This window comes from Triturus cristatus, chromosome 6 (assembly GCF_964204655.1).
Source record: "Triturus cristatus chromosome 6, aTriCri1.1, whole genome shotgun sequence".
Lineage (NCBI taxonomy): Eukaryota > Metazoa > Chordata > Amphibia > Caudata > Salamandridae > Triturus > Triturus cristatus.
The window spans coordinates 1328069909-1328214087 of NC_140589.1; the positions used below are offsets into that span (position 1 = coordinate 1328069909).

The following is a 144179-nucleotide window of genomic DNA, read 5'->3' on the forward strand; positions in this document are numbered from 1 at the left end:
TTACCCCTTTCTTCAATAAATTTCATAGGAGTTGCGCCGTAAAGGCATACCCATCCACAAACCTGGAGTAATACTCACTCAATCGCAGAAATGAGCGAAGAGAATCTTTATCCCTGGAAATGGGAGCATTCTGAATTGCCTTAATAAGTGGGAGTTTGGGAGAAATGCCCTCAGAACTTATAGAATGGCCCAAGGAATCAAACTTTTGAGCATTGAACTGACATTTGTCTAATCTTAAAATAATACCATACTCAGCAAATTTAGCTAGCACTTGACTGAGGAGAGCATCATGCTCTGCCAGTGTTTTAGCAAAGATGAGGACATCATCCTGGAAGGCGTGTACTCTAGCAATGCCCTCCAAAATGGTGTCCATCAGTCTCTGAAAAACACTGGCAACAGAAGCCAGACCAAACGGAAGTCTGGTAAATGTTTATGCCCCAAAGGGAGTACCAAACGTAGTGAATAGTTGAGAGTCAGACTGAAAGGGAATTTGGTGGTATGCTGATTTCAAATCAAGCAAGGAAAAGTGCTGTGCCAAATAAGGAACAACTCCTCACAGACCTATATTTCTTTTTCTTAAAAAAATATGTTTTTGAATAGAAAATGATTTGTACTTTTTCAGAAAATAATGGAGACTGATGTATAATGGTCACACAAGGATCATATTTGAAAATTGACCAATAAAATAAAAAGAAGATTTTTATAAAAAATACAAAGACTATGCATTTATGTATTAAAGTATAAATTATGTATGTACTGTAAGTAGTGATCAACCCATGCGCAGATTGATTCTGGGGTAAAAGAAATATAGGTCTGTAAGGAGTTGTTCCTTATTTGGTTGTTTATCTTTCCCCTCTTACTCCTAGACCTCATATGCCCTTCGAGGGGGTCCCTTTATTTACAAGAGGAAAAGTGCTGTGCGCCACCAATATTGGCCAATAAATCATGAATCCTAGGTAATGGATGACTCTCGACTATAATACACTTGTTAAGGCTGCGTAAGTCAGCACACAACCTGATACTTTTGTCCTTTTTGCGGACAATGACTATGGGATTGACCCATTCAGACGCTTCCACCTTTTCGATTACACCTTCAGAGATCATCTTATCAAGAAGAGATTTGAGTTCATTTCTGATGTTTAAAGGAACAGGGCGTGCTTTATGAGCTACAGGACTGGACTTTTTCTTTAACACAATTGTATGAGAATAACCTTTTACACAACCTAAAAAACTGTTGAAGACAGCAGGATTTTTCTTCCAGAATGCCAGACCTGTATGAGCAACTGAATGAACAGAAGTTAAAGAAGAATCAATAACCCTTACTGGAGGATCCGCACTTGGAACCAAATAAATTTCCAACTTGGCAAGACCCTTCCAACCCACAATCGATTTTCCCTTATCCCATATAGGATGCTTAATCTCTGTATCAGATACTTGTAAAACATCCAGACTGAGCAATACATTAGATAAATCCAACGTTTCGTTTCAATGTCTACAGGTGCTTCCAGACTATTAATTCTAGTCTTATTCTTGCTCATCCTGTACACATTATTAAAATGACCCACCTTTTTACATTTTATACAACGTTTCCCAACTGCCGACACAGTGGAAAATGTCCGATGTGAGATTTAGACCAACATCTGAAACAGTAAACAGCAGTTAGTTGACAGATTTAGCTAGTTTGTACTTGGGTTTAACAACATTCACCTCAATGGAGTCATCTACAGTATGCACAGCAACAGGAGCTAGAAGAAACTGCTTCCTGCCCCATGACATGGGAAGACTCAATTGAACGTTCAATAATGTTTGCTACTGTTAACACTTCAATATGAGATGGATTCCTATAACATAACAATTTTTCTTGAATTTTCTTTGAGAAACACCCATAAACAAATTGGTCACATAAGTAAACATCTAATGCAGGTCCAAAATTACAGTTGGTAGCTAAGTATCTTAACGCAGACAAATAGTCTTCCATAGATTCATCAATCGGTTGCTGACAAAATTAAAGCGTTCTAGAAGAATACTTGGTTCATCACTAAACTACTTCTGAAGGCATGATTTGGCTTCAAGAAACACATCCCATTTATCCTCCTCAGCAGTGGGTGTGGGTATTCTGGGTAAGTTATCAAACACATGTTGACCTTCATTTCCCAGATGACTGAAAAGAATGGCTGCTTTCCTTTCAGGAACATACTCGCCAGCCCCTACAGCAATTAGATAATTCTCAAAGGATCTAATCCAGAGCATCGATGTCAACTGAGGTTTCCTTGGACGATCTAAGAATAAAGCCAACTGAGCCAAACCATTGGGAGTATTAGTTGAAGAAGCCATGATGACAAAGCACACTCAAATACAAAGTAGCAAGAGTAGTAACAAATGAGAACCAAGACAAACAAGGTAGGGTGCTGAATTATAAAGAAATCAGCAAGAGTACTCTCACTAAACAAGGTGTGCCTGTCACCGCAGAGAAAGCAATAATAAGTCTGATACGCAAGAATAGACAGGCAATGAATACTCACAAGGTGTGCCTGTCACCGCTGTTTAATGACAAAGAGGTCACAGATGATCGATGGCTGTTAATAAAATCCAGAACAAATGTCTCCAGCAAGATCCAGTATCCAACAGCAAATGTGCCGCTCTGGTGGAACAGCAATGCCAGGATAACGTGTTGCCAGCAGTGAATCCAAAAGAAAGTATGGGCACCTTAAGCTAGAGAGCAGAAGAACACAGCTTTAAAAATACACCCAAGTAGCTGAAACATGGAAGTAGGTGCAGCAAGCCGATCATAGAAAGGTAGGGCAGTGACAGAATTAAGGAATGATTGTGGAATACTTGATGCGTGTTTCCATTTCCAATCGTCGCCAAAACGTGATACAGGTGTCCATGGAGTGAGGTACCACTTGTAGATAAAGTATGAATTCAAACAGCGTGTAAAAATATCCAAAAGGTTTTTTCCAGAATGTGAGAATAAAAAGAGCCCACAACAGCTTGTCAGCAGAGCACAGCAGAAAAGCAAACTGACTAAACTGTCAAGGATCACTGTATAAATAAAGTTGACACAGTTTGAAATCAACCATGCATCTGTGCGCAGAGGAGAAGAATCTGCACACAGATACATGTTTGAAGCAAAACAGAACATAGACTGCACACTACCTTCTGGTGCCTGCAAGTAGCAGAGGTGCGAGGGCGGTGAAGGAAGAACAAACCACCGCTCTTGCGCATATCACAGGTAAGCGCAAGAACGTTTACAAAACAAGAATAACACCAGTACAACACTACTTTAGCCAAAGTACTCAAAGGAATCAAATTGTAACAAAATAACTATACATTCTACCAATCACACAGTATCATGAATGTTGCACCCTGGGTGATGATTTTTACTGGCTTGACTGTATTTTAATGTTCCTGCCAGTGCAAAAATTAGGAAATTCTATGGCAGGAACAGATGCTTCGGAGTATGCTTCTTATTCTTACTTCTAAAATCACAGCAGCCAATGAAAAAACATTAACTTTAAACTACATAACCAATGCTCTCCAGTAGTCCATCTCTCCACCAATCACCGTGTCATGTAGCAGTAATGTAATTGCATTTATATAGTGTTTACTTCCCCTGACGAGGCGTCAAATCGCTTTTTGGCGGGTGGCGCGCTTCTCCGGAAGCCAAAAAGGATTATTGGTGAATTAGTATAGGAAAAATTGAAAATTAATTTAAGCAGTGGACATGTAAGTCTGTTATTTAGATTGAAAAAGGATAGTGCATGGATAGAAGAGAAAAGGGTTTGCATTTATATAGCGCTTGGTACCCCCGATGAGGTGTCAAAGTGCTTTTTGGCGAGTAGCTACTCCGGAACCCAAACAGGATTAGTGGGGAATTAGAATAGGGATATACGAAATTAATTTGAGTGGGGGACATTTGAGTCTGTTAGTTGGATTGAAAAGAATAGTGGAGGGATAGAAGAGGGAAGGGTCTAAAAAGTGTTTATTTGGAGATCGTATCAGCAGGAGGAAGTTTGGCATGAGCAGAGGGGAGGGGGGAAGAGTCAGACGGAAATGTTTAGAAAGGTTTGTTTGGGAGTTCTGAATAGTATAAGAGGTTTAAGGTGATGCAAGGAGTCGTGGAGGAGGGAAGAGTCTAGAAAGTGTTATTTTGGGGGTCATAGTAGCAGAATGGGGTTTGGGATTCAGAGGGTGAAAGTAAAGGGTATATTGAGAGAGGTATAGTTTCAGACATAGGGTAGTGCATTGGAGAGAATAGCAGATTGAGGTTTTGGATGAGTCAGAGAGTGGAGGTAGACGATATATTGAGAGAGGTATAGGGTGAGATATAGGGTAGTGCATTGGAGATGCTGAATTAGAAGTAAAGTGATAAATATAAAGATACATACGTACACAGAAGATATGTATGACTAAGTAAAGTAATATACCTAGATTTGATGTGTATTTAATAAACTGCGTAGCTCACCTGGGTATTCCGCAGGGGCGAAATGGACGGAACGGATTCTAGCTCCCTACTTCCCTCACCCACCTCTTCTGCCTAACAGAGTCAAAGCCAAAGAGGGATGGTGGGGAATAAGGGGAAACAAAACAAAGAGAGGGAGAAGGAGTAGAGTCCACTGATCTGTCCGATTCGAAGTTACCAGGATTTCTAATGGGAAAAAACACACACGTAAGTAAGACTCTCTTTCTGACCTATGGTTTTGCTGTATACATGCGTGGGGATTCTAGTGTTCTACCTGTTGCAGGTTTGGCAGTTGTATGAAGGCAATATCAAAGTACTAGAGCAAGTGGCTCACAGAATGTATCTAGAAAATAAACACACACTTATTATTCCCAAGGACTGCAGAATGTAGGCTGTAAACAATGAAAGATATGAAATATACTAACCTTGACAACAACCACCGTAGAGAATTAACTGACCCACAAAAATCCTATATTTCGCCTGAAATCCAGGAAAAAAACAAAAAAACATAATTTCCTAGTCAGGAAAAACAATGACGGGAACAAACGTAGGGCACAAAAAAGTGCAGGGTCAAAGTGCGTCATTTACAGTGAAGTCAAAGTGGTTTGAAAGACAATCTCTCTTTGTTTGCAGTAAGAGATACGACGTAATCTTGGAATGAAAAAGTGCAAGACAAGAATCACCTTCCACAATGAATAAAGGAGCACTAGATTAGATAAGTATCTCAGGCCACTAGATACTTGGATAATATGTATCCTACCTTGTAACTGAACTCGGATTCTTTTGAAATACCTCTTTTTTGTATTTCTTCAATTTGCAGGTACGAGGAGTTGCAGCGTGGAAAAATGCTGCGGTCAGGAGAAAAGCAAACGGACTGATGGACAAGGGAAATGTAGGACAACACTGTGCCCCAGAAGAAGAACGTCACACCGGAAGGAACAGAGCACTGCAGGATGCCGGGAGAGAAACATCCAGGATGTCTCTTCAACGCAGAGCTTATCGGAGAATGCAGGTAAGCGGGGAAATCACGGGAGGCCTGGTGGGGTCCGAGATGGAACACGAAGCGCGTTCCTCTTGCAGACCCCTCCCTTATGAGTGTCTCAAGCGCCGCCTTTGCCAGCTGACGTGCCAGCTGATGGAAGTCGGCTGGCGGGGCACGCATCGGAGGCCACGGGCGAGGTTACGAGTGCTACTGCGGGCAGTGCTAACTGCTAAGCGTGACAAAGTTAGACTTTCAAGTGTTGCTGTACTTTAAGCTAATTTATTTGTTTTATATTTTTTTCCTTCAATAGTGAAGCAATTGTAGATGGATAGTTATGATAACAATTTACTCATTCATGCAGTGACCTATAGATATGTTTAACATGGAATAACATAACCATAAGTAATATGTACATTTGTTAAGCAGAACTAATGAATATCTAAATATTTATAAACATGATTATTCACATTTACACAAAGGAATACACATATCTAGGTACACATATATAATCAAAATATCTGCTTAAATACACAGGTATATCCTGTATATTTATGTTTGAGTATGGTGGTTATGTGGGGAATTGCCATCTCTTGAGTAGTCTTCTGAAGATAAGGTAGTTATCCGTCAATCTTGTGTTTTGGGGTAGAGTTCCAAAGTTTGGCTGCTTGAACAGAGAAGGATGTGCCAACCATGTTTTTTCCTTGTATGGTGGGATTTTGAGATGAGGTGCCAATCTAGAGCGGAGGTTCCTTTGTTGGAAGTATTGATGATTATATTCCTGATGGGGAGTGGCCTTGTTCCATGTATCGCTTTGCGGGTGAAACAAAGCAGCTTCAATGTGGATCTTTTGGTGACCGGTAACCAATCTAGGGTCTTCAAGGCAGGGGAAGTGTGGGCTTGTGGCTTTATATTTAGGAGTAGGAGTAGTCTGGCAGCAGAGTTCTGAATCTGTTGAAGTCTTTTCATAGTTGTTAAAGATGATCCGTGGTAGAGGCTATTGGCGTAATCGAGTTTAGACAGAACAAGAGGGATAGTAGCCTGGACATTGTGTGGAAATCCCATGTGGGGGAAGATGCTTTGCAATTTCTTTATAGTAATGAATCTGGAGCTTGCTAGTTTGTCCACTTGCGCATTCATTGATAGCTTGGAGTCCATGGTAATTCTGAGGTTTCTTATTTCCTTAGATACTGATCCAGCGCAAGACTGGGAAATGGGGAACAACATTTACCGATACCCTCCCTGCGTTGCAGACCCGTCTTTACGCACAATCATTCATACATGCATTCATTGGTGGGGCCCATAACACCAACACTCACACATCTCCCTTCAAGAGTCTGCATACAGGAGGGATGAATAATTCAAGCGCTGGACATGTGGGGGGAAATACCTTATAACCTATAGGGAGAGAAAAGTTATTTACAAAATATACATTAACATCCTTCGCCTATAGATTCCCTAGTCCCAAACATCAAGGCACTCCACCCACTTGGTCAACGGACCAATTTAGTTGGATTGGTTGATGGTGATTTAGAACCAGCTAAAACACATTTTAAGACTCAGGATCCTTATTTCCCTTAATAAAACCACAAACTCATATTTCTTGTTAATCAATATCTGTTTATCTAAATTTTCATAATGATTAACATTTGCTTTTGTCTCGCCAAAGTTTAGAGTTTTAGATCAATTCAAATAAATCACAGAACATCATATTTACCTAATCTGGCTAATTGAAGTCTTCTAATTCATTGGCTCTGCATAACCAAAATTTGTCGGAAATTGTCTGAAAAGCAGGCCAAAGCTCAAAGTCCTCTGCTCAGCACGCTACAGTCCCAATTTATCAAAGGACCAGAAATCGTGCCAGCATATATCATAGCCCGTGGATTTTTAGAAAAAGTCTGCAGTCATCAAGCGGTCGGGCAGCATCTGGATCTTTGGAAAAGGCGTCACAACGAACGTGGAAAATGATAAATGAAAAGAAAGAAAGATCATCATTCGCGCCCTCCCTATTCTACTAGCCTTTTTATAATAAAACAAGTCATAGAAGATACAATTTTAAACTTTAGAACAGTCGTGATTGTCTGGTTGAGATCGTACAACTAATATTCCAAGATTTTCAGTACAGTTCGAGAAGTGAGGTCATTGGTTAGCGAAGTCTCGGCTTTACTGTAAGGTTGATTGTTCACGTGTCTTGGCGAGTGTCCCATTTCGTCTCCTTGACTGGGGACACTTTGTGCAAAGGTCGCTACGAGGTTTAGGAGATTTCTTGCACTTGCGCAGCTCACTTCGCGACTCATGGGACAGTGGCCATGTCAGCGTGTGGTGCCAGCGGCCATATTGGATTTAGGCCCAAACGCCAACTCAAGCGAAACAAACACAAAAGAATAATTAATTCATGGCAATGGTGATCCTAATGTTAACTCCTTGCTAATCCCTCTATGTGCTTGTATTTATCTAGCATATAGCAACATTTAAAGCAATTATACTCATCTTTTTCGATCCTCCTCAAGGGTGCAACAGTTATTTAGCCATGCAATTAGCAAATCCCATGTTTTTTTAGTATTAATAATGTTGATTAGTATACATGCAACACTTCTTTAATAATATTATAATTAATAGATTATATAATTAGTATTTTCATGCAAAAATAGAGGAGGTATACAAAATTTTGCACTACCTGCTCCATCAATCCCCCCTTTGGGGATTTTATCACCACAATACCTAAAATTTTGTAAAGTTGTTATGAAAGGAAAATGAATTCATAGAATTTTGGTTCACATTTCTGTTTCCCCAATTTCTTCTTCTCTCGCTTTTCTATACATACTATCTTTCATTTCTTCTAGTTCTACTTCTTCAAATTCTCTTTCTCGTCTTTTATTCTCTTTCCTTTTCAAAGTTTCTCTTTTTAAGTTTTTCTGTATTTTCTTTCTTTTGCAACAGAAACATCCTAGTCTTATAACTAATACTAAAAAAATTACACAGGTTAATGGAAATAAGATTTTACCTATAAATGTACTACCTAAGTTTAATAAGAACTCTTTAATAGAAGATAATTTCTTTCCAATCTTTTCCCAGACACCTTCAACCTCCAGTGATGTAATTTCCTCATGCAAATCAGTTATATATTTAATGTATGACTTTAGATCTTGACTTTCGTCCGGAATATAAGTACAACAATGTTGAACTTTCAGCATTCCACAGACTCCCCCCTCTTTTGCCAAAATTATATCAAGGGCAAGTCGATTTTGCATTATCATGGCGCGCATGGCAACCATTTCTGTGTTTACCAATAAAAATCCTCCAGCGGTGCTTGTTGACAAGCGATCCACTACTGTTGATAATTTTCTAATTTTATGTGCATTCAAAGATATTCCCACTGCTGATATCAATGCTCCAAAAATGTCTCCCACAATTTCTGACCAAGATTCTCTCTTTCTACGTGTTAGTTGTCTACCTAACTCATGTACACCATCTCTTCCTCTTCCCACATGGAATATCTTTGGGAAATCCAGGCCCACATAACATGTGCCAAACCAGTGATCTGGTAATCGATAATATGCTTTGTTCCCGCAGATAAAATATAATCCAGGAAAAACGGGATCATTTCCTCCTTTAAATCCCCATCCACCCATGATTCGATATGTATCATGGCAATCACTGTTACCTGCAAAATAATTATCATATACAGTTTGATTCCTTCTAATACACAGCTTTCCTTTCTGAGGCCAATCTACAGCCATTGTTGGACTAACTTCTCCTTTCAAATGTTTTTCCTTTTCAACATCCCAGACTGTCCTTTCTTCTCTTCCCTCAGATACTTTCTTTTGCATTTTTAATCTCCTTTCTTCAACCATATCCAAGAACACTTTCTCCTCCTTCTTTAAACTACAAGTTAGATTATTTCTAAATATAGACTCTAATGTTAATTCTTTAGTTTCTAAGAAAAATTCACCTAATACCTTTGCAGGTTTTACTTTATTCAATTTGTTAATTACAGGTACTTGTGAAAATATGTTATCTACATCTGAAAAGTAATATTCTAATTTCCCTATTTTGTAAAACAAACTTGCTATTACACTACATGTTATTCCATATGTTACTGGGAGGTGATGATAGGCCACTCCCTCAGATACAGATGCAGGTAACTGCATGCAGGCGTAGCAGTCCCTCACGTCCATTGTCTTTACATATTCATATAGTAGTTTCGAAAATAAATTGTTAGAGAAATCATTTATAGACCTGTCTTTATGTAAGTAAATTCTATCTATATTAGTCGGATATACTTTCTGAAACTTTTCTACATTAGTTTTATTCTCACTATGTCCGTCTATTGTATCTAGTGTAACTTTAAATGAGATCATCAAAGCCAAAGCACCTCATAGAAGCATTAGTAATCCTGTACAACAACAACACATTTTTAACCACCTTCTAAGAAATATACATTTAGTTTTTCTATTCTCTGTGTTTGCCATTTCGAAAAATGATCAGTGTCTTTTGACTTAGCCTCTTCTACTTCACAACTAGTTTTGTCTAACCCAAGGCTCTAAGCACCTACTTGGTTCTATCAGTTATGTCTGTTCCAGTAATTTTATTGTCTTTCCATTGGTATCACTTTTGGTCTTTTCAGTTTGGCATTTGATCGTCTTTCACTTTTCTTTCACAATCTTGATACAGAACTTCCTGAACATCCGTTTCTTCTCCAATGTCGGACAAGATAACTCTCAGGATTTCTGATTCTTCGTCTTCCTCAACCACTTCTGGTGCAGTCACCTCTGGATTTTCTTGGCTATCCGCCTCTCCTTTTATTTCACGCATGACCATTCCGGCGACTTATACTTCTGGTTAGGTTTTCTAGTTCTCTTATTTTCTTCGGTTGTCGTTTTTCCCTCGTCTTTCAATTTTTCTTGACTAGATACTTCATTCACTTGTTCAGCTCTGGATGAATTTACTCGTGTCAGTCGGTATCTCAATCTCTTTATTTTGGTTGGCCAGATTTCATCTCTTGCTGATCTTTTCAGTATATTTCCCTTTTCGTTTTTCTCATCTCTCCATGCTCTTTTTCTCAGAACTCGACCTTCTGGTACTTCTTCATCACTGTCCTCTAATTCTGTTTCAACTTGACTTAACTTTCAGCTGTTTTCTTTCCACCACTTCTTTTATTTGCCCTACTTCTGTTTCCTCCTCGTGTTTCTTGCACACAATCTTCCTGCTGACTAACTGTCCCTTCCTCTAACTGGATGTTTGAATTCCCTACAACTCCTCGGGGGTCTTCCGCAAAATCCTTTCCCTCACTTTCTGTATCTGTCACCTGACCATCTGCGTTTGTTACTTCAGGTGGAATTTCTCTCAACTTTCCATCAGGAATTTCTTTATCGAGAACTACTTTAATTGTCTCTTCACTGTTTTTCTCTTTTCCTGTATGTACTTGGGCTTGTTCAGTTTCTGAGTCTGTGCTGGTGTCTGAGATCTGCAACTTCCTCCTCAAGGGAATGTTTTCTGGGGCAACGGTCAAAATTGGTTCTGACTCTCCCCTTTCAGAGTTTTGTCCTGTTCTAGTGTCTTCAGTATCAGATTCAGAGCTGGATTCGGATTCTTCAAAATACTCTCCTTCTTTGTTATCTACTGGGTTTGGAATTCGCAAGGTATGACTAGCATGGATCCAGTTCTTTATTCCGGCACACTTTACAGCTGTTGTTGTAGTCAAAATCACTTCTCGTGGTTTTCCCCAACGTGGGACCAAACATTTCCTTCTTCTGTGCACCTTAATTCTCACCCAGTCACCTGGGCTTAGATCATGAGCTGGCTTCTTTTCAAGTGTGGTGGCATCCGATCCAACCTGATGAAACACAGAATGTACAGCGTCAGCCAGCCCCTTACAGTAATCCAACACCAAGTCATCAGAGATAGGCAATAACTTGTTGACTGGTATGAATACATGCCTCATTGCTCTCCCCATCACAATTTCGTGGGGACTCAAGCCTGTGTTCCTATCTGGAATTGATCTAATAGTCATGAGTACCAGAGGCAAGACATCAGGCCATTTCAGTCCTGTGGCTAAACACATCTTTCCTAATCTGTTTTTAATAGTGCCATTTACCTGTTCTACCACACCAGAAACCTCTGGCCGATAGGCACAATGCAGTTTTTGTTGTACACTCAATGCCTCACAAATTAGCTTCATGATTTCATTATGGAAATGTTTTCCTCTATCTGACTCAATTGTGACTGGAAACCCAAATCTTGGGATGAACTCCCTCAAAAGCAGTTTTGCTACTATTATTCCATCACTTCTTCTTGTGGGATATGCTTCTACCCATCTAGAAAATAGGCAGACCATCACTAAAACATACCTCAACCTGTTACAGGGAGGCATCTCAATGAAATCGATTTGTTGAAAGGCCCTTCTTCTCGACCTATCGTTCCTAGACTTACCACTGTTTTTCTTCCAGGATTGAACTGCTGACATATAAGGCATTGTTGACAAAGACTCTCAGCTCCAAGTCTGAATTTTGCATTGTACCATGTCTGTTTAAATAGTCTAAGCATTGCATCTCTCCCTACGTGTGCTTTTCCATGATACATCCGGGCCTTGGCTGATACCATGCTATCAGGCATAACTGGTCTTCCATCCCGATAGACCCACACATGATCTGTTTCCGATGGTGCACATCCTGCCTTGACCCATTGTCTCATTTCCTCATCTCCTTCTTCTTCCTGTAACTGCCTCACTTCTTCCCATGTATTCACAATGTTAGTAAACAACAAGGGACATGAATTCATTTCCTTCTCTTTTGCCCTGTTTACCGAATTCTGGTTTTGCGCACAATATTGAGCCATAACGTTCGCATACTGATTCCCAGCTGCGATGTATTCTCCAGTCTTGGAGTGTGCAGTACACTTCACAACAGCCAATTGCTTAGGCAGCTGTATCGCCTCAAGCAATTTCCCAACCACTTCAGCATTCTTTATAGGGGTTCCACTTGAAGTAAGAAATCCTCTCTGTGACCAAATTTGGCAAAAATCATGCACGACACCAAAGCCATACTGACTATCAGCTATCACAGTCACTCTCACATTCTTTCCCAGCTTACATGCTCTGGTTATAGCAAATAGCTCAGCAACTTGGGCTGACTTTACTGCCTTTAGATAAGATGCTTCCATTACTGTTGCTACTGTGCACACTGCATATGCTGCACCGAGATTTCCTTCATCCGTTCTCAAGCATGATCCGTCCACAAACATCACATAGTCACTTTCTGTCAAAGGTACATCTTTTATATCAGGTCGTGGTTTGGTACAGAAATCAAGCACATCCAAGCAGTCATGATCCACATCATCTCTGACTTCCACATTCTCAGCATCCGGCAATAACGTTGAAGGATTCACATTCAGACATCTTACAAGGCTCACATTTGTTGCCCCTAATATGACTTTTTCACATTTAGTCAGCCGACTATGTGTCATGAACTAAGTGCGGCTCCTTGTTAAAAGGATTGCCACATCATGAGGTACAAATACTCGCACAGGATATCCCATCCCAATTCCCTCGCTCTGTTCCAGACTCTTACAAGTGGCAGCCACTGCTTTCAGACAACCAGGTAACGCTACAGCTACTGGGTCAAGTAAAGCTGAAAAATATGCAATTGGTCTTCTCAGTTTTCCATGATTCTGTATTAATACAGAGAGTGCACATCCATTCCTCTCGCTGCAGTATAGTTCAAACTCCTTTTCATAATCAGGCATACCAAGTGCTGGTGCCTCACACACACTGTCTCTCAATTGTTTAAAGGCTGTTAACTCTTTTTTATTCAATTCAATGAGATCTTTTACATCACTTCTTGTCAGGCGTACCAAAGGTTTTGCAATCAGGGAAAAGTTACTTTTCCTACCATTCCAAGAACATTCTCACTTCTCTTTGCGTCATTGGTGCTCTAATTCCTTTTATTATCTTGATTCTTTCTACTGTTATTTTCCTCAGTCCTTTTTCAATTTTATGGCCTAAATATTGTACTTCTTTCTGGCAGAATTGCAATTTCGATCGTGATACTTTAAGTCCTTCATCTGCTAGATGATTTAGCAATGCTATGGTATCCACTACACAAGCTACTCGTGTTTTTGACTCCACAAGCAGGTCGTCAATGTATTGGACTAGTACTGAGCTCTCGGACATCTCTAGATCTTCTAAGGACTTTTTCAATATCTGGTTAAATATTGAGGGGCTCTCTGTATACCCCTGTGGGATTCGGCACCATGCCAAAATACGTTCGCCAAACCGGAACACAAAAATCTGCTGACTGTCTTGATGCAATGGGATGGAAAAGAAAGCATGACACAGGTCAATCACTGTGTACCATTCTGCATCATGTGGAATCTGATACAAAATCACTGATGGATTTGGTACAATAGGACAACATGACACAACTATTTTGTTTATTTTTCTCAAATCTTGCACTATTCTATTCTTAGGCTTTTTCAGGCCCATAATTGGTGAATTACATGGACTACTCATTATTTCTCTCAAAATACCTTGTTTAATCATTTTCTCTATTATAGGAGTTACTCCTTCAATTATTTTGGGTGTCAATTTATACTGAGGAATATTTGGGTAACTTGTTCCTTCCTTTATAGTCACTTTTACGGGATCCACATTTTTCATTAATCCTACATCTTCTCCTGTGAAATCCCAGACCTCTGCATTTACTGTCTTTTTCAGTTCCTTCGGTAGTTCTTCAGGGTTAAATACTGCAAATGCCTCAGTAATCTCAGGTTCCATATTAGCCATAGTCATTTTATAGAGTACATCTTCATCAGGGGTCTCAAATGCTATACCATCGGGAGTGCAAAATATGGTGCAATTGAATCACATACGACAAAGCGGTGCATTTCAGAAAATTTCCCTATGTTAACTTTTACTGGTTCAGTGAGATATGTTTTAATCTGTCTGTTGGATACCCCAACTACTTGGATTGTTTCATCCGAGAGAGGAAGGTTTTTAACATCAGCTGACCTAACAGTTGAACGAGTAGCACCAGTATCTACTAGGAAAGTAATATTTTCATCATTTACCTTTCCATCAACAAAAGGGCCTGTCTGGTTTACTTCTAGAGTTGTGCCAAGTACGCACTCTTCTTCCTCCCCTCGGCACCGTCAATAGTTTCTTCTGACTCACTCTCATCGCGTTGTAGCCAATACTGCGAAACAGCACTAGCGCGCGGCAGCTTAGTTACCTGTTCTTCGTTGTAGAATCCTGTCTCATTACTGTATTTCTGAGGACTTACGCTCTGTGGAAAAGGCGGTTTTGGCGCCTGATTCTGTTGGGAACCAACCTGCTGCTGTCACTGTGGTTGACAACTCACCTCTTTCTGCACCTGCGAATTCAATGATGCATTATCACCATTAGTACTCGGGGGAAATTTACACTCGGATTTCCAGTGCCCTACTCTTCCGCAATAATGACATGGCCACTTCTTTTTGGCTTCTTCTATATTAAATTGTTCCTTTCCCTTTCCAACATTAAATTTAGGTTTCATACTTGCACCATTTGCCTGTTCAATTAATTGAGCTTCCTGTCTTTCTGCAACCTTTACCTGTGCCCACAAAGCTTTTTCTTTTTAACTTACGCTGTTTGGCTTCAATTTCATCACTAAAATATTTGGCATGTCTCAGTACTTCATCTATTTTCTTATTTTGCCAGTCCACTGTATGCTGCTTAATCATTTCACTTATTTCTGGATGCAGCCCATACACAAATCGGTATACAAAGTGACTTAAATCCTTTTCACTAAAATTTTCATCACCACTGAACTGCTTAAAGGTGAGGATCAACCTCTCATAATAAGCGTGTACTGATTCCTTAGCTTCCTGATGAGTCCTGTCAATTTTTACCCAATCAGTCTCCTTGGGAGGTACTTTGTTTTTCAGAAAGGTAAATACTTGTTCATATTTTTTCATCACTTCTGGATCAGGGGCACCTGTTTTTGGGTCTCTAGGGTATTCTTGTGTAGGCCCATTTATCATTATTTTACACTCTGTCCATAAATCTGCTGGTACTATTATGTCAAAAAGACTATTTAAATCAATCCATAAAACTTTTGATAACTTTACAAACCTATCTACTTGCCTATACCACTCGACTGGCTTTTCACGTAGTCGAGGGAAATCATTGGTAAATGACAAAATATCTTGTCTAGTACAAGGGACATGTACATATCCTCCTCCTGGAATTTCTCTCATGGGACATTCTGTTACTACCTTTTCTTTTTCTCTTACGGGGAAAGCTGCAAACGTTTTGTCCGAGGCATTATCTGGTTTTCGGAACCACCTACTCTTCCATTTATCTACATCTCCCCATTTTCTTAACAAAATGATTATGTCTTTGATCTGAGTTGTTCTTCCTGCGGTATTCTGATTTTCAATATCTTTTTCAGAAAAATCTACTCTGTATGGTTTTTGTAAAGCTTTTACCTTTTCGAAGTCTATACCCATTTCATTTGCCACTTCTTCTAGTCTCTCATGTAGATTTCTTGCTCTCCAGGTTATACTTTTACATAAAAATAGTAATTCTTCATCCTGATAGGCTTTTAACTTTTCCGTGGGGATAGTCCCTGCTATTAATTCTTCCAAAACAATCTTCAGCTTGGCCACATCTATAGATTGGGATTCTTTATCTTTCTGCTGCAAACTCCTTAGCCATTCACTTAATTCATCTGAAGTAGGCCCTACACTATCTTTCTCAGTAGTTTGTTGTGCTAATCTCTTTGGTGATCCTGGGGCTGATTCTGTTGTCATTATTATTCTATCCACTAGACTTTGATTCACTGTAAAATTTTTAGGCGTACTTTGTTCTGGAATACCTGTTGTTTGTCTCCATGGGTTCTCGTCTGCGATTTTCTCTGGTCTCTCATTTTGTTTATTACTGTTATAAGGAATCATCAGACAATGCTCACTTTCCTTCTGTTTATCAAAAATAGGCATTACAGGTCCTACATTTACTGGAACGGTTACGGCTCCCACATTTTGTGATAATTCCCTAATTTTCTCAGTTAATTCTAAAGTGGTCTTCGCTAGTTCAGCTGCATTTTCATGACCTATTTTACCATGTTGTGTTTGCTCTATTTCTTTAAAGGGATTGTTTCTTTCTGTTTCTTGTGCTACTGATTCAAATTTGATATTTCGTGGAGTCTCTCTCATTGGGGTACTTGGTGTCAATAATGTGGAATCTGATTGATAAGGGGGTGGATTTTTATAAAACATGTCGTCAAGAACATCATCCTCTGATTCATGCATACCATACCCTCTTGACTCAATATTATTTCTCTTTTCCATACATTTTCTATTGCTAATTTTTTCTCTCCAATCTCTCAAAACCGCTAAATTAAATGAACCATGTTCTGGAAATGCTAAAACTTCATCATCTTTTGTATACTTTGCCCAATTATCCAACCAGATACAAGTATGATATCCGTATTTTGCAACCATATAGGATGCGGGCGATTTTGGTGGGGGAAGCAACTGTCCCTCTCTAGTCACAATCGGTTTGTCTTTTTTAAAGAACTGCTTTATTTTTCCAAACCAGGACTTTTTCTCTTTTTCTGGTGGATCGTAATACATAATTTTCTCTTCCGTATATCGCTAGATTTCTCTACGACTATTCTGTTGTTTTAACCAATCGTAGCGCGATTCACACTAACGCACCAATCCGGAGCGTCTATGTCACTCCTGTAATTCTCCAATCCCAGCGCGACACACACTAACGCACCAATCAGGAGCGTCTACGTCACCCTGTAATTCTCCACTCTCAGCGCGGCATACACTAACGCACCAATCAGGAGCGTCTACGTTTCTTACTGACTGGCCAATCCCAGCGCGGTCTTTCTGACGTCAGCTTTTCTCGCTACTCCTGCTTCTGCTGACCCCTCCTTTACAAAAGTTATCGGCAAACTTTCTTACGTTCTTTCTGACTCACAAATCTATTAGTAATGACATAAAAACACCACCATTATCTGTTTCTCTAACAAAAGAATAGTTAATGACCTTTCTTACAAGAATTCTGTCTTTCCCAAAAGCAGCGCTTTCCTCTGCCCTACTACGGAATCGTTACTTCTGTTGATAAAATACCACATCCCTCTACTTTACCATTCTAGCAAGCATCAGCTAACCGTTTCGCCAGAATTAAGACACCTAGTTGGAGACGTTTTGCTCCTGAGAAATAAAACCAGAGTTTCACAATTAACCTGAATGCTATTTCATTCACGCACTTTCATACAGAAAATGTACTTCATTCACACAGAATTCTGTCTTTCCCGAGAACAGCGAACAGTCTGTCCTACTACAGAATTATGACACCCGTTAATAAAGTAGCACTTCCCTCTACTTTATCCTTCTAGCAAGCTTAGGGAACACCTATTACCTTTCCAGTGATAAGCGTAATCAGAGTGCCTTTTGGACTCCTGGCACCTAAGACCAAAATTTCACAGGTGACCTTCGCTACCACACATTTCTCTCATACAGAAAATGTCCCTAGCAGTAACACACGACGATGTTACCAAATCGAACCCAGACAATGCGTTGTGCAACTCCAATTGTCACACGTTTTCCCCGTGTACCTACAGGGCAGCAACAATTCTGTCTTTCCCGAGAGCAGCGAACAGTCTGCCCTACTACGGAACCGTTACAAACTTCCGACTTCCTACATCCCAGAAGCCGTCAAACAACATAGAACTCGACGCAACTCAACATAGAGTGTTAATACATAAACCAATTCTTATCCACAATCAATAATCAATAAGCAATTTACAAGCAATAATCACCAAACCAATACTATAATAACCATCATAGTGCTACCAGAAAAACTGATCCAGCGCAAGACTGGGAAATGGGGAACAACATTTAACGATACCCTCCCTGCATCGCAGACCCGTCGTCACGCACACTCATTCATACATGCATTCATTGGTGGGGACCATTACATCAACACTTACACATCTCCCTTCAAGTGTCTGCATACAGGAGGGATGAATAATTCAAGCGCTGGACATGTGGGGGGAAATACCTTATAACCTATAGGCAGAGAAAAGTTTTTTTACAAAATATACATTAACATCCTTCGCCTATAGATTCCCTAGTCCCAAACATCAAGGCACTCCACCCACTTGGTCAACGGACCAATTTAGTTGGATTGGTTGATGGTGATTTAGAACCATCTAAAACACATTTTAAGACTCAGAATCCTTATTTCCCTTAATAAAACCACAAACTCATATTTCTTGTTAATCAATATCTGTTTATCTAAATTTTCATAATGATTAATATTTGCTTTTGTCTCGCCGAAGTTTAGAGTTTTAGATCAATTCAAATAAATCACAGAACATCATATTTACCTAATCTGGCTATTTGAAGTCCTCTAATTCATTGGCTCTGCATAACCAAAATTTGTCGTAAATTGTCCGAAAAGCAGGCCAAAGCTCAAAGTCCTCTGCTCAGCACGCTACAGTCCCAATTTATCAAAGGACCATATATCGTGCAAGCATATATCATAGCCCGTGGATTTTTAAAAAAAGTCTGCAGTCATCAAGCGGTCAGGCAGCATTTGGATCTTCGGAAAAGGCGTCACAACGAATGTGGAAAATGATAAATGAAAAGAAAGAAAGATCATCATTCGCGCCCTCCCTATTCTACTAGCCTTTTTATAATAAAACAAGTCATAGAAGATACAATTTTAAACTTTAGAACAGTCGTGATTGGCTGGTTGATATCGCACGACTAATATTCCAAGATTTTCAGTACAGTTCGAGAAGTGAGGTCATTGGTTAGCGAAGTATCGGCTTGTTCCGGTTTACTGTAAGGTCGATTGTTCCCGTGTCTTGGCGAGTGTCCCGTTTCGTCTCCTTAACCGGGGACACTTTGTGCAAAGGTCGCTACGAGCTTTAGGAGATTTCTTGCACATGCGCAGCTCACTTCGCGCCTCATGGGACAGTGGCCACTTCTGCGTGTGGTGCCAGCGGCCATATTGGATTTAGGCCCAAACGCCAACTTAAGCAAAACAAACACAAAAGAATAATTAATTCATGGAAATGGTGATCCTAATGCTAACCCCTTGCTAATCTCTCTATGTGCTTGTATTTATCTAGCACATAGCGACATTTAAAGCAATTATATTCACCTTTTTCGATGCTCCTCCAGGGTGCAACATCACAAAGCAACATATATCATGCAGTATTCTATTACCACATATACTATTGTTAAGATGCGTACAGATTTTAGTTATAAGAGTTATTTAGCCATGCAATTAGCAAATCCCATGTGTATTTTAGTATTAATAATGTTGATTAGTATACATGCAACACTTGTTTAATAATATTATAATTAATAGATTATATAATTAGTATTTTCATGCAAAAATGGAGGAGGTATACAAAATTTTGCACTACTTGCTCCATCAATACTTTGGCCGGTGTTCCCAGATCGTCAGGCCAGGCGGCGAGAGGGTCATAATTTTTCCAATCGCCACATGAGTATTTCTGTTTTGAAAGCATTCAGTTTGAGATGGCTCCATGCCATCCACTGATCCATGGCTCTGAGGCAACTGAAAATTGTGAGTTCCAATGTCTTTGGGGCTTTCCAGTTTAAGAAGTACTTTTTCGTCATCTGCATACTTATAGCATGTGGGGTGAAATTCATTAATCCAGTGCCAGTAATGACTTCATGTAGATGTTGAAAAGCATGGGTGAGATGATAGAGCCCTGAGGGACCCCTGTTTTTGTAAAGTATGGTTTGGATGAGGAAGGGGGGTATGGATGACATTAGTTCTGTTTTGAAGGTAGGATGTGATCCAGTCAAGAGGTCTCCTCTATGCCGGCTTCGTAGAGTCTTTGTATTACAGTGTCATAGTAAACTGTGTGAAAGGCAGCTGTGAAGTAGTGCAGCAACACCGTTCTGGTCAAATGTGTTCTTAAGGTCCTTCCAGGGGGCAATGAGGGCAGATTCCGTGCCTCTTCCTGGACAGAATCCTGTTTAGAAGTCTGAAAGTATGGAATCATCTTCAATGAATTGTGACATCTGGGTGAATGCTGCTCTTTCTATCAGTTTGCCCAGGAAAAGTCCATTTGTAATCAGTCTGGAGTTGTCGGGGTTAGGCAGGTCCACGTTTGTTTTCTTTAGTAATGAGCATATGTATGTCTTTTTTAGGTCATCTGGACAGATTTCTGTACTTAAGGATTTGTTGATGATTCTTCTTAGTGGTGTGGCAGCAGAGGTAGTTTGAAGAATTTTCTTGAAGGTTTGTGGTGGACATGGGTCAGAAGGGCTTCCGGCAGGACTGCTTGCTTTGACCTGGTCCACAAATTTATTGTGTGATATTTGTTGGAAGGAATGCAGAGGCTGAGTTAGCCTACTCTTGGAGGGTTGTTTTGGAAAGGGGTTGGTGCTGTTTTTTTTTTGTTTTAAATAAGAGTCCAACATGTATGCTTTGTTTGTGTAATGAATGAGCAGTTTGTGTTGGTGAATTCTTGAGTAATGGTATGGGCTCTTTCTAGGCAATTTGATTTATGAAATTCAGTGAGAATTCTATAGAATTCCTTTTTTGCACATTTAACATTGTGGATTCTGTCTGAGTAGCAGCAGTAGTTTATTCGATCAACATGATCATTCACATGCAGAAAATATCTCACGTCATACATTTAATCATTGAATTAAAAAGAATAAAACTTACATCATAAACTTCATGATTCTGAACATCGTTAAAAAGTAGTATATGAAATTGATTGCTTGGGTAAAATTCTTTGAGGCCTTATAAAACGGCTAAAATAGTCATTTAAAATACACCAACAAATCACCAAGACAGTTCGTAAACATCACTATATACCACAATCTCCCTGTGTGAGCATTGGATCATACCTTTACTACATCTTTCAAGTACATGCCCAAAATTGTTGATTTCACATCTCAGACCCCTGCCACCAAGCATAAAGCAAGTATCTAGATAATATAAACACAAGCCACTTTGTTGTATCAGATCTGAACACACGTAGTGCGACTACAGGTCGTGTGAACAACAACAATCGACAAGCAGGGATAATCCACGTTTTCTTATGTGAGCATTGTGGGGACAAAAAATATGAAATGTTCTATGGTTTCAAGTCTAGAGCCGCACAACGGGCACAATTAGGTTACAGTAGCATTCGCCCAGCTACATTTCATAGCATTCAAGGGAAGAACCCCAGTCCTGAATTGTATATAAAGTACTCGTGCCTGAGGGGGTTCAACATCATCCATATAATAATCAAAGTTAAAACAACTTTTACAATTTAAAAATCGAATGGTTAAAGTGCCTTGTGCCCTGGAATTAGTGCATAAAGACTCAGTATAGTCCCAGTACCTATTTTTGAGCTGGGGAAGCATTTGTTCAGTAATGGACTTTGGAAAGTCCCACATAATCCCCAACCCCAATTAAAAAAAACATTGTCTGACCTTTCTAAACCAGCCCAGTCACCCTGCATGTCTTTCAAGGGTTAGTAGTTCTTCCACTGCGTCCTTAACCGGGATCTGAGTGTTACTGGTCCAACGTCTCACCCAGAACACAAGGACCTTTAGGACAGCAGTATGAATAATAGACTTTAGGCCAAGATCAAGGTGTACTGGTAATAATAGAGTGTTTGTTGGTAGGTTTTATGCTGGAGTGTGAGGTTGCTCTTCTGAATCTGAGGTGTCCTAGCCATGTTATCCATAATTCTATCTCCCAGGTAATCAAAAACCTTAACCTGGTCTAGAAGTTTGAGACCAACTTCAGTTTCCCCTTAGAGGATTTATAAGGATTTAAAACCATAAACTTTGTTTTGGAGCAATTGATTTCAAGGCCCTGGTCCTCACATGCTGAGCAAACTTATTACAGACTTTCTGAATTCCCATTGGGGTTTTAGAGATGAGCAGCGTGTCATCTGCAAATAAAAGAGAGAGAATTAATTTGCCAGCTAGTTTAGGCGGGTCACCTCCACAGTCATATCATTTGTTGATAAGCCAGTTCACATACAGGGTGAACAGAGTTGGGGCCAAAACACAGCCCTGTTGCACCCCCTTTGAGACAGATATATTGTTAGTTAAACCACCATCAGGGTTCCACCTAACTTTGGCATCATTGCCTTGATGTAATTGGACCAGAAGTTGAAGCTGGCCACCTGGCAGCCCAAGATCCCTAAGGGCGGCCCATAGCTTGGTGCGATACATAGTGTCAAATGCTGTTTTAAGATCAACAAACACAACATACAGGTGTCCTGCCTTGATCGTTACTTCCTTTCAAATACGCATGAGGAAGCGGAACACCTGATCTAAGGTGCTTGTGGAACCAGTAAAGCCAGCCTACAGATGGGAGAGTATACTATTTTCCTCTATCCAACAGTGAAGGTGTGACAGAATCCTTTTGCTAAAAACTTTCTGGAAAACATCTATAAGGCTAATAGGCCTATAATTTTATGGGTCCCCTTTATCCCCTTTTTTCAATAAGGGGATTATTTCGGCACCCTTCTAGGTCTCAGGGATGTCACCCCCACTCATGTGATAGCATTAAATACTAGGTGGAGCAACAGGCCCCATATATTGGGCTTGGAGCGATGGAGATCGCCAGGTAATCTATCCAGCCCTGGTGCTTTCCCAGTCTGAAGTGTGCAAATTGTCACAGTTTCCTCTAGGGTGAAGCTGACTGTACCTCCCACTACTGGCTCTATAGTGCATTCCCTCCCTGCTAGTGCTATCTCACATTCGGACTCACAGTCCTCTTCAGAATATAATTTCTGACAGTAGTTTTACCAGACATGTGGCTGTATATGAAAGTCATCATCTTTAACCAGCTGTGATTCCCCTTTCAAGAGAAAGTGCCAAAGTAACTGGCAATCCTTCCGTCTGGATGCCTCTATTAGAGTACGCCAGTTTTCTACCTCCCATTCCCATTTTGCCTCGTCCTGAATCTTCTTGTAAACACATCTTCTTTTTATTATGTCACTCCTAATTCCCTTCTTTTTGGCTGCAGTTAGCTCTATTCTGGCTTGCCTACATTCCTCATTATACCATGGTGCAGCATTTCGGTTAATCATATTTATTTTGCGTTGTCTGCTAAAATGGGACTTTAATCTATTTAATAGGCAAGAGAAGCTAAACATAATGTTTTCATCATTTGGGTTAAACTTTCCCAATACAGCGAGAGTCTGTACCACCTCTGCATCAATGCTAGGGAGCAACTTCTCATCCGCAACTTCTTGGGGCCATTTGAATCTCCAACTATTATTATTGGTGACAACAGCAGCCGTCACTAACTTAGTCTGGGAGTGCAAAATTGGAATACCGGCCAGCCTCAGGATCAGTGCATTGTGGTCACTATCCTGAACCATATCATTGACTTTTGGCCACAGGTCAAGATCTACCATAATAACGTCAATCCTACTCTTAACGTTCCCCTTTTTAAATGTAGTATTTGCTTCTACATCTGAGGTGTCCACCCATTAAAAGCATGTACCCCATAAGTGAGTGTGAAGGACAGGACTTGTTGACAAACCTTTGTGCATCTTTTAATGGGTGGTAACTGTAGCCTTTTGATTCCACTAACTAGCTCTTCCTCCTGCACCATTTCCTGAACAAAATCTATGGGTTCGTATGTCGCATTAAAATCCTCAGCCACTATAAAATGGTACTCTTTTCTTGAGCTGTCAAGGAAATTTGTGAGCGTTGTTATAGTGTCTGAGGCCTTGTGTTGGCTGCTAAAATGATTATATAAATGTATTAGTCTTATATAAAAATTCCCTTTAAGGGGTGCCAAATCTAATCCAAGGATCTCCCATGAACCTATTTCTAGCCCCTTAATTTCACATACTAGGGTGGTCTTAATCCATATTAACAAACCTCCAGCAGGTCGACCTGCTGGTGATGGTCTGGCTTCAATACTAAATGCAGTGCACTCCACCCTATGTATTTGCTCGGTTGCCCAGGTTTCTTGGAAAAAACATATATGACTTCTGTCCACCAACTTGCCCCACTCCGGGTCATTTAATTTGGACCTTAACCCCACAATATTCTAAGGAATAATTTTCAGTTGCAGGTCATTATTTACACTCCCCTGGAATTGATATCCTGCTATTGGGTTATCTCTCCTTGAGGTCTAGACAGGTGCGGGGTCATACAGGGCGACTGAGCTTTGGTTCGTATTTTCTATTGCGATATTATTATATGTGGATCCCCCCAGAATTGACTGGTTAGTTCCATGGCTGGAGCCATCATAGAGTTTGCATTACCCAACATTAGTCAGTCTGGGTTATCCAGCTCAGTAAGCGCTTGATATCTGTTGCTTGTTACTAAAGCAAATTGCTCCTTATTCCTCTGAAAAGTTTGGGCTGCATGGGCATTAGACATAGTTAGTGGACCTGTGAACTTGTGGTGTCTGTAAAAAAAAACCCGGTGGCATAATACCAATCCCCTGATCATGACCCCACCCACATGATTTCCCCACACTTTTGATCAGTTTTTTTGCTAGAGCTGGGGATCTACAGTAGATCACTATGCAGTCCCCACAAATAGATTTACGTAGGGGGACAACCCAAATCACTCTTCTGACGAAAAGAATTAAATGAAAGCTGGAACTTGTAAAATCAGAATTGCGGGATAGCCAATGACACACTTTGTTTTTCAATTGACTTGTTGTTTCTTTATTGTTACCCAAAAGCAAAGCAAAGGGACATTTGTTAAAATCACCATATATGGGCAACACTCGGGTGGAAGATCCAGATTCACCTGGTTTGAAAAATCGCGTGTGTCATGTGTATCAGCGGTTAATGTATGTAACTGTCCGGTGGTTAGAATATCATTTGCACTCTGTGAGAGGCTCTGCACTCTTGTCGTCAATCTGCTGTTGATGCACCCACCAACTATTGGTTGGCCAACTTGCTGCGAAACTCTCTCTTTGGCCAGACCATTCCCAAGACCAAAATCCACTTTTCGGGAGGTAGCTGCAGTGTAGGTTGTGTAGGTGTACTGCATTGTCTCCCTGCCCACGCATTAGGCCTATCAAGCTCTTGCACCCCCCGGGGTCGGGACTTTCAGATGCTATTGGCCTATACTTGCCTTCCCATGCCCTTAAGCTAATAATATACTTTTGGATGGTTCCCACAGTAGCCTCAAGCTTATTGAGTCTGTCTAGTATTGGTGAGAGATTTTTTGATAATACACTATCAGATTGACTCATTAAAATCTCTAAATCTCGGTTAGATAATACTGTGTGGGCAGGTGGCATAGTTGTAGTCTTAGATGCAGAAGTAGACGCTGGTAAGCTGCAGTTACTCCCCCCCTTGTTGTATGACCTGGGCTTTTTTTTTAATCTAGTACTTGCACCTAGAGAAGACACTGCATGTTTCGTCTTTTTCTTCCTTTTCACCAGTAGTCCAGTTGATGGCAACGCTGGGTGGTGGGGAGGGGACTGCGTGGCGGATGGATATTCCATTACTGTTTCTGCCCCAAGAAGATTATCGTGTTGCATTGTAGTGTTTTATGTTGGAAAGCAAGCAAATGGCAGTATAACTATGTGACTGGAGTAATCGTTTGAAAGGTAACCATTTCTGGATTCGCAAAAATGACATCAAGAATGAGTCCAATGTGTGTGGGATTGTGGGCAATCTGATTTAGGTTCAGCGTATCTAGGCCAGTGATGATTGTTTTTGGATGGGGCATATTTTGTTTGTCATACCAAATGTTTAGGTCACCAGGAATACATTGGTTGGAGTGTAGTGTCATCAGGTTTGAAACTATGTCTAGAAGTGTGTCTGCAAATGTTGCATTGCTAAGTGGAGGTCTGTAAAGGAGTAGGAAGTTACAGGGGGTAGATGGTGTAGGGTTGCGTCTGGTGAAGAGGGCTTCACAACCTTGTATGGAGACGTCGTCAGCTTTAGTGATATTTAATATTTGCTTGAACTGAACAGCTATGCCACCTCATCTTTTGCCCATATGATTTTATGAGATGGTTGGATAGCCTAGAGGAACAGTTTCATGCAACACTGAAGACATGTCATCCCACAACCATGATTCAGTTATGAAGAGTAGGTCAGGTTGTGCATCAGTAGATGTGTTGCTTGTTTTTTTAGAGTGATGGAGCTTAAATTAGTAGGCGGTTTAGAGAATGTGTTTTGGTGATGGTGTGACTTTGTTTGCAGAGAATGAGCAGTGTTTTGTGGACTTGTAGCAGGTGTGTCCTTAGTGCTGGTATTAGCTGTATTAGGATAAGAAAAGTGTAGTTCTGTTTCGTATTTCTCGTACAGCAGGCTGAGAAGACATTTTGATGGGTCTGCATGTGTAGGTGGTAGAAATTGTAGTTGAGAGTGAGTTGGTGAGCTGTGATATTTTTGTAGAGTAGCCTTGTTGTTCAGTAGACATGGAGATTGAAGTTGTGAAGAGTGACATGTTGTTTATTTTGTTTGTGTCAGTTTAGGGTGGATGGTGTATGAGTTAGGGGTGGAGGTGCAGCATGTAGGGTTCTAAATTGTCCAATGGATGAGAGGCGGTTAAAAGAGAGTTGTTGTGTTTCAGTATATGTGTTAGATCTGGGGGAAGAGAGGAAGCTTGGCCGTAGAGTTGGTTTAGGGTGTGTAATATCTGTGTAGTCAGGAGGGTTGGAGTGGGTGTATGTTTCTAGTATGTGGCAGAAAGAATTATGAGGTAGTGTGTATGAGATTTTGTTGTGCTAGTGTGTGTTATTTTTTGGTTTTATGGTGTATTGAGATGTAATAATGATGTATTTGTTTTCTGTGTAGTATTTGTATGTAAAGTATTGTTGGTGAGTGAGAGCTGCAAGGTAAAGAGCGTGGTGCTGTATTTTGCAAAGGTATGTATGTGGTGTGTGAGAAGGGATGTATGGGATTAACAGATGGATAAAAGTTTGTAGAGTCTGTGTTAGATATGATTGCTGGAATGTAATGTATGTAATGTAATGTATCCAGCATTTATAAAGCGCTCTTTCACCCCACGGGTATCCTGGCGCTGAAAGACAGAGGTTCCACTACACACGCAGAGTTTACCTACCGCAGGTGATGCAACACTACACCCTGGGGAAAAGATGAGTTTTAAGTGTTTTTCTAAACTGTACGAACTCCTCTAATTCTCTGATGTTAAATGGGAGGTTATTCCACAGCTGTCTCGCTGCACAACTGAATGCTCTGCCTCCAAAGCTGGAAGTTCGTGCTCTGGTGGTGCGGGCCAGGTGAGCAGTAGAGGAGCGAAGAGTTCGTGATGGGGAGTGCCAGCCAAATTTCTTCTGCAGAGGCAGGGATCCAAGTCCATGGAGGGCCTTGAACACAATGCATGCAGGTTTAAACTGGATTCTCTGGGCCAGAGGGAGCCAGTGGAGATCAGTAAGAGCCGCAGATGCAGAGTCATCCCGTATCCTCTTTAAGGTTAACTTGGCGGCTATTGTTTGTATTCTTTGTAGTCTCTTAATGAGAAAATTAAGTGCACCAAGAAGCAGAGCGTTACAATAGTCTAGCCGGCTCAGGATGACGCTTCTGACTACTAGAGCCCTGGCTGACAGAGGCAACATGGGAAGGATTTTCCGCAAGGTTTTGATAAGGGAGAAACAGGTGCCAACTGTTTTATTTACATGTTTATCCATACTCAGCTTGTTGTCAAAGACTACCCCCAGATTGCGCACATCAGCCGCTGGTGTGGAAGGTGCATCTGTCTGGATAGGCCAGAATTCATCTGGAAGCGGGCGAGGGGCTTTTTTCATTGTACAGTGCAGTATTTCTGTTTTCCCACCATTGAATTGCAGGGAATTATCCATTAGCCAACTAGCAGTCTTCTGCATACATTCGTGGAAATCACTGAGTGACGTAGACTCCCTGCCTTCCAGAGACAGGATGAGCTGCGTGTCGTCAGCATAATTCACCAGAATGATGTTATAGGATTTAATGATGGGAATCAGAGGTCTTGAATAAATATTGAAATGGATCGGGCTAATGGAAGATCCTTGAGGGGCCCCATGCTCAACCGTTCTAAAATTGGATGAAAAGGGGGGGAAGACGTACCGCTTGTTGTCTTTTTTCCAGATAGGACTTGAGCCAATTAAAAGCAAGGTCTTCCAGCTCGAGTTCCGCAAGCCGCCTCAATAAAATTTTGTGGTTGACCGTGTCGAATGCGGCAGACATTTCGAGTAACATCAACGCATTGATTGACATCTGTCTGCCCGCATTCTAAGTTCGTCCAAGACCACTACCAATGCTGTCTCTGTCCCGTGGCCTGGTCGAAAACCAAATTGCTCATCTTCGAATCTCAAATTGGTTTCCCAAAAGGTAGACAGAGTTCTGCTGACCAGGCGTTCGAGAATTTTTACCGGGTAAGGGAGAAGTGATATAGGACGGTAGTTGTTTGGACACTGAGGGTCAAGGGTGGGTTTCTTCAGCAGGGGTGTCACTAAAGCTTGTTTCCAGCAGGAAGAACTATCCCGCTGCTCAAGGATTGACTGCAGATCCTATGGAGCTGTGGCAGTAACTGTCTGCCATACTCCTTCCAGACCTTGGGGGGTAGGGGGTCCAAGGGGGATCCAGATTTAGTGGAAGAGGTAATATGTGTGGTGGAGTGGAGTGTAAGGGTTGTGTGGTTGTGTTTTTTTGGTAAAAAAAGGAGGAAAGTATTGGTGGATAAAAAGATGGAAGGTTGAGCATAGGTTTGATGGTGACAGAAAGAGGTCTGTTAGGAGCAAGTACAGGATAGAGCTGGTGCTTTGTATGAAGATGGAGTGTGTGTCTGGATGGATTGAAGTTATGTATAATGTGGCTTTGTGTTGTGTAGGTGATGTGTGGATTTGTTAGTGGTATAGGACAGAGTGGTGTTTTGTGGCAGAGTTAAGGTGCCATTGTGTGGCAGGTGGGAAAAAGGGTGTACGCTGCCATCAAATATCGTTACCCCTTGCCATTAATTCCAGTTCTATTAGATCAGGTGAAAGGTTCTACCATCTATACTAAGCTGGACCTCCGCGGTGCGTATCACTTAATACGCATGCGCGAGGGGGATGAATGGAAAACCGCCTTTCGTACAAAATTTGACTTATATGAACATACCGTAATGCCATTTGGGTTATGTAATGCCCCAGCGGCGTTTCAGTATTTCATATATGTAGCTTTTCATAACCTGCTGGATATCTTTGCTATTGTCTATATAGACGATCTACTAATTTTTTCTAAAAATGAGGAAGAACATGTATTGCATGTACGAACAGCTTTGCAAAGACTAAGGGAACATTAATTGTTTGCTAAAATTGAGAATTGCGTGTTTCATGCCCACACAGTGGAGTTTTTAGGATACCTTCTGTCACCAAAGGGAATAGAAATGGATCCAAAAAAGGTAGAAGCAATAACTAATTGGCCAGTTCCAACTTCCGTAAAAGAAGTCCAAAAGGTATTAGGATTTATCAACTTTTACCGACGTTTCATTGCACATTTCTCCAGAATAGTAACTCCAATAACCCAGTTGTTAAAAAAGGACAAAACTTTCATTGGAATGAAGAGGCTGATAAGGCATTTTTAGAATTAAAAAGGGCCTTTACTACAGCTCCAGTACTTACCCATCCTAATCCTGACCAACCTTTCATAGTTGAGGCGGACGCATCTCAAACTGCTGTGGGAGGGGTTTTAATGTAGACAGATCCAAACACTGGGCATCTTCATCCTTTAGTCTACTTTTCACCGTAAATTATTACCAGCTGAACAAAATTACACCATTGCCGAACCTGAATTACTAGCTATTAAAGATGTATCTTCTGAGTGGAGACATCACTTGCTTGGTGCTAAACATACAGTGACCATTTATACAGATCATAAGAATTTACATTTTTTTACCTCTATAAAGGCTTTGACACCAAGACAAATGAGGTGGTTACACTTCTTTAGTGAATTTGACTTTTTAATCACTTATCGACCTGGACAGAAGCAATTATTATCAGATACCCTTACTCGTTTACATGAGAGTAAGTCACAAAATCAGAAGCAACAAGCACAAAATATCATACTAATTGATAAGATAGTGGCAATAACTCAGTCTGATACCTTTTTGACAGAAGTTAAAACAGAGTCTCAACAAATTCATAAAGATACATGGTTGCAAAAGAAGCACAATTCAATTACCGATGGGTTTTATTTTCATAATAACAAAATGTTTATTCCATTAGACAAACTAAGACAACAAATCATAATTAATGCTCCCTGTTTTCCGTTTTTACTGATTTTTACAGATGTGTATAAAAATGGAAATTGGGTTGCTTTTTGAACCATTCTAAATACTGTCTGACAGGCTAATAGATGTGTGGATTGATAGATAAGGGGGTTAAAAAAGAAATGAATTTTAGTAAAGAGGCTTTAAAAGCAGTAGATATGCACAAGGTTGATACTGAAATGTGCATATTTTCATATAAGTGCATTGATTTATCTTCTACGGGTGTTCACAGCACTGAAATCTGGCACACATCCAAGCATGAGTGCATATATATCAATTAATTAAATGTGGAAATACACTCATATCAGCTTAATTTTTCCACAAATCCCCAAATAAAGATGGATAAATACAGATAAAATTAGGAAAAAATAAATATGGATAAATACAGACGGAAATGTCAAAAAAATAACTACCATAAAACCGGGAGCCCTAATCATAATGTGGCATCATGATTCTAGTCTAACTGGTCACCCTGGTATGCAAAAGACAATAGAATTATGTTCCCGAAACTTTTGGTGGGCTACTATGAGAAAAGATATTCAGAATTATGTAAAAAAAATGACCCATTTGTGCTTGTAATAAATCTCAACACATAGCTCCTGCTGGTTTTTTACAGCCGTTACCTATTCCACCAGTCCCATGGCACACTATCAGCATAGACTTTATCACGGATATGCTCTTATAAAACAGTTTTACGACTATTCTGGTGGTTGTTGATTTATTATCCAAAATGGTTCATTTTATTCCACTACAAAAATTGCCTACTGCAATGAAGTTTTGTGATATTTTTATTCAGCATATTGTCAAGTTGCATGGATTGCCGAGTAAAATTGTTTCCGATAGAGGCACACAGTTAATTTCCAAATTCTGGAACAATTTGTGTAATCAACTGGACATTGAAGTGGCATTGTCATCTGCCTTTAAGCCACAAACGGATGGTCAAACTGAAAAGGTCAACCAGTATGTTGAACAATCTTTACGATGTTTTCTAGCTACTCTAACTTCCCAATGGGATAAGGTATTACCTCAAGCAGAATTCTCATATAATAACAGTGTACATTCAGCCTTAGGGTGTTCACCATTTTATTTCATGACTGGTTACCATCCCCAATGCGTACCGATACAAATATCTTTTCATCAAGAAATAATGCCAGCTGTGTCTGAAAAGATCAAAGAATTACAACATTTCCAAGAAAAAGCAAGGAATTGTTTAGCAATAAGTAAACTAGTTGCTAAAAACCAGGCAGATAAACATCAAACCCCTAAGCCATCTTATAAGATTGGAGACCTAGTATGGCTATCCACTCGAAATATCCACTTAGATGGACCTAGGAAATTACAACCCCGGTTCATAGGCCGATTTCCCATTCAAAATATTTTGAACCCAGTCTCTGCCCGATTGTCCTTACCAGCTAAGTATAAAATCCACCCAGTTTTCCATGTATCCCTACTAAAACCCCATAACCCTGGGACCAGAAAAGAGAACCCTCCTCCTCCGATTATTGTAAAAGATCATTTAGAATATGAGGTTAATCGAATCCTTGACGCCAAGAGAATAAATCAGAAGTTACACTATTTGATTGGAAAGGCTATGATGCTGCTGTAATATCTTGGGAACCAGCATCCAATGTAAACGCTCCTAAATTAGTCAGACTTTTCCACGCCCTTCACCCAAATAAACCCCGACCTATAGGACGACCTTTGCGGGGGAGAACTGTCATGACTATCGGAAATCCCAAAAAATCCTAGGGTCTAATCATATATCACTAGTATATATGAAATATAAATACTCCTTAATTAAGAATGTATTTAAACCAACAACAAAATTGTGCTCATAAGATCATCTAGGGGCAGATCCCTTTAAAGGACGTAATCCCTCACTCACCAAAGGTGACGTGCTTCATCATAGGGACTCTCCTCCCAAAGGAAACACCTAGTTCATTTGAGGGCTACAACCCCCTCACTGTGAGGGAGGAGCTCAGGGATGTTTTAAAGGAGTATGTAGGGTATCCTAAACCCACCTGTGATGAGTCTAACGTGTGAGTGAGGTCGCAGCGCAAAATAATCTACAGTGTGAAAAATAACGTGCATAAGTGAGTAAATGCTAAAACTGGCTAGTAGGCATCGAACAACAATTTTAATCAGAGTATGCCTATTGTCAGGATTAAAAAAGCAGTGCACCAGCGGTATAAATTAAACCGCTATGGTGTGATGATAATTGGTCCAATTATCATCACACCATAGCGGTTTAATTTATACCACGTTATTTTTCACACTGTAGATTATTTTGCGCTGCGACCTCAAAACTCAAAAACGAGTGCTACATACACTTTCCAAGCACAGTTTAAACCCTAAGAGCAAATTTCTGCAGTCTCAAAGCACATTAGCCTCTGAGATGTATTCTGACTTTTTGTCCTTGCTATGACCAAAGTTAGCTGGGGGTGGATTGCTTTCACACAGGTTTCAGCACAATACGGGGAACATCTAGGAGGGAAATGTAAGCAGTCACAGGCAAATAAAGCAGCAGATTTTAAGCTACAAAGCAACAGGTAAATTTAAGAAGTCACCGGCAGGGAGGAGCCTAGCGCGCAACCAAGATGGCCGCGTAGGTGCGAGGCTCCCGAGGACCTCCGCAACCTCCTACGATTATCCTGACATTATCCTGCCCTGGATGAGGGGACTATGTTGGTGAACCTGAGCTGAGGTGGCACCCGTTTCCCGCTTCCGAATCGGACCTCGGACACCGGAGTGAGCACCGATTGAAGTGTGCGGCCTTCCCCTCGCCGGACCCCGGATTTGCGCTGTGGGGTGATCCAGTGACAAAGTGAACAACAGCAGCAGGCAGGGCCTGGCGACTCGCGTGCCCCGCACTTTCGCTTTCGCTTTCGCACCACCTTGTCGTCTATGCGAGGTTGGGTCGCGGAGCCCTTGGTGTTGGTGTGGTGTGGCCTTGCTGGGAGACCCTGCCTGCCTGCAGGCTGTGATCCACCCCGCTGCCCTGAGGGGGCCCCCCCGGAGCTGGTGTCTGCTTTCCTGCCCTACACGACGTGGCTGGTGCGACTGGGAGACTGGTGGCCATGGCCACGAAACAAGATGGAGACCGGGCAAAGACCAAATCGACCCGGCGCGGCGCCGTCCATCAGGCCAACAGTATGGACCGCTATACCCTCCAGAAGGGATCGCCCGATGGACCGCGCAAGTCCCCTGAGAGCCCTCCTGATGCCCCAGACCTGCCCGCAGATTTGACTCTGCGAGATGTTATGGGCGCCATTGCCGAGATGAAGGCCTCGGTGGGCCAGCGGTTTGATACACTGGCGCAGAAGATTGACTCGGTCCTCGTGGATGTTGGCCTGGTGAGGGCCGATCTTTCCAAAACCAATGACCGAGTAGAGTCTTTGGCCCACACCGCATCGGGCCTAACGACAGATGTGGCGGCCTTGCAAACAGAGGTGCGCCGGCTTAGTCGGGCGACTGCGCTAATGGATCGACGCCTGGAGAACTCCGAGAGTCGGGCACGGAGGAACAACATCCGCATTATCGGGGTGCCCGAGGGACGCGAGGAGGCGGCGGCGGATCTTTTTGTGGAGGACCTGATTGCTACCCATCTCCAGCCACGGGGGCTGAGCAAATTCTTTGCTGTGGAGAGGGCTCACAGGGTTCCCGGGGGAAGGCCGAATGTCGGAGCCCCTCCGAGACCTCTCATCGCCCGGATTTTCAATTTTCGGGATAGAGACGCTATCCTGCAAACCTCCAGACTGCGTGGACCGGTCAAGCTTGACAATATGGAGGTTAATTTCTATCCTGATTTCACCCCAGCGGTCCAGAAGCAGAGACTGAGCTTCCTAGGCGTCAAACGCCGTCTTCGGGACCTAAACCTCAAATATGCCATGCTTTTCCCGGCCAAGCTGCGTGTGGAGGTGGATGGTCGCACGCATTTCTTTGATCGTCCCGAGGCGGCCGGGGACTGGCTGGATACTCTGCCCGGGGATCGTGATCGGGGGGGCGGGGGGGGGGCGGCGGGGGGAGACGGCACGCTGGATCAGGACTGAGGGTCTAATAATGGGCCTCACTCTGGACGAAAATGATGCCACTTTTGATTCTGCGTCAGATTTTTGTAAGTTCCCCTCCTATGGAGGTTGTGTTGGGTCTCTTGGGGGTTCTCCCTCCTCCTCTAGGGGGTTTAGTTAGTCTAACTACATATGGGGCGACAGGCACACTGCACGTTGGGGGGGCTGTTTGGGCTCATGCAGGGGTGCAGGGAGGGGGGAGTTCTGTTGGGGTGGGTGGGTAGGGATGGGGTGTTGTTCGTTTTTATCACAAGGCAAACGTATTATTGTGTTGGTTTTAAAGTGCTCTCCGGGGTACGAATGATGGCTTTTGTATATGATGGGGGGTAGGGAACTAACTTTGTTATCCTGGAATGTGAATGGACTGGGGGACAGGATCAAACGGGGTGTGGTCCTGCAGTTTTTGAAGCGAATCTCGCCCGATGTAGTCTTTCTGCAGGAGACACACCTCATTGGTAACTCCTTCTGCGCCATGAATCGGCGTGGCTATCGCCTAGTGGCTCACTCGGGCTTTACGTCCGGCTCACGGGGTGTGGGCATCATGGTGAAGAACTCGCTCCCGTTGGAGATTGATGAGGTGCTCCACGATGATAGGGGACGTTATACGGTCTTGGTGGGAAGACTGGAGGGCAAAGTGGTTGTCTTTGTGTCAGTATACATCCCACCGGGGCTGCAGTCGACCACCTTTGCGGACCTTGGGCGCCTTCTCCTTGGCCTTCCGGGGGGGCTTTTAGTTGTGGGGGGGATTTTAATGCGGTGGTATCTGGATCTTTGGATCGTCACCCCCCTAGGGACCTCCCCCGGGCACAGGCGTGGCTACCCGGCCTCTTAGATACATTTGGATTAGTGGACTGCTGGCGTTTGAAACACCCCGCGCAGCTGCAGTATACTTTCCACTCGGGAGCCCATGGTAGTCTCTTACGACTAGACTATGTCCTTGTCCCGGCGGCCTATGTTGGGAGGGTGGGAGAGGTACGCCATTTGCCACGGGGTATTTCGGACCACTCCCCGCTCCTACTGCACTTTGATGTCTTTCCGAGGGGTGAGGGTAGGGTGGTCCCAATCAATCCTTGGTACCTGCGCGACCCCTCCATTCGCGCTGCATTGATTAAATCCCTTCAGCGATATTTTGATGAGAATGTGGGGTCTGTGCCTTCGGCCATACCGCTATGGGAGGCCTTCAAGACAGTACTCCGAGGGGAGGCCCTATCCCTTATTTCCCATGCCCGGAGGCGCGAGCGGGAGGAGGTGACCCGGATGGAGGCTGAAATAGCCGAGTTGGAGGGGAATTTAGAAGGTGGGGTGACGGATGCTGCATTACATGTCCTCCATCTCAAGCAGGCGGCCTACAGGGCCCTCGTCACGGAGGCGGCCAGGGGCCTCAGTAGAGAGCAACAGGGGCGTCTGTATGATGTGGGTGATAAGGCTGGTAAACTTATAGCGTGGTTGGACAAAAAAGAGAGAGCGAATCGTGTGGTCCCGCTGATTGAGAAAACGGATGGTGTGTGTGTAACTGAGCCAGAAGAAATAGTCTCCTGCTTCGCGGATTATTTCCATGGGGTGTATTCCCCGGTGTCTCCCTGCTCGGAAGAGGATTCCCTTGCCCTGCTCAGTGATATCGCGCTGCCGTCCCTTTCCGGGGAGGACAGGGTGTCGTTGGACGCCGCTCCCACCTCCGACGAGATCGCCCTCGCCATACGCTCGGTCGCTTCCGGCAAGGCCATGGGTCCGAATGGTCTCCCTATCGAGTTGTACAAGTTACGACCGGATACGCTGGCACCCCACCTCCGGGCTATGTTCCTGGCGGCACACTCGGTGGGCTCCCTCCCGCCGGACCAGCGTCTGGCTACAATCGTGGTCATCCACAAGGAGGGGAGACCTCGGGACCGGGTTACATCCTATCGGCCCATTTCGCTGCTGAATGCGGAGCCCAAGATTCTCGCTAAGGTACTGGCCAATCGGCTGGTCTGCGTGGTGGGCGATTTGGTTCATCAGGACCAGTCTGGCTTTATTCCTCATCGCAACACAGCCCTTAATCTGCGGCGTTTGCACGGTGTGCTCGCACGTGCCCCGTTCATACGGGAGCCGGCCATTTTGGCGTCCTTAGACGCCACCATGGCGTTTGACACGCTTGAATGGCCATATATCTGGGCGATGCTTGCGAAGTTTGGATTTGGCCCAGGGTTCATCAGTTGGGTCAAATTGCTATATTCGGGCCCATTGGCGCAGGTGGTGGTGAACGGAAGAGTATCGGCTCCGTTTGAGCTGGGCCGGGGCACTCGACAGGGCTGCCCCTTATCGCCGCTCCTCTTTGCACTTGCCTTGGAGCCCCTGGCGGAGTGGCTGCGGTGGGAGCCTTCCATCCGTGGTCTCCGCTGGACCCCCGAGTATGAGGACCGCGTATCCCTATACGCTGATGACATCCTCTTGTACCTAGCTTCCCCACGTAAATCACTCATAGTACTAGTTGATGTTCTGCATTCATTCGGTCGTAACTCCGGTCTGGTCATCAACTGGGCTAAATCGTGTGTGTATGTTCTCTCTGGGGAGGCTCCTATCCTCCCGCGGGGCTGTCCGATCCAGGTCGCCCCGCAGGGATTTAGGTACCTGGGTGTCTTCATTACTCTGGACCCGGAGGCTCGGTATGATCGGAACTTGCCTCCCCCCCTCCAGCGTCTGAAAGAGGATGTCGCGCGCTGGCGGCGTTTGCCGCTTTCGCCGCTCGGCCGGGCGGCATTGTTTAAAATGATGTCGTTGCCGCGTTTCCTATACGCGTTGCAGAACACGATGGACCTCGTCCCAGCGCGCTACTTCCGCGAAGTGGAGAGTTTGCAGCGCCGCCTGTTCTGGGACGGGAGGCCACGTATTGCCCTGGCTAAGCTGACGCTCCCCTGGTATGATGGGGGGATTGCCCTCCCGGATATTAAACGGTATTATTGGGCCTCCCAGCTAGCTGCAATTAATCAGGGCCTATATGGGCCAGCCTTAAACCCGGCGTTTGAAATGGATAGGATGCTACTTCCAGGTGGTGACTATAATCGAGCGCTCTACTCTAGCGCGCCCGACGCTCGCCTAACGGGCCCCACGCGTGTCATGGTGCGAGTGTGGCACGCGGCCAATGCTGCAATGGGGTGGAAGGACCGTTTGACCCGGGCGTCACCACTATACGCATCTGAGCGGTTGGGCTCCTTGTGGACCTCGAAGGGCTTTGAGAAGTGGGATTTAATAGGCATCAGCAAAGTGGGGGATCTCTGGACGAGGGGAGGATTTAAAACGTTCGAGATGCTGCAGACGGAATTTCAGTTGCAGGGCAGCGAGTACTTTCGGTACTTGCAGGTCCGGCATGCGCTGGGCTCCGTCTTTCCGGACATTGCCTCCATCCCGGAGTGCTCCCCCCTGGAGGATAGAGTGCTGGATGGACACGTCCCTGACAGCACGATCTCACTGATCTACAAAAAACTGATCAACGATCGCTCAGACTTGCTGACTGCCCTTCGTGAGGCTTGGGTAGCCGATGGGCTGGAGCTGGACGACGGGGACTGGATCTCCGCGGTGGCCTCCCCGAAAAAGGTGGCCATACCGGCTCGCCTTCGTTTCGTCCAGCTCAAGATACTCCACAGGGTCTACATGACGGGGCCAAAGCTCCTGCGTATGGGCTATGCTGAGGACGGTTTGTGTAAGCGTGGGTGTGGTGCGCTGGGGACTTTTCTGCATATCCTGTGGGAGTGCCCGGAAGTGGAGGGGTTCTGGCGAGGTGTGCATGAGGTGCTGCGAGTGGTCACGCATGTGGCGCTGTTGCCCGAAGCGAGGAGATGCCTGTTGAATGTGTGGGAGCCTACCGATTACTCGGTGCCGCAGACGTGGTGGGTGACTCTGGGGTATATGGTTGCCAAGCGTGATATTGCCCAGCTGTGGGGATCCCAGAGCCCCCCGACTGTCTCGGCCTGGAAGGAACATATGGATTGGTGCATGTTTCGGGAAAAGGTGGTGTATGTGGCGAGAGGTAAGCCTGCGACATGGGTGAAAGTGTGGGGCCCCTGGAACGCCTACCGCGGGGGAATCTGTGCTCCACCCCTATTGCCTGATCCGTCGCCGGCCCCGTCCCCTTAGCCAACTCATCCCCCCGGTACCTGGGCATTAGGTGTCCCCAACCCTAGTTCTGATCTCTCCCCCCCCTCTTGAGATTCCTATGGATGGCTAGAATCCCCCCTCTAGGGGAGCACGTGTTGCTATTCCGATTGAGGATTGCCTTGTGGGTTTGTTTGTGTTTGTTGTTCTTTAAATTTAAAATGGAACCGTATAATGGGGTCTGAATAGTGTGGCACGCAACGATGTTATCTCCTGTAAATGCTCGGCCGCAGCACCATGTGTTTTATAAATGTATATCGTATGCTCCTTTTATTGCTAGCGACCGGCCGGAAGGTTGTAGGCCCATAATTGTATAATTTTTTGAGTCTTGTAATAAACGGTTTCAAAAAAAAAAAAAAAAAAAAAAAAAAAATCAAAAAAAAAAAAATAAATAAAAAAAAAGAAGTCACCGGCAGGTAAAACAGAAGAGTTTAAATTACAAAGTCCACAAAGCAACAGGTACATTTAAGCAGTCATGGGCAGAGCAAAAGCACTTTTAAAGTGGACTCAGGAGATAATTCACCTTGGAATCTACTAGAAATCAATGTATGATGTGCTGTCCCAGAAACACATTGCCTCCTGGTACTCAACAAGCCACAGGCATAGTTGGCAGTCTGATAAAACATTCTTACCAATGGCGACTGCGGTCAAATATTTACACATTGCATCTTAAACCTGCCAGCAGCATTTCCTATGTATCATATTTTGGTCTAACACTTCATTCAACTTGAGGCCTGAGAAATGTGTGGCTACTTACAATGGTTTCAAGCCATCCTTTATGAAATCACACATGCCCAAGAGTCCATTCTCCTGACACCAGTACCATCTGTGGTGTTTTTAGGGTTCCCTATCAGTCACCTCTTCCTTTTCCCAAAGGTCGGTCCTCCAGCAACTTCTCCATAAGTCTCCCCCAAACGTATTAAAGCCAGTTGGCAAAACAATAAGGGGAACAAAGTTTATGTTTCAGAAACCTACCTAGTTCCAAATAAAGGCCCTCCATGCTATCACTTGAGTGAAACTTTACATTTATATTTAATGTCCAGAATATTCTTACTGCACTAGTCACCTGTAATCAGGAGCTCAGTTCCATTTCAGCCTTTTTGCATTATATTAGTTAAGTCACTAAAGCCCTGATTAAAAGTGCTGGTGCTATATAGCACACCCAACAAACAACGATACCATGGGTTACGCTGTTTATCGTGTGCGATAAATAGCACCTATTAAGAGTTTGTGGGAAATAGAGATTTGGGTGTTCAACTCACAAAAATCTGCAGGGTACAGTAAATAACGTACATATTTCCGCTGTTAAATTTGTCAGGTTTGCACTGCTGAAATTTAACGAAGTTTGAGGTATTTAACACACCAGCCAATTATCATGTATGCTAAATGCCTCTTAACTGGTAATTGCAACAGGGGCGGCTCCTCCGCAATGTCGGAGGAGCGTTGCCCCACTGCCTGGCTCAGAGGCAGCAAATGAAAAATAAAACGATGTTCTAGCATCATTTAATTTTTCCTTTGCTGGCTATGAGCCAGCTTGTGCAGGGAGGGGCGGAGCATGGGAGGAGGAGTTCTATCTGCACTCCCAAATTGTGCATATGTGTTTGGCCGGCTTTCTCAGGCTGACCAAAACACACATGCACACTTAGGTTTCTCCAGCCGGACTGCATTGAACAGCCAGGGTGAAGAAACCCCTACAGACTCCCTGGCCTGAGCAGAGCATCTTTTCAGCCCGCTCAGGCCAATACCCCACGCTGTTCTCCTAGCAGGAGAGCAGCATGGGGATTGGATGGGAGTCTGTGACGAGGTCCCAGCATCCGCACCTTAAGATAAGTTAATATTTTTTAAATATATTTCAACACCCCCGCACCTCCCTCCCCTACGCTCCCCTCCGGCGTTCCCTACACCCGTCCCCCCACCCTTTGTTTGTGGTGGTGGCCGCCATTGAATTATGACCCATGGTTAAACAGGGGTTTACACACAGGTCAGAATTAGCCGACCCACTCGTAATCAGGCTCTAAGAAAGCAAATAAAATCTCAGAGGCCCAGTAGCGCCTTGCAGGGAACAGGTTGGCGGGGGAAGCAACAAGAACAACCTTACTTTTCCACAGCCGCCATCTCTCCGTCGTTCCTTTTGTTCCTGGCAAGTCCTGAACCAGGAAGCACCTAGGCTTCCCTAAGCCAATCACAACGCTGCAATGCAGTGTTGTGATTGGTCTACTGGGGGTACTAATGGGGTACTGGGGGCCAGGGCAAGATCCCCACCAAGCTGTGTAATGCAGCCTGGTGGGGAACATACTAAGTGTGCATGATGCTTTGGTTGGGCCAAGGCGGCTGGCCAAGCAGTCATGCGCGCTTTGAGAGTGTGCACTCACCACTCCTCCCAGGCTCCGGCCCCAGCCCCGCCCCAACCCAGCCCCGTAGTACAGAAAAATAAAATAATATTAGCAAAGTTATTATCATTTTATTTTAGTTTTTTTCTTCTCTCAGAGCAGTGGGGCGATGCCTCTCCTCTTTAACGAAAGAGCCGCCCCTGCAGCGGCCAAGAGCCTGCTCCTCAAATCGGCTAGTTATCTTGAAGTCACTGGATAGAATCTTAGAAGGAACTACCGAGTTATTCAACTTTCAGGTGGCAAAATAAATCGCATTGAGTTAGGGAACAGTAACCTATATAGTGTAAGCAACATGATGCAATGCAGTTTGCAATATATGAATGAATACACACTTATATAGCGCATGGCTACCCACGGGAATCCCAGCGCTTTAAATATATGCCATTAAATCAATACAATACCATAGCTGCAAACTCATTTCATAGATGCCACACAGGCCGCCATGAGAGCTATGAACTTAGACCAACCCTTACCCCCTGTCTTCAGTAAACTCAGTGGCGGTGCGTCCATTAGGGCGCTGGGGTGTTGCCTCACTATACACAATCGGGGAGCTGTCAGTGTCACTAAATTAACTTAAACAGTTTAAGTTAATTTAACTTACTCCACTTGAATAATTAATCCGGGCCGGCCGGTCACCGGGCCACGCCCGAGGCAGTCAGGCGTGCAATGGCTCTGAAGGGGGTGGGGCACGCACTGGCAGCAGGTTTGACTGACACAACACCATGCAGCAAGGGGTCAGTGGTGGTGGTCTAGCACAGCAGCAAGCGAGTCGCATGTTCGGTTTTGGGATGATCATTTTTCTGACCAGCCCGAACATGCGCACTAGGCTGCACATTAGGAGACCGAGGATTGTTTCATGCTGCAGGCCCTGGTCTACTAATGAGCGGGGAGAATCCCCTGCTCAAGTCAATCCTGGCGCTGCTGGAGCAGCTAGGGTGACCAACCGTCCGTAAATTTCACGGACAGTCCGTAATTTCGGCCGTCTGTCCGTTGTCCGTGAAGGATTCTTTAACGGACGCCATTTGTCCGTAATTTTACCTGTTGTTGGGTGACAGCCAATCGTGCCTTTCTATCACCAACCGTTGCTCCAATCTTTGCTGTGGAGAACAAACAAAGCGATCTAGGATTGGCTTGAAAGCCGTCAGCCAATCCTAGAGCTCGCTGGTACACTACAAGAGTGTTCTCATTGGCCCTGTTGCGCACAGCTTTAGGATACCCAGTAACTGTACTTGTGGACGAGTGTGAGTGCATCGTGACTCGTGAGCAAAGTGCTTGAGTTGCATGCCTTTCTTGTACGTATGCAGAGAGACCGGTGTGCACCGGGTGTGCAGAGTGAGGCTTGTACTGGTGTGGGTTCAGGGTAAGGTGGTGTCTCTGTTAGTACAGGATGAGAGGAGTGCTTGTGAGTTCAGGGTGCACTGCGTGTTATTTCAGTCCAGTGGGATGGTGCACCCTTGTGAGTTCTCAGTAGGTAGTGTGTCTCTGCTAGTGTAGGGTGAACAACATTGGGTGATGTTTCTTTATGAGAGGAGGATGAGTGGTGTACCTGAGACATTGCAGCCCATAAAAGCCAAATCTATTTTGACACTGCTCGTTTTGGTAATAATGTCAAAGCCAAAGAATGGCTTAGAAATGTTTCACATGTGGTTCTCGCACATACATACACACACACACGCACGTGCGTACACACACATTTATTGCTCCACATGCATTAAGTTTCTATTTGAGAGGCGTTCTTACTCTAAGGCTCTCATCAGAAAGTAGTACTAAATCAAGAGTAATACCATAAGAAAGCAGTTACATTACTGTAGTTGGGAAATATATCTCTCAATATATATACAGTGCACCTCATAATATGGGGTATTTTTCAAGGTAGGCTGAATGGCCCATAAATGACTAAATAGGAGGGATGCCTTGACAATAGATTTACAGATTAAGGCACAAAGAAATTACAGGAACCTTTTGCACGTACATGACAAGCTTCATGTTTTTTTAAATAATATAATGTAGTTTTGTCACATTTCAGTAAATTATTAACAGCAAATGTACTCTAATTGGAACACGCTAATATGCAGCAATTCAAAAAATTCTCATATGTGAGCCTTTAAAAACACTGTAAAGGAAGGTTTAAGAATTAGGCAGTGATATTCTGTTGAAGCCCTCATAATGCAAAATACCACAAAAACACGGTTACTTTTGACAGAAATGATTTCTTTTTTTCCTTTTGCAGTTTTATATAGTGCAAACACGACCCAAGAGCATGGCAGCACTTTACATGACCACCAGATTAAATTATGCAAGGACAGAATTTTTTTTTTTAGGGTCAGGGAAATTAATTAATTTGCCCAGGATCATGGTCCCCAGTTACAAAGGGCAGCTTTGTTCACTCTGCCACATGGCCTCCCTTTCACCAAATAACAAACACACGTCTGCATTTTGACACTAGAAAGAGGGAGATTTTGAATAAAAAAAATCGGGAGTTTTCATTTTACCCCCATTGACTTGAAAAAAAGGCAATTTAGACAGGAGACTGCTAAAAGAAAGCCATTTTTTTCTGAGAAAATTGGGAGTCTCCTGCCTAAGTTGTGGCTGTTGGCATGTGTGAAACAAACGCTGGATGTTTAGTACTCCTCTTAGGGTGACCAACCGTCTGTAAATTTCACAGACCATCTGTAATTTGGATCTCGCGTCCGTTGTCCGTGATGATCCCTTTTACGGACACCGTTTGTCCGTAATTTTGGGCATTGCAGGGAACAACACTGTTCCCCTGCATGAAGCCTCAACTTTGTGATGGGACGGCCTCAACGCACTCCTTTGAGCACAAGAGCAGCCCCACCCTGCCCTTTGTCATTCTGTATGCAGCTGTTTGTCACATACAGAATGACAATGTGCCAATTTGGGCTGCAATATTATATTCAAGGAAGCCATGATTGCTGCTTTTTTATTTTATGCAACTAACAACTATTGACAAAGCCAATAGTTCTGGCTTGTTGTAGGTGTAACGTTTCTTGTTGTTTTATATATCTGGATATCTGGATACAATGACAGAAGAGGCAAAATACCAGTGGGGCGCACATATTTTGGGCCTAGGTGTTTTAAGCCACGCCCTTAATTACATCGACCACCCCCTTTGGAGAGACCCCCCCCAGTTTTTTCATCCCACTTAAAGCCCTGGAAACAACACCATGTCACAGTCACCTCATGGCCTGGCACTGTGCATCATGCATGACTCATGACTTCCACTTTTTCAGATTGCCTATGTGCAGGGGCATAGTGAACCCTCCTCCACCCCACCCCTTGCTTTACGAACTACAGCCAGGGTGAAATTCTTGATTGGCCTCTCCTGTCTGCAACTCTGCAGACAAAGGCTCAGCTCATAATTAATATGACAAGGTGGGCAAGTGAGTAAGTGTAGGGATGGGTGGATGGCTGGATGGATGAATGAAAGGGTGAATGGATGAATGAAAGGGTGAATGGATGGATGATGAGAGAAAGGATGGATGAGTGATAGAAAGGATGGATGAGAGAAAAGGGAAATAGATGGATGTATGGGTGGAAGAGTAGATGGGTGGGTAAAAGGGTGGATGGATGGATGGATGGATGAGTGAAAGGGTGGATGGACGAGTGAAATGATTGATGAATTATTAGGTGAAAGGGTGGATTTTTATTTTATTTATATTTGAAAAGTTTTATATAGTGCTGGTTAGACCCAGAGGTATCAGAGTGCTTTACATGAGGTAAGATATTGGTTTCAGAACATTGTTACACAGTTACTGGAGCGTCGCATAACATAGAAAGGGAAACAGTATAACGTAGTTACATAAGTAACAAAAGCATAGCATAACATTAGAAAAAAACGGCAAGGGAGAAAATACTTGAGGGGAAAACAGAAAAGTCAGGCTGGAAAGGGGAGGCAGACAAAGAATCATGGAGGGAGGAGGCGGGGGAGGGAAGAGAAACACGACGGGGAGACGAGGAAAACAATGTCCGATGTCCGGCTGGGTAGGTGACGGCCAAGGAGTGAACCAGATCCAAACCCCTCTATAGCTGCATAGGACATCTTCCCCGGACATCGGCCAAGGTTGATGGATGGATGAGTGAAAGGGTGGATGTAAGGATGGATGAGGGAGGGTAGATGGACACAATGATGCATAGATGAGTGAAGGAGTGAAAGGGTGGACGGATGAGAGAAAGGATGGATGAGTGATAGGGTCAATGGATGGATTCATGAGTGGATGATGAGACAGCTCGACGGGGCAATGGCCAAGGTTCCTCGGGCACCGCGGTACGTACAAAAGCATAGCATAACATTAGAAAATAAAACCGGCAAGGGGGAAAATACTTCAGGGGACACAGAAAAGTCAGGCTGGAAAAGGGGAGGCAGACAAAGAATCACGGAGGGAAGAGGTGGGGGAGGGAAAAGAAACACAACGGGGAGACGAGGAAAACAATGTCCGATGTCCGGCTGGGTAGGTGACGGCCTAGGGGTGGCCCGAGCCAAACACCTCTATAGCTGCATAGGACATCTTCACCGGACATCGGCCAAGGTTGATGGATGGATGAGTGAAAGGGTGGATGTAAGGATGGATGAGTGAGTGAAAGGGAGGGTAGATGGACACAAGGATGGATAGATGAGTGAAAGGGTGGACGGATGAGAGAAAGGATGGATGAGTGATAGGGTCAATGGATGGATTCATGAGTGGATGACTAGATGGATTGGTGGATGGATGGAAGGAAGAATGGCTAAGTGAAAGGGTTGATGGCGAGAGAAAGGGAGGATGGGTGGAAGGATGAGTGACTGGGTGAATGGATGAGTAAGTGAAAGGATGGCTGGATGGGTAAATGGCTGGATGGATGAGTGAATGGATGGGAGGAACAGTGAATGGATGACTGTACGGATGGATAGGGTGAAAGGGTGGATGGATGGATAATGGAAGGATGAGTGAAAGGGTGGATGGAAGGATACATGATGTATAGGTTTGCAAATGGTTGGATATGGATGGGCTTACTTATATACTATTGCGCGACCTCCTCTGATGTGTCTGTAAAACGTATCCTTTGTCCTTACGTTTTGTCCTGAATTTTGACCTCCTGTCCTGAATTTTTGTCCTGTATTTTGACCCTTTGTCCTGAATTTTTACACTCACCGTCCTGAATTTGCACCCATGCCAGTTGGTCACCCTAGGAGCAGCGTCTGGATTGGTTGAGAGGCACGCGTCGTTTGCCAATGCCAGGCCTCTCTGGCGCGCAGTCCTGAGCATTGGGCACCGCGCATGGGTGACACTGTGTAACCAAGCATGACCAATCACTGTCATGGCTTATGAAGCCATGCAGACAGTGATTGTCCATTTCTACGCTGAAGCAAGCGTGACTGTGACCGTGACGTCGGGGCAGACCGCGCCACAGACACCTCGTGTTCCGTGCTGCTACTGCCAGACGGTGCCTACTGCTTGCTCGTGCCACCTCACCTCAGCCGCTTAACGTATTTAAGTCAATCATCAGTGATTGAGTAAAGGTAAGAGACAGGTGGAGGGACGTGGCATTTTAACTTCTGTTTTCTGTTCCTGTCAGAATAACTGGCCGCATTACGTCTTCGCTGCAATCCTCGACCCCGGGCCCACACTGAATACCCAACGAACAGCGAGTGCCCTCCAACATTCCATTCATCATCCCATTCTGTCAGCATCCACTCTCCACATTTTACCTCATGTCCATTCAGCCCATGCATACACACACATCAGTTACTACATATCCCCACGAAGGCTGCCAGAAACTGACACACCATGACCATCCCAGCTGTGTATATGGTTGAAAGAAGGCAGATCCACAGCAAGGCCTTATAGATTATTCTGCAGATATTGCACAGGGGCGACAGTAGGAATTAAGGCCAGATGGGAGGGAGACTTGAGAGAACGGATACTGGAATTTATCTCAAAAAACGTTTACCTACAGCCAACATGGAGTGAGTAATAGTAGATTCACCATACAAATTCAACAGGACCTGAAGATTTTTGACAAGATCTACACAGGACGCATGGGGGACTGCACTGGGTGCTCTGCAAAGAAGGCAGAATGTATTAATATGATATGCCAATATCTAGTGATCGGTAACTGTTGGTACAGAATTTCTTCTCACCTGTGTGATGCCTTAGGAAGTGCCAAGGACCTAAAACTGCAGCAGTGCTTATTGGGCTTGCACCCCAAACCTAATAAAGCGCAGGTAAAGCAGAAAATAAGAGCTCTGTCTGTCCGTTCAGTAGAAACACATATAGCTATTCATTGGCTTTTAAATGTGAGTGTGTCAGCTGTCTCAATGAAAGGCTGTTAGCAGAGGAACTTTGTATGACAGTAGTGCATGTTGATAATAAAATTATGGGACTCTTAATAGAATAAAGAGAAATGAGAATGTATTGATTCTGGGAGGGTGAGGGGACAATTCTGAAGGAGAGGATTATGGTAACAACCACTTTAAGTGTATACTAACCAGCCAAATGATGTCCTGTTCGATGCAGCGTGCAATGTGATGCATACCTACTGCTCTGTTATTTTCGTTTTTTCTCTATGTTTTGTAAGATGTTTGGTTAAACTAAATAAAAAAAATGAATATCAAATAAAATAACTCGTGAGAAAACGCTTGCATTTTCAGTGCATTCTAGCATGCATGAGCAAATATTTGACTGTTTGCGTGTGTAAACGTATAGAAAGCAGAAAACTCTGTCAGCTACAGTAGGTAGTTACTATTTGGAATCCATGCAAGATTGCACTCACCTCTAAAAATAGTACTAAATTCAGGCTTCTGAGCTAACCGTCTCTGTTTTATTGTTGTGATGTGTGCCTCGAAGACTTCACACATTTTATTGTTTACTGAATGTAATGGACTCATGCAGTATCTTTTGGCTGAACTGTCGACTTGGGATTTTCATCTTCTTCAAAATAAACACTCTTCCCTTAAATTATCAATGCTTTATATGATTAAAAAAACCAGAAAACTGTGTTCCATTTTCACACGCACTAAGATTTTTCAGCGGTTTGGTCTCTCAAGCTTGAAGTCAGACTCGCGTGTCATCTATCACCGTCATGGGCTCCATGTATGATGTATGATGTGTTTAGCAATCTCATTTAGGCCCCAGTCTGCCAGGCGAGTAGGAGGTGAGAGACCGAGAAGCAGTGTCTGGATCATCTCCCCTGCACGTCGGTAGTGCCGTAGCAGTTCAAACAGGTTTAGTTTTTAGGCGAGCAATCGAGACTTCTTGTATATACTTAGGAAGGACTTATATATTTATATGGTTTGTGGACTCTGGAGAACAGCCCTAGGACTTGTCTGCTTCCGCTTAGGGACTTAGGGCCAGATGTATGTAATTCAGAAATACCGAGTCCTTAATAGCGAAGTTTACCGATTCGCTATTAAGAATTCGGTTTGTCAGATGTATGTAAAAAATCGATTCGGTAATAATCGGTAAAAAATAGCAAATCGGAATGAATCGGTAAAAATAATTACCAATTCCCCATTACCGAATCGGTATCACCGATTCCTTAATACCGATTCGGCAATTAGCGAATCAGTAATTTAAAAAATCGATAATTGTCGAATCAGTCAATCCTGTGCTTCCTCATCACCTCACAACCAGGAAGTGGCCACACCCATGCAGCTGCACTGATCCTGAGGCTGTTTGAGAGGCAGGGAGCACAGCAAACAAGCCTGGAGCAACTCTTCAAACTTTTTGCTGACAACACTGAGCAAATATGGGCAACCAGGAGAGGGAGAAGGAGGCAGCTGAACGCAAACATAAATTCAGTGAGAGGGAGCTGGAGGTCCTTATTGAGGATGTCACAAAGGACCACGACAAACTTTTTGGGAAACAGCTTCTGCACGTGCCTGAATCCCAGAAGAGGCAGATATGGCTGGTCATCCAAGAAAAGATCAATGCCATTGGAGTAACCCAGCGCTCCATTGAGGCACTCAAAAAAACGCTGGTGTGACCTGAGGAAGCGTGCGAAAGAGAGGTTGGCAGAGAGGAAGAAGCAAGCCAACCTGACAGGTGGAGGGATGAACACAGCACCTGCACCAACTGCCCTGGATCTCCTGGTCGACTCCACCCTCCAGCCAGAGAATGTGAGTGGGATTGGAGATGCAGACAGATCAGCCAGACCTGGCAACAAACAAGGTAAGATGCATGCACTGCATGCTGTGCCCCCCACTCCCTAACCCCAATCCCCAATGAGGCATTGTGAAACCCACTCCAGTACATGTTTTACTAAAAACCAGCAATGCATTATGGGTAGGCTGTCCGGAATTCGGTTTAAACCGATTATCCCCGACAGTACCCTACCGCCTAAAAATCAGCTGACCTGGTTTAAACCGAGTGTCACTGATTTTCCACATCCTTATACTGCTTAGCCACTTGAGGGAGCCAAAGCAGTACAAAGCTGAACTGTACTGAAAAGGTTGCTCTGGGAAGTTTAGAACAAGGGAAACCTCTCAGCTGCCTGCACTGGCTCTTTTTGATGGATTTCCATTGTTTGTTTCCCTGTGGTGCTCGTTAAATTGTGCGGATTTGGCTAGTGTGCACGTGTGGTCTTTTTTAGTGCAGGAGCTCAGGCTGGTGCCTCAAGAGCTGTTAGCATGCTGACTTCTGGAGGGGCACCTTTGTATTTGTGGAGAAGCGCTAATTTAGTCTTCACCCTGAGCGCAAAGCCCACAGGGATCAAAGGGCTTCAGCCCCCAAACCCCCCTCCTACCCCCTCCTTGTGTGTGTCAGCCCGGGCTGAGACAGCTTCCCGGGCGCGCACAGAGACAGGTTTTGAGCCGCACCCGAGTACTTCACAGGTCTTTAAAAGACCATTTACGTGTTAATGAGGCGTTGTTGTTTCCTCGCTCCTTCATCTCCACTCTGCCTATTGCTAGAAGAATTAGCCCCCAGCCCCCGAAATGTGGCTCTAGTTGCGCCTGAAAAGTCCTCCACAATTGTTATCCCTGCAGCTGCTTACGTTTGCATTTTCCATTAATATTCTTAATGCCAACATAATCAGTTTTTTTATGTTTATGGCAGATAGGAACCAACCCTTGTTCTGACTAAAAACGTTCTGACTAAAAACGTACACAGTTTTAATTTAAACTGTGCAGTGCGTGCTGCACCGGAGTCACGCTGGTGACAGACTGGGGGCTGACTCTGCAATAGACCTTATTAGTAATTGAATGTGACCCATGACGCCAGGGTGCATTTCCTGAAAGCCCATGGAGGAGGGGAGGGGATTTGCCACTGTGGAGGGAGGGGAATATTAAAATGTGCTTAAAAACAGGTGTGAAAAACTTGCCACACCACCGCTCAGTAACTGCTTTCCAGTTACAACTGGATCGAGGGGATAGTGAAAATCATTCACCACAGCAAGGTCACCTGGCACGTTGTGTTCTAGTCGGCTGGAGACTTACTTAATCGCTTATAAATGTGAAATTCAACCAGCACGTTATTTCACCTGATGTAAAAATAATCTAGAACGTGGTCTCCTTTAAAGGTTAGTACTTAGTATGGAGACTGTGCCTCATCTGATTGTCAAATCCTGGCCCACTCCCCCTCAGGGCTAATCCCCACCATAATCACAGCCCACGTGTCTCTTTTAATTTTTGTCAGTTTTCATGTGATGTTTAACACTGACAGTCACAAGGTGTATATTGGATTCATATAAGACACCTCTTCCTTTGTTTTTAGTATCTCAGGTTATTTCTGTCAACCAGATTTTATGATTAACTTCCCAGTACTCACTCAGTGTTGAAATCTGTGGCTCAGATTTTTAAGAGGAAGATGCATATTTCAGTATTGCATTTATTAAATTTCCCAGAGACTGTTTCTGCTAAAAAGTGTACATGTGCAACAGAAATGAAAGAATAATTACTGGATGCATTGAAACTATCTCAGAGGCAGAACTTTATAGACAAGTTCCAATGCTACTCTGACTAGGAAACTAGGTACCCCTGGCAGCTCAGTAGGTGTTTAGTAGTCTGAACAGCCACCACCAGAAATGCTGCCCAACTTGTGTCACTCAATCAATAGGAGGCACTCTTCAATACCAAATAAATGAAAGCAGTGAACATGCGTGCTTTTAGGCAGATGTGTTCAAGTTTGAGATACTACATATTTTAATTAGCATTTTTCGATACATTCACATGTGCAGCAAATAAAGCAAAAGTAGTTGTGTGGTTTTTCTACTGAAAAACATCAATATGAATGTGTAATAAAATTTCCTACAGAATTTGTTTCCACCCAATTAAAACACTTCGGTAATGGTTTGCATTGTCAGTAATACATTTTTCCATCCCAACGTTCACAGATTGTTAATTACGCAAATGCTTGTTACCATAGCACTATTTTATCCTATGTCACAAATGTCTATTTTCAAATCACACAACCACACTGAGAAAGCATACTCCATGTAATGCATATTCACAAAAGACCAATGTCTTCCTTAAAAGTTCTGTTAGGAGAAATGCAATTATTTGTTCAAACCATTTGGTTCAACTGTAAATTGTATTTATATAGCTCTGACTATCCCTAGCAAGGCATTGAAGCACTCTGCAGCAGCAAACAGCACGCTACTTCGGAGAATTAAAGTTCACTCAGCACAAATAACAAAGATTTACTGTGTCTCTAAATAACATTAGAATCAGAGGCTGATTGGGGTACGATCAAAATCAAATCCATCGTTATCTATTTAACAGAAATGTGATAGAAACAATACAGATAACCCTAATCAGTGTATACATTTGTAATCCCGATTTCCCGTAAATCTATGACCATAATATTGTAGGACATTTATTTAGGGGGTGAGTACTCATCTCAAGTACCTTGGCACAAGCTATAACAGACCGCAATGGAGTTAAAATGGAAGTAAAAAATCCTCAGATGGCAAGGCAACAGGCTGTGGCCGAAGAGGGCCTTAGTTGTTGGATAGCTGCTGGGCGAGGTCTGGGTGAAGTCATTGACATTTGGTGGAAAATCTCTAACTGAGATTGATTTGAATTTCACACCCAAAGAAGGCCTCTTGCCAGTTGGATACTTTTTGCACCTTCGCTAGTGAGGATTTCTACCTCCGGACATAGTCACTTTTTTGGACCTCGTATTCTTCCAGTGGGGCGAGGCCGTAGTCTTAGATCGCTCCACAAGGTGAGATACCTTCTACACCAGGTCCAGCTGAATTGGATTTGATGCTGCAGAAAAGCTCAGAACGGGAGCAACCTAATTTTTGGGTCCGTGTCAATGCAATTTCGTCAGATCAGCTTGGCAGGAGGTCTAGAAGATCTAATTGTGATTTTGGCCTTCTCAGCCTGTGGTGAACACTCCTGTTTTAGCAGATGCAGGCTGTCAATCATTGGCACATCTGCAGCACTACAGAGTCTTTGCCTACATCCTTGCTACTGGGTTGGCATTGCTGCTCAAAGTGTAGCTGACTGATTATCTGCACAGACAGTTCTGCACCCACACTCATTTCTAAACTGGATAGCACACTTAATCGTGTAGCCCCAGTCTCTCATTGCCCTATAGAGGCCAGTGAACAAACTATAGAGTAGATATATTACCTTCCTTACACATATACCTTCCATGTGCCTATGTATCTTTATATTTCTATCTTTACTCCTAATTCAGCATCTCCAATACACTACTCTATACCACTCATTATATTCTCTACCACTACTCTGACTCATCCCATAGCTCATTCTACTAATCTGCACAAGTTCCAGATCCCTTCCGTAAGGGTGAGTTTTCTCCAGACTTTGATAAGTGCAGCTTCATTTTTGACTACTTCAATAAATCTGAGGGCATATACACCCAGTTCAATGCATTTGTTGTAGCACCTGTCCCAGAGAATCACAATCTTTAGGTGCACCAGTATTGGCATGGAAAGCTGTCAGTGGCCAGAGTTAGCAAATTGTGTACTGGCTGTTTTGACGTTGGCCGTCTCAATTGGCAATGTTGAGAGGGCCTTTACACAGATGACAGTTTACATTGGAAGGAAAGAGCGAGTGCGCATGATCAAAGACTCACTGAAGAAGTGTTGTATGTTGTACTACAATAAGTTTGATTTGTAAAAAAATAGTTTGGACCCCATAAACACTGAAGTACATCGCCTATATGCTATTCACTATCATCGCAGAAAGCAAGCAATAATAAAAGCAAAGGGTTCCATAAACACCGGGAAAACACTGTTTCTGTTGTTTTTAATGGCACGAAAATGTGTAACCACTGATAACCACTGTTTTTTTAAGGTATTGAAGTCACTGGAAAACACTGAAAAAACCCCACCAGAATTTACCAAAAATAGAAACTGAAAACAGGAAAGCCTAATTATGGGAGATGCAGTCAGAAGTAACACATGTCAGAAGAGTCAGTCCACTGAACCCAAAGGCATGTGACACACATCAACAATTAGCAAGCAGAGGACAGTCAGCTTGATTGGCAGGCATGACATTATTATTATGCAAATGCTGCCCGATAAGTGAGCAAATGTACATTCTGTCTCCACAGGTGAGCCATCGCGCAGGGCTGCAGAGGGGAGCACAGGAAAGGCAGCCAGGAGAGAGAGGACACAGGAATAGGAGGTCCTGTCGCCTGCAGTGCATACCACCACCACCATCACCACCACCACCACCACCACCACCATCACCATCACCAGCATTACCACCGCCACCATAAACGCCACCAGCACCGAGAGCCAGGAGGCATGCAGTGGCCTGCCTCCAGCAGATGGAGGTGCCCGAGGAGGACAGCTTAGGAGGCCAACAGTCCATGGTGGCTGAGGATCCCAACGGTGCAGGCTCACAGTCCCCCACCGCGCACCCTCACACAGGTGCCAGATGCCGCAGGGCAAGGGCAGCCAGTCCAGCTTCACAGGGCGAGGATCAGAGTGTGTTTGCCGGTCTTGAGGGGAACATGCTCAAGGTGCAGCACCTGCAAGGCAAAGCGGTAAGGTCAGTCCAGCGGCAGATGGTACAAATGAATGGGCATATGCTGCGAACCGAGAAGGGCATCAGTAGCATGAACAATACTGTGGCTGAGGGAAAGAAGGACATGTCCGTGGCAGTGTGGCTGCTGTGCAGCAAATTGGATGAGGACCGTTTGGCCAGGCTCAGGGAGAGGCAAAAACTTGACAACTACACCAAGGCGGTGAACCGCCTCTCCACTGCCACCTCTCTGCTCTGCTCTCGGTGGCCATGCAGGAGGAGATGGCCCACTGCAGCCGTGACGTGGCAAGGGGGCTGGTCACAGTGACCAATGCACTAGAAGTGCTACAGACAAGCCAGGTTGCCACTACAGGTGATGGGGGGATAGTGAAGAGGCTACTAGCTGCAGTAGCATCACGCCCCCTATAACTGAGTCTAGGAGGCGCAGCGAATGTCACAGCGCTGCCACAGGACACAGTGCCAGTGAGGATAGTGTGCACAAGGAACGCAGCAGTGCTCCGCCTGGGCGCAGGAAGTAATGCCAGCCATCACTTTGTTTACCAAAATGGGTGATGTAACCCTTTTTGGTTTTGTAATCTGCATTCAAACTAGGCTTGGTATGTGAAGCCCTTCATGTTGTGGTGGTGTGCTCTGACAATTAAACACCGTCACTCATTTACAGTAACTGGCTGTGTCTCCTTACTTACTCAGAAATAGTTGCGTGTTATCTCTGCCCTTCTGTGTTTCACATCTGGTGCTGCTGCCACACCTGCTGCACTGTGCTCTGGCTGGGGACAGTCCTCATCCTCGTCCTCAGAGTCAGTTAGTTCCACTGCTGTTCCTTTCTTTGTGGCAAGGTTATGCAGCATGGCACATGTTGCTATTATTTTACAGCAGATGATGGGGCGGTACTGACGTGCACCTCCACTTTTGTGGAGGCAGCGGAATCTGCTTTTTAAGAGTCCGAAGGTGCGCTCCACAACATTGCGCGTGCTTTTATGTGCCACATTGTATCTTCTATCACTTGGTGTTGGTGGGTTGAGGTATGGAGTCAGGATAAATGCCCGCATGGCATATGCGCTGTCACCTAAGTGAGAAAGGAAGTGCCATTAATATGAGTCACCAAACATTCATCCAAGGTATACATCAGGGTGTGTCACATTGATTTACCTAGCAGGTATCCTTCTCCAAATTCACCACCAGCCAGACGTGTGTAGATCCCACTGTTCCTGAATATGTAGGAGTTATGGGTACTCCCTGGAAATTTGGCCACAATGTCAGTAATGATGTGGTCCGCATCGCATATCACCTGCACGTTGATGGAATGCGCAGATTTGCGGTTCCGGTATATATACTCTGAGGCTGCAGGTGGGCAGATTGGTATGTGTCTCCCATCAATGCACCCTATTACATGTGGGAACTGTGCCTTTTAGTAGAAATCTAGCTTTGTCTTCGGCAGTTCCGCTTGTGTGCTGGGGAAGCGTATGTAGTGATGCATTCTTTGAATCATGGCATCCAAGAAAGAGTTGAAGAAACAGGACAGGCAACTCTGTGAAACACCACTTGCCACAGCTATCACCCCCTGGTAACTTCCTGATGCAAGTAGGTGCAGGCTACAGAGCACCTGCACATGTGTTGGTATAGCGTGCGCCCTTGGTGTCTGATGCTCTAGGAGTGGGTGCAGGTCCCGTATCAGGTCTAGGATGGTTTGGGGGTGTAGCCTGTACCTCTCATGGATTTCATTGTTGTTTAGAAAAAAGGGGACCCCTACATAACTAATAGACTTGCTATACGTAAGGAAAAGAGCTATTTAGGTAAAGTACTATAGCAAGTGGATAAACATATAACAAGACAAATGCTAGGTGTGAGCCATGAAAGTAACCACTAATAGTACCAAACTTATAAATAAGGCTTTCATACACAAATATAATTTAGAAAAATATATGGTATTTATTTTTTCATTTTTTCCATTTGATATTTTTGATTGTTGTTTGTTCTTTTTTATATCATTATTTAGCGTTATACTTATCAGCTTGATACTCAATAGAGATTATGTATCAGTGAGCTAAAATTACAGTAAAATATTTCATTAAACACAATATCTGTTATGTATTACAAACAAATGACGCGGACAATTTATACATATAATGTTGATAGCAGCAATGCGGTAGATGGAAGCTACGCGCGTTTCAGCAATACTGCCTTCATCAGGAGACCGTCTATTGCATTGAAATTAATCTCTATGAATACTAGATTCTTAGACTGAACAGTCTAATGATGAACTGAGAACCAAAAATAGCTCCGAAGAGATAGTGGAGCAGACCAGAATCACAGAATTCTTTTATTTTTGGGTTTGTATACTAATAGTAAATGACGATCAGCCAAAGAGCATGTATAAATATATATATTTTATAGTGTGCAACGTTGACCCTTCATAGTTTGGATGCCAATATAAATAGCGATGGGCATTAAGGCTTGGCTGTTGTCGTTCCTCAATGTAAATGGAAAGGAACGTGGTGAAAAAGAAGGAAGATAACTGAAGTGGTAATCTTAAGTCTAAAAAATCATTTAGACATTCCCAAGTGCGCCTTATTCTGTTTTTAAACGTTCATAAAGGTGGCTCCGATTGATGCAAAAGGTCCGTCGTTCATGGATTTCAACCTCAGTCAGTTGGAAGAGTGTAACGCGCAGTCTATACACGCGCTCCTCACGTCTCCAGATCCTCAGTTCTGCTGCTTGCAAATGTAGCCGCCTTGCAATGACGTAGAGGGCCGCCATTGTGTTCACACTGTTGCATTTTGGGGCTGTTTAAATGCAGTGCACCTGTTTACCACCTGCTTTGAATCAGTGGTAATTAGTGACTCCTAAATACCGAAAATTCGAAAATTCTGTATTACCGATTTTTGGTACATCGGATTTGCGATTAGTTAAGGATTTCATATATACCGATTCGGTATTTATGGGTTTCGGTGTCTGCTAATCGCAAATTAAGGAATCGCTAACTGGTTTCCTTTATTTTTACCGATTCCTTATTTGCAATGGCGTTCGGTGTTACCTACATTGCACATGGCTAAATACCGGTCGGTAACGTTGAAATGTGCGAATTTCGACGTTACAGACAGGTATTTACCCACCTACATCTGGCCCTTTATTTTCTGTTCGACTGACTCTATTTAACTGTCCATAGAAAATGACCAGCAGAGGTCAGTATAATACCAGAATTGCTTTCTGCTGATGATATTTTCTGGCAACTGCCTCTATTTAACTTTCTTGATAGAAAACGACCAGCAGAGGTCAGTAAAGTACCAGAATCACTTCAGCATTCTCTAGATTTCAGTCCATAGAAATTGTCTTCCACGAGCACCCATAGACAGTAATATTTTTTTTAAATCTTGTATTTTCAGTGATATGACCACCGAAGGCCCAGATTTTATATTAAAAACAAAGCTTTGGACTATACCATTTCCTGCTGAAAGGCAATATTTCTCACCATGTGTTCCAATACTTGGCGTGTCACGCAGTTTGGTGCTTACTTTCCTTCCATGTTAAAGAACAGCAGATGTTTCAGGGCGCAGGCTAATGTGCTGCATAGCTAAATACATATAAGGTCCCAAAGGCGAGACCGATTGCATTGCAAATGCTTGTTCCTCGCAGGGATCATTTCAAGGGCGAAAGCAAATAATATATTTAGTCTGGTCGTCTGTTTGCTGCTTCTTTTCCGTGAGTCACTTAACCAAATACATTATATGGAAAGCAGGTTATGACCTTCCAGGTATGGCGAAAAAACCGCGGGGAGCGTTTACATGAAAGAGCATGTAAACCATGGTGTGATAGCGCACTGTCATTTACTGACAGCACATTTTCTTGGAAATGGACGCTAAATTTGCTAGTAAGCCTATATAGCACATGAATGGCGGATGCCCATGTGTGGAAATCAGTTTCAGCGAATAATTATCATATGTTCATATGTTCATCATTAAGTAAAGTGCCTTGATTTGTTTTGATCCTCTTAACATGTTTGTTGCTCTTAAACTTCAGAATTACAAAACATGCTTTATGTGATTCCTACACTTGGTGGTACTGTTTGAGTAAAGGTTTCACCAAGAGAGAAAGTAGAACCCTGCAAGAGTAAGATGCAGAGTCCGGGGATGTCTGGAGGGAGATTCAAGAGACCTTGGTATATACTTAGTAGTGACAGCTGTGGGTGGGCTTATAGCAGAGCTTTGCCCTGGGGCTCTTTCTTTTGCAAGTTAAGCCCTGGTTTGGGCCAGTTTGAATTGTTTGGTTTCATCGGGTTTGTGACTAGCAGCCTTTAGAAAGTATGTCAGATAGGACTGCTGTTAATTAAAACAGGGCCACCTTCATCAAGTAGCTGGCGGGCCCGCTCCCTAGTCCTTCAACATAGCACACCCCACAGTTACGTATGCTCAGGGCCAGTGGAATTATGCTTTTCTATGGCCGTGGCTTTCTTTCACCGCATAATTATGATGCCTGCATTTGCCACTTAATCCTTCATCTGCTGCATAATCTGCAGATTTTAATAAAAAATGTGTTTCTAGCTCAAACGTATCAAAAGGTACTAAAAACGTGGTGATGTGTTTGTACCTAGTGCAAGACACTTCACAAAAGTTATCTGGGTGTGGATGGATGGGTTGTCGGACGAACTGGTTCCTGCATTTGAAGGCTGAGGGGCGCTGTCTCATCTGTGAGAGGACCGTCTGTTTTTGGTTGACTAAATTGTTATATTTTTATTTTCAGCACCTGGTAAAGCCAGACAAACATTACCTAATTTTGGGGAAATATTGGGGCGAAGAACAAGAGGCCCCAACCTCCTTTGCTGCTCTTTCACCCCTACAACCCAGCAAACACCAGTGTTAAAGGTAAGGAAACTGATGCTACATTTTTAGGTCTCGCCTGGCGATAGCAGCGCATGCGCTGAACTCGCTATGCGAGTACCTTTTGCAATCAATTCTCCCTAAGGCATACATGCACGCGTCAGTATGGACAAAGATGGGCATTTGTCCAAAGCAAACAGCATGCGCGTGTCCGTACGGACTGTGGACAGTCCGCCGCCATGTTGTTGTCATAGCAACGAAAATGCCGCTTCGCGTATGCAGCTTGCCGTGGACAGTCCGCCACCATCTTGCGGAACCCGCTCCTCTCTGCCAACTGGCGGGGGCTGTTACCTGGGTGCGTGGTCTCTGATGGATCGCTGATTGCTTTGCAGCGGCTCCCCGGGCTCCTCCGTACTTCCTGGGCCGGCGCGGCTCTCGTAGCAGATTAGCCACCTAGTTGCTAGGCAACGCCTCACGCTGGAGCCCATTCCAGCGCGGCTCTTCCTTGACGTCAGCGGGGAAGTAACCACAGTGCCCCGAGGCTCCCAGGCCGGCGGCGGTGACTTTTACACATTAAGCGCCGTTCTCCCCTTTCGAAACCCGGGTCGACGGAGGTGATATTAACCCCTAATGCTTCGTCTCGGGAGGTGCCCTGGCAGGCACTCTCTCTCACCGAGACCGCCCGGCAGGGATCCGCGATGGGGGCACAGCAGACAGCACTGCCTCCTGCTTGGTCATGCCTTACCACCTCGCCAAACTACATCCAGGGTGATGGCAATCTTAGGAGAAATGTGCTCACATTAGTCAATAGCTGGATTTAAGTGTTGCAGAAGGTCAGGTTCCCTGCAGAGAAGCCCAGCTTGTTATTCCACCTACTTCTGGCCAATGACTTCCTCTGACAGATTGCCTTTTAAACAGCCTTCCTATGAGAATACGGTTCATTATGTACCATTCGGAGCCATTAAAAAGTACATCTTGGGGTTTAACTTATTGGATACCAATTGCTTCTGGCACTATGTATAATACATGTTTACAGACAAGCCTCAACGCTTATTAGAGACGAGGAAGAAACATTTCCCTCTAGGACCGCCGGGATACTGCACGCAAATCCTTCACCATCGGCCTTAATCCAGCTCGTTTCTTTCGAGAATTAGGTTTAATTTTCTGTGCGCATTTCCACTTAATTAAATGTTCTTTTAAGAGTCTTTAATCTCCGCGTGAATTGTTTGTATTGGGTGAAAGCTATTTTGACCAAGCTTCAGCGCATTTCCCTCTTCAAAAATCCCCATGGTAAAGTGAGGCGGGAGCAGGCAATGTACTCATTTCAAACACTTATGTGTGCCAATCCTCTGTGCTGCTCTGGAAGAAACCCGCAGGCATTTAAAAGTGAAGACAGTCTGTGCAAGATACACAAACACACGCTCACTGCATGCAGGAACACAGATTAGACGCATTACTGGTGACGATGGATTGAATGAATGTACTTCTGATTTCACTCGCAGCTCGTCACATCCCTGCTTCCCATCTGTGACACTGATATTCACCCACCTACCTGACTTCCTAGTCTGGCTACTCCCTCATCAGCTTCACCCTCCCTACAACTCCCAAACTCTACTGCCACAGGCGCTACCGTTGAATATACAGCCTAGCACCCGTAGGCTGCTGAAACCTCGATATTGGTGAAATTCCAAAATGAGAAAACCCTTACCCTCTAAAGAATGGATTAAAGAAAAAAACTGGACAATGCAACTCGGGGCAACAACACACGAAAAGAAGCAAGGAGAAAAGAGGGAGGAAGTAATGGCAAGAGGAAGGGAAATAGGAACCTTACCATAGGTGCTATGGTATATGGAAGGGGTACTGTGGTATAGGTAGGTATAGAGGTTCTATGGAATATATAGGGTGAGTGCACTGGGTATAGAGAGGATAGTAGTAAAGGAACTAGGGCACAGGTAAGCAGGGTTAAAGATACTTGGTTCTGGGGAAGGGGAAGTGGTATGAAGGTATAGGAACCAAGATCTATTGCCGTTGGCTCTATTTGAGAGGACGCACTCCCATGATGTGTGTTTGTTTCTTTATTGGATGCACAGTGATTTAGTAACATGGTCAGAAGCTCCGGGAGTGAGGTTCATTTCTCAATTATGGCATCACTTGTGACTCTGGGTGGCGCATTCTCATACCTATGTTTGTTTACTCAGTAGTCTACCTTTGTGATTAGCATATCTATTTTTTTGTCAATCGTCAGCACACTCTAGGCAAGCATGTGTTTTACCTCCACTTGGATTTCTGGTTTATGTGACTGCGAGGTGAGAGCTTTGACTGCTGCTAGTAGGGAGGAGTTTATGGTATTTATGATGAACTATGGACTCTCCCCACTGATTGAAGTGAGACTCGGGGAGCGATCCCCTATGTACGTAGATGTTGATGCGGCCCTGGCTTCTGCCTCAATGAGGGTGTCAACATGTTCCATGTTAATAAGACGAGGTGTGATGGATTGTTGCCCATAACCGTCCTGGGTTTTTCCATGGGTGTTGAGCAATTCTGGTTGGGCCATTCGGTTACTGAATCATATAGGGTATTGTGTTGGTATTTGCTTCGCTGATGAATCAATGCTTCAACTATATTTGGCTGTCTGTTGCATGGTATTGACTGCATGCGGGCCATTGCTCTGAGTAGTGGCCCCACAAATAGACTGGTTAGGTCACCCCCCATGAATGTCCCATGTCACCTTTGTGCTTGTATCTCCAATATTAATAGCGGAAGAGATCTCTATGACATCAATCTGCTCCACTGGTATACTTTCAATATGGATGTCAGTGGTATTTTTTTTTTTTACATTGCAGTGTCTGCCAGCTTTGCCATCCCTGCAATAGTAGATGTGTCTAGACTGGAGCTAGCAACACTGTCTGGAGTACAGAGTAATGGCTCTTGTTTCTTCGTCTATTCCAGAGCTTCTGGGATTGCCTGCAGTGTGGTAGCCCCTGAGAATTCTACCATGCCGACCATTGTCCTTGTTAGGTATTTATATATGGGATTTCTTTGTTGCCACCATGCCACATCCTTGGGCATGTGAGCCATTAGCTCTTGCATCGCCTAGATTTTCCACTGGATGCTGGTCCTTCTCCAGTGTGCCATGGTTCTCTTTCTTGTGTTGTCCAAACAGGATTCTATACACCCCTTGAGGCTCCTGCCCACTTGCTACCACTTCTTTTGCCGTGGATGTTTCAATGGCATGCGCTATGTGTCTCAGTTCTGTTATCCTTTTTTTAGGTCTCGCCTAGCGACGCAGCGCTTGCACTGCACGCCTTGGCGAGATCTATTGTTGTCGGTTTCTTGGCCGAAGGGGGACAGGAGATGTGCACGGCCGGCTGGACAGGAGATGTGCACGCTTACGGCGTCTCTTTCGGTATTTCAGGACAGAAGATGTGCACTCCCGGACAGGAGATGTGCACGCGTAAGGCGTCTCTTTCGGCCACTCGCGGGACGCTACTTTGTGATGGCGCACGTTCCTCGCAGGGATTTCGTGGCCTTGTCGCGCACGCACCACTCGTTGCCTTGTCTGCACACAACTCGCGGGACACTGCTTTGTGATGGCACCCGTTCCTCGCAGGGATCTCGCGGGCTTGATGCGCGCACACTACTCGCGGGCTTCTTTAAAGTTGTTTTAGCGCTTTTCTATTGAAAATGTCTGTTATTATATGTTTATGAAAAATTGCATGATGATTTACGCCCATGAACTGATATATTCTGAAATGGATTGATTGATTGATTATATGAACAAAAATGGGTGGGCATACTGTTTTGTAGCAAATATTGACACTTCCTGTCTCCTGCTCGCCATGCCTGCCCAGACAGGAGATGTGCACGCCCGGACAGAAGATGTGCCTGCCTATGCTGTCTAGTGCTGAGAGAGAAGCGTGCGAGCCACAGCCACTGAGCCAGCTCACGGTCACACATGCCTGCGGCAGGACTGGGGCCACACTGGGACATGAGGTACAGATCCCCTCTGTGCTCAGCATTCACCGGTGAGTACTGACTCCTCCTTCTGCCCCTAAAGCACTCGTGTATGATTTGAGGCCTAATAAAGGAAGCGCCGCTTTCTTTCTAGCTGCAGACATGCCCGAGCTGTGACTGACTCTACCTCATCCCTCCCGGCGTTTCACAGGTGCGAGGCCATCCAAACATTGCCAAGTATCCATATAGGCTGCCTGGGCTTAGCAGTGACCTCGCCCCAGCACTGCTGGCCTTTGAGCTTTGAATAAAAAGCCCCCATTTTTCTGCTGGCCCCATGACGAACCCCCCTCCCCTAATAATCAGCTGACTCTGCCCCTCCTACTACAGTGAGGACCATCCCCCCATCCTAAAGTCACGGAAGAGCCACGTCCTCCTATTGTATGGATGGGGCATGTGACGGAGCACCGAATGTATGTAAATCTATACCTGGACGGCTCAAAAGTCATGGCAGGGGCCACAGGCCCTCCCATTCTGTAGCTCCTCGCTCTCTGCTTCGCGCTGTGTAGTGCAGCTTTGAGTGTTTGACAAGATGGGCCATCCTAAGGCCCATGTAGAGGCTGTCACTGCCCCCCCTCTACGTCCCCCCAGCCTTACCCTCTCCCCAAGAAGAGCATCTCCTGCAGCTCTGACTGACGGCAGCAGAGCACTGTACAAACACTGCGTCACCAACAACTGGTGTTGTTCTAACCGTAAGTGCAACAGTAATGCATGGCCTGCACTTTTCTACAGATGCACATATGTATCTGATGTGGGCACTACTGGGGTGTAGCGCCTGGACCCACAATTCAAGCCCCACCCTCCCTCCCCCGGCAGTACTGAGAGTTATAGAGAAACGGGGGGGTGGGGGAGGGACAGGGCGTTGCCTTCATAAAATGGTTCACACCAAGGCAACAGGGTTTTATTCAAACACTTCATCAAAAAGTGGGGAATTTTTTCTTTATAAATATAACTGCGCCGCAAAAAAAACAAAAAATTCTAGCTCAAGCAGATCAGAAGTTACTAAAAGTGCCGCCCTCCAGATGCAAAACTGCGCCAGGCACTTTGGAAACTTAACCGACACCTTCAACGATTTAATGATGAGACCAGGCATTTAAAAATGTGACCAACATGGTCACACAGACAATATAAACATCCACGTATGATGCATCTAAGCAGGGCTTTTGTCTCCACTAGGGAAAAAACTGAAATTCTTAAATGTAAATATTACAAGGTGGACAGAATGATTCCTTCTCTGTCCTGATTTCTTTTCCTCGCTGTTAACACTAATTCTCGTTCACATCAAAGCATGGATTATTTCAACAGTGCACTCAGACTGTAAAACAACTACAAACATGTTGCATAGCTTTTAGATCCAGTGCCTTTAATCCTAAAGTACTTCCTCATAAGACAGGTACCACATAAGTAACCAGTATGGCACACAGAGGCAGCAGGCAGTAAGGCTGTATTTTTAGCAGTCATGTTGTGCAAAAGGGAGCTGTTGGAGATATAGTGCGATAATGCACAGGATATGTATTTATACTGAAATTTGATATTATTGCACCAAACCTTATACATTGTACTTTGATTATTGACAGATTTTTTTAAATATTGGTAAACTCAGCATCAGCATGAATACAGTAGAACAGCTACTTCCAAGGGCATTCTTTGGACGGAGACTTGAAGAGAAACTAAATATAAAGCAATTAGGACCTGATTGCCCGACCTAAAACTACAACAAATTTCCCAGGACAGAGGGAAGACTTACAAAAGTACATTCTCAAACACCTGGTACACAAAAGTTGATTGGTTTACAGCGTGCGCGTCAAGAAATTCTCTGTTATGCTTCCCCTGCTTGCTGACATTCCATGGACAAAACAAGGAGTAACAGACTTGAAGCATTTGTCTGACAAAATAAAGAAGCATGCGCACACAAGAATCCATATGGAAAAGATATCCATATGGGGAGAGGAGTTGGCCTTATGGCTAGGGCGCTCGACCTCGGACCTGGGGACCTTGGTTCGAGTCTCGGTAATGACGCTACACATCCTGTGATTCTGGGCAAATCACTTAATCGCCCTATGCCTAACAAAAAAACAAAAAAAAAATTAATGTGTGTCCTCATGTAACGTAACTGGTGCTATGTAAAGCGCTCTGATACCTGATTGGGTTCGGGTCAAGTTCGCGCTATATAAAACTCTGCAAAAAAAACAAAACCTGATGAGACTGGGAATTTTGGGAGACCCACCGATTGAGCACCACATAAACGACACATACCGCAAAACAATATAGATACACAATAAAGCAGTTGATAGGAATAGACATACTATCAAAAATAATTGATTGCACTAGTTTCTGTGGTGCTTTCAAACTGGCATTGCGAGGCCATGATGAATCTGAAAGTTCCTCAAATCCTGGAATATTCAGCGGCCTTGTGGATTTAATAGTAAGACAATGAAATGGAAGCACATTTAGCAAGTGCTACAGTCTTTAAAGGCACCTCTAAAACGTTACAAAATGAACTCCTTGAGTGTATGCTAGAAATTATGAGAAGCCATATTGTCCAATAGATGCAAAACACAGACTTTGTGGCTATTCAGGCTGATGACACCACTGATGTGGCCACAAAAACACAGTCTGTATTAGTCTTTCGATACCTTGACAATGACAGCAAAGTTGTGGATAGGTTCTATGGTTTCACACATTTAAGAGACTCTAGTGCAGAAACCATTACTTCAGCTATACTGCATGAACTGAACTTGATTTTTCCAGAGCTGCTTCAAATAAAAAAAACTTAGCTATGATGGTGCGTCTATAATGAGTGAAAGTGTTGCTGGAGTACAGAAAAGATTTAGAGATGTGTACCCTAATGCTCATTATGTGCACTGTTATGCCCACCAACGTAATCGTATTATGCAACAGGCAGTATCAAAGATCTAAGAGACACAAATTTTCTTTTTTGTTGTAGGAGACATAGCAGCATACTTCTCATGTTCCCCCAAAAGAAAGGAAGTACGTCAGGAGATTGTGGCCAAAAGGCTTCCAAGGGGTCCCTTAACTCGTTGGAACTTTAACATACGTACAATCAACCTAATATATCAACATAGGGAGGAACTTGAGAAATGTTTTGACGCCATAGAAGCTAATGAAGACTTTGATTTCAAAAGTCAGAATGAAGCCGGTGGCTTTGCTAGAACACTATAAAACAGATAGTTTCAGTTCTTTCAGTTTTTATTTCATGAAATAATGCTTTATGTCGACATTACATAACCAGTTACAATCACGAGCCATAGATACTGTCTCTGTACAAAGAGATCCAGTATGTTTGTCACCAGCATGAGCAAAGTGAGAGATGGGGTTGACAATTTAGACAGCAAACTGCCAAAGTATTCTACTTTTTCAAACCGCAGGAAAAACATCAGCAGTCTGGTCCGAATTGCAAAGGAGATATGTGACATTATAATTGTGCATGCACAAGAACGTTTTTTCTTTCACAAATCATTTGGTGAGTGGCACAATATTGCAAAGTGAGCACTTTGCAAAATATGATCAATCCTTCCCTCCACATGGTGTTAAATATCCCTTGGGTGCGTATAGTCATCTTATAACGCTTTTGGCAGATAAACTGCCTGCCAAGAAGGAAATTTCACTGTGGTATAATCTAATCCTGGAGGAAATGGATGGAATATTTTCATTGCCAGAGGAGCTTTGGTCTTTACATGTCACTAATTCCGATCTACAACATCTTTGGAATTCGTCTTGTACGTTGATGTGGGACATTGTCAAGTCTGCATGGTTACGCAGGAACCATCTTTTCACCATTCATCGACCATATTACTCACCCCTTCGTCTTTCCAAATTTACCGTGGGAAGTAGTGTGGCTTGTGTGAAATGTGGTTTGGTGGCTGCTTCTGACATTCACATGTTCTTTGAGTGCCCGCATTTGTCCCCATTCTGGGAAGCCATTAGTAAGACTCTTTCACTTTCTGTTGGTGTTAACATTACCCTGGACCTAACATCAGTAATATTTGGTTGCTATCAAGGGGTCTCTTCCTTGGCAAAAAAGCCATACTGCTTGCCAGGAGGGAGATATGCAGGAAGTGGAAGGACTCTTCATCTCCTTCTATTAACCCCTTCGACGTTCCGTCATGGTCCCGCCCGCGCACGGAATCTTCAGCGTGGCGCAGAAATCCGCGCCGCGCTGAAGAGGTTAATGACTGGTATGTTTCTACTCTGCTGGTCTCTAAGTTGGACCTGGCTAGAACCGGTAATCCAGATACAAGATCCTTCTGGCATCTTTTGAATTGGGTCCATTGAGTATCTGGGTTTTTTTTTTTTTTCCCCAGGTCCAATGATTAAGCCATCAATCCCATTCTGGGGATAGTTGTTTCTTGGTGCTATGTTTAGTACCTTGGCTGGATTCAAGCAATCCTTGTTTGGTTATATATTAGTGATCATTGTTGGTTGAAACATTTTTGCTGAGGGGCGACCCTTTCGTTCCATTACTGCCCCAACCAGTCATAGTAACTGAGGCAGCACAATGTGTGTAAACCTACAAGATTGCATATTGAAACCTGTGTGGCAGAGGAGGAAAAAAAAAAAAAAAAAGAAAGAAATAAAGAGAGAAAAAAACAACAACAAAAAAAATCCTTCCCTGAGCAAGCTCTGAATGAGGCAGTGGAAGCTTATCCTATGCTCAACAAAGAGGACCTGAAAACTGAGTTGACTGTACTGTACGGAATGAGTGTATACCGGAAGGCCACTGGTGCCATTTCTTTGCTGGCTTTAATTCAGAAACTTAATATGGAAAAGTCACTTACAGAGACAGTGGCTTTACTAAAAAATAGCCACTACCACTCCTATGACAACAGCAGAGTCGGAACGATGTTTTTCCACTTTAAAAAGAATTAAGACATACCTGAGGAACACCATGATTCAGGAAAGACTGAATGCTTTAGCAATGCTCTCTATAGAGAGAGACCTAGTTAAAAGAATCCCAGACTTTGACGTTCAAGTTATTGAGAAGTTCGCTGCTATTAAAGACAGACATGCTGATTTTGTCTACAAAAAGTTAACAATTTGTTAAGCCTAACTTTTCTTGAGCAGTTTGTGGCCATTTTTTGTGACCCGCTCAGTTATTTCTTATCTGATGTTCAGATTTTGGAAACCCTGAAATTAATGGTGTATATAATGTATTATGCCTAAATTCAATCTGTTTAATGTTCACTTTCTGGCTGGTTGCTCTCAGTGAGACGTACAGTGCCTTGTAGGGTGCACTACTACCTGTTAATGTTTATTGCTTGCTGTCTCAACATGTTCAGTCCAATAAAACACAGTAGCTTGTATTTCCTCAACATACGTAATTTCTAAAGATATCAATAAATAAAGAAATATGTGAGGTACTCAGCATTGTTATTTATCCCAAAGTCTGTAATGAAGATCTGTGGTTATATTGATAGGCAGCAACCTACATTATATTATCATACAAAATCTCTATAGTGATGTAATTGCTACACTTTCCCAATTGCTTTATTAACATTCTTGCTTTCTGAAATATCCTTGAAAATGCACCATTGGGTCGCTCTTTTTTCAAAATTTCCTCGGGGGGAGAACCCCCGAACCTCCCTTAATATGTTCAGGCACGCTCGCTACGCTCGCTCGCCACAGTGCACCCCACACAACTTTTACGCCTCACCACTTTCAAATGTCACCAGCCACCACTGCTTTACTCCACTAACAAACACATGAAAAATGTCTCCCCTGATTTAGAGACAGAGGCAATCATAGGAAAATGCTGTCCTTCACCCCTGGGTTCCAATAATCAAATCAGGCTTTCCCTGCCAAGCCAGAAAAACCAACGGGCTGCTTCCATCAACTAAAAAAAATCCATGCTGATTTCTCTTTCTGCTTGACTTTCAAAAGACGAAACAACTAGAAAAACTGCACGGACCGTTACTGCACGCAGCACAAATAAACCTAAAAAACAGTATAAAAAGTTTGTAGCTGAATCTAGGTTTTGAGGGTTATCTACATGTGAGAAGTGTGCAGAACTCTCTAGCTGATCAAAACCAGACAGTAGGGGAACATACAAATGCACCCTCAACAGATTCTACCAATACATTCCCCCTCTCCCCCTCTCACAGGGAGCATGCCCGTGAGGTGTATACACCTTTTTGGAGCAGCCATCGTGAACACGCACATTATCAAACCACACCATGCCCCTAAGGCACCTCTACTAAAATAAACACAGTGTATTAGAGCACAATGCACCGTGTGAGATGGGATGGGGTAATTTATATGCAAAGCAAACAAATTAAGCCGCCAGCATTTTTTTTAAACTGAGGTAGGTAGGCACCAGTCATGGCAAGTGACAGAAATTGGATAGACACATAAGGATCCTAAACAAACGCCTACACATGGTATTACCAGACAGATTCTATACAATACAACTTTAACATACACTACTTTTTATAATCTATTTTGGGAACAGATATGCGAAAGTTGAACTGGAGGTAAGAAAAAGCCTGATTTCCTGTAGGTTGATAAACATTGTCTCTGAAAAAATAAACAGGCACCCATTAAAAGAATGAAGAGTGTCTTGCCACTTTATCACAGTTTCAAGTGAAACGCATTTCGCTCAATAGATTTACTTGAAAAATAAAATTCGAAAATTTGATTTAGTGAAAATAAGAATATGGTGAAAGGGGGAAGATTAAGTCTGATAATAGCACTGGGTGCAGGTTTAGAGGTTGGTTGAAAGGTAAGGGTCTCAGTAAAAGGCTGACTCAGTGCTAAGGGAATTTTGATGAGTGGCTTGGGTCAGGTTAGTTTTAGAGTAAGACTAAGCATAAAAGTGAAAATCTAGGCTGGGGTATGCAAAAGTCAAGACAAATTAGGGTTTAGAAAAAGGTTAGAGCAACATTTGGATTAGAGTGTACATTAGAAATAGCACAAGGTTTAGGTTAATGTGAGAAATGGATTTATTTAATAGCTTTTCACTCAGTTTTTTCACTTCTGCCATGAATTAGTTTCAAGTCTCACTCACTGTAAACTTGATTATAATGGATTGGGTGGGAGTGCTAACCACCAGTGACCATCAGTTTGTGTCAGGGACACCCAAGGGGAAAAATAAAAAACACATGCACCCAAGTGGCCATTTTTAGAAACACAAAAAAAGCATTAATCCCTGGGACCCAAGACAGCAGTTTACAAAAAATATCCGAGGCAAAAGGAGCGCCTTAGAATCCGCTGGGGCACATAACAACATTTATATATTTCCCCCTCAGAAAGGGTAGGAAACCACCAACCTGCTAGACTGTGTTCTTTTGAAGGGGTGGGGGCACTATTTGATATTTAAGTGTTGATGGATCCTAAGGCTACTTTGCAGCAGGTGTAAAAGTGGATCAAATTCATGCACACAGTACACTGAATATTGAAATGTTTTTTTAACAAAAAAAATGTTAAGTCAATCATTACATGTATTAATGAATGTCAGCGTTAAATGATACCATGCTTAGACGTTTTCATGCTGTTGCATTGGTATATTATGACATATTTCTAGCATTATTAAAGCCAGGAGGCTTGTCTTTTGATAACTACACTCCATTATTTTGTATAGCTTATGTGTGTGGGGGGGGTGGTTTACTACGAATTGAGGTTCTGCGCTCCCCGGGGTTGTGAACTATTAGTTCACCATAGGTATTTTCACCTGCCATAAATTGTAAATGAATGTATATTGCTGAGTAGTGTTGGCATAATAAAGTATTTTCCCTTTTTTATTTTATTAGTAAGAGTACTGATGGGACAAGGATTTATTTGGTGGTGTTTGTTGTGTGCCGAATACGTTTTGGGTATAGCCCACGCTAGCATCCCCACAGGAGGCCTTTGACCGCTCTAGCTCGCTACCCTGCTTGTCAAGTGCTACAAAAGGGTACTTGGTTCCCAGTAAAGGGAATCTGCAGATAAATCAAACAGCATTTGTAAAGCACAACACTATCACCCCTAGGGGTATCTGGGCGCAGATCACTTGTACTTGACCCACTTCCTTAGCAAACAATAACCCTATTTCTTACTGTAACAAATGGGTAGGATTTAGGATTTTCTTTCAACAAAAATGTAGAAAAATACCATTGCTTGTAATACATTGCCTGTGAATATCGACTGCCTACCCCCCAAAAAAAACCTGCAGTTGTGATGGTAAGTGATTTACAAAGCAGAAACAGTCATCAATGGGACACCTTTGCGAACCATGCCAGTCAGCCTATAGGGAGAACTAGCAGTTGTCCAGGACAACTGCACTCCCACCACCCTCATGATATGTTGCAGCAGCTGAGATACGTCACTTATGTTTATTCGTACACTTGCAATATTGTCTTAATTAGTTATTCATTAGTTTTATTCAGTGACAGAGTGTACTCTCTCATGGGTGCCGTGCCACCTGGTTGCTTGGCCGGTTATGTGGCGAGGGACAAGCGCTTTGCGCGCCTGAGAGTGCAAGTCCTCTTTTATTTTCTATGCTCGTCCACGCATGTGCAGCCATTCAGACTAATTAACTTTCTTTTGGCTCCATGCGTTGCACTTGCTGGAATCTGTGCCTTTAGCTGTCCCAATTGAATGCCCAAAGGGGCGAATAAATGGCACAGGGCTCTGCCTTCGGAGAGATGGGTGGCTCCCTCCACACTCAATACAAGAAAATAAATAAATTATAAATAAAAACTGCATAATATTACATTTCTAACTGGCCAGGGCAGTGTCTTGCCCTGTGAGTGTCTTTCAGAGACTGTTCACACCCTTTTTGCTGGGACTATTCTCCCTCTGGAACCTCTTCCAAACCCTCTGGTCCTTTATAATGGCAAACTATGCTGATGAGGGTGAAGATTATATGGTATATATTGAGGTGCCCTATGAACAGGATATGGAAGAGTGATTGGTAGAAGCACTGGAAACCCATGTGCAGGATTTCATGAATCAAACCTTAATTAAGTCTTTAGATCCATTAACGCAGCCATTAACAGGCTATGGGTGTCGTGAGCTGGTAGGATCCTCTGGAGACTCCTTTGCACAAGGTAAGGCTTTAAATGAGACAGGCAGTGCCCGGGGTATTTCTTCTAAAGTGTCCATCCTCTGCATAGGTCCTTTCACAAATGCCAATTCCGTCCTTCTGGACTACGAGAAAGGAAGTACCGGAATGCACAGCCCTTTGGGGTTCTCCATGATCCCCGCTCCCCCAGCAGATGCATTTTCAATGTCATCTTCCCCATGCTCAGATGCAGAAACTGCCCTGGAGGAAGATCAACCTGCGACTAAGCGCAAATGCAAGGTACACCATGTGGGACTGCGAGCTCCGGGTAACAAAAATTTACTCTTTGACCCCACTCATCCCCGTCCTACTGAATGGGTGCCCAGCATGGAGGTGGCCCACTATGTCCAAGATAATCTACAGCAGGGCTTTGAGTGCGAAGTGCACAATACTTTAAGGTCGGAATATCCCTGCCCCTCTCTATTGGGCAAGGTGGCTGATACACCAGCATTTGATCATAATATAGCTACCTTTCTCAAGAAATTTGTGAAGGATCCCAAAAAAGGACTGGATTGGGCCTGGCACAGATGTAAGGATGAACTTTTAGACATTTCTGGTTACCTCACCAAAATTCTGGATTTGGCCTTCCACGCAAAGATAATAATTCTTAGCTTGACCATGGCGAAATTCTGCAATGGGCACAAAGGTCACTGTGCTTGTTGGGTAAAGCTAACTGCGCCTTATCTACGGAACAACATAAATCAGTCCTCATGCCGATTGATCCGTAGTTGGCAGAACTAGCTTCTAATTAGGCAGGCACCTTGGCCTATAGGTTCACATTTGGGGACAAATTTGTAAAATATTTGGGCAAATATATATCAACTTTTTCTGCCTTGGATATAGCCCAGTCGTCCTTAGAAAAAAAGTTTTCAACAGAGGCCTTTTTGTCCGGGCCGGATGCTACCAAGGCCAGGCCGTGACTTCCACCAGGCTTCAAGTGGATATGTGCCCAGAGGAGGGGGTGCCCTAACTCGTACATCAAACTTCTACCCCACCCGCAATAGATCTGGTTGCGGACATACCCATCGAAGTGGCTACAGAGGTGGAGACAATGCCACTGATGCCTCCTACTCAGGTAAGCATTCTTCCAACCTCAGAGGTTATGGTTGGGGAAGGATTCAGTTGTTTTTTCACAATGGGAGAATCATATATCAGGATCCAGGGGTATTACAGACTGTTTAGGGCATCCATCTGGTGTTTTACTCATCCCTGAGGCAGAAGAGACAACCTGATCCTCATCTTTTTTTTTAAACAGAGAGCATTTTCATAGACGACGAGGGTTGTTCTCTGGTAGTAAAAGGAGAGTTGTCAGAAGCAATTTCTCCTCGACACAGATTTGTCAGTACAATATTTTTGGTTTCCAAGAAAGTTCAGGGGTTTTATTTGGTTCTAAATCTCAAAGAATTAAATTTGTGGATTGTGTATCGGCACTTTAGGAAGGAGGGCATTCACTTGTTACACGATCTTTTGCAAGAGGGAGACTGGATGGTTTGTCTCGACCTCAAAGACGTGTACTTATCGGTCTCCATTTTTGCCCTGCATCGAAGGTTTTTTCAATGTCAGTGGTGCTATCGGTGGTACGAGTTTGCCACCATGCTGTTTGGTCTTTCCACAGTTCTTTGGTGTTTCAACAAGCTTTTCTGGCCGGTGGTCCAATACCTCCGGGTGCGAGACATTTGGCTGATCATATACCAGTGACGATATTCTCGTCATTGCACAGAACAAAGATACAGTGTTCCTTCATCTCTTGTGGACAGTCAGCTCGTGCAGTATCTGGTATTCATCATCAATTCAGAGTAATCTGTAATGATACCATCTCAGAAACTGGATTTCTCGGGATTTCAAATGGATTCTGTCTGGGCCCAACTTCAGTTACATTTGAAGACACAGTTGTTTGTCAAGAATGAGTTGAGAAGAGCACTTGCCTCTCCCACTAAATCCTTGAGGACCCTGGCTTTCCTAGTGGTACTGTTGGCTTACTCCATCCAAGTGGTTTTTCCAGGTCCACTTCACTATCGGCCCTTCAGCATCTGAAGATTCTACAATTTCACAAGGGTTTGGCATACTTGTAACAGATAATCTTATCCCAGGAGGCTAGGAAGGAGATGACCTTGTGGTTGGAGCACATGAATGCCATTTTTGTCTTGGTTCCGGAAGTGGTGATTGAATCGGATGCCAGTCAGTGGGTCTAGGGAGCCCTTTGCAGCTCTGTGAAGAAGGGGGGGCAGATCGTACCCGGAGGAACTCCTACACATCAACTGTCTGGAACGGCTAGCTGGGTACTTTGCAGTTCATACTCTGTCCCCCGCAAAGCTAGCTGTTGTATTCTATTGAAAATGGACAACATATATGTGGTTTGATACATCAATCGGTTGGGCGGGACACAATTGTGTCTTCTGGTGGAGATTGCCAAGGACTTCTGGCATTATTGTCATACATCACATATCGGTGATTGCGGAATACATCCTGGGCAGGTCCAATGTGATGGCAGATGGAACTCACTGTTTCTCTACGACTCCAGCGATTGGAGGCTTCACCCGCAGATTTTTCACCTTCTGGATCTGCGGTTGGGTTCTTATACAATCGATCTGTTTGCCTATCGCCTGAATGCGCAACTCCCACTCTTTTACAGTTGGAGACCGGATCCGTGGGCGTTCAGTTCGGATGCTTTTTACCAAGACTGGTCAACAGGGCTGTTGTATGCTGTTCCCTTGTTCTCAATGGTCCAGAGGGTTCTGTCGCAGGTGAACAGACAGACAGCAGAGTTGGTCTTGTTAACTCTTGTTGGAAAGCCCAGGCTTGGTTTCTAGTAGCGATGTGGCTATCCTGTGCCCCTCCGATATGACTTCCGTCTTGTCCGGACCTTCTGCCGGATCTGGTGGGCCTTTCTCAACTTTGGTGACTCAAGAACTCTTGTGCCCCATGGCATGGAGATTTTCTGGCAATGTTGGCAAGTGCTGGGAGTTTCACAAGATGCAATGTACTTTTTATCCCAGTTCTGGGTTTCCTCTACACACAAGTGGTATGAATAGGCCTGGTATCGATGGGTATCTTGGTGTGGTGAGCAGAGTGTGGATCCCATGGGTTCCAGAATCCATGTTATTGTGAATTTTCTTTCAGACATTGCTAATCAAAGTTTCGCTTATAGGACGGTGAATAATTTCCGTTCAGCTGTATCTGCTTTCATCCACACCTTAATGCTGAACTAGTGGGGGAGCACTCTTTGGTCTGCAAGTTATTAAGGGGCATACAGACGGTTGGGCCACCTCAAGCTAAATATTCCACATTGTGAGATGTCGAGGTGGTTTGCGTTTCCTTAGTGCCTGGCCGGCTAATAAGGGACTGTCTCATAAACAATTATCGGAGAAACATACACTGCTTCTGTCTCATCTTCTGCAGGTGGGTCTCTGACGTAAGAGCCTTTTTTTTTAAGTTTGAGTTTATTGAAGAAATAAAGAAGGGAAGGAGAAGGGAGGGGAACGGGGTATAATCATTATGATAAGCATATACAAAAAATAAGCAGTTCAATAGAAACTCTCAATAAAAGCAAATAAAACAAGCATGAAGTTTACATGAACAGAACCTACGTACAGGAATGAAAAATACCATATAATATAGTAGAACGTAATATCATAGCAAAAAGGCATTAAAAAAACAAGAAAATCATGGTGGCTTACGCACCTCAACTGTATCAGGGTTTGGAGAAGCGTGTGTTGGAGCAAAGGAGGACAGATAGGATACCAAAGGGAGCCAAATCAGGTCGCGTTTAATTGCTAGGGAAACTGGGGATACGTAATTAGTATCTAGGCGATGATGGAAGCAAACTGCATTCCACCAAGAATGGTAGGAGACATTTGCAGCCTGTTTCCAATTAGAAGTAATGGTATGGAAAGCCACAGCAACTAGAAGGTCAAGTAATAGATAATGGGAGGGAGATTGCGGGAGTCTCGGTGATAGGGAACCTAGAAAAACTTGCGAAGGGGAAAAGGGAATTTGAAGTTGGAATATCTTTTGTATTTGCGTCCAAACTAGGTGCCAGAACTTGGAGATAGGAGGGCATTCAAACAACATGTGTTTGAGATCTGCGACGGGACAGGAACAAGACCAACAAATAGGGGATGTGTCTGGTGAAAAACGGGACAAAGCATGTGGAGTACATAAAGTTCTGTTATAAATAAAATATAAGGTTTGGGTAGTATTAGCAGCTCTAGAGGCTTTATGAATCTTAGCCCATATTTTGTTCCAAAAAGGTATTGGCCAATCCTGAGAAAGATCCAATTCCCATGCATTCTCGATTTTAGATTTGAGTCTGTCAGTGGAGTATCGGAGAGAGTTATAAATAGCAGAGGCTGAGGGAGACGTCTCAAATAATAAAGAAGTAGCTTTGCGATCCAAAGGAATATCGGTAGATGATGCCAAGGAGCGAAGATATAAGATCAGGACTGGGAGAAGGGCATGGTATTGTGATCGAGCAGAAGAGGGCAGTGAAAAAGAGGATTGAAGTTCCTGGAAAGAGAGAGGAGTATCTTGGGAAATTAATTGAGAGATCCAGCACAATCCTCGAGAGTGCCATGTTTTCCAAAATATGGTGCGATTACGAATTTTAAAAAGAGAGTTGTGCCATATCGGTTGTACGTGAATGGAAAGAAGGGAGGGATAAGATGATAGTATGTAAGGGAGAAGGAGAGTACGGGAGTGAGAAATAACAGGCGTACGAAAGCGAACTAAAGAAGACGTGAAGGATAAGAACTCGCGAAAGGTAAAGGGGGATAGAAAGGAAGATTCCATACTTAACCAGACGGGCGGATAGTGCGGAAGATCAGAAGAGAACCAACGGGTAGATTGTTTCAAAGAGAAAGCTCGATGATATTCTCTGAAATCCGGAAAACGCACACCAGACTGGGCCTTATCCTTGCGCAATGAAGCCAGAGCTATCCAAGACCGCTTGCCATTCCATAAGAATTTCAGCAACAAGGAATCAATCCGTTTAAAGAAGGAAACTGGAATGTGTACTGGAAGCATGGAAATGGTATAAAGAAGAAGAGGGGATAACATCATTTTTATAGAATTGAGCCGACCCCACCAGGACAGAAAGAGCGGGTTCCAACGTTGAATAGCCGTATCCATTTTCTTGAAGACATAATCAAAATTAAATTTGAGCGTGTCAGACAAGCGAAGAGCGAACCAAACACCCAGATATTTGATCTTAGATGGTTGCCATGAGAAACCCGTTTGGGAAAAAAGATGCTTTTGACAAATAGGGTTTAAAGGTAGAATCTCACACTTATCAGCATTTAGGCGATAACCAGAGACAGCGGAGAAGGAAGACACCTGCTGGAGAAAAGAGGGAATAGAGGAAACAGGATCAGAGCAGTAAAAACGAATATCGTCAGCATAGACCGAGAGTTTAACCTGACGTGAACCAAATTTAAACCCAGAAATACTGTTGTCCAGACGAATTTTGGTAAGAAAGGGTTCTAAGGCTAAAACAAAAAGTAGGGGAGATAGAGGACAGCCTTGTCGCACTCCCCTGTGTAACGAGAAATAATCCGAGGTCATCCCGTCGACGAAAATGGAAGCCTGGGGATTAGAATAGAGTAATGAAATAATAGAGATGAATTTGGAAGAAAAGCCGATCCAGCGTAAGGCCTGAAACATAAAATCCCACCCAATCCTGTCAAAGGCTTTCTCCGCGTCTAAAGAAATAGCCGCGAAGGGAAGCGATAGAGAGGAAGCCTTGCTAAGAATATTAAGAAAAACACGGGAATTGTCAGATGAGAGACGACCCTTGACAAAGCCTGATTGGTCAGGGCTAACGAGATCGGGTAAAAGGGGGTCCATGCGCAATGCCAAAATTTTTGCCAGATTTTTATAATCCGTATTGACCAGGGAAATTGGTCTGTAATTTTTGCATAACGAGTGGTCCTTATCCTCTTTGGGAATTAAACAGATTAAAGCCTGTTGGAAGGAGCCGCTGGAAGAACCCGCTGCAAGGAAGGATTGGAATAATAGTAACAGTTTAGGGAGAAGTAGAGAGGCGAAGTGGTTGTAAAATTCAATAGTGAAACCATCTGGGCCTGGAGATTTACCGTGCCGCAATTTAGAAACAGCATGGGAGATTTCAGAAAGCAAAATGTCCCGTTCTAGGGCAATAGAATCAACGTGAGAAGCCGGGGGGGGATGGAAGCGAATGAAAATATGAAAGAAGATCCGTAGTCTCCGGGATGTGTTCAGGGGTATAAAGATTGTCATAGAATTTAACAAACTCAGAAAGAATGTCTTTGTCTTTAAAGCAAGAGTTCCCAGTGGAAGTCTTAATGGCCTCAATCTTTGTACGCTCCTTTCTTATCTTTAAGTAATTGGCCAAAAGTTTTCCCGTTTTGTTCTTACCCCCATAATACCTGGAATTACATTTTAGCAAAAGGTTAGAGGCAGCATCAGTTGTAAACTTATTGAAGGAAATTTTCGCATCAATAAGCTTTCTAAGAGAAATCTCAGATTTAGAAGCATGATAATCAAGCTCTAAAGTCTTAATATTAGCTAAAATGCGTTCGGACTCGGCTTCTCGAAGTTTCTTTCGTCGGGTTACAAAATTAATAATTAAACCCCTAGAGGCTGCTTTAAAAGAATCCCAAACAGTAACAAAAGAGGAGTCAGGGGTATGATTGAGAAGGAAAAATTCTGTGGCAAAGGCAGTGAATTCCGAACAAAAAGTAGGTTCCAAAAGCAAAGCATTGTTGAAACGCCATCTGCCAGAGTGAGGGGAAAAAGGAAGTAGGTCAAGGTCCACATGAATCAGAGCATGGTCTGAGATTAGGATGGAGCCAATGTCAGAGCGTATAGCGTGCTGGGATAGGGATTTACTAAGGAAGATATGATCAATGCGGGATTGGGATTGATGTGGAGGAGAGTAAAAGCTGTATTCTCTAAGGTCAGGATTACACAATCTCCAGATATCCACCAAGGCATTGTTTTGAAAAGTGTTAACAAATTGAGAGTGCATCCTAGAGGGGACAAATTTAACATTGGAGTGACAATCGAGGAAGGGATCAACAACTTGGTTACAGTCTCCCCCGAGAAGTATGTAATCTCCAGAAAGGGAGGACAGCTTAGTTGAAATAGAGGGTCTAAATAATCTGTCAATCCCAGTTGGGGCATACACATTAAAAAGAGTGATAGGAATATTATCTATAAGCAGTGTAACAATAACCCATCTACCATCAACGTCACATTCGTGAGAAATTGAGGAAACATTTAACTTTTTATGTAATAAAATCACAACACCATTTTTCTTGAAAACTGTGGGAGAGCAAAAAACATGACCCACCCAACAACGCTTGAGTTTCAGAGCCTCCGTTTCAGAGAGATGAGTCTCCTGAAGGAGGGCAACATCAGACTTAAGTCTCGCTGAATGTGATAGCACCCTTTGCCTTTTAATGGGATTGTTTAAACCCTTAACGTTCCACGATGTAACCCGGAATGGAACAGCAAAGCAAAACAACTAACAGCAACATGCTTATTATTGCAGGAAAAATAACTTGAGAAAAACTGAGAGAATTGTAACGAATTGATGAAGGAGAGAGGGCAGAAGGAGAGAAAGCAAAGAGGAAGAAAAGGAAAGAAGGAAGGAACCACTATGAAAATAATACTGAATCCAAGGAAAGGAAAGAACAAGAAGGGGAAATGGGAGGTGAAAGAAAGTCAAAAAAGAGAGGAAAGAGCAAATGGTAAGAGATCAAGTGTAGAAAAAAGGACAGAAACAAAAACCAACAAGAAGACAGTACACGTTCGAAACGAACGACTGAAAAACATACTTACGGAACGAAAAACTCAAGAACGAGGATGGGGCGATGACGCCGGGAGACAGCGACGACAACATCCAGAGCGGACAACAAACCTCAAATACCATGGATCCAAAAACGCAGCGTTTAGAAAGTAGCATGGCACATCAGGGTAGGAGGGAGGAAGGAGATGTCTGTAGAAACAAGAGAGATATACAATTGAAGGGAAAGACGTGTCACAGGGAAACAGGAAAAAACAAACTACAATTGAACCACCGAAGGGACACATGAGAGTGAAACGGCTGTCGGAAGAAGAGACAGTAAGGGATTCACAAAATCAGCGATAATGGAGAGATAACAGAATCATAACACAACGAGTTCCAAGTAGAAGTAGCAGGTATTGTCAACCAGGTCTGGATACATCCATAACATCTGGACCTTGCCATTGGATAAACGCCTGCAGGGCTGCAGGATCTTCATACGTGGTTGTTCTGTCTTTATATGTGACCTTGAAGAGACAAGGATGTAGTAGTCCATATCTAGCATTCAGGGCCCGTAGTTGAGGTCGCATGTCCAAGAACTTTTTCCTTCGGTCTGCAGTGGCCTTGGAGACATCCTGTGAAAGATAGAGGCGATGACCTTCCCACATAATTTGCTTCTTGAGCTTGGCAGCTGAAAGGACCTGTAGGAGGTCAGTGAATTGCAGGAATAACATAATGACACCTCTAGGCTTACTAGCGTCCTTCGGGCCAAGGCGAGGAGCCCTTTGGATGTTAACGGAATTTAAGGCCGGAGAATCTAAGATCTTGGCAAGAAAGGATTGGAAGAAGACGGTGGGGTTTGACCCCTCTGTAAGTTCTGGAAGACCATAAAGGCGTAGATTGTTCCTACGATTTCTATTTTCCAAATCCTCTGTCTGACGTTTAAGTAGAAGTATCTCCGTCTCCATTGACGGAATATGGGAACAAGAGGATTGCAGAGAGTCTGTGGAAATTTCTAAAGTTTGAACACGTGACTCCAGAGATGACCATTTCTCCTGCATAGCCTGCATGTTCTTTGTGGTGGCTTCCATAAAGGGCTTGAACGCACGAAGTTCTTCCAAAATGAGATCCATGGAAGCGGATGAGGAGTTACTCCCTGGGGATGGTGGATCCTTCTTCAGGCGCTTAGAGGAAGCAAGAGAGGACGGCAGCTTTCCCTTGTTGCGCGCTTTTGGAATGGCTCCTCGTATTGAATCTGATTTTGGTGCCGTGGCGTCCACCATGTCTTGAGGAGGAGAATCCAAATCTGAGTCCACAGATAATTGAGAAGAAGTAGCCAGCTTTAAATTCCGGAGTTTTCCGATGAAGAGTATCTTCTGTTGAAGTTATCAGGAATTTTTGTTGTTGTTCCTTCTCCTCTTTTGCGATATGCCACTAAATAGATATTCAGAACATTTAGTATTGGTAAGCAGACTGACGCTTGAAGTACGTTTGTGAGGTTGTTTGCTTCAAATACCTGTATTTATTTAGAGGATGAGTTGCAATTGGATTTTTAAAGATGCTCTGAAGAAATGAGGAGTAATATGTTAAGCAGAGAATAATGGAGGAGGTAGGGCGCCAAAGTAATATTCTCTTTTAATGCGCCACATAATATATAGGCTCAATATGTGAGGTAAAAAAACTGTGTTTATTTGAGTGCCCAAATCAACATCAAATCATAGGTTCCGAAGGTGGATGTGAAGCTTCAAGCTATGTAGTAGCTGCAATATTCATGTATGAAGTGACAATTGGCGCTCTCTCATATCACCTGAGGTTATCAACATTATACATAACAAACTAATTACTCCTCATATCACTCCTCATACAGCCTCAGGTGCAGGTCAGGTCGAGAAAAATAATTATATTTAATCTGTTGTGGTTAGAGATTGCAGTTATTATGGTAGCCTCTCACTGGCAGTAAAGCACACTTTCCCCGCTGAAGAAAATAAGGCATGAATATTGTTAAAAAATAAAGTTCCCAATAATAATGCAGGGCAGCTCAAGTATGGATGAGATGAGTGTTATATTTCATTGTACCCAGCACTAAGGAAAATTCTGCTGATAAAGCCGCTGAGAATGACATTCAGGCGCCATAACAGATAAATAGTCCAAGAAATGGGAACACATGTCATGAAATATGTTAGTTTCCCATCCCTGCTTCCGTTCGAAAAGTGCAGGTTATAGGTAGCAAAACGCTTCAGTCGGAGAGCTCCGTCAGCGCGAGCATACAAAATGGCGGCCGAAGCCGTGTCACAGACTGTGAGGAAAATAAAAGCAGATAAAAGTGCCTACGAGTCTTGTATCAGCGTAGAAAGGAAAACCTCCGACACCTCATGTCTTCCGACAGACGCGCCTCCGCTTTTAAGTCAGGAAATGATAAAGGTGATGCATTCAGGCCGCCTCCGCTCCCGCCGACACGGGAGAGCTACAGATGAACCGCCATCATCGTCGGGCGCTAGCCACGCCCCCCCTGACGTAAGAGCCTTGGCTTTGGCAGGTAGAGATTTAACTCCCTCAGGGGTGTCTTTTTCTATTGCCTGACGTTCTAAAACTGCTTCAAGGCATATTAGTGATCCTGCTTTTCCTCATCATCATCAGTTATGTGTTGTTAAATGCTCAAAGTGTTATGAAGACTGTACTTGTGAATTACGGAATGATAGTACTGTGCAATTGCTTATTTCCTTACAGAAACCTTTCTGCCCGGTCTCTTAGGCTTCTCTGACCCGTTGGGTTATGTGGATTTTGGCTGAGGCTGGAGCACATTCAGTGCGTGGAGCTATGGCCTCCAAAACGTGTTTCACTTGTTCTCGTTTGGGGGACAGTATGGCTGTGGTGGATTGGTCTTCTGATTCCACTTTCAAGGTGTTTTACCATAAGCCACTGGTAAATGCGGCATCGAATGTAGTGGTCCAACTATAAAACGAGCATAATCCGAAGCCTCCATTCCTGCCATAGAATAAAAAAATTTCTGGCTATCGCATCAAGATTTTTCAATTCTATTAAGGACACCGAGGCGAGGATTATTCCACCCTGAGTTTATATATTGATTGTATATCATCTATGTGATATGGCATTCCAATTGTTGTTAATATGATATTTCTCACCTGTGATATTATGATAATAATAACATCATATGCTGTATAATAGACTTAACAATGTAAACAAAAAAGATTTCAGCTATAACGGTGTTTTCATGAATGATCACACACGTACATTACAATAATAAATCAGAATAGACTTACTCTCAATAACGTAATTCCAAGGAGGAAAGAATCTTCCTCCTAAGATCCCAAGGTGGGTTAAACCTCGCCTGCATGTCTTTAATAGAAATGAAACTTTCCTTCATGATAGCAAAGATACAGTCTCTGAAAAGGACTTGAAGTAACATTTCTTACTGGCTGATTCTGCCAACCAGTCTGCTGTGTTCATGATGTCCCAAGCTCACCCTCCTACTGCAACCACTTTAGATGCCAAAGCTCTATTTGTTGAATGTGCTCCAAAAAGTATCACATCTATGCCTGCCTCCTGCATTAACCACCACTTGGCGATGGATGAAGAAGAAATTGCTTTGAAAGGTTTCTTTAAGGTGATCAATAGTTGTATTTCACCCTGCGGTCTTCCCTCCACTGTCATATTCTCATTGGTCTTCATGCATCGACCTTTGCACAGCTTTGGCTTATCTTAGATAGATGTGAAAGAGCGCTGGGCCTTACAATGCAGTCTCTTGGTTAAATCATCAAAGATTTTGCCTGATTGGTCGTATGGACTTTTGTTGGTTGACGTGAAGCATTGAAAAGGAGAATACATCATCAATACATTTCCAATTTTTGCATCTTATGTGACTCCACAATAAGGACCAGTAATCACCAGATATGGCCAAAGGGTTTTATTGTGGATTACCAATCAATCTACTATGTATGCAAACCAATAAGAAGTTCAATAAGTACAGAAATACAGCAGATAAGCTGAAATGTCTCAGTAGGTTGAGCCGTAATAAAAATGCCCTGTCTCTTTTCTAAACATAGATCAGTTATAGGATCATCTACCTAGAGTCGCTAATTGGGGAGCATAGAAGAGGTCAGCATGATTAGACTTCAGTAGAAAAAGGAAATAAGTGTTTAGCAGAAAGCTTCGCACTTTCAAGAATGAGCTAGCAGGGATGTCTGTACCTCTCTGAGTCCAAAGGGAATGTCTGCTTCTAACCATGAGAGCACCAATTTAAAAGTACCAGAAGATTCAGAAACATACTTGTTTCCTTTCACAACAACAGGAACCAACCAAATAATTAATCAAGTGCATCTGCAACATCTCTATAGTTTCCCATTGCATCAAACTCGGACTGTAGTTCTCAGCCTTGAACATCTCTCCGTCCTGGTAGATGATGAATAGAAGGCCTCTGTCGAGCATTCATTCTCCATCTTCACTGCCAAATTCTTCTCTCCAGGCCTCTCTATCAGCAGTCTAATACAAACACTTAACCTTTCTCTAACTAACGAGAATCATAATAATGCACCTGCACAGACAGAAAGAATATACTGACAAATCTAAATGCATTTCAATTGAGGCCTATAGTCAGGCTAAACTAGCTAGCACATAATATGAATTCTAATACATGATTATACATGTGCAAGAATAACTCTCAGAATAAATGCAAATATAACTTGAAGTGTAAGTGTAAAACGTGAATAAAGAATACATGATTACATGTTTCAACTGAACATTAGAGCACACATGTATAGATATCTAGCCTCTACAATGATTACATTTCATTAATACATTGAAATGCTTCCCACACATTACGCACATGGTGAATCTGATGTCAGTTCTCTGTATATAATTGCATTAATGTGAAGTATAAGGCTGGAGCCAAAATTGCAATGCTCCAGATGGATATAATTTGGACCTGTTTTTTGCCTTGGTCCTCCTTGCAACCGTAAAGGTGACCCCATCCGGAGTGAACATGCCTTGACATCAGAGACCCTATGACAAAACACTAGACACAGCACCACAACCAATTCTGCTAATAGCTTCTTTCAGTATGAAAATGTATTGTCCTGCCAAGACAGTAACAAGTTTAGAACCTTATCTATAGCCGATAGTGTAGGGTACCTAGGCTCCAGAGATTTAGATAATCTTATGTCTCTCATTAGTTTACACACCCAAGAGCGTTCCCACACAGGAGTCTCATTCACTCGGCCATGTCCCGTGGAGACTGCTGAACTGAAGGTATTCACCAGTCTATTGGCTGAACATGTCACACCTCTCCCAATCGAAAATTTATTATTGTGGACAATTCCTGCCCCCAAAAGATCCAGACATTAATCTATACACCAACCACACCATTTTCTCCAGGCTGAGCGATATGTTTTGACCGTGTTCCACCCCATGCTTGTTTGATGAAGCCTGCAGCAATCTCCAAAATTCCTTGTCCCATCTAATGTCCCCTGAATTCCTCCATGGCATCAGTCTGTGATGATTCTCCCAGATTAGAGGGTGGAACAGACTTTTGCAGACCATCACAATATTCAGAATGACCACAAGTGCTATGGGTGCCTCCCCTGATAGCTCTAGTAGACTATGGAAACACGCATTCAGTCTCCAAAAGGGAGTCACCAGCATAAGATCTACTATATCTCTTCTTCCTTGAGCTGAGACCCTGGCTATCATGGCAAACGGGGTAAAAGCCATAGTTCTTAACCAGTCCTGTAAGAAAGAATCTACTGTTGCTGCCCCTGGATACAGGCTTCAGCTGAAATACTCTGGAATATGGTTGTTTGCGCTGGATGCAAAGAGGTCCATCTTGTAAGGTCCCATCTAGACATCAGTGCTTCGAAGATCTTGCAGTTTTGCTTCCAGTTGCTGGTTGTCCCATCTGAATCTGGGGGTCCGAACCACAATCAGTTTCACGTGCCTAGCAGATACTCCACTGTCACTGAGTTGTCTTTTCCAGGCATGACTGCCAGAAATCCTTTGCTAGTTCTGCCAAATGTCTTCATCGTATGCCCCCCATTTGTTTGATGTATCTCATGTTGAAACATTGTTCATTTTCAGGAGTACGCACCTTACCTTGTCTAAGGGACCTGATCGCAAACAACCCTACCAGTAGTTAAAGACATTTTATGTGTCATTGTAGCTCATCCTTCGTCCTTCTACCCCTAAGGAGCTGGCCCAGAATCTGGCTCTCCCACCACATCAGCTGGCGTTTGACTCTTTGATCATATCTAGTGAGGTGCTGACGACTGCTCTGCCATTCAATGCTTTGATATGATCCAGCCACAATTGGATCTCCATTCTAACTTACGTAGATAAATGAATGAGCTCTGGGTATTCCACAGCACTCCTGAGATGGATCGCCTTCGATTTCTGCAGAGCTTTGCAGTGTAGAGACCCCTGAAGACTGAATTGAAAAAGGTAACAGTCCTACAATCATGGGCAGTTGTCTGAGAGACACTTTGTCTCTTCAAGTGACAGTTCACAGTTCCTTCGTTATGGCTGTCATTTTCTTCTTTGGACGACTGAGGGTTGCCTTCACCAACTCTATGATAAACCCTACGAATGACATTGTGGGGCTTGAGTGTAGCTCCAATTTCTTCTCCTCGTTGATGAGAAACCTCAGGTCATATAACCAAGCAACAGTCATATTGAGCTTGATGCACAGTTGGTGCTAGGATTAGAGCCATCATGAGCAGAACGTCCAGATATATGATCAGTCTGACTTCACTCATTCTCAAGTAATTCATGACAGGGTGCAGGAGTTTAGTACAGCACCATGGGGCTGAAGACAACTTGAATAATACGGCTCGAAACCTGATCCCTCCACATGAGCTGACAAAATCTCCTTTGTAGAGGAAAGATGGGAACCTTCAGTTAAAGTAACAGTTCTGCAGGATAAACCAGACCATCTAGTCTCCCATAAGAAGCATATCTCTCTAGATATGGAAGCCTTCAATTATGAAGCGGCGATAAAGTAGCCACTTGTTGAATTCCTTTAGGTTTTTCACTAGAGGGAACCCTTTGCCCTTATTCCTGGCAGGAAAATGTTGCTTAGGAAACCCCTTGGGTGCAATATCAACCTGTAAATTGTGCCTTTACTTTCCATCATCCCTTTTTTTATGAGGTTCCCTTCTTGCTCCAAAAGTCGTATAGGTCTGTGAAGGGTTCACTGCCTCCCCTGCCTCTTAAGAAGACTCATGAAGGGAAGAACATTTCTGTTTGGTGAGTATCCTGCTAATGTTATTGTTCTGCCTTCTAAAGATTCCTTGGTTAAAAGGGCGGTCGGAGGCATTGCCCCTGCCTCTTCAGACATTATCAACAGGATATTTTAATTCTTTCCTGGGAAATTTTATTGGACGTTTGGGCCTTGTCCAGGGCAGAGAAAGTTGCAACAAACTTCCCCAACTCTTTGATAAAAGGCTCTCCAAAGAGATTTACTGGGGGATGGATACTGCTTTAAATGTGGCCAGATTGTAAAGTTTAGGGTCGATCATAATAAGTAGGAACCTACGTGTTTCTGCTGACAGTGTGCAACTGGTATTACCCAGCATACATACTGCCTGTTGAGCCCCACCAGAAACTACCTTGGCGGGCAAAGAAGTGTCTCTCCTCTGCCAACTTCAAAATCTTTGTGTGATGGCCTGCCACATCCTGGAACTTATCCTGGCAGGCCCTCTAGGAGTGGTCACTCCCCTGCTGGGAGAGATGTGTTGCTCAAGCATGAGGGTCTCTGCAGGAGAGCTACTCCCAGCACTGCTTAATTTGTAAAAAAATAAATAAGTGCCAGGGCCCTCGCCAGGAGGCTACTGCAGCTTTCACCACCCATTGGCCCTACTGTTGCTACCAAGGACACTACCAAAACAAATACTGACCATCAGATTCATAAACGTTTGACAGTTCAGACTATATCAGCCTCCAAAGCTATAAGAATGGCTTAGGTTGCAGGTATTAGTCATTTTAAATGTACATAGTCAGCCGCGGTCCGTGCAGGTAACAGCGGTGGGGCGGTGGGGCCGGGTAAGGTGGGATTTCGAGGGACGATGGTGAGGGAAGATTAAATAAATAATTAATTTCACCTCTGCATCGTCCCTTAGAATCCCCCTTACACAGCCTCACCGCCGTAACCTGCACGGATCGCGGCGGCATAGAATTATTAAACAACTGTTGTTGTGCTCATTTCTAAATTTGACAAACAGTGCCACCATGTGGCGGACTGTCATAAGCGCCAGTGTTGACAGTTAAGTGCCGGTGCCAAGCACCGTAAGCCACCAGCTCAAATTAAGCACTGGCTCCCAGCCTACTTCGCCTGAGAACACATGCAGTCACAGAACAAACAGTCCTTGAAAGCCACAACAGCACTCTCTATCAGCCTTATCCTCATACGCAAAGGAGGAATTCTGTGTCAGGACCAGAGATTCCAATTATGCTTTTCATCCTTTACTGCTCACACAGCAGCAAACGAAAACATTACACACAATAAACGTAATTTCCAATGAACCCTTTCAGTCTTGTCATGGCCCCCCTCAACCACCAATCAGTGTGTCTAGCTTTAAAAGTATTTAAGACACCATAGTCCTTCCTCTTTCATTGCTGCTCTTTTTCTTTCTCATCGATGGCTAAATGAATAGTGGCCCTGTTTCTAGGTGTTATTACTCTTCTGTAATAGAAATCAGTTCTGTTTGATTTGTGGTTGTTTATTTTCAGTGATTGAAATGAGTTCTATCTAATTGCCCTTCTTGTTCGTCTTACAATGAGGGTCCTGGGTGGGTTTGGTGCTGTTTCTCAACGCATTTCATGTTTCAGTTGTATCTTTGTTTCGTTTGATTTGGACAGCTTGTGTTAGGGACTGACTTTCGGTCCCTGCCTCCTGGCATGTAGAGGGGGAGCTTAGAGGAGCCAAGACTACTCTCGGACATCCCAACCCAATGAGTGCAGTCCACTATTGGGGTCGGGCACGCTAGCACGTGTGCGCATTGGTGCCCCACGGTAATTCAAAAAAAAGCATTGGAAAAGCCAATAGGTCTTTCTTATGGGCAAGCTATTGCCTTTGGCAATTGGGTGGGAGGCGGTGGTGAACTTGAGGACAGGTTGTTGGTGAATAGGAGAGCTGTAATGTCATAAGAGACCCTAAAACAAAATAAAAGGGTTCAGGAAGCAACTCAAAGGGAGGAAGAGGACAGTAGATCGTCGCAGGAAAAAACTGAGTTAGTGAAGGAGGGAAGAGAGAGAACTGCAGATCAGAACAGGAGAAGAGAACTGGGAGTTAGAGAAGGAGGCAGGGTGGAAGAGAACAGCAGATCAGAACAGGAGAAGAGAACTGGGAGTTAGAGAAGGAGGCAGGGTGGAAGAGAACGGCAGATCAGAACAGGAGAAGAGAACTGGGAGTTAGAGAAGGAGGCAGGGTAGAATAGAACAGCAGATCAGCACAAGAAGTGGGCAAGGAGGAGAGGTAGGAAACGGTAGGGGGAAGAAGGCAGTAAGGAAGAGAACAGCAGATCAGCAGAAGAGGACAGGGAGTTAAATGAGGGAAGGAAGTGAATGGAACATCAGCACAGGAGAAGAGGACAGGGAGTTAGAGGAGGGAAGAAAGTGAATAGAACATCAGCACAGGAGAAGGGGACAGGGAGTTAAAGGAGGGAAGGAAGTGAATAGAACATCAGCACAGGATAAGGGGAAAGGGAGTTAAAGGAGGGAAGGAAGTGAATAGAACATAAGCACAGGAGAGGAGGACAGGGAGTTAGAGGAGGGAAGTAAGTGAATAGAACATCGGCACAGGAGAAGGGGACAGGGAGTTAGAGGAGGGAAGGAAGTGAGAAGAACATCAGTACAGAAGAAGGGGACAGGGAGTTAGAGGAGGAAGGAAGTGAAAAGAACATCAGCACAGGAGAAGAGGACAGGGAGTTAGAGGAGGGAAGGAAGTGAATAGAACATCAGCACAGGAAAAGAGGACAGGGAGTTATAGGAGGGAAGTAAGTGAATAGAACATCGGCACTGGAGAAGAGGACAGGGAGTTAGAGGAGGGACGGAAGTGAAAAGAACATCAGCACTGGAGAAGAGGACAGGGAGTTATAGGAGGGAAGTAAGTGAATAGAACATCGGCACTGGAGAAGAGGACAGGGAGTTAGAGGAGGGACGGAAGTGAAAAGAACATCGGCACAGGAGAAGAGGACAGGGAGTTAGAGGAGGGAAGAAAGTGAATAGAACATCAGCACAGGAGAAGGGGACAGGGTCAGGGAATTAAAGGAGGGAAGGAAGTGAATAGAACATCGGCACAGGAGAAGAGGACAGTGAGTTAGAGGAGGGAAGGAAGTGAATAGAACATCAGCTCAGGAGAAGAGGACAGGGAGTTAGAGGAGGTAAGGAAGTGAATAGAACATCAGCTCAGGAGAAGAGGACAGGGAGTTAGAGGAGGTAAGGAAGTGAATAGAACACCAGGAGAAGAGGACAGGGAGTTAGAGGAGGGAAGGAAGTGAATAGAACACCAGGAGAAGAGGACAGGGAATTAGAGGAGGGAAGGAAGTGAATAGAACATCGGCACAGGAGAAGAGGACAGGGAGTTAGAGGAGGGAAGGAAGGGAATAGAACATCGGCACAGGAGATGGGGACAGTGAGTTAGAGGAGGTAAGGAAGTGAATAGAACACCAGGAGAAGAGGACAGGGAGTTAGGGAGTTAGAGGAAGGAAGGAAGTGAATAGAACATCAGCTCAGGAGAAGAGGACAGGGAGTTAGAGGAGGTAAGGAAGTGAATAGAACACCAGGAGAAGAGGACAGGGAGTTAGAGGAGGGAAGGAAGTGAATAGAACACCAGGAGAATAGGACAGGGAGTTAGAGGAGGGAAGGAAGGGAGCAGAACATCGGCACAGGAGAAGAGGACAGGGAGTTAGAGGAGGGAAGGAAGGGAGCAGAACATCAGCTCAGGAGAAGAGGACAGGGAGTTAGAGGAGGGAAGGAAGTGAATAGAACACCAGGTGAAGAGGACAGGGAGTTAGAGGAGGGAAGGAAGTGAATAGAACATCGGCACAGGAGAGGAGGGCAGGGAGTTAGAGGAGGGAAGGAAGGGAATAGAACATCGGCACAGGAGATGAGGACAGGGAGTTAGAGGAGGGAAGGAAGTGAATAGAATATCGGCACAGGAGAAGAGAACTGGAGACAGGGTGGTAGAGAACAAGGAGGAGGAGTTGGAAACGGTAGGGGGAAGAGGGTAGTAAGGAAGAGAACAGCAGATCAGCAGAAGAGGACAGGGAGTTAGAGGAGGTAAGGAAGTGAATAGAACATCAGCTCAGGAGAAGAGGACAGGGAGTTAGAGGAGGGAAGGAAGTGAATAGAACACCAGGAGAAGAGGACAGGGAGTTAGAGGAGGGAAGGAGGTGAATAGAACATCGGCACAGGAGAAGAGGACAGGGAGTTAGAGGAGGGAAGGAAGGGAATAGAACATCGGCACAGGAGATGAGGACAGTGAGTTAGAGGAGGTAAGGAAGTGAATAGAACACCAGGAGAAGAGGACAGGGAGTTAGAGGAGGGAAGGAAGTAAATAGAACATCAGCACAAGAGAAGAGGACAGGGAGATAAAGGAGGGAAGGAAGTGAAAATAACATCAGCACATTAGAAGAGGACAGGGAGTTAGAGGAGGGAAGTAAGTGAATAGAACATCGGCACAGGAGAAGAGGACAGGGAGTTAGAGGAGGGAAGGAAGTGAAAAGAACATCGGCACAGGAGAAGAGGACAGGGAGTTAAAGCAGAAGGAGGGGAGGGAGAGGGCTACAGATTAGTATGTGTTGCCAACTTGGCTCTGTCACTTAAAATGTTGGTTTGCACCTCTGCTGTGATGTGCAGCAAGTAGTTTGTTTTCCTGCCGGGCTCTCAGAGCCTTCCATCCTTTCGAGGTTGGTGTAGGAAGTACGATTAAAATGTGGCAATAGAAGCAATGGCTATTAACAGCGCTTAGAAACGACAGAAAAGTGGTACATACAGCTATAGAAGAAGTAGTTAGTGGTGAAACTCTGCGTGTGGCAAATGTTCATTTGAAACATTCCTGATATGTTGTGTACTGCGCGTGTTGGTGTATGCTGGTATGTATTTATTCACGTTTCATTCCGCAGTAGGCATGCCTGTCATTAGACACTAAAATTACAATGGCTTGTATCGATTTTGTGTCCTGCATAAGTCATGGTGTGCTCAGGTTCTACTAATCTAAATGTATTGACTGTCTGCCAAAGATGAAGGGTGTTGACCGAGCTTCATTTCACACCAGTATCCTTAAGCACTAGTTAACCACTTCAAAAGTCATGATGTCCAGTCCTTGACAGACATGAATTTTAAATGCCTTTATGGAGTACTGCATGTGCCATGATTGCCTTAGTTGAAGGTAAATCATTTCAAATAGTTTACTGTTAAAGCAAAAGTTTCATTTCCAATATTTAACAAATCCATATAACTATTATGTGTATGTCAAATGTTGTAAAGTTTGTTGAGGCAGAGTTGGGAAAGTGAAGACGTCCATGCTTTAAAATTTGGCAATAAAAATGATTCTTAAATTTGACAGATTAACTACTATATCTTAAAGTTAAGCTAATGTTCATTAAACTCCGCACTGCGGACGCAATGATACACTGAGGGGGCGCACGAGCAAGTGATACTCAAGAGGCCCCTACAGCTCGTGGGGGCCCTCTTTATGGATACCCCGATAAATGGAAATGTCCTTGCGTAACGTAACTGGTGCTCATGTAAATGCGCTCCAATACATTTGGGTCGAGTTCGTGCTGTATAAATCTGCGAAAAATAAATAAATAAATGTCTTTCTGGAGGGTGTGGCACGAAGAAGACGGGAAATGCTTAGATGTGGGGTTTTGGTGGGGTTTGGGCAGGGGCGAGTGGCAAGCAACATGCCCACTTTCTGGGCTCTAATTTGTGGAATTCTTAAAAAAATGAAAAAGACACTCAAGCAAGATTGCTATATATATATATATATATATATATATATATATATATATATATATATATATATATATATATATATATATATATATATATATATATATATCCATAAAAGTCAATTGCTCCTTCCGGGTATGCTGGGACCCTAGAAGGGTGGCGTACACACCGGTGGAGCGTGCCGGTAAATTCAATATCCAAATCCAAAGAAAAAGTGTCACGTACGCTCTCAGCAGAAACAGGCAGAACACCCAAGTAACAAGGTCCAAGTGTTTATTACACACAACGCGTTTCGGCGACAAGCCTTGATCACGTGTCATATATATCTGGTGTCAAACTCTTCACTCCCTTCAAAACTAAATCTAAATTCATTCCTAGCATGGCCAGAGACTCTATTGATGTTTTTAATGAGCAAATTGTAGCACAAATCAAGAAATTTAACATTACCATTAATAAGACACATAGGAAATACACCAATCAGGAGAGCAAATACCATCAGCTCATAGACAAACTTAAGGATAATCATCAGGTCATAATACGCAATTCCGATAAGGGCGGAAATATAGTCCTATAGCCCCTCAAAAAATATCTGGAGGAAGCGCATAACCAATTAAATAACGTGGAATGTTACAGGAAGGTTTCTCCTCTAAAATTTAAGGCCACACAGGAATTATTATTTTCGCAATTGTTGGCTTGGAAGAGCATGGGCCTCTTGAGTTGGGAGGAGTTCAAATACCTCAAGAAAGAGCATCCAACTATCCCGGTGATTTACTTCATACCTAAGGTACACAAAAACATCAGCAAACCACCGGGGAGGCCCATCATTGCTGCCTGTGATGGCCTTTTGGAGAACCTATCTAGGTATATTGATTTTTTCCTGCAAGATTTTGTCAGAGGGCTTAAATCTTTTGTGCAGGATACCTGTGACTTTTTAAGTAAGATCCAAAATATTGAATGGAAACCAACTTATTTATTGATAGCACTTGATGTTTCCGCCTTATATACATGCATTAAAAACAAGGACGGAATGAGGGCAGTGGAATTTTTCCTGATGAACCGATCCATCATATATTCTCAACATACTAACATGCTGCTCAAAATATTGTTGTTTTGTTTGGAAAATAACCTGTTTTTGTTCAATGGTAAAATGTACCCGCAGATTCAGGGTGTTGCTATGGGGGCCAGCTTCTCCCCCAGTTATGCCTGTTTATTCATGGGATGGTGGGTGGAGCTGGTCCTCATGCAACAGCATGAGCAGATTTATGAGTCTAGGGTCGTAACATGGTTGCGTTACATTGATGATTTGTTCATCGTGTGGGATGGTGATGTTGAAAGTGCTACTGCGTTTATTGATCTACTGAATATCAACGCAGTCAATTTACATTTTACATCTGACATTAGAAATGACATGGTTTCATTTTTAGATGTTAGGGTCCAAGTAGTTAACAATAAACTGACAACTACTCTTTTCAGGAAACCTACAGCAGGAAATACTCTTCTGCATGCTTCCAGCGCACATCCAACCCATCTCATTAAAAGTATTCCTTACGGGGAGATTTTGCGAATTAGGCGAATATGCAGTGATGACAACGACTGTTAGAATAAACAGAGGGAAAGTCGTAGTAGGTTTCTAGCTAGAGGATATAGGACTGAGATAGTGGACGCAGCTATTGCTAAGTCTAAAACATTGGCATGTGTTGATTTATTGAAATCCAGAGAGAGAACTATTAACAAAGATGTGATTGAACAACCCACTAGATTAATTTTGTCTTTCTCACGACAAGAGAAACAGATTAGGGCAGTTGTTAGACGCAATTGGCCAATCATGAAGGACGATCCAGTGATGGGTATGCTATTACCTCCTAATACAGCTGTAACTTTCAGAAAGGCTGACAGTATGGGTAGGTCACTTACAAGAAGCAATCTAGAAGAACAGAGTAAATCTACTTGGCTCTCTGCAAGAAAAAGATTTCTATAAGTGTGCTGTGTGTAAGGCCTGCCAATATGGCATTAATACCACAACATATGAAACTGCATTTAATGCCAAGGCATGCTACATAGGCCAATATCTTACCTGCAAGTCTGAATACGCAGTGTATGTTTTAACATGTAGCTGCGATCTTAAATATATTGGCAGTACTAAATTAGCAGTACATAAGAGGATCCTTCAACATATTCGTGCCATTAACAATAATGATGAAAACTATCCTGTGGCAAGGCATTTTAAGATCTGCCATAACAGTGATCCCAAACATATGAAATATTTTGTTATTGAGGCCGTAGCTCCACAGAAAAGACGTGGGGACAGAGAATCGAAATTAAGACGTTTGGAAACAACTTACATTTTACAATTCGATTCTAAACAGCCTAGGGGCCTCAATGCTTGTGAAGATCTTTATACATTTTTATGAGTAATTTTTTGACTGTGTAGATAAGATGTAGAGAATTATGTGTATTGATAAGAAACTCAGGCACGATGCATATGAATTTGTAACTTCTCCAGTAGCGATTTTAATTTTCTCTTAAATGATATTTTTAAGTACATTTTAGGATATTTTTATATATGTGATATTTATGGTTAGATTTTAGAGATCATATTTGAAAGTGTATTTTATACTTCTATTTATTTAATGTGATTTCCTGGGAGATCAACAATTTATTTCTCATGATATATGAAACTGTAGGAATAAGATGTCCTTAGCACTGAGGCACTTTAGAATTAACACTTTTTTGCGCTATATTTTCGCCATCGATATGGGACTACAAGTATATAACTAGAATATCCCAACCGTGGCGAATGTTGCAAGTATGTTGATAGGGGGACCTTTTAAAATTGCTTTAGAGTTGCTTTTAAGCTGGAACCAGGAACTGTTGAAGTGTATTTGTGGAGTAAAAATGTTTTTTTATATCCTTTGTATTGCACTAGTTAGGTATGCACTTTTTATAGTCTCACAAGTTGGACATAGTATTTCATTTAGGTCGTGGTTCAGGCATTTTGAAGCCGAAATTAATATGTATTTTATATATGTATTTATTATTGAACCTGTCTTAATATGGTATGTTTGGCCACTTTACAACATATATGTTTTTATTGTGTGGCCAAACCTATATGAAAGAAACTAGTGTGTTTTCTATGTCCATTGGATTGTTAATTGCACTTGCACTTTAAAAAGCGGAGAAAAATGTCCATGAGTTGTCATGTGATCAAGGGCGGGATTGCCCGAAACGCGTCATGGCAGACTGGCAATAAACTGAAATAATATTGCACTATATACCTGGGTCCATGCTCGTTTTTCCTGGTTGAAGCGGGAGCTGAGAGCGAGTGAAAGGAATATATATATATATATATATATATATATATATATATATATATTCAAAAAGACGCTGTGAGCTCCTCCTGGGATTTCGCCCGTTGTTGGGTGGTGCGCTACGCCGGTAGAGCCACCGCCGGCAAATTATAGCCAAGTTGTCTGCTAATAAGCAAAACGCACTCTCAGTCGCTGTACAGGTAACTTTTAATTAGCACTGTAACGCGTTTCGGGAGACACGCTCCCTTGGTCACACAGACAATATATATATATTATCTACTGGCGGTCGCCAGTAGATAGTTATAGTTAGGACCGAGTTCCCATAGGAAATCTGAAAATTCTATTTTGAATAACTTTGATGCCGGTTGACGAATCCTCGCGAAATTTTCAAAACTAATGGGGCGCTCCGCTCAGCTCCTACCCTGAAAGTCTCGGGGTGATTCATCAAGCGGGGGCTGAGAAAAAAAGGGGGTCCCAAAACGCGTTTTCCCCATGCATTTTCCCATAGGACCTTTAGTCGAAGGTACAGCCCGAACGGCTGAACAGAATTACTTGAAATTTGGCAAAGAGGTAGTCCTCAGGTCTGGGATGTGCCTTTTGCATATATGGGTTCAATCTGTTCAGTAGTTTCTGAGAAAATTGCAGTTAAAAGTACATAAATATCTATATGCGCGCACCGTGCGCGAGCGTAATTCATATTGATGGTTAGATGTCAGTCAACATTCGAATCGGTCGAAATCAGGAAGTGTCGGATGCCATTTTGTGTGTGGCAGTGAAAAACAAAGGTGGAGAACATGAAAAGGGGGCAGGGTAGAGAGTTCCTGACCCCCTAGCCTTTGTCAGGGGGTCCCTGAAGGACCCCGAAGGGTGAAAAAAACATTTTCTTGTTTTTTTAAAAATCGCGAGGTGCCCGCACGGTGCGCGCACCCCCCAGCCGCCATTTTGTGTTTTAGAGACAGAAGAGAGCTAAAAACACAAGTGGAGAATGTGAAAAGGGGGCAGGGTAGAGAGTTCCTGACCCCCTAGTCTTTGTCAGGGGGTCCCTGAAGGACCCCGAAGGGTGAAAAAAACTTTTTTTTTTTCTTCAAAAAATCTCAGGGTGCGCGGACGGTGCGCGCACCCCCCAGCCGCCATTTTGAGTTTTAGAGGTAGAAGAGAGCTAAAAACACAAGTGGAGAACGTGAAAAGGGGGCAGGGTAGGGAGTTCCTGACCCCCTAGCCTTTGTCAGGGGGTCCCTGAAGGACCCCGAAGGGTGAAAAAAACATTTTATTTTTTTTCAAAAAATCGCGGGGTGCGCGCACGGTCCTCGCACCCCCCAGCTGCCATTTTGAGTTTTAGAGTCAGAAGAGAGCTAAAAACACAAGTGGAGAACGTGAAAAGGGGGCAGGGTAGAGAGTCCCTGACCCCCTAGGCCTTCTCAGGGGGATCATGAAAGACCCCTAAGGTCCCAAAAAAAAAAAATATTTATAAATATTGCGCGGTGCACGCACTGTGCGCGCACGGTGGCAAAAAATTCATTAAAAAAATAGAATCAAAAATCAAGTTTAAGTGTTTAGATGTTGGTTGGCTCTAAAAAGAGCCGTTGTGTTCATTGAGTGTTTTTTTGTACCTATGCAGAGTCTAAAGTTCAAGAGGAAGACTCTGTTCCTTTCATCTGTGAAATGTACACCGTCTCCTCTATAAATGCCTTGCATGTTGTAACGCAAGTTGTTGTGGTATATAGAACCCATACCATAGTCTCTGAGGAAAGCAGAAACAGACTTATTGACGTGCTTTTTTGCTTTCTCAATCTGCGGACAATATTGGTTGGACCAGTTCCACTTTTGCCTTTGGCATATATTAGAATATACAAAGGTAGTTTGTCGAAAAAGTTACATCAATTGCACAAAGGTGTCCTTAACAAGCATTTCCAGACCTACCCCAGTTAAAGTGCCTAGGTCATTTCCACCACAGTGCACAATTATAAGGTCAGGCTGTGGGAGATGTAGAAAGGATTTCACCAAAGGCATTAATTGGTGCCACTTTAAACCTCTCTGACAAATCCATTTAATGTCTACATTTGGCAAAGCAAGGTCTTTCACAATACCTCTTTTTCCGCATACTTTTCACTCCAATAGACATAGCTATGACCTACAATCCACACTGTGAACATCTTTCAAGGAGATCTGGATGCACTCAGAAGGTGTCTTTCAGTAGAATGGCAATATGAAAAGAAAGATAGTTGTAAAATGGAGGCTTACATACTTTTTTTTTAATAAAAAGAGCTCATTGGCTGTTTCAGACCATTCAACCCTAAAAACTAGGCTGTATGTTAAAATTTTTAAAAGCATGTTTTGTATTGGTTCAGAAAAATGTGTTCCCACAGAAGAATACTTTGGATATGCTGTTAGGTTTGAAAAGTCAAGCACTCTTGCTCTTTGGATTAGAAACATTGTGTGCTGAACTTCTGACCTCTCTGCTCACACCAGTGTTCCATGATCTGTTGCTGTGGTAGCAGGCAGAAGTCATGTTGGGGGTAGGAATGATTTGGAAAGGGTTGAAATTTGCAACCAATAGAAATGTGTGTTTCCATTTAAAAAAATGTGGGAAGCAATGTGATTTGAAGTTAACATGTGTATGTGTGAAAAAAGAGAGGGAAATTTTGCCATTTAGTGGTTCTGGTGAGAGGAGTACAGCTCAGAGATTCTGGCTCTGATAATCTGCTGTGTGACTGGCACATTTCTTTCTCAACTAACTACTTTTAAAGGTGAGTTATGAATTTGAGAGGGGATGTATGTGCTGTATTTTAATATAAATAATAGAAATTTGTTTCTTCTTTTAAAGTTGTGTTTTACATTTTCTGTTTTGGAAGATATTTAACTGCCTTGAACTTGTAAGATATTATGGAGTGTGTGTTAGACCTGTCAGCCCTTTGGGTGGTCCCTCCTCATCATTATTTATTTTGTCCCACTTTTGCCTCAAACCCTGTTTGAATTTTTCCTTTTTGGGAACCACCAGACTTTTTTCGTGTTGCTACAGATTCAGGGAGCCATTTTAGCTACCCCTGAAACTTCTGTCTGAGGGCCTGAAGCACAAAATGGTGGCCACCTGTGACATCACCAGCATCCACTGGAACCTACCAGCACCTTCCAGAACATTCCAGAAGATTCCAGAACTCTGTGACAGTTGGAGGCGGTTTAGAATGTTGGGAGGTTAAGACAGAGTGTTGGCAGTTGGAGCTGGCAGTTGGCACCTGACTGGTGAAGAGAGAGCAGCACAAGAGTGAAGGAGGAAGGAGTGAAGCAGCAGGGGTGGAAACTTGTGCCTGGAGTGGGGTCCATAAACCCACCCTTGATACTTGTCCCTACTGATGGATCCCAGCCTGTAGCCCTGTGTGGGAAGAAGCCAGAAAAACTCATCCTAAGGACCTGGACAGCAGGAACAGGCCTTAGAAGCAGAAAGCAGCAAGATCCTGACCTGGAAACTGGTTTCCCTGGAGTCCGGCGTCGAGTAGCCTGAGACCTGGAGCCCGAGGTGGAGAAGCGGCGCTGACTGAGGTAGCAGACGTCGTACCCGGAGCCGCCTGAGGTCGTGAGAGGGCGCCGACGGAGGTCGTGAGGAATACCAGAGGTCGAGGAGGAAGTGAACCGAGGTCGAGCGAGCGGCGTCATCGGAGGAGTGAAGTCCGCCCTCCGGAGTCGTCGGAGACCGAGGTAGAGGAGCACCGGAGGTCGGGAGTGAGGATCGCACTCCGGAGTCGCCCGGAACCTGAGAGGAGGAGCACCGGAGGTCGGGGGTGAGGATCGCACCCCGGAGTCGCCGGAAGTTGACATCGAGGCCAGGCCGGCCGACGTCATCGGAGCCGAGAGCGCCATCGGACCGGAGCCGCTCGAAGTCGACATCGAGTAAGAGACTGCCGACGCCGTCGAATCGGAGGTCGAGATCGAACCGAGGCCACCGACATCGGACCGGAACCGCCTACCGGCGTCGTCAAAGAATTGACATTGTGCCGAGGCCGCCGAGACCGAACCGGAACCGCCTCACGGCGTCGACACGACTCCAGCGGCGTCGGAACATCAGAAAAAGGGCAGTAAGTGGAGTAGAGGGCGCCTAAGGCCCTGTGGAGACCTGAGAGACTACTCTAAGGGGCTAGGGAGGTGCTGAAACCAACCTGACTGTGCCTGGGGTGAACTGGGACTAATCTAGAGAGGTTGTGTGGAGAGAGAAAGCCAGGGCACTGGTATTCCCCCCTTTGATCTACCTCAGTTTAGGCCTCAGCCTTGTCCCAGCCAGGGAGTAGCCCCCCCTCAAGCCTTCCACAACCCTACAAGCTGTGCCTGGGCCAAATCAGCCCTTAGAAATTGAAGTCATCTGATTACATGAGTGTTGCTGTATACTTTTAATAATTTATTGGGGGCACTGTATTTATTGAGTTTTTACCTATTTATTGCTTCACTATATTTATAGGTCCACAGGACTTGATGGTGTACAATATTTATTGGTACAGTATTTATTGCCTCAAAATATTTAATTGCCTGTATTACCTGCACTGATATTTATGTCCCTTGTATTTATGATCATCCCTATTTATTGAATTTTCAGATAATATTTATTTGACCTGCTCTATTTAAAATTTGTATTTTGTGATTGACCTATTTATTTTCCCAATCAGCAACTAAGAGAAAAAGATAAAGAAACGTATTTTCATAATTTTTACGGTGTAGAGTCGTTTTTGGAACGGATGCACGCATGGTTATTGTTTGGGTATATTGTATGCTTAGCACGGTGCCTGTTTCCTGACCACTCGAGCCAAGCTACCACAGTGTGTCCGGAAGACCACCACCACCCCTTCTAGTGTGGGAGTGGTTTTCCAACATAAATTGGTGTTCAGTGGTGGGATAGAGCTGTGCCTACATATACTCAACAATAACTGTGGGTAGTCCATAGGCCTACACCGGGAGTTTTCTCAAAGCGGCCTTCCTAATTGTGGGATTTTGTTTTTTCCAAATTTACTCTGGTGGTGGGAGGAGGTATTATTAAAGGTACCCCCCTGCATTGTTACTGCACAAAACCTGTCCTCTAACCTGAGTGGGCGAGATGGAGTTTGTACTAGAAAATCTAGAAACGTACACTGTGGCCCAACTCAGGGAGTTTTGCCAGCGGGAGGGGGTGTACTGTCCCCCAGGAGCAAAGAAGGGTGCACTCCAAACCAGCTTAAGGGCTTGGGGGGAGGCACGCAGGGAAAGCAAGGCTGAGGAGGAAGACAGGGATGGAGAGCCTGACCCCGAGGGGGCTGAGATGTACCAACCTGAGGTGGGGAACCTGTCAGCAGGGCCCAGGACACTTTCTAGGAACGGCAGCACTGTCTCTAGTGGGGGCTTATCCGAAGTGGAGTTAGCAGATCGGAGGGAGAAAAGACAGCTCACATGGGACTTAGCAAAGCTGGAGAAGGAGAAGGAGGAACAGAGGATGGCTCATGAGACGGAGAAACAGAAGATGGCTCATGAGATAAGACTGAAAGAGATAGAGCTTCAGATCCTAAGAATTGGGGCACCAACTGTTCCTAATGGTGGCAGCAAAGACCAAGAGATCACCAGGGAATCCAAACCCTACCTGCCAAAGGACATAGTAGCTAGCTATGGGTTGGGTGATGATATCGCCAAGTGGCTAGCGGCCTATGAGGTCTCGTTAAGGGCCCATGGGGTTCCAGAGAAGTACTGGGGAGGGGGATTGTATAAGTACATGCCTCCAGCTGGTAGGGATGCTTTATTGGCCCTCGAAGAGGATGAGCAGACCCACTACCCCACCATGAAACTGGCGCTCATCAGAAAGTTTGGACTAACACCTGAAAAGTACAGACAGAAGTTCAGGGGTAGTCACAAACTGGGCACACAGAATTGGGTGGACTTCCTGGACTATGCAAAGAAGGCACTGGAAGGTTGGATTCAGGGCAGTGAAGTGAGGAACTACGAGGAGTTGTTTGACCTAGTACTGAAGGAACACCTGCTCGAGAAATGTTTCCCTGAACTGCGGCAACACCTGGTGGATAGCAAGCTGACCAGTCCCCGGAAGCTTGCTGAGGAGGCGGACATTTGGGCTAGTACCCGGGTGTCCACAAGGGGGACTGGAGGGGATACTCAAAAGGCCGGACAGGGCGCCCCCCAGAAGAAAGAGGGAGGGGAAAAGAAAAAGGAGTTCTCCAAAAGCCCCCAAAATAGCTTCCAAGGAAAGGGAACAGGATTCACCCCTAGGGCTAACCCACCCAGAAACCCTAATCCTGGCCAGAGTCAGCAGCCAAGGGTTGTCCATTGCTACGAGTGCGTTGGCGTTGGACACTATAAAGGAGACCCGAAGTGTCAGAAACGATCACCCCCTCCCACTGGAGGAAAGACCCCCGGAGTAGCTAGTGTAGTGCTCGGGGAGGAGATGCCCTTAACTAAGGGAAGGGAGTGGGCGGGTGTCACTTTAGTGTCCCTGGGAGAACGGGAGATGGTTCCTAAGATCCAGGTGCCCGCAAATACCGCAAAGTATGGGCAGTGGATCACCATCAACGGCCAAAGAGGGGAGGCTCTGAGAGACACAGGAGCCAGTATGACTATGGTGCGTAGCCAGCTGGTGTCTCCAGAGCAGGTAATTCCCGATGTACTCCACCCAGCCGCGATGGCTGACGGCAGAACAGGCCACTATCCCGTGGCCGAGGTTCCCTTTGAATGGGGGGGGGTTGCAGGTTCACTTCGAGTTGCCGTAAGCCCTGCCGTGCCAGTCGATTGTCTGCTGGGGAATGATATGGAGCACAACGCTTGGAAGGAGGTGGAATACCGGACTCACACCGAGATGCTGGGTACACCTGACTGGGCCTGTGTTAGCACAAGGTCCGTGACTACCCGAAGAGGGAGTTCATTTCGGCTGGAGCCTGGAACAAAGGCCCAGCCAGCTGCCAGTCAAGGGAAGAACCGAGGACAGGAGGAGCCTGCCTCGGCGTCTCCACCCCGTAGGACGGATAGGCCACCGGAGGTGGTGGACCAGGAGTCTGCGGAGGGGGACGTTACCAACCTGGAGGACCTACCCATCCCGGCCGAGTGGCACGTGGAGGGAGGCCCGTCCAGGGAGGAATTCTGCCAGGGCCAGAGGGAGTGCCCTACCCTTGAGGGGCTGAGGCGACAGGCCGAAGCCCAGGCAGCAGGGAACGTTGAAGGGAACTACAGTGTTTACTGGGAGGATGGCCTCCTCTACAGCGAACCCAAGGCACCCCTACATGGATCGTCACGAGCCTTGGTAGTCCCTCAACGTTATCGAGCCTTCCTTCTGGAGTTGGCTCACGAGATACCATTGGCAGGACACCTGGGGCAAGACAAGACCTTCGCCCGTCTTGTCCCACACTTTTATTGGCCTCAGATGAAAGTGTCGTCCGATACCTACTGCCGGACATGTGTGTCTTGCCAAGCCAGTGGGAAAACAGGGGTGAAGCTGAAAGCTCCCCTGGAACCACTTCCTGTCGTTAGCACCCCCTTTGAAAGGGTGGGCATCGACATTGTGGGTCCATTAGATCCACCAACTACAGCTGGTCACAGGTTTATCCTGGTTCTGGTGGATCATGCCACAAGGTACCCAGAGGCAATACCTCTGAGGACCATAACAGCACCTGTTGTGGCTAGGGCCCTGATGGGAATCTTTACCCGAGTGGGTTTTCCCAAGGAAGTTGTGTCCGACAGGGGGACCAACTTCATGTCAGCATATATGCGGGCAATGTGGAAGGAGTGTGGAGTGACCTACCGGTTCACAACTCCTTACCACCCCCAGACCAATGGTCTGGTGGAAAGGTTTAACAAAACCTTAAAAGGCATGATCAGAAGTCTGCCTGAAAGCCTGCGGAGGAAATGGGACGTCCTCCTACCCTGTCTACTCTTTTCTTACAGGGAAGTGCCACAGAAGGGAGTGGGCTTCAGCCCCTTCGAGCTTCTGTATGGGCACCCTGTACGTGGACCTCTTAACCTGGTGAGAGACGGATGGGAAAGAACTCCCAGAAAGCTCCCCCAGGATGTGGTGAGCTACATGCTGGCCTTCCGGAGCCAAATGGCTAAGTTGTGGAAGCAAGCTTCTGACAACTTGGAAGCCAGCCAAGCAGTGATGAAGGCGTGGTATGACCACAACGCTCACCCGGTGGAGTTGGAGCCTGGCCAGAAGGTGTGGGTGATCGAACCAGGAGAGCTTAGTGCCCTCCAGGATCGCTGGTCAGGACCCTTTGAGGTGTTGGAGAAGAAGGGTAAGGCTACCTACTTGGTGGACCTGAAGACCCCTCGTCAGCCCCTGCGGGTGCTGCATGCCAACCGCCTCAAACCCCACCACGAGAGGCCCGAAGTCATCTTGATGATGGTGACTGACGGAGGAGAGGACGTGGAAAGCGAGCCTCTCCCTGATCTGTTTGCGTCTCAAGAAAAGGATGGGTCGGTGGAGGGAGTGATTCTCTCCCCATCTCTAACTCCTGAACAGCAGGAGGACTGTCGCCAGGTCCTGGGGCAGTACTCTTCGTTGTTCTCCCTTGTCCCGGGTAGGACTCACCTGTGCGTCCATGACGTGGACACAGGAGACAGCCCACCTGTGAAGTCCAAGATCTACCGGATGTCAGACAAGGTGAAGGCCAGCATTCATAGTGAGGTCACTAAGATGCTGGAGCTAGGAGTGATTGAACCTTCTAGCAGCCCCTGGTCCAGTCCGGTGGTGTTAGTACCAAAAGCTGCACCACCGGGTGCCCAACCAGAACTGAGGTTCTGTGTGGACTACCGGGGACTGAATTCAGTGACAAAAACTGATGCTCATCCGATCCCTAGGGCGGATGAATTGATTGACCGGCTGGGAGCTGCCCAATATCTAAGTACCTTTGACCTTACTTCGGGGTACTGGCAGATCTCTTTGACTGATGGAGCAAGGGAAAGGTCAGCCTTCTCCACGCCCAATGGCCACTACCAGTTCTGTGTGATGCCCTTTGGGCTCAAGAACGCACCTGCCACGTTTCAGTGCCTGGTAAACCAGATCCTCACCGGGATGGAGAGTTTCTCTGCTGCTTATCTGGATGACATAGCCGTCTTCAGTAACAGCTGGGAGGATCACTTGCGTCACCTGCAAGCTGTTCTCCAGGCCCTGAGACAAGCTGGATTGACGATCAAGGCCAGCAAGTGCCAGATCGGGCAGGGGTCGGTAGTGTACCTTGGACACTTGGTGGGTAGGGGAACGGTGCAACCCCTCCAGGCGAAGATCGAGGCCATCATGGCCTGGGAACCCCCCAAGACACAGACTGAGGTCCGAGCATTTTTGGGCCTCACGGGATATTACCGCCGCTTCGTGAAGGGGTACGGTACCATCGTAGCTCCCCTCACGGAGCTCACGTCCAAGAAACAACCTCGACGGGTAGTCTGGACGGAGGCTTGTCAGCAAGCCTTTGAGAGATTGAAGAAAGCCATGTGCGAGGCCCCGGTCTTAAGGGCCCCAGACTTTTCCAGGAAGTTCATTGTCCAGACAGATGCATCAGAACATGGCATTGGGGCAGTGTTATCGCAACTCAACGAAGAGGGCCTGGATCAACCCGTGGTCTTCCTATCCAGGAGACTACTTCCCAGGGAACAGAAGTGGAGTGCAATAGAGCGTGAAGCCTTTGCAGTGGTATGGGCTCTGAAGAAGTTGCGGCCATACCTGTTTGGCTCGCACTTCCTTGTTCAGACCGACCACAGACCCCTTCGTTGGCTGATGCAAATGAAGGGGGAGAATCCCAAGTTGTTGAGGTGGTCTATTTCCCTACAGGGGATGGACTTCCAGGTGGAACATCGGCCTGGAGTGGACCACGCCAATGCAGACGGTCTCTCAAGGTATTTCCGCCTTAGTGATGAGAACTCCCAAGGGGTTGGGTAGCTCTCCCCACTTTCAGCTGGGGGGGACGCGTGTTAGACCTGTCAGCCCTTTGGGTGGTCCCTCCTCATCATTATTTATTTTGTCCCACTTTTGCCTCAAACCCTGTTTGAATTTTTCCTTTTTGGGAACCACCAGACTTTTTTCGTGTTGCTACAGATTCAGGGAGCCATTTTAGCTACCCCTGAAACTTCTGTCTGAGGGCCTGAAGCACAAAATGGTGGCCACCTGTGACATCACCAGCATCCACTGGAACCTACCAGCACCTTCCAGAACATTCCAGAAGATTCCAGAACTCTGTGACAGTTGGAGGCGGTTTAGAATGTTGGGAGGTTAAGACAGAGTGTTGGCAGTTGGAGCTGGCAGTTGGCACCTGACTGGTGAAGAGAGAGCAGCACAAGAGTGAAGGAGGAAGGAGTGAAGCAGCAGGGGTGGAAACTTGTGCCTGGAGTGGGGTCCATAAACCCACCCTTGATACTTGTCCCTACTGATGGATCCCAGCCTGTAGCCCTGTGTGGGAAGAAGCCAGAAAAACTCATCCTAAGGACCTGGACAGCAGGAACAGGCCTTAGAAGCAGAAAGCAGCAAGATCCTGACCTGGAAACTGGTTTCCCTGGAGTCCGGCGTCGAGTAGCCTGAGACCTGGAGCCCGAGGTGGAGAAGCGGCGCTGACTGAGGTAGCAGACGTCGTACCCGGAGCCGCCTGAGGTCGTGAGAGGGCGCCGACGGAGGTCGTGAGGAATACCAGAGGTCGAGGAGGAAGTGAACCGAGGTCGAGCGAGCGGCGTCATCGGAGGAGTGAAGTCCGCCCTCCGGAGTCGTCGGAGACCGAGGTAGAGGAGCACCGGAGGTCGGGAGTGAGGATCGCACTCCGGAGTCGCCCGGAACCTGAGAGGAGGAGCACCGGAGGTCGGGGGTGAGGATCGCACCCCGGAGTCGCCGGAAGTTGACATCGAGGCCAGGCCGGCCGACGTCATCGGAGCCGAGAGCGCCATCGGACCGGAGCCGCTCGAAGTCGACATCGAGTAAGAGACTGCCGACGCCGTCGAATCGGAGGTCGAGATCGAACCGAGGCCACCGACATCGGACCGGAACCGCCTACCGGCGTCGTCAAAGAATTGACATTGTGCCGAGGCCGCCGAGACCGAACCGGAACCGCCTCACGGCGTCGACACGACTCCAGCGGCGTCGGAACATCAGAAAAAGGGCAGTAAGTGGAGTAGAGGGCGCCTAAGGCCCTGTGGAGACCTGAGAGACTACTCTAAGGGGCTAGGGAGGTGCTGAAACCAACCTGACTGTGCCTGGGGTGAACTGGGACTAATCTAGAGAGGTTGTGTGGAGAGAGAAAGCCAGGGCACTGGTATTCCCCCCTTTGATCTACCTCAGTTTAGGCCTCAGCCTTGTCCCAGCCAGGGAGTAGCCCCCCCTCAAGCCTTCCACAACCCTACAAGCTGTGCCTGGGCCAAATCAGCCCTTAGAAATTGAAGTCATCTGATTACATGAGTGTTGCTGTATACTTTTAATAATTTATTGGGGGCACTGTATTTATTGAGTTTTTACCTATTTATTGCTTCACTATATTTATAGGTCCACAGGACTTGATGGTGTACTATATTTATTGGTACAGTATTTATTGCCTCAAAATATTTAATTGCCTGTATTACCTGCACTGATATTTATGTCCCTTGTATTTATGATCATCCCTATTTATTGAATTTTCAGATAATATTTATTTGACCTGCTCTATTTAAAATTTGTATTTTGTGATTGACCTATTTATTTTCCCAATCAGCAACTAAGAGAAAAAGATAAAGAAACGTATTTTCATAATTTTTACGGTGTAGAGTCGTTTTTGGAACGGATGCACGCATGGTTATTGTTTGGGTATATTGTATGCTTAGCACGGTGCCTGTTTCCTGACCACTCGAGCCAAGCTACCACAGTGTGTCCGGAAGACCACCACCACCCCTTCTAGTGTGGGAGTGGTTTTCCAACAACTTGAACTTGAACTTGAACTTGTAAGATATTATGGAGTGTGTCTTCACCATAAGTTAAGGTGTACTGGTATCACCCAGGAATACTGTTTTGTGCCTAGAATCACATCATGAGTCTGTGTGCACACAGGAATTGTTGTCAGAGATTTAATTTGTGTTGCTCTTGTTCTGTTAGACTTGCACTCGTAGGAAAGGGGCAGCTTGTTTTCTTGAACTGTGATGGTTAGCATTCAGCACAAATCACTATCTCACAGATGAGAGGCAAATGGTAACACATTTGAAAACAACAGGCTAGATGTTCCTTCCACTCCTGCAATGGGTGAGGTAGTTCCTACATGTTCAAAACTCCAATTAACCCTTACCACAGGTGATCTTACATACATCTCTGCAGTCTTCATGCAGTTGTGTAAGCGTCCATGCAGATCTCTCTTGCACCTGACAATACACAGTCTCCAGAAACACACTCTTAGCACACAGGCAGCTGCTTCTCCTGCATTCCCATGCTTACTATTCAGCACTGTGTGGTATTTCAGATAGCAGTGTGTAACGCTAACACATTCAACATCACCAAGGCTCATATCCTTTGCTCTAGTCTAATCACTCACCCAGGTTCCACATGCTCATGGTCTCAAGTAGCTGTTAGGACATGTGCTCTTTTCTGCCTCTCTAAACTATAAGGAAAATGTGTCAGGCTGTTACAGTAATTATCACTTGCTCTACCACAGTAGTAAATGTGCTTTGAAATTGCCAATCAAATATCGTTTTCTGCCTAGAATCACTCCATGAGTCTGTCTGCACACAGGAATTGTTGTCAGAGATTTAATTTGTGTTGCTCTTGTTCTGTAAGACTTGCACTCGTAGGAAAGGGGCAGCTCATTTGATAGGATTTGAAAAGCTCAAAAAGAAATATAGTAATATATTTAAATTACATAAAGGTATTTGTTTTTTTAGTTTCCTTTAGGTATTGCTGAACAACACTGAAATAAATTAAACATGCCTATAAAATCAAGAAAGAGAAAAGAACAGCAAAAACATCTATATTTGAAGACAACTGGACAACAGAAATTAGTTGAAGAACCTCATGTTGGAAAAAAGAAAAAGTCTTCTGGTAAGCAGACTAAGGATTTTTAAAAAAATATCCTCAAACATAGAAAAAATGTACAAAGTATATCCACTGCAAATAGTGTTTCAAGAAGAAAACAACAAGACAATAGAAAGAAAATACTAAATGCTAATGTACAATCAGAAGCAAGAAAGAATGACTTAAAAAGAAAAACATAATTTCAAAACATTCGTAAAAAAATGTTTCAGAGAAGAGTGGTGTTCAATTTGCTAAAGGATGTGAAAAAATATAGGAAGAAAGCAATATTTTATAAGAAAAAGAAACATATTGAATCAATTGTTGCAAAGGCTTTGGCATTAAAAAGAAAACTATTCATTTTAATTTTGAACAGGATCCGTACATTAGAGAAAATAGTCAATGTAATGAAGTCAAAAAGCAAAAGGAAAAAAAATAGTGGTGAAAAAAAATAACTTTTGTAATGTGTTCTAAGGAGAATGGAAGCATAGTTCAAGTACTGAACCATTTTTAAATGAAGAGAGTTATCTTCAAAGTAATAGTTTGCTGCATGCAGTTGACACCAGTGGTCGAAGTTATGAAGTTAAAGATGGTTGTGTAATGGAAAAGGAGAAAATGGTTCCAAGAAATGAGGAAGAAGTGTTAGCTGATGAGGTTATGGGGAAACGTCCTAAAGCCCCAGTGTACACTTGGAATTGTAGTAGTATTTGTACTGTACGACAAGAATCTATTGATAAATTACGTGACTTTCTAAGAGAATATAGTAAAAAAAAGTGTTAAACAGAAGATTAAGGTGCTTCAAAGACTAGATCCATGCAGAGTGAGAAAGAATACTGGTTTGCAAGGACATTCTCTGGCGTGTCTTTCTAGGAAGGTTTGTCAAAGTGTTTTTCACCATTTTAGGATGCTGGCAGTACATCATACTGAAATGACAAAAAGTTTGTGAGAAGATTGTATTTTGCTAAAAGTCCAGCACTAAAGTTAAATGAGTTGAATAGTGCTCTGTTGCGTGGATCTGTATCAGATGTAGAGAAGGTTGCTGATGATATTCAGTTTTGTTACTTTGGTCCAGAACAAGAAAGTGCAGGAAATGACACAGTTATTGAAGAAAATGTGGAAGAGAATGTAGAACCCACTGTTAGTAAAAATTTTGAAGATCAAATGACAAAATTTACTATCATCTCTAATGAAAGACCAAATATTACTTGTATTTGTTGCCGGAGAAGCCATTATAAAACTCAAACAAGGAATGTTGATCTCTATTAAAAAAGTGAAAAAGAAAATAATTATGAGTGGAAGGATTTTGCTACATATTTGTTTCTGGAAAATTGTTTTGATTTGGGTGAAGATCAGCGTATTTGTAAATACTGTTATAACAAGTTAGAAGAAAATAAAAGGCCAGCTAGAGCTGTACATAATAATTTAGAATTGGTTAATATTCCTGCAGAACTTAGTGATTTAAATACGTATGAGTCTATACTCATTCAATGTGTCCATCCGTTTCAGACTATAGTTCGTATGGAGCCCAAAACAGGTAAATTACCTCCTTCAGATTTACAAAGAGGTTTAAAAGGAAGAGTTGTCTATTTGCCATTAGATTTGAAAAAAAATATTGAAACAATTGATGCAGATAGTTTGGAAACTGAACCATTAGTTATTCTGGTTAATGGTGTACCTACAAAGAATAAGAAAATTTGGCAGGAGCTAGTTAATGTACGAAAAGTACAAAGAGCAAATTTATATTTGAAAAGAAATAATAAGTACTATGAATCAATTTATATGGATGAAGATGAAGAAGTTTTACTAGCAGACACAGGAATACCAACTGGGCAAGTTGAAAAAGTGGATAAGTCAAAAGAAGGAGAAATTTATGAACATTTCAGCATACATCCTCTTCATTCTAAAGAAGTTATGGGAAACACTATTGATCTGTTTCAGATGAAAAAAGCAAAAGGAACTCCCGTGAGTGTATGGGAGGAGAACTTGGAAGCTCATTGTTTTCCCCAGCTGTTTCCTACAGGAAAAGGTGGACGATATGATGAACGTCCAGTACAGATTCCTGCTTCTGAGTATCGTACTACAAGATTATATGCAGAAGATCCAAGATTTCGTCAAAGTATTCCTTATTTGTTCCATCTTTTATTTGAAAGTGACTTGTCTGCACTATCTTATGCAGTAAATCACATTTTAAAAACTGGAGTACATCTACATAATGTGTCTGCAAAGGATTTTATGAACAAAGTGCAACAGCGAGATGATCATTTGGAATCTCAATTGATTAATCTGATGGCTTGTCAGCGTGGAACTAATGAATATTGGTACCGACGCCATGGAGAATCGAAATGTATGTTACGGAATTTAGGAACTCCTACATGGTTCCTTAACCTAAGCTGAGCTGAGTACGCTTGGGATGATTTACTGGATTTTCTTCGAGAGGCAAATTCAAATATTGAAAACATCCAATACAAGACAGCAGGAGAATTGTGCTCATTGGATCCGGTTAATGTTTGCAGATATTTCAATCATAGATTTGAGGCTATGATGTCCTTCATCTGCAATAAAAAAAATCCACCTCTTGGAGAAGTTGTGGATTTCTTTTGGAGAAAAGAGTACCAAGCAAGAGGTGCTCCTCATATTCATATGCTTTTGTGGATCAAGGATGCCCCAAAATTTGGAACAGATTCTGATGATGCAGTTTTATCTTTCATTGAAGAATATGCAACATGTGCTATACCTAAAAGCACAGAAGAAAAAAACTTAAAAGAGCAAGTTTTACGTTTCCAAAGTCATTGGTGTGGAAAATACTGTCGACGAAAGTACAAGAGTAAAGATAAATTCTACACAAAATGTCGATTTGGATTTCCACGACCTGTTCTTTCAAAAGGAAGAGTAAACAGTTTTATGTCAGCTGTGCGACATACCATTACAAGAAAATCTCCGAAAAATACCTACAACCTAAGAAGAAAAGAAGAGTCAAAATATATAAATGACTACAACCCAGTCATTTTATCCATGTGGAATGCTAACATGGCTATTCAGTATGTAGCTGACAATTCTATTGCTGTTGCTCGGTATGTCACATCTTACATCACTAAATCTGAGAAAACGGAATTGAAAGAAATGTGGGAAGAGATTTCTCACGAGAAGACTGTCAGTAAAAAGCTATACAGTTTCAGTTTAAAGATGTTATCGCATCGAGAAATTGGGTCATACGAATGCTCAGATAGGTTATCATCTGCAAGTCTGTACTCCAAATCCAGAAGAATAATTTGGGTAAGTTTAGGCCTTGCAGGAATGCGAAATCGGGTACTGAAATCTATTCGAGAAATTGAATATTTAGCAGAAAACGAACCAGAAAGTACAGACATTTTGAAAACAAATATGTTGGACACATATTACCCAAACAGAAGTCATCATCTTGAGAACATGTGTCTCTATGAAGTGCTGTAGAACTACATTTTTACACGGAATGCCACAGAAGACATCAACAATGGAAAATATAAAGTCATTGGTGAGGAAGGATGTTTGGTGAAACAAACAAAAAGAAGTTTGATTAATCACAGGAAGCTGAGTTGCGACACTACTGACAAAAAGGAATTTTACTACTTAGCACTTTTACAGCTGTTTAAACCATGGCGTTCAGCGTATGAATTACTTGGAGATTTTCAGAGCTATGAAGATTCCTTTAATGCATGTAAAGATAGCATAGAATGCAGTACTTTCCCAAATTATGTACAAATGTTAAATGAAGAAATTGAACAAGAAGCTACAATTGCAGTTGAAGTAGCTAGAGACAGTTCTCAAGACAGTCAAAGTTCTGGTACGCTCAGTCAAGATCCCCTAGGACAACCAATCGTAGAAAATGAAGCTGCAATAGCCATGACTGAAGTGGAAACAGCTATGAATCAAGCTCAGGAAGATTTAATAGACTTACCAAATTTGGAACAACAACTGAATGATGAAGTCACAAAACAAATTGATCATGGATTACTACATGAAAATAAAGAGTGCTCATGCACATCATTTGAACCGATCAGAATGTATGTGAGTGGACAAGCTGGAACTGGAAAAAGTTTCTTAATTAAAGTAATTAGAAGCTACCTACAGAAAAAAACTGATTCAACTTTGTCTTGTGTTGTTACTGCTCCAACTGGGTTAGCAGCATATAACATAAAAGGAATTACCTTACATCGTTTGCTAATGTTACCAGTAGAGCATGAGAACAAAATAGAATACCACAAGCTAACAGGAGAAGCATGTTTTGAAGTTTCAAGAGTGTTGAAGAAAATGAAAGTTCTCATTATTGATGAGGTAAGCATGGTATCAAACCTAATGCTTGCCTTTGTGCATTTAAGAATGCAGCAAATTCTAAAGACAGACTATGACGTATTATTTGGAGGAAAACATGTTATAGTTTTTGGGGATCTACTGCAGCTCACTCCAGTTAAAGGACAACCAGTATTTAATACTCTTGCACATGAAGACACGAAAAAGTCATTAGGAAGTATAGGTAATGTGAATATTTGGTCATACTTTGAGTACAAAGAACTCATTACCAATATGCGGCAAGCAAATGATGATGGTTATGCAAGTATTCTCAAAGATATCAGAATTGGACTACTCACAGAACATGGCAGAAAAGCTTTACAGAGTCGATTGCTATGTAATTTGTTTCCAACAGAACAAATGGTTCCAGAGAAAATATACAAGAAAATTGCAGAAAAAAATTACTGTAATCTGCTTAATGCCAACACTACATGAATGCTCTATATTCAATGACGAACTTTTGAAATTGGAAAATGAAGAGATTATGAAAATGGAAGCCGTGGATAAAATACAGCATGAAGGAATAACTATTATATTGACAGGCAAATTGAAAACTAAATTGGAATCTCTAGAGAAAACATATCGAAAACAGCTGGTTTAGAAAAGAATCTTTATGTATGTATGAACTGTCGAGTAATTTTAAGACGTAATTTGAATGTAGAAAAAGGTTTAGTGAATGGAGCTATGGGTAAAGTTGTGGGTTTTGTTAATTACCAGAAAAAAGATGGAATTGAATTTTTAAAAATAAAATTTGATCAGATTGAAGAGGTTAAAGACATTAGTCGTTGTTCAGTTCGTTTTTTGCTTGTGAAAGACTTATATGTACGTAGGAAGCAGTTTCCGTTTTCTCTAGCATATGCTGTAACTATTCACAAATCTCAAGGATTAACTGTAGATAGTGCTTTTGTAAACATTGGATCTAGTGTGTTTAAAGAAGGTATGGCATATGTTGCTTTGTCACGAGTGAAAAAATTATCTGGTTTATTCATGATAGACTTTGATGACTCAAAAGTTAGTGCTGATGCAAATTGTGTAAAGGAGTATAATAGATTAAGAAGAAGCTATGCTCCTCATTTAGGTCAGTATCCTGTGTTTGAAAAATGTGTTGTTTGTCGGAAAAGGAGAATTGAGAATATCTGTAATGAGGATGTACAGAAGAGAAAACAAAAGGAGAGTGATGTGATTGCAAGCAAAAAGAACAGGCATTGGCATAGCAAATAGGTCTCGCCTTTGGGGCCTTATAAGTGTTGAGCCATGCAACAGTTGCATAACTAAAAACTTATAAGGTCCCAAAAGCGAGACCTATTGGCTATGCAAAGCGGCCGTAGGGCCGCGAAAGTGATCGCGATCAAACATCAAAGCGGCCATGAAAGTGAAAGTAATCGCGGTAAAGCGCGGCACGCGCGCCCGTGCACATGCACTGTAGCTCCAGGCTGGCCTGGTAGCACTTTTTGGAGCCCTCTCAATAAGTCTCACCAGACCAGCGCATGCGCTGAGTCAGGCGAGACCTAAAAAGGACAATGTTGAAGAGGTTGTTGGTTGTCATTTTGAAAATAGCTCTGGTGTCAACTGCTACGCTAATGTAGTGCTGAATGTTGTATTTTATCTTGAAAGTTTGCAAGAGCAGATAATACTAAATCATGAAAAAAGATTTTGTTCTCTGCTGAGTTTCCTTTATGAGAAGTTGAGTAATGATAAAACTAAAATAGAAAGTGCTTCTGATGTTAGAAATCTTTTAGATGTATGTTCTGGATGTACACAGTTTACACAAAATGTCCAGCAAGATGCACAAGAATTCTTAATGTATATGCTTATGGTACTGGAAGATGAAGGGGTAGAAATAGAAAATATGTTTGGTCTCTCTTATAAATGGGAACATTGTTGTGAAAACTGTATGAACACATGCAGCACTAATGTTGATTCTGAAAGGTTCATACATTTAACATTACCAGAGAGTAATTCAGTGACTTTTAGTAAATTAGTTAAAGATGCAAATCACAACATGGAATGTTCTCAATGTAAATCAGAAATGTTATCAAAGTTATTTTTAAAGAAATATGGACAGTATATAATTTTAATGATGCAAAGTTGTAGAGCTGATGGAACAAAATTGGACACTTTAATAAAGAAGTTTGTAGGAAATCAATTATCAATATCAGGAAAGACTTTTGTTGCAGTTGCAATAATTTTCCATGATGGACCTTCTATAACTTCTGGTCATTACACAGTTTATCTAAAATGTGAAAAAGGCTGGACACTGTAATGATTCTCAATTGATTTTCAAGCAACGTTTGCCTGCAGAATTACAAAATTCCTACTTACTTTTTCTAAAACCAAAATTTTAGATACAAATTGCAACATCTGAAGAAACCATTATTTCGATTTTATAGGATTACCATTGGAAATTTCACCTAAAAAGGATTTAAAAATTACCATTTGGCCTCATGGAAAGTTAAATGTTTCTATTGTGGACTTCTTTGACAGATATTATTTTGGTGTATGTGCTTAAGCAATAAGATTTACAGACGTTATTTATTGCAAATAGTTATTGTTCTTAGAAGATATTTTTTATATATATGTTACATTTCTATCAAGGTATGTTTTACTGAGGATAGATTCAGGGCTTTTTTAAACAATCTTTCAGATTGTTTATTTTTTTGCTCGCTGTTAAGTGATGAATACAATTGATATCACTATTTTCAGTGAAATTCAATATATTCTGAAAACAGCAAAAAAAGGGCAAAAAATGACTTTGTTAAATATGAAAATATGTGTACTGTATTCTAAAATGTATTGTTAAATATTACTACCTTTTTCTTTTTTTTCAGATCTAGAAAGAAAATTTAGGAAATTGAATCCATTTTTCTTGTAATTAAAAAAACCCATTTATTTCTAATGAAGTTATTTTGTTGGTCAGGTAAGTTTAAAATATCTGTATTTCTCACCCCTTCACTTTCATGCTCCCTTTTCTTCACTTCTCCTCACTCTGCTTTTCTCATTCCCCTTCCCTCTCTCTTCTTCCTTTACTGCTCTTTCGTAACACCCTCACTCCTTCTCTACTACTCCCCTAGGTTTACTGCCTCCATCACTATTTTTTCAACCATGTTTCTCTCCCTGTCTCCATATGTCTCAGTCATTCTAACTGCCTTACTCCTTCTCAGTTCCTTGCTCTCTGTCTCTGTTTCTGTCTCTCTCTCTTTGTCTGCCTTACCCTTAATTTCCTTAAAATCTCTGTTTCTACCACTCCTCCTCTCTCCATAACTCATTTTCCATCTATGTTAATTTTTTAACCTTCTCCGTCATTCTCCTTCCCTCACCTTCCCTAACTGTCACTATCCTTTACTCATAGTCACTCCTATTCTCCTACTTCACTTCCTCCTGTCTGTATCTCACACCCCTTCATCTTTTCGCATTCTTTCCTTCACTCTCCCTCACTCTCCTTTGCTCATTGAAATCCTGACTCCCTTTATCTCACTCCAGTTTACTAAATCCCTCCATCCCCTCACTCCCCATCTCTCACTTTCCCTTACCCCCTTTTCTAATCCTCATACCCCTTATCTCACCATCACTCCACTTCTCTTACTTTCAATCCCTTTACCCTGCTGTACTTCATCCGCTTCATCTGTTACTCCCTTTTCCTATCTCCGTCCCTTACTCCCCTTTTCTCACTCCCCCTCCATTACTCTCCATTACTCACTGCCATTCCCTTACTCATTCACTCTTCTTACCTGTATACTCTACCCTTAGTCCTTTTGTTGTAGTCAGTCTTTCACTTCCCTTTCATGACTGATCATACTTTCCTTTTCTCACTCATTCTGTCTGTCCTTTCCTCCTCTTCACTCAGTCATTTCAATCATTTCAATCATTCATGTATACACTACACATTCATTCAATAAAATTACAACACAGTATATTAGGAATATAGCTCTTCTTGGAGAAGTGAAGTGAGTTCTGAAAATAACTGTTTTTTTTGTCTGTTTTGTTTTGTATTTTTTTTTTAGTTTTTTAACAATTTTGTATTTTTTTTGATTTTTTGAGCACCAAAAAAAACTGGTAATGACAAACTGTTCAACAGGAACAAAAACAATAAATGAAAAAAATTATGGGCTGGAGCATGTGTGCTGCTGAATCTTGTTTTCGATCAAGTTAATACTGCTCTCACCGTAGCAAAGAACAGCATTGCACACATTACAATGTATGTGCACCTTCTGGAAAAGTGGGCGGATGTCCAGTGGCCTGGTACACGGAGAATCTGCGGCCGCAAATGATGTGCTCGGCTGAGCAGATGGAGGGTTGTCCCTTAGGGCTCTAGTTGACTCTCGAGCATAAGGTACAGGATGCACTGTCTTGAAGTGTCTCAGCATTGAATAAATACTAAAGGAGTATTTCTTGCTGGGATCTCCTCTGGATAAGACAGTTCCACAAATAGTGCATGTTACCTTCAGGGCATTCACTTTCTTTTGGCCCTCTGGAAAGCTGAAGAATTTCCAGATGAAAGAGTCTTTTTGTTTGGTCTTCCTTGGTGGTACCACAAAGGTCTCCTCCTCACTCCCTGAAGTAGACTGCTGTTCTGCCATTTTCAAGTAAGATTTTATTAGAGTAGCTGTTCAGCTCCTTCTCCCAGGAAATAAGAAGAAATAGTGAGGGGAGTGGGTGTGGTGTTTGAAGATTCTGGAACAGAAACTACTATGAACCAATGAAAAGTGTTGTTTCATAATCACATGACTTGCCGTGCGCGCACGGTGCTCGCATGTAGCGCGCACCGTGCGTGCACGGTGCTCGCACGCATGCGCGCACGGTGCACGCACGGATCAGAAATGAATTACTTTTAACCCGATTTCTAAAACATGAAAAGGAGGCAGGGAAGACACTCCCTGACCCCCTAGACCTTCTCAGGGGGTCCCTAAAGGACCTCGTAAATAAAAAAAAAACATTTTGTTTAATAAAAAAAATTGCCGGTGCGCGCACGGTGCTTGCACGCATCAGAAATGAATTACTTTTAACCCGATTTCTAAAACATGAAAAGGAGGCAGGGAAGACACTCCCTGACCCCCTAGACCTTCTCAGGGGGTGCCTAAAGGACCTCGTAAATAAAAAAAAACATTTCCTTTAATAAAAAAAATTGCCGGTGCGCGCACCGTGAAAAACCCTTAAAAAAACAAAAACATTTTAAACTGTTTAGAAGTTTATAGAAGATATTAACTATGCTGTTCAACTTTATCCAAATTAAAAAAAAAAAAAGAGCTGAGCCATTCCATATTACAGGATACAGTCAATCTATAACTATATACATAGGTAGTTTATTGTAAAATAAATATATAAAAAATATAATAATACATACATAAATTAGCATCACGTTATAGTTAGAAATTAGCATTTAAAAACCTTGCAAATTCACTTAAAAAACCATAGGTTTCACACACACGTTATAGTTAGGAATTAGCATTTAAAAAACCTTGCAAATTCACTGAAAAAACCATAGGTTTCACACACGTTATAGTTAGGAATTAGCATTTAAAAAACCTTGCAAAGTCACTGAAAAAAACATAGGTTTCACACATGTTATAGTTAGGAATTAGCATTTAAAAAACCTTGCAAATTCACTGAAAAAACCATAGGTTTCACACATGTTATAGTTAGCTGGACATTTCACTCATACAAAACCATTGAAATTCCCCCGTTATAGTTAGTTCAGCTAACTATAACTCGCGCGACCGCAATCCACTGCTGATGACGTCACATATTACATCACTCATGACATGGTCAGTGACATCACTCATGACATCACTGATGACATCTCAAATGACATCACTGATGACATCATCCTTGTGTAAGAGTGGCAGACCTCCTCTTATCCTAATATAAACTTTGATACACACATTGAAAAATACAAACTAAAGTTTTGAAAACTATAGAGATATCAATACCAGTTAGAACAACCTATTCAGTAATTCCAAAATCTACATACGCATCCACTCATTCATCAACACTTCTATATAGTCACTCATACATGTACTCAGTCATCATATGTACTCATACACCTATACATCCTGTTACACACCTACACTCATACATAGAGTTACTCACACACATCCTACACATGCAAATAAACATCAATTTACTTGCATATACAGTTATACACACACCACTACACTTACTTCTACAGAAACGTACACATACTTACTCTCTTAAACAATCACTTATAGAAACACATACTTATTTATACAGGAACTCTTCCAATCTCTCACTCTCATATATACTCACTGATATACATCAATACTCACATATACTAGTTTAAAACATATGGACTTACTCATAAAGACACTATTGAGACAGTCATTCACTCCCTTACTCACCCATACACACACTCATCCACCCATACTGTCCTGCTCACATACTGTCTTCAAAACACATACAAACAGTGAGTCACTCATTCATGCATCTATACGCTAAGTAACATCCCCCACTGAACCATACAGACACTCATACTGATACTCTAAAAACGAACTAATAACCCATATACACACTCATGTAGCTACTCACCAACCCATGCAGCCACTTATACACAAAGTGAGACACTGATACAGATATTTAAATATTTAAACATTACTCACTAATACTTGTATTCACTAAGATACTGTTAATAAGTCAGTTATACAATTAATTTTACCAAAAAAAAACATCCATTTAGACACTTATTTACCCATTTATTCTTCCATTAACCTTTAGATATACATATATAAAAAATATTTATTTTTCAGAAAGACACATATTCACTGGATGATGTCATCAGTGATGTCATTTGAGATGTCATCAGTGATGTCATGAGTGATGTCACTGACCATGTCGTGAGTGATGTAATATGTGACGTCATCGGCAGTGGATTGCGGTCGCGCGAGTTATAGTTAGCTGAACTAACTATAACTGGGGAATTTCAATGGTTTTGTACGAGTGAAATGTCCAGTTAACTATAACATGTGTGGAACCTATGGTTTTTTCAGTGAATATATATATATATATATATATATATATATATTTATATCACAAGGGTTTTTGTAAACTGTCTTGAGCAATGCCAATATAAATGTCTTATACAAACAAAAAGCAAGTTATCACAAAACCAGACTAGTTGGACTGAGAAAGTGTGGACATTTTACCACAGACCAGTGTCTCTGAAATGCAGACAAGGCTGGGAATAAGTGAGTCCATTCACGCAGGAACAGCTCAACTGCCTTCTTAGGGACACCAATCTGTGATGAGATCTGTGGATTCCCACAGAGACCTGTACTCTACAATTAAATTACTGATTAGGGATTTTCAAGCTGTACAACATAGTGCCAATATCGGCAACACACTCCCCGTCACGCATACAGCAATCTCCTGTTAAAATAAACAGACAAGACACCTTTTTCGTGGAGAAAATAGCTGCAGGCTTATTTGCATACCAAAATATGCCAACATGGTGGGTTAGCTTATGGGCGATCCAAGGGCAGGCAGCCCCTCCGCTGCCTGCCCACCTGAAGAGCCAAATTGCACTGTGGCCCTAGCCAATCGGTGCTTATCAATTTTGGGGGCGGGTTTACCCCCTCCCACCTGTGGACCGCCTGTCCACCCATCTACTCATGCCCCCTGAGGGGGGCGGAGCATTCCAGGCAGCCCCCGGTTTCTAAGGTTTACAACCGCCCATAGGACTAGCGGGGCACCGTCGCTCCTCCAGGGTCCACTGTGAGGACTTCCTGGGGATATTTGGCATTTGCACCCTTGTTGTGCTCCTGAAGAGGGTACCCCTGGGTACCTTTCGGCCTCTGGATCGCCCTGTAATTCCACCTGCAACACAAAATTACAAGTTAACAGCCTCTCCTACCCCCTGTATATACGCCGGGTAAGCGGTAGGGAGGGGAACGACATGAAGGATTGCGTCCAAAAGAGATCGCCAGGTGGGCGGGAGAGGTACTTATACCTATCTCCCAGGCCATCAGTGCCCAGAAATTACGCAGGGCGCGCAGACCCAGAGGGGGTCCCTCAGCACTAGGCTGTCACTGTGTGCCCTCATGTGGCACTAGGGCGGCCGCCCTCTCACGGGGGTCCCTTGCGTGGACCACGGGCAGCCACATAGTGCCAATATCGGCAACACCCATCTACTCACTCCCCCTAAGGGGGGCGGAGCGTTCCAGGCAGCCCCCGGTTGCTTAGGGTTACAACCGCCTGTAGGACTAGCGGGGCGCCATCGCTCCTCCAGGGTCCACCGCGGGGACTTCCTGGGGATATTTGGCATTTGCACCCTTGTTGTGCTCCTGAAGAAGGTACCCCTGTGCACCTTTCAGCCTCTGGATCGCCCTGTACATCCGCCACAGCTCTGGGTGTGGCCACCATCACAACCAGGGCCCCCCACCAAGGCTGGCATTCTTACCTACATCCTGCTGATTCCAGGGCCTCTCCCAGATCCAGCAAAAACAAGTCCATGCCCACTCTAGACAGGTGAACCCCATCTTCTTCAAAACACCCTGTGGACTTGGCATGCAGCAAACCATGCCTGATAAAGTCAAACACCCTCTGTTCAGTTAATTTACGTATAGCACTGTTAACTCTCCTGCCCGAGGTTTCCACGGCATCCCATGACCGGACTCCTCGCCACACTAAACGTGGGGTTATCGCTGACCACCATAACTCACATGCCCCCAATTGGTTGCTTAACTTACACATGGAGGACTTCATTTCTTGCAGCAGTTACCTCCTCCCCAAGAGAGTCAGGTCACTGCCTCCCAGGTGTATGACCAGGATGTTGGGAGGGGAGACACCCCCCTAGTCTGTGCTGCACCTTCTTCAGCAAGCTGTTCCAGCGCATGCCTGGGTACCCCAATCAAATTATCCCGAAGGCGGAAAAGCCATTTGCCTCTAATTCCTGCTTTCCGCCCACCGTGCCACTCTCAACACGCCCGAATGGCCAATCACCCAGATTTTTGATCCTGGCAAAATAAAGAAATGTAAGGTTGCTAAACACATTTATTGAGTCACTGCAAACCAACCAATACAAAACTCAAAATTGCACATCATTACACTATAACACTGCACACCACCAAGCAACTGGTGCATCCCCGGGTTGCCCCAGGTACATTTACAATTCGCTTGTCCATACCCCACCCCCTGTATATATGCCGGGTAAGCGGTAGGAAGGGGAACGGCGTGAAGGATTGCTCTTAAAAGAGGTAGCCAGGTGGGCAGAAGAGGTACATATACCTATCTCCCCGCCCACCAGTGCTCGGAAATGATGCAGGTGCGCAGACCCAGAGGGGGTCCCTCAGCACTAGGCTGTCACCGTCTGCCCTCATGTGGCACTAGGCGGCCGCCCTCTTAAGGGGGTCCCCTGCGTGGCCCGCGGGCAGCCACAGAAATCTTTATTTCAAGGGACTCTTGGGGAGGATCTGACAAGGCACTGTTCAAAGGTAAACAAAGACCCACTGGTTCCCAACACTGTCTCGCAAACCCATCATTTATTCATGAAACCAGCCAGGCATGACACAAAAGAGGTGGCTGCAGTTTCTCACTCTGCACTTTGGGATTTATGTGCCAGGAGATTGTATGAGTGAACCTGTGCCATTTGTTTCATGGACAGTGCCACAAGAGTTCTATATCTGCACCCAGAATGGGCACACGGAGTATACAATTGAAAGCCAGCCTGACTGGGGAGCCAGGTTTGAGTCCCGGTAGTCTGAACAACCTGTGATTCTAAGCAAATTGCTTAATCGCCCTGTGCCTGAACCAAAAAATTTAACAAACAACATGTAGTTGTGTGGACATGTTTTGAGCAAATAAAGGCATCCATCTGTAGTTGGTTGGTTACCCTCCAGTTTAATAAGTATTAAATACGATACCAATTAATCTTTTCTTTAAACTGTATTTTAATTGCATATATATACTGAAGTCATGTACATTTTGAAGGGATGGGTGCAGGATGAGCCGAGATACGGACCGCAACACGAGAGCAGTGGGTGGGGGTTGGGGTTATAGAGTGTTGACAGAGTTCATTTGGGGAATGTCAATAAAAACAAACAAAAACAACAGGGGAAGCAATGACGATGAATAAAAAAAAACAGCCAGAAAACTGAGGCTATTGTAAGGAGTGGGATGGACAAAACTTGAGCTTTCCTGGTAAAGCAATAGACAGGGTAGAGGATGTGGCATAACAGCTAGCACTCCACAATTTGAAGCTGGGGAACTGGGTTCAAGTCACGGCGAGATGCTAACCATCTGGGCAAGACAGCCAAAGGTGCACCCACAGCTAAATAAATAAAAAAGAGTGTGCTGAAACTAAACATATGGCCGATAGTGAAAGGATCTATGTGGCATGGGCAGCCTTCAGGGTGGGAACAAAACAGCCAAAAAGTGGGACAAATGTAAACAATCACCTACATCAGCAAAGGAATTTCAAAAGCTAGAGGAAACAACCAATTAGATGCACTAGGCGTGTCAAAGTCCATAGAGTGAATACTGCATGTCTTGAAGACAGCGTATGCGTGCTGCCTAGGCTCGACCTATACACGTGGGCTCTCTTTGGGCGGTGATGCTCTAACTGCGAGAGAACGCATCGTGAAGAGCAGCAAAAAGTACTGACTCCTCATCTCCGCCTTAACTTGTGGGGTTGTAAAATTTATTGATCAGCGCTATGCCTTAGGAGGACAGGCCTCTCCCTATACTCTTTATTCTGCCAGCTATATCTGTCTGTATTGAGACACTTCCCCCCACATCCTCCCTTTACGTTTGGATATTGACATCAACAGTTTGGGACACCAACAGCATCAGTGTACTTTTACTCCAGAATGTCTGCTTACCAGTCCTTTCATAATGGGGACTACACAGAATTTGAAAAGGACCCATCGATGTACAACAACTGGTGAAAGCATTAGACAACTCTATGCAGTGCAAGAGCCTGTCAGCAGAGTTCTAGCCTTTATACGGGCCCTTTAAAAAAAGATACACTGAGCGACAAGGGAGCTCAGACTTTCCCAGGCCATTTTTAAAAATTAAAAAAAAAATGAAAATCATTTTTATCCATTGTTATTGATTGATATATGAATCTGTCTTTGGACTCTGCTGGTTGGTATCCCACCTCCCCCATTGCCTCCTAGTCACCTATGATTAATCTAGTTGATTGGTATCTGATTAGTATTTGTTTAAATACTGGTATTTTCAAAGGGCTAAAAGTTGATTGTTGAATAAGGAATAGTGCAAAATACTCTGTATATATCTGTAACATGACAACTACTCCTCTTTTTCATTTAATATTAATTTAGTAAGTACTTTTCTAGTGGCTAGAGCTGCTGGTTTTGGAACAGAGGCTTCAGGTTGTGATTCTGGTCATATCAGTTATTCTCTCTGTGCCTACAAATTGTGTAATAAAATGTGGTACTCTGGTAAACCATTTAATGACCTTAAGCCAATAGAGAAAACTCTACGGAACCGTTTACATAAATTCTTCTTCTATTTGCTGTTTTAAGTGTAAGAAATATTTCGTTTATTATTAGCTATTTCAAACCATGTGGCCTCTAATTGTCTTAAAGCAATACTTCAAATTTTTAAAGGCTATGTATTCATAGACTACTATTAGGCATGAACAATTCTGTGTCAGGACTGGGAGCGAGGATTATGCATGTCTTTCTTCACTTTATGTTCTTCAACAGTCATTACCAAGTACATTTCTTAAACAACAGTAAGCAACACATTTTCCAGTAGACACAGGGAAATTAAATTGCAACAGAATAAATATACAGTCCCCCAGTCAGAGTACTCAGTCCATATTATTGCCCCCTGTCTGCTCCATAACTTTCTCTTTCTCCACTTACAGAGAAAAAGTAAGTCACTGTTAGCCTTTCTCCTCTATGTATTTGGTTGTCTCTAGTAGTGTTAATATTTGACATGGGGAAATCGCTCCAGTGGCTTCTTCTATGGAGGGCGGTAGGTTCCCTTGTCGGTATACTTGAGCGCAGCAAGTTCATTCTCACGGTTCAGGGAAAACCTCTAGAGATCGCCATGGAGCCTTTCCTTGGTCACGCTTACACAGTACATGCCCATGGAAGAGCAGGCATAGAAGATTAAATATCTTCTAGCTGTCACATCAAGATTTTTCAGTTCTATTAAGGACACAAAGACGAGGATTATGCTTCTCATTTTTTACTGGTCAAAACATAGCAGCCAATAAAAGCATTACAAACAATAAACTTAATTTCCCATGAACCCTTTAAATCTTATCATGTCCCCATATCAACCAGTCAGAGGATATCTAGCACTATAAATACTTAAGACCCCGTAATCCTTCTTCTTTCTTTGCACCTCCTAGCATGAAATACAGAACGAGCCACAATTAATAGTCTGCTCAAAGAATGAACAGACATCTCAAGTATGCTTGATCATCCTCCTTTATCACAGCAACAACTTAGGGGGCGATTACGATGTTGGTCGGAAAGGCCCCAAACGGCATTTGGTTAGTCCAAATCCATGTCAGAAGCTTGTTTCCGACCGACTGATTACGATGGTTGCTAACCGTTCGGACTGTTCGACTTAGTTCTGAGTTGTGTCTGAACGGCATTCGGAGATACTGAGTCAGTCGGAGCAGACTTGTGCGTCCCTACCGACCATGTTTCCAACAAAGCAATTCCGACAGCCTTTTCGATTCTGTCTGTCCGACATGAAAAAGGCTGTCGGAGACTGACTTTGAGGGCCTGTAGCGGGCCCCCCCCTTCACTCAGAGGCTTCTGAATGGGCCCAGTGGGAGTACCCATGGGACCTCTCTATCCAACCATGCACAGTGTGGCAGTCACCATGGGGTGCCCGCCACAGGGTGCAAGGTTTTCCACGATAACCTTTTTTTTTAATGGGAGCCTGGGTTGTCGTTCGGAACACAGGCTCCCATCTATGTCTTATATAGAAATGAAAATTTATGACGCAACAGCTATAAACATTTTTATTCTAGGTTAGGACTGGAGGCTCCGATTATGCTTGTTTAAAGCTGTCCCACAACAAGAAATGCAACATCAACAGCTGGTTTATGATTAAACATTTTAAAGGTCAATAATGAAGAACAATCCACAGCACACCTAATATTTTCTAGGCGTCAACCTGAAGAATAAGCCTTAGAGGCCATATCTCCTGAAACTGAGTGATTCCCAAAAGCTGATGCATCAACACGGCTTCCGCAAAAGGACATCTAACCCATCTAGTTAAAGTGACTGAGATCAGTGGTCCAGCTGACCCATGACCTGGCGGCGGAAAATGTAGAGTGAATGGAGGTACCACACTATAGTCCACTCGAAGCCAGGATCCTCATTGTAGAGATGACTACTGAAACTGTCTCTCAGACATATCGTACTGTCATCAACAATGACCCTGACACACTACTGAAACTTAGAAAGACATAGTTGGGAAGGGGACCTTGGTCTGTTAGAAGACATTGACTGGGGGGCGTGTCTTGATGCACTCCAGAGTGGTTGCCAGAAAGGCCACACTACAACTAATTAAGCAGTAGTACCTGTATAGGGTTTATTATAAGAGGAGCAGACTTTTCAAGAAGGTGAGGGCACAGACCCCACATGCACTAGATGCAATCTTGTTGATGGAACATTCCTCTACACTACCTGGGAACGCTCACTGGTCAGTGACTACTGGATGGCAATAGCCTCAGAATTAGGAGCAACAATAACCATGGACGTAATACTCACTCCCCACTTTATAATCCTGGGCATACCTTGTGATGTAGATCTCCTGTGGTCCACAATGCTGTTCTGTGTACTACACTTTAGAATAGCAAAAAGAAACTTAGCCAACTTGACGTATAACAAACAAGCACCAACCGTACAAATGTAGCATGCGGGCATGAACATATGCATGAAGGCCGAAAGGGTGATATGGGGGTCGGGGGGGCATGGTGCCTCCATAATTTTAGGCAGGCCTGGGGTAGATGGAATACTCAATATGGTCTAGAGTGGAATGCAAATCTGTTGCCAAACATTGCCCCCTCCCCCGCCCGAGGCAACTACATGAGATCAATGACAATGAAAATAGAACATGTCGCAAGATTGACAGGATCCAAAAGGGAACAGTGAGGAGTGAAGACCACTCTAATGGCGGATCAACTGGAGGTCTGTTTGAACCTGCCCTCCTCTGGGGCTATGGTATACATTAATGGAAAGCTGAAATTGTTTTATGTTTGAAAAGTATTCTATACAGTATAAAAAAACTTAAACAAATGAATCAACACTCTGGGAGATTTGGCTTTTAATAGGAGACTAAAACCATTCAATGGCATACAGGAGGTACCTACAGTTCAGACACACAATCGGGCAATAGCTAAATGATTCATTAGCCACACAGGAGTTTAGCCCCCTTGAAGCCAAACTCACCATGTTCCCCCCCTCTCCACCTGCAATAAAATCACATCTTTGTAAGACATTGATTATTAACTCATCTAAAAACTTGGCTAGACTAAGAGAAAAATGGGAAGCGGATATCGGACATGTTGGACCGGATTCACAAACTGCACTTACGATTTAGTTGCTCCTCACTGAATCTGGTTATTCAAAAAGTTAATATCAAATAACAATTTTGGATCAGCTATAAAGCACATTAGGCTTCACAATACAAATTAACAAGTATTAAAGTCAAAACCATGAAGGCTCATTAGAGGCTTAAATCATTGCAGAAAGCAAAATCAGCTGTTAAATCAATCAGTCATTCGGATCAATATTATGGCAAGAAACTAACTCAGAATAAAAGCAGGTACATCAACAACAGAGTGCAACACAGCTCAGTTCTAAGAAAAATTAATCTGAGTTATAAATCAGAGGTCAGTGTTGCCTTTTAAAGAACAGGGGAGAGTGAACCCAACATCCTCTAGGTAGGGCATATTTTATATGGTGAAATATAATAGGAGGCACATATTTGGCGTGAATGTGCAAAGGTCTAGAAATCTCAGGCAATCATGTTAAAGAAAGAACAATACAGTTTGAAATCCCATTTGTCAGCACTGTCCCACAGATTCATATCATTTAGTTCTCATCCCCAATCCTCGTGTGACACTTCAATAGGTAGAACAAATCATTGTTACGTTCTCATGAGAATCACATCTTGGTACCAATAGGTGAGACCATGGGAAAGCATTTCCTATGCTCACACAGCATGGAAAACGAATTTGGACAAGGAAGCATCATATTGTACATGACAGAATGACATTGTGTTTCATTGTTTACAAAATATCTACTACACACTGAATGATTGATGAGGAAAAGACATAAAGATGGCCGCGTGAAAGGGATGGATGGCGGCAGACAGCGAGTGAAATGTCCAGTTAACTATAACATGTGTGGAACCTATGGTTTTTTCAGTGAATATATATATATATATATATATCACAAGGGTTTTTGTAAACTGTCTTGAGCAATGCCAATATAAATGTCTTATACAAACAAAAAGCAAGTTATCACAAAACCAGACTAGTTGGACTGAGAAAGTGTGGACATTTTACCACAGACCAGTGTCTCTGAAATGCAGACAAGGCTGGGAATAAGTGAGTCCATTCACGCAGGAACAGCTCAACTGCCTTCTTAGGGACACCAATCTGTGATGAGATCTGTGGATTCCCACAGAGACCTGTACTCTACAATTAAGTTACTGATTAGGGATTTTCAAGCTGTACAACATAGTGCCAATATCGGCAACACACTCCCCGTCACGCATACAGCAATCTCCTGATAAAATAAACAGACAAGACACCTTTTTCGTGGAGAAAATAGCTGCAGGCTTATTTGCATACCAAAATATGCCAACATGGTGGGTTAGCTTATGGGCGATCCAAGGGCAGGCAGCCCCTCCGCTGCCTGCCCACCTGAAGAGCCAAATTGCACTGTGGCCCTAGCCAATCGGTGCTTATCAATTTTGGGGGCGGGTTTACCCCCTCCCACCTGTGGACCGCCTGTCCACCCATCTACTCATGCCCCCTGAGGGGGGCGGAGCATTCCAGGCAGCCCCCGGTTTCTAAGGTTTACAACCGCCCATAGGACTAGCCGGGCACCGTCGCTCCTCCAGGGTCCACTGTGAGGACTTCCTGGGGATATTTGGCATTTGCACCCTTGTTGTGCTCCTGAAGAGGGTACCCCTGGGTACCTTTCGGCCTCTGGATCGCCCTGTAATTCCACCTGCAACACAAAATTACAAGTTAACAGCCTCTCCTACCCCCTGTATATACGCCGGGTAAGCGGTAGGGAGGGGAACGACATGAAGGATTGCGTCCAAAAGAGATCGCCAGGTGGGCGGGAGAGGTACTTATACCTATCTCCCAGGCCATCAGTGCCCAGAAATTACGCAGGGCGCGCAGACCCAGAGGGGGTCCCTCAGCACTAGGCTGTCACTGTGTGCCCTCATGTGGCACTAGGGCAGCCGCCCTCTCACGGGGGTCCCTTGCGTGGACCACGGGCAGCCACATAGTGCCAATATCGGCAACACCCATCTACTCACTCCCCCTAAGGGGGGGCGGAGCATTCCAGGCAGCCCCCGGTTGCTTAGGGTTACAACCGCCTGTAGGACTAGCGGGGCGCCATCGCTCCTCCAGGGTCCACCGCGGGGACTTCCTGGGGATATTTGGCATTTGCACCCTTGTTGTGCTCCTGAAGAAGGTACCCCTGTGCACCTTTCAGCCTCTGGATCGCCCTGTACATCCGCCACAGCTCTGGGTGTGGCCACCATCACAACCAGGGCCCCCCACCAAGGCTGGCATTCTTACCTACATCCTGCTGATTCCAGGGCCTCTCCCAGATCCAGCAAAAACAAGTCCATGCCCACTCTAGACAGGGGAACCCCATCTTCTTCAAAACACCCTGTGGACTTGGCATGCAGCAAACCATGCCTGATAAAGTCAAACACCCTCTGTTCAGTTAATTTACGTATAGCACTGTTAACTCTCCTGCCCAAGGTTTCCACGGCATCCCATGACCGGACTCCTCGCCACACTAAACGTGGGGTTATCGCTGACCACCATAACTCACATGCCCCCAATTGGTTGCTTAACTTACACATGGAGGACTTCATTTCTTGCAGCAGTTCCCTCCTCCCCAAGAGAGTCAGGTCACTGCCTCCCAGGTGTATGACCAGGATGTTGGGAGGGGAGACACCCCCCTAGTCTGTGCTGCACCTTCTTCAGCAAGCTGTTCCAGCGCATGCCTGGGTACCCCAATCAAATTATCCCGAAGGCGGAAAAGCCATTTGCCTCTAATTCCTGCTTTCCGCCCACCGTGCCACTCTCAACACGTCCGAATGGCCAATCACCCAGATTTTTGATCCTGGCAAAATAAAGAAATGTAAGGTTGCTAAACACATTTATTGAGTCACTGCAAATCAACCAATACAAAACTCAAAATTGCACATCATTACACTATAACACTGCACACCACCAAGCAACTGGTGCATCCCCGGGTTGCCCCAGGTACATTTACAATTCGCTTGTCCATACCCCACCCCCTGTATATATGCCGGGTAAGCGGTAGGAAGGGGAACGGCGTGAAGGATTGCTGTTAAAAGAGGTAGCCAGGTGGGCAGAAGAGGTACATATACCTATCTCCCCGCCCACCAGTGCTCGGAAATGATGCAGGTGCGCAGACCCAGAGGGGGTCCTTCAGCACTAGGCTGTCACCGTCTGCCCTCATGTGGCACTAGGCGGCCGCCCTCTTAAGGGGGTCCCCTGCGTGGCCCGCGGGCAGCCACAGAAATCTTTATTTCAAGGGACTCTTGGGGAGGATCTGACAAGGCACTGTTCAAAGGTAAACAAAGACCCACTGGTTCCCAACACTGTCTCGCAAACCCATCATTTATTCATGAAACCAGCCAGGCATGACACAAAAGAGGTGGCTGCAGTTTCTCACTCTGCACTTTGGGATTTATGTGCCAGGAGATTGTATGAGTGAACCTGTGCCATTTGTTTCATGGACAGTGCCACAAGAGTTCTATATCTGCACCCAGAATGGGCACACGGAGTATACAATTGAAAGCCAGCCTGACTGGGGAGCCAGGTTTGAGTCCCGGTAGTCTGAACAACCTGTGATTCTAAGCAAATTGCTTAATCGCCCTGTGCCTGAACCAAAAAATTTAACAAACAACATGTAGTTGTGTGGACATGTTTTGAGCAAATAAAGGCATCCATCTGTAGTTGGTTGGTTACCCTCCAGTTTAATAAGTATTAAATACGATACCAATTAATCTTTTCTTTAAACTGTATTTTAATTGCATATATATACTGAAGTCATGTACATTTTGAAGGGATGGGTGCAGGATGAGCCGAGATACGGACCGCAACACGAGAGCAGTGGGTGGGGGTTGGGGTTATAGAGTGTTGACAGAGTTCTTTTGGGGAATGTCAATAAAAACAAACAAAAACAACAGGGGAAGCAATGACGATGAATAAAAAAAACAGGCAGAAAACTGAGGCTATTGTAAGGAGTGGGATGGACAAAACTTGAGCTTTCCTGGTAAAGCAATAGACAGGGTAGAGGATGTGGCATAACAGCTAGCACTCCACAATTTGAAGCTGGGGAACTGGGTTCAAGTCACGGCGAGATGCTAACCATCTGGGCAAGACAGCCAAAGGTGCACCCACAGCTAAATAAATAAAAAAGAGTGTGCTGAAACTAAACATATGGCCGATAGTGAAAGGATCTATGTGGCATGGGCAGCCTTCAGGGTGGGAACAAAACAGCCAAAAAGTGGGACAAATGTAAACAATCACCTACATCAGCAAAGGAATTTCAAAAGCTAGAGGAAACAACCAATTAGATGCACTAGGCGTGTCAAAGCCCATAGAGTGAATACTGCATGTCTTGAAGACAGCGTATGCGTGCTGCCTAGGCTCGACCTATACACGTGGGCTCTCTTTGGGCGGTGATGCTCTAACTGCGAGAGAACGCATCGTGAAGAGCAGCAAAAAGTACTGACTCCTCATCTCAGCCTTAACTTGTGGGGTTGTAAAATTTATTGATCAGCGCTATGCCTTAGGAGGACAGGCCTCTCCCTATACTCTTTATTCTGCCAGCTATATCTGTCTGTATTGAGACACTTCCCCCCACATCCTCCTTTTAGGTTTGGATATTGACATCAACAGTTTGGGACACCAACAGCATCAGTGTACTTTTACTCCAGAATGTCTGCTTACCAGTCCTTTCATAATGGGGACTACACAGAGTTTGAAAAGGACCCATCGATGTACAACAACTGGTGGAAGCATTAGACAACTCTATGCAGTGCAAGAGCCTGTCAGCAGAGTTCTAGCCTTTATACGGGCCCTTTAAAAAAAGATACACTGAGCGACAAGGGAGCTCAGACTTTCCCAGGCCATTTTTAAAAATTAAAAAAAAAATGAAAATCATTTTTATCCATTGTTATTGATTGATATATGAATCTGTCTTTGGACTCTGCTGGTTGGTATCCCACCTCCCCCATTGCCTCCTAGTCACCTATGATTAATCTAGTTGATTGGTATCTGATTAGTATTTGTTTAAATACTGGTATTTTCAAAGGGCTAAAAGTTGATTGTTGAATAAGGAATAGTGCAAAATACTCTGTATATATCTGTAACATGACAACTACTCCTCTTTTTCATTTAATATTAATTTAGTAAGTACTTTTCTAGTGGCTAGAGCTGCTGATTTTGGAACAGAGGCTTCAGGTTGTGATTCTGGTCATATCAGTTATTCTCTCTGTGCCTACAAAGTGTGTAATAAAATTTGGTACTCTGGTAAACCATTTAATGACCTTAAGCCAATAGAGAAAACTCTACGGAACCGTTTACATAAATTCTTCTTCTATTTGCTGTTTTAAGTGTAAGAAATATTTCGTTTATTATTAGCTATTTCAAACCATGTGGCCTCTAATTGTCTTAAAGCAATACTTCAAATTTTTAAAGGCTATGTATTCATAGACTACTATTAGGCATGAACAATTCTGTGTCAGGACTGGGAGCGAGGATTATGCATGTCTTTCTTCACTTTATGTTCTTCAACAGTCATTACCAAGTACATTTCTTAAACAACAATAAGCAACACATTTTCCAGTAGACACAGGGAAATTAAATTGCAACAGAATAAATATACAGTCCCCCAGTCAGAGTACTCAGTCCATATTATTGCCCCCTGTCTGCTCCATAACTTTCTCTTTCTCCACTTACAGAGAAAAAGTAAGTCACTGTTAGCCTTTCTCCTCTATGTATTTGGTTGTCTCTAGTAGTGTTAATATTTGACATGGGGAAATCGCTCCAGTGGCTTCTTCTATGGAGGGCGGTAGGTTCCATTGTCGGTATACTTGAGCGCAGCAAGTTCATTCTCACGGTTCAGGGAAAACCTCTAGAGATCGCCATGGAGCCTTTCCTTGGTCACGCTTACACAGTACATGCCCATGGAAGAGCAGGCATAGAAGATTAAATATCTTCTAGCTGTCACATCAAGATTTTTCAGTTCTATCAAGGACACAAAGGCGAGGATTATGCTTCTCATTTTTTACTGGTCAAAGCATAGCAGCCAATAAAAGCATTACAAACAATAAACTTCATTTCCCATGAACCCTTTAAATCTTATCATGTCCCCATATCAACCAGTCAGAGGATATCTAGCACTATAAATACTTAGGACCCCGTATTCCTTCTTCTTTCTTTGCACCTCCTAGCATGAAATACAGAACGAGCCACAATCAATAGTCTGCTCAAAGAATGAACAGACATCTCAAGTATGCTTGATCATCCTCCTTTATCACAGCAACAACTTAGGGGGCGATTACGATGTGGGTCGGAAAGGCCCCAAACGGCATTTGGTTAGTCCAAATCCATGTCAGAAGCTTGTTTCCGACCGACTGATTACGATGGTTGCTAACCGTTCGGACTGTTCGACTTAGTTCTGAGTTGTGTCTGAACGGCATTCGGAGATACTGAGTCAGTCGGAGCCGACTTGTGCGTCCCTACCGACCATGTTTCCAACAAAGCAATTCCGACAGCTTTTTCGATTCTGTCTGTCCTCACATGAAAAAGGCTGTCGGAGACTGACTTTGAGGGCCTGTAGCGGGCCCCCCCTTCACTCAGAGGCTTCTGAATGGGCCCAGTGGGAGTACCCATGGGACCTCTCTATCCAACCATGCACAGTGTGGCAGTCACCATGGGGTGCCCGCCACAGGGTGCAAGGTTTTCCACGATAACCTTTTTTTTTAATGGGAGCCTGGGTTGTCGTTCGGAACACAGGCTCCCATCTATGTCTTATATAGAATCGAAAATTCATGACGCAACAGCTATAAACATTTTTATTCTAGGTTAGGACTGGAGGCTCCGATTATGCTTGTTTAAAGCTGTCCCACAACAAGAAATGCAACATCAACAGCTGGTTTATGATTAAACATTTTAAAGGTCGATAATGAAGAACAATCCACAGCACACCTAATATTTTCTAGGCGTCAACCTGAAGAATAAGCCTTAGAGGCCATATCTCCTGAAACTGAGTGATTCCCAAAAGCTGACGCATCAACACGGCTTCCGCAAAAGGACATCTAACCCATCTAGTTAAAGTGACTGAGATCAGTGGTCCAGCTGACCCATGACCTGGCGGCGGAAAATGTAGAGTGAATGGAGGTACCACACTATAGTCCACTCGAAGCCAGGATCCTCATTGTAGAGATGACTACTGAAACTGTCTCTCAGACATATCGTACTGTCATCAACAATGACCCTGACACACTACTGAAACTTAGAAAGACATAGTTGGGAAGGGGGCCTTGGTCTGTTAGAAGACATTGACTGGGGGGCGTGTCTTGATGCACTCCAGAGTGGTTGTCAGAAAGGCCACACTACAACTAATTAAGCAGTAGTACCTGTATAGGGTTTATTATAAGAGGAGCAGACTTTTCAAGAAGGTGAGGGCACAGACCCCAAATGCACTAGATGCAATCTTGTTGATGGAACATTCCTCTACACTACCTGGGAACGCTCACTGGTCAGTGACTACTGGATGGCAATAGCCTCAGAATTAGGAGCAACAATAACCATGGACGTAATACTCACTCCCCACTTTATAATCCTGGGCATACCTTGTGATGTAGATCTCCTGTGGTCCACAATGCTGTTCTGTGTCCTACACTTTAGAATAGCAAAAAGAAACTTAGCCAACTTGACGTATAACAAACAAGCACCAAACCTACAAATGTAGCATGCGGGCATGAACATATGCATGAAGGCCGAAAGGGTGATATGGGGGTCGGGGAGGCATGGTGCCTCCATAATTTTAGGCAGGCCTGGGGTAGATGGAATACTCAATATGGTCTAGAGTGGAATGCAAATCTGTTGCCAAACATTGCCCCCTCCCCCGCCCGAGGCAACTACATGAGATCAATGACAATAAAAATAGAACATGTCGCAAGATTGACAGGATCCAAAAGGGAACAGTGAGGAGTGAAGACCACTCTAATGGCGGATCCACCGGAGGTCTGTTTGAACCTGCCCTCCTCTGGGGCCATGGTATATATTAATGGAAAGCTGAAATTGTTTTATGTTTGAAAAGTATTGAATACAGTATAAAACAACTTAAACAAATGAATCAACACTCTGGGAGATTTGGCTTTTAATAGGAGACTAGAACCATTCAATGGCATACAGGAGGTACCTAGGGTACTTCATACCCAGTTCCATAGGTACCTACAGTTCAGACATACAATCGGGCAATAGCTAAATGATTCATTAGCCACACAGGAGTTTAGCCCCCTTGAAGCCAAACTCACCATGTTCCCCCCTCTCCACCTGCAATAAAATCACATCTTTGTAAGACATTGATTATTAACTCACCTAAAACCTTGGCTAGACTAAGAGAAAAATGGGAAGCGGATATCGGACATGTTGGACCGGATTCACGAACTGCACTTACGATTTAGTTGCTCCTCACTGAATCTGGTTATTCAAAAAGTTAATATCAAATAACAATTTTGGATAAGCTATAAAACACATTAGGCTCCACAATAAAAATGGACAAGTATTAAAGTCAAAACCATGAAGGTTCATTAGAGGCTTACATCATTGCAGAAAGCAAAATCAGCTGTTAAATCAATCAGTCATTCAAATCAATATTATGGCAAGAAACTCAGAATAAAAGCAGGTAAATCAACAACAGAGTGCAACACAGCTCAGAAAAATGAATCTGAGTTATAAATCAGAGGTCAGTGTTGCCTTCTAAAGAACAGGGGAGAGAACAGGGCATATTTTATATGGTGAAATATAAGTGGAGGCACACATTTGGCGTGAATGTGCAAAGGTCTAGAAATCTCAGGCAATCATGTTAAAGAAAGAACAATACAGTTTGAAATCCCATTTGTCAGCACTGTCCCACAGATTCATATCATTTAGTTCTCATCCCCAATCCTCGTGTGACACTTCAATAGGTAGAACAAATCATTGTTACGTTCTCATGAGTATCACATCTTGGTACCAATGGGTGAGACCAAGGGAAAGCATTCCCTATGCTCACACAACATGGAAAACGAATTTTGACTAGGAAGCATCATTTTGTACATTACAGAATGACATTGTTTACAAAATATCTACTACACACTGAATGCATGATGAGGAAAAGACATAAAGATGGCCGCGTGGAAGGGATGGATGGTGGCAGACAGCGACAACCATTTTGAAATCAAGGCCTACATTCTCCAATGTTAAAATAAACACAGCTTCTCAGCAGTATATCTTAAATTCATTATATGTGAATTACATAGTGTTAATGCCATCATGCGTTTTCATTAAAACACTACACCACTGAGATTTTAAGACCTGTAAATAGGAGCATTTCAGAAGTTAAGTAGGGGCATTTTCAGATTTCCTGAGTCCCAAGAATGTATTGACTAGTACTGTACTCTTATCTGAACAGGGTTCATGTTCTATTCTCTTCATGCTTCCTGGGATATTTGCCAGTGATCTCCATTTAGGAAGAAGACGCCTGATTTAAAGCCTAAATGTGCCTTATTTTAGCTTTCTTCCACTTAAAGCTCCCTCTACACCAATGAATGTCAATGGGGCCATTAAATTGCCCTGATTTGTTTTCCCAATCTCCATAGTATTTGTTGCCAAAGGTTGGCCTGCATTTCGTTGATGCATACATGTTAACATTAGGGAACAGATAACAGGGAGATTTAAGAAAGAAATTGCAGATGTTTAATTTCTCTATTAAACTTAATTAAAGTGTAGTGCATTTTTAATCCCCAGAAAGCCATATTTTGCTTTACAAATCATGATCTGCATAAACCAAGAGCAATGCAATGTATGCTAACATTCCCATACAAAGACAAGATCCTTGCTGCTTGAACATGCTCCCTTAAGTCCAAATAGTAAGCCCCAATGCTGACTCTTAACGCTTTTGCCCTACTACAGACTGCAGTCCCCAGCTGATTCTGCTTTTTCTCGCAAATCTAAGGCCAAGGCTGTCTCTCGTGAGGTAGAAACGGCATGAAGCCTAAAACCTCATCCCACAACTGACAAGATATGAGGAGGGTCAAAGCCTGTCACCACTTACAGCCTACACAAATCATACTGTGATGAGGTCCTATTGGCCTGCACGTGAAGAGCATTCCAAGCCCTGATATCAGGTTAAAAATCTATGGTGAATCCCTGTCTACTATGGAAAATCTGAGGGATCCTTTCCTGTACTATAACAGATTGGACAGTCAGATGTATGCGGTTGTGTCCTCAAATGGGAAATTCCACCCACACTCTGCTTTACATTCCCTGGCAAGAAGGGCAAGAGGAGTAGGAGGCGTGAGGAGCCCCCTGTGGCATGTGGTTCAGTTTGATCACAGCTGGAAATGTCTTCACCCTGAAGCATTCCTGTCTGAAAGTGCTTTACTGAACAGCTCACAAAAGGAACAAAGACCAGGTAGTCCCCACATATTCCAACATCCCTGTTTACTGTTGGTGGAGAGATTTTTCAAATTGAGAGAGTTTTAGTTATATCGACATTAACATATAATACGCGCATGTACGGATTGTGTATTAGTCACGTTTAGGCTGATTATAGCTAATGTCGGCATGCATTTAGGATGGCTATCATCCGGTTGCCATCTTGCTTCATATCACGTCTTTCTTTATTCTCGAAGAAGTCGACGCCACATATTCCATTTTAATGTGCCTTTGGTGTTCCGTTCTCATGTGAAATATTTTCTTTTAAGTGAAACTTGTAGAATTTGTTAACAAACTGTTGCAATGCACCTGCAGAGTGACTACAGCTTGGTCCAATGTATCTCATTATGGTGCAGATAACTATGGGGTCTATTACGATGGCGGACCGTAACGGAATGCAGGACCGTCTGCCAGGGGTGCGGCGGTCCCGCACCTGCAAGTAGGATGCCACCGTGGCATCCCCTATTCCCAGCATTGTGGCGGGCGGTGCTGTGAGCACCGCCCGCCACAATGCTGGGAATGCACGTTGTGCATTGGCATGCACAAGGTGACAGGCACCGCCCGGTGCCTGCCACCCTGTCCATGCCAATGCAGGGGGGTACCATAGGTACCCCCATGTGCACCCCCCAACCTCCTGGGGGCCCGCTACAGGCCCCCAGTAGCAAAGACCGCATCCCTGTTGCCGCCATGGACAGGCTGATCTCCGCCATAAACATAATATGGATGGCGGTGTCTTGCAGACACCGTCACCATATTAACTATGTTTTCCACCAGGTCGACGAGTCGACCAGCAGAAAAGCAGCGGACGGTCTGTCCGTCCGCTGCGGACCCCCAGTCATCCTAATATGGCGGGGGGTCTTTGAGGTGTGGATGGCAGGCGGATCGCCCCCGCCGGGCCAGCTGTTACTACCGCCTGCCCGGCGGGGCGATCTGCCCGCCATTCTAATGGGCCCCTATAAGTTTGAAGGGCACTTAGAGTACTTGAACAATTAGGAGCAGGACGGCAACTCCTGATCCTGAAGGGTAGAGAGATCCTTTCGTAGGTGAAAGGAAAGGGGATATGTACTCCCTTTTAAATATCCTATAACATATGTGGTATCCTCCTCTATTGATGGCAGTATGGTAAGGAGATCAAACTACACCTGTCACCTAAAGGTCAGGGTGGGCTTGACCGTATTCCAGGTAGCTCTTTGAAAAACTGTTTGTTCTTGGGGGGTTATGTGCTAATTAAAAAAATCAGCATCCACCCCAAGGTATCCATTTATTCGTGGGGGGGAAGGGAAGGATTAAAACTGGTAGTACAAGGGGGAATCAGGATATTGTGGTCCTATGACCCTAGTGTTAAAACCGCCGACATGATACTGCCCTACCCTATTGGCCTAACATAGATCCTTAGCATTCCTCAGGGTGAAGAGAATGAAAGTGGTTTCCGCAGTGGTGCAGAAGAATGCGTGGCATGCAAAAAAGACAAGTTTACGCATGCAGGTAAAAAGTGATGTACTTGCCGTATTTTGGAAGTATCATAGACTCCAGTGAGTATTACTCATCAGGGGGCAGTCGGGGCAGGCCCTGTGGTCAAACTAACTTCAAGGGTCCCAGCCCTCTGTGAACTGATTGTATGTTCCAACCAGGCTATGCCCAATCACGTTTGGCTGAACAATACGGTCTTAACAACAACCATGTCTCAACCACGCATGCCTTCGCCACACATTCCTTTACAATTAATTTGGTTGTAATGAGATATTTGGTAAAGGCATATGTGTGGTTAAGATTCTTCCCCAGCCCCGATCTATGCCCTAAACCCTAGCCACCTGTCCTGACTCACGACCCCAGCCCTAAAAACACCCCTGTCTCCCCTGCCCTGAATCCTAAAAGCAGTCCCTAGCCTAAATATGAAGCCCACCCAGTCCTTAAAACACCCCAGCCCCTCCGCACCCTGAGCCCTAAAACCCAGCCCCTATATTTGAATTCGACCTGACCCCCCACCCCTAAGCCCTTAACCTTCACTACAGAACTCGATCCTGACCTCCCATCTCTGCCCTGAGCCCTAAAACTTTCACCCTATAACTATAAAAACTCCCCTGCCCCACCCCTAAAAGCGCCCCCATCCACGACAACCCCACCCTAAGTCCTTAGTCCTTCACCCCAGAACTCGAGTCTGACCCCTAAAACCGTCCCAACTATCCAACCCCCCACCAGAGCCCTATAAATGTCATCCCAATAAACAAAAAGTAAAAAAAATGTTTAAAAAATCGTACTCACCAAGTTCCTCGTCCTGGCAGGAACTCACTTACGACCCTCCGCCCAAATCTCCTACGCCCGCAGTCTAGAGCGCTAACTACCACGGATGTCTAATCGACGCATATATATGTGGTTTAGACGTCCGTGGTTACGCCTACGTTGTTCGACTTCATGGTTTGGGCTGTTTCCCCTGTGAACCTGTTTGGTGCTCCACTCTCCTTGGCTGGCCTGGCTAGTAATACTCACCTGAGTCTGTGATACTTCCAAAATAAGGCAAGTACATGACTTTTTACCTGCATGCATAAGCTTACCTTAATGCATGCCACGTATTCTTCTGTAAAAATTGTGACAGTGGTGCGCCACTGGGGGAACCACTTTCATTCTCTTCGCTGTAACTCCATGACAGAAAAACTAAATAGTTTGGAGGAGTGGAATATCTGTAATTGGTTCTTAACTTCTGAAACAGCTTCTTCTCCTCCCCTTCTGGCTAACTCTGATTAATGCTTTAGGAAGGCTCATGACAGCCAGGTGCAGAAAACTCACAGTTTATTATGACCCTGGTGTGAGTCCTCCTGCTTTAAATCAGCCCCAGTGCTAGTTACTGTGAGAAGCATCACTTTACAGGAAGGCTGTGTTTGAAGAGGAACAGACTGCTCCCAAGAGTACTCAAAGAGTCACTGTGTAAACAGGCTGGTGTCTGTCTGATAGCCATTTTTCCAGCCGTTAGGGGACATCATCTGAAATCCTGCTGGAAGATCTGTATATCTGTCATGAGCCTTCCTATAGCATTGATCAGAGATAGACAGAAGGGGAGGAGCAGAAGCTGTTTCAGAAGTTAAGAACCAATTACAGAAGTTCCACTCCTCCAAACTATTTAGTTTTTCTGTCATGGAGTTACAGCAAAAAAAATCTACAGAAAATAGCATTTTTGATTGGTAAATGTGTCCACGGTAAACTTTTGTGTTTATAAGGTTTACTCTCACCCATGGTTCTCAAGTAGCGTTTTGGGTGGCCTGTGTTTTTTAATAACCATCAATCACAAAGGCATCTACTTCATTTTCATATACATTTTCTTGATGTTGAAAAGGTCCTCTATTCTATACAGGCACTCTCAAATCTCGGACTCTGGTCTTCACCCATACAATGGTGATAGGGTGACCAACTTACTCCAGGTCTATAGTCCTGAACTTTTCACGTACAAATCAGCATTTCCAAGTACGTTGGTCTAGTTAGTTCAGTAGATGCGAAACAAAACTACCACACCTATAATGCATTAAGATGTCACACAAAAGTGCAGAACTGGAAACAGTGTCCATAATAACCTGGAGGGAGGTCGTCACCATAAGAGGCGATGAAGGACTGTCTGATGGCTTAAAGATCCAATGCTATTTGTTTGCCGCTCATTGAGTGTAAGAGATAGGTTATTCGGTTTGGTAAGCATAAAAGCAGGGAATATGGGGATAGTGGGTTCACACATAAGGCTCTATTTACAATTTTGTTATTATTATTAATTATTTATGACTACATTTTTGAAGTATGTTTAGTAGTACTACAATAGTACTACTAATGTACTACAAAATGCTATCACAACACTATCTTTTTCTGTGCGGAGATCTCAGACCCGACTGCAGTCTCCACACACATAAGTATTCATTTTAGTAGTAAATGTGGGTGTGGCAAAAGGGAGTGGCTGTAAAATGTGGAATACTTACTAGAAAATGGGAGGTGTTAAGGGAGGACTGAGAGGGTGTTTAGGGAGGAAAATGTATCCACTCACAAAAGAGTAAGCACATTCCTATTCTTCTACAAACTACACTTCTAAAATCACCAGAGCCAAAAAGCACCAAAACAGTCATAAATCTACTCTAGCTCAGACCTGGAGCACATTCAGCATTACACATGGCCAACCCCTGGTACTCCAACACCTACCAATAAGAAATAATGGAGATACAGACCTAAAAAAAAACCTTTGGGAAAGAATGTTAAATTAAATTATTTACAGTAGGTAAATATATAAATACATTTTATATGCTGTTGAAAAAATCTAAAAAATAAATCACTTTTTAGATCTTGCCTGGGCAGTGCATGTGCGGACTCTTTGAGACATGCTGTATCTACTCTGTGGGATTAGAGCATGCCCATCACTTTTCATTCGTTCCTTTGTGTGCCCTTCAAAAATCCTTGCTTTTCTATGGTGAATGGGTTATATTTGTCCATCCTTTTGCTGTGTTGCTCCCTCCCATGGAGCCTGGCCCTATTGCGTGTAGCATTTCCCTTCTGGCCATTTGTGTTCGTTTCAGTGCCCTATTTATTTCTTTTGCCTCGGCTCGTGTTTTGGGATTGTTGTGTTTTTTGGCTTTTTGAACAAAATGTACTCAACCAACAGCATTTTTTGTATTGCAAACATGCAGCTAACGTACACGCTGATCTGTGGGCCATTAGTCTTTTCTCTTCATGGCTTGGAGGAGCGCAGGCGTGTATCGCGGTGCCATGTTGGTAGGAGAGATCGCCATCTACATTAGTAGTCCTAGTAGCCTTTGGCTCTCCATCGCCACACCAGACCAAGGTAACATTTGAAATACTTTCAAGACTATTGGCTAGTATACCCAAGCACCATTTGTGTTAACTTTGTGCTACTGACGAAGAAATTTTAAATTGTTTTGTTCCTGTTTTAATATTGACTTAATCTCCATTAAAAAGATGGAATCAATGTCCGCTGTTGCGATACAAAAAATTGTAAAGAGGTTTAACATTTTGGGCAGAAACTTTATTGCTAAAATTTCTAAAGATTCTCTGTTTACGTCTTTTTGAAAAACAACATTTGTACTGTTTCTGTCACCATTACAGGGCATTTGGGTGGGAGCCAATTCCTGTTTATAGTTCCGCTGGTCAGCGCACGTCTTACTGGCCACTCTCCACCCAATTGTTCTCCCCAGCACTTCACTCTATAATTACCTACAGTCCATAAAAACAAGAAACGAAGGCGCTGGAGCTGGATTTGAAGTTTTTTAACTTTACATTTGTTTTTCGTGTGTTGTTGAAGCTAAACATAGGGCTGCTCTCTCTCACCAATATGGTTCTCCCCATCCAGTCTGTGATGCACTCACCCTTGTTTCTGTTGGTTTGTGCCCGTAACATGAGCACATGTATTTTCAGTCACTCCTTTCCTGTCTATCATCACATTTGCTGGGACAAATGTAGCACAGCGCTCCGTTCTTGTTTTTTTGTCACATTTACCACATTTGACGAAAGCTCTTGAGTTTTATCGTCACATTCGCTGTGACTAATGCTGCTCCGAGCTACGTTCCTGTTTATCGTCACATTTGCCAATTTTTTTTATTTGTTGTAATTTTGATTTTTACTTTCTTTTAGGCATAGTGTTTTATTTTAAAAATGTTGGAATGTGTTCTAAAATCCTATACTAATTTTGATCCTCATAATGCTCGATCCATTAGCATAGATCATGCACTGGAGAGGTGGGGCTAACACCCAGCGCACTGCGCATATGCATACTCTCTGTGCATGGCTCATTACTTATGCAGGCGGGGCAGTCAGTTCCTGTAATAGACAGCAGAACGCTTGCCACT

General features: G+C 43.6%; 2 long non-coding RNA genes across 2 annotated transcripts; one reads left to right on the top strand and one right to left on the bottom strand.

Moving 5' to 3' along the window:
- Nucleotides 1-1565: 1565 nt before the first annotated feature.
- Nucleotides 1566-5508, bottom strand: LOC146821387 (uncharacterized). The gene is made up of 3 exons (XR_014963156.1): nucleotides 4888-5508; nucleotides 4737-4805; nucleotides 1566-4648 (listed from the first exon to the last, which is right to left on the bottom strand). It is a non-coding gene; the product is annotated as an uncharacterized LOC146821387 (long non-coding RNA).
- LOC146821388 (uncharacterized) lies at nucleotides 5327-54871 on the top strand. The gene is made up of 2 exons (XR_014963155.1): nucleotides 5327-5474; nucleotides 53775-54871. It is a non-coding gene; the product is annotated as an uncharacterized LOC146821388 (long non-coding RNA).
- Nucleotides 54872-144179: the final 89308 nt, after the last annotated feature.